Consider the following 130,676-nt stretch of genomic DNA (forward strand, 5'->3'; position numbering starts at 1 on the left):
GATGCCTGCAATGCAGGAGACCCGGGTTCCATCCCTGGTTTGGGAAGATCCCCTGGAGAAGGGAATGGTTATCTACTTCAGTATTCTTGCCTGGTGAATTCCACGGACAGAGGAGTCTGACAGACACGACAGGTTACAAAGAGTCAGACATGACTGAGCGACTTTCACTTTCACTTTAGTCATTCAGCAAGCATGAATCTGTCATCAGTTCCAGCTCTGAAAGTTCTCTGTCCTTTTCTGAGAAATTAGCTAAGTTAACACATCGGCAATAACAATTATGGTACTTTCCCATTGACTTCTCTACCTGGCAGCTGGCTAGTTTCTTTTATACTGATTGTAAGGCTATCTGATTTCAGAAGTATTAAAATGTGAAAAAAATTGGGACTTCTTTTTTTTTTTAAGACATGCAGTTTCTAAGTGCTATGGGAAATAAACGAGGAAGTGATTAATTTTGCTTGGGGAAGAGGTGACATTTGAGTTGAGTCTGGGAAGTTGAGCAGGAGTTTCCCAGGCAGATAAGAGGCTAAAAGCTATCTGAGGCCAAGAGAAATCTCTATTATGGTGTTTATCTGAATCTATTCTGTTAATATTGCTCCACTCCCATGAGTCTGTAAATATCTTGAGGTCATGAACCAATTCTGTCTCCAAAACAGCCCATTAGCTCATTTTTTTTGGTACATTTAATTATTGTTTACTTATTCTTTTCATATTTACTAATTTTATTCATATATATACTTATTGAAAAAATAATATTATGAGTAGCTTGTTGTAGAACTCTTGGTAAGTACAGAGAGGCAAATAAATCCTGCACAAATTTGCTGTAATTCCCCATTTGGAGAAACCACTGTTACTGTATTGCTTCAGGCCTTTTTAAAAAATTCATATGTACATCTATATCTACCTATACTTTTAAAGCAAAAGTGGTATGTTTATTAGTTCATAATGTTATTTTTACTTAACCATCATATTAAAAATATTGATCACTATTTGCCTACCCATTAAAGGAAATAATGTCAACTCATAGTTTTCTACTCTTAATTGACTTGATCTCATGACCTCAGCTGATTGAACTAAAGGCTTGGTATCTGATCCAAGGACAGCCCAGCTCTAGGTGATCAGAGACATGCTCATGGGGTGAAAAGATGAGCTGGGCCAATCAGATGTCCCTGGATCATAGAATTGGGCAACAGACATCCTCAGTGGAACTGATGGTGTAAGGATGCCATGGCCTTGCATCACATAGAGGCTAGAGTTGTGAGGGAGCAGAAAAAATTAGAATGGAGGAAGCTGGTTGTCAGAGAGAAGAGGGTAGAACAGACCTGTGGCAAAAACCGAGACGCCCAGGGGGACAGAGCCATGCCATCAGGCTTCTGTTAGTCCTATTTTTTTTTTGCTCTAGTGTTCTAGTCTATACATGTTTATTATAAATACTTCCCTTTCAGTCTTCTTTCCTCTAAAGATAACAAAGTGGGTTTTTTGAGTTCCCTGGTGGTCCAGTGGTTAGGACTCAGTGCTTCCATGGCAAGGAGCATGGATTCAATCCCTTGGCGGTGGGGGGGGAGGGTACTAAAATCCCAGGTGACATGAGGCAAGGCCAAAAACAAGAAACAAAGGAAAAAAACAATGGGCATTTATTTCTTCAAGTCTGACCAGAACCATAAATCATTACTTATGGCTATATAGCATTCCATTGTGTGGAGCTGCCATTACTGAGCAAAAACCAAGCAAACAAAACAACCTAGTGATGGGCATTTAAGACATTTCCAATAAGCATCTTCATCATCAAATTTTTTCATGTTAAAAAATAACTTCGCTACAATATATTCCAAGAAGTGAAATTCCTTGTTTGAAGGATGGCTGTGTAACCACAAAGTTGGACTTCAGAAATATTGTATCAGTGTACAGCCCAATCAGCAGTGCATGAGGAAGGCTGCTTTTTCACCCTCTTGCCAATAGGATCAATTAGGTACTGATGAACCTATTTGCAGGGCGGGAACAGAGAGGCAGACAGACGTGTGGACACAGCAGAGGAAGAAGATGGTGGGACGAATTGAGAGAGTGGCATTGAAACATATAACCACGTGTAAAATAGATAGCTAGTGGGAAGTTGTATAACACAGGGAACTCAACCTGGTGCTATGTGACAACTTAGAGGGGTGCGACAGGATAAGAGGTGGGATGGAGGTTCAAGGGGGAGGGGACATATGTATACTTACAGCTGGTTCACCTTGTTTTATGGCAGAAACCAACACAACACTGTAAAGCAATTATCCTCCAATTAATATAAATTAAAAAAAAGGAAAACGTTGGTACTCTGATGTCAGTTATGACCATAATGTGCATTTCTCTGAACTTGTTTTCATTGAGCAGGCATGTGGATTCTGTCATTAAACAGACCTGAACTTGAGGTCCAGTTCTGCCTGTTGCTGTGTGGCTTCAGTTGAAATATTTAGTTCTCCATTTTCTCATCTTTAAACTGTTGAGATAATATTTCTTTGTTAGGATTATTATAAGGTTCAGATGAGAAAATAAATATAAAATACAAAGTCCAGTAAAGCCTCAGTATATTTCATTTATTATACTTAAGAAGAATGACAATTTGTGACAATTAGATAAAGCTATTTTAGATATTTGACACTCAGTGAGATATGAGCTTAAATATTTAATACCTGTTGGAACTGTATGGTTCAAAACTTCCCTGGTGGTCCAGTGATTGAGACTTCTTCCAATGCAGAGGGTGTAGGATCCATCCCTAATGGGGGAGCTAAGATCCTGTATGGCTCGGGGCAAAAAAAAAAAAAAAGCCAAACATAAAACAGAAGTAATACTGTAACAAATTTAATAAAGACTTTAAAAATAGTCCACATCAAAAACATCTTTTAAAAAAGTAATTTTGTTTTGAAAAGCTTGAAAGAGAACTAATTTCTGAATTTGTAACAAATTAAACCTTTGGCCATTTTTTTTTTTAATGGAGGTGTTCTATACTTAGAGGTTATCAAGTATCTCACTTTAATGTTTTAAAGGAAGAATGGGTAAAATGAAAGTTGCTACAGCAAAAAGCCTGGAGTCAGGTTGTAAAGTGGCTTATTTGGCATGCTAAGGAACTTGAGCCATATCCTGAAGAAAGTATTAGGACAAGACCATAATAAGGAAGAATACAACCGCATTTGTAGTTTAGAAAGAATAAGCAAGTCACTGCAGGGACTTGGCTGGCAGAGTGGAGAACAGAGATGATGTAATCACAGTGGAGACAGAGACAAAAGCAAGACACTTCAGAAATAATACCAACTGCACATAAGACATGAGGCAAGGAGCCTGGTGTGTCCTAACTGTGAACTGAGCACTGCTAATAGCGGTTATTCCCTGAAGTTTGGATCTGCTAGGGCTGGAAAAACTGGACTGTAGTAGATTTCCCAGTGATCACTGGGATCTTCTGTGAAACTTAGATGTAATATTGTGAACCCTTTTCAAATATGAGTTTTCAACATCCTGAGCAATTTCGTTCTGTGTTTTTGCAAATATAATTCCTATCTGTCTGGAAAGGTAGTTTAATACCGAGGAGTTATATACTGGATCGTTATAAGAGAAGAAAAAACTATTGTGATTTTATTTTGTGGATTGTGTCCTCAGATTTCAGAACTAAATTGTAATGTGTATTTAAACTAAAGCATACCTGTGTTCAGAGCATGAGTTCTCTTAATGGAAGGTCACAACAGCTACCAGAGCTTGTGATAGTGTCCAGAGCTGCTGGCTGGATTTCAAGCAGGAGCCCCACTGTGGACTAGATTTTTTTTTTTTTTATACTTTTTTTTTTTCTTTATACTAGATTTATCTTTTAAATCAGGCACCCAAATAGTTAATATTTTCAATAAGTCTTCCAAAAAGAGAGGTTGAGTCCTTGGGACTGGATTTTTAAATTATATTTCATAAATCCAGATAATCTTAATCTTAGAGTTATCCTATATCAGACTTTTTGTCAATTAACAGTGCCTAATCCTGCCAATGTAGGAGATGCCTCCTAGGATCCTGGGTGGGGAAGATCCCCTGGAGGAGGAAATGGAAACTCACTCCAGTATTTTTGCCTGGAGAATTCCATGGACAGAGGAACCTGGTAGGCTACAGTCCATAGGGTCACAAAGAGTCGGACAAGACTGAGCCTACACAATAGGGATTATAACAGGAGCAGGGTCAGGGTTCAACCCGTTAAAGTGTCTGCGGGATTCATAGGTTAAAATGTCCATTACACAGCCAAAAATACTGAACTGGGGCTTCTAAGAAGTCTGGTCTGAGATACATATTTACGACTCTTCAGCAATTTAAGGTGAACGTGCATAAAGTTATTCAGAAAAAAGTGGGCAAGGAAAAAAACGGAAGAGGGCTGAGGACAGAATTCCGTTGCATACCAATATTTTAAGGGCAGGCCACAAGTTGAAAGGAGAGGAGGCACTCCTAAAAAGGTAAAGAGTCCCCTAAAAGGAAGAACTTGCAAAAAACAGTGGCAATGAATCTAGAGGGAAGGAAATCTGGACAAACACAACTCTCCAGCTTTAGCATGCACTTCTCAGATACTGGAGGGGTTAAGCAGTTCAACTCCGGCGACAGCTGGCGAATCTGGGAGAAGACCTGATGAAATCTGGGAGACTTGTCTCGACTGCCAGTATGTGCGGCCCCTTAGGGCAGTTTGGGTCCTGCATGTGTCCACAGGAACACACTGGGCCACTTCAAAGAAGGCCTTCCTTGAGCCCTTTGGTGCAGAAGAGTTTGGTTAGGCGGGAAGGGGAACGGAAGATGCCCACGTTTTTTGTGTCAGGCTACAGACACTGGCGGCATTTTGATAAGTGGCGCGGATCGGGCGGCGGCTGGAGAGGGCAAAGATCCAGGGCCGGGGCGGGTCTTCTCCGTCCAGAAGAGCTGCCTGCGAGAAGGGTTGGTGGGCAGGCTCCGCCTTCTTCCTTCCGCCTCCAGAGGGCTTTTTGGGTGCAGGGAGGGGCCGGGGGCGGAGCCGGGAGGCACAGGCCCCGCCTCCTTCCGCCCTCTCCGGTCGGCGCGGCAGGGCGGGGACGCTGGGGCGGGGCCCACGGGTGGGGCCGGCGGCGCAGGGCGGAGCCTCGGGGACCTGGGCAGCCCGCGCACTGTGCAGTAGCTGCCGCCGCCGCCGCCCGCGCCTCCAAGGTCTCGCCGCTTCCTGAGCAGAGACCAGGGCTTGGCCGCCATGTCCTCCACGGACGAGGTTGACGGACTGGGCGTGGCTCGGCCGCACTATGGCTGTGAGTGTGGGCTCCGCGGCGCGGGGGTCCCGGGGCGGGCTCGCCGTCTCCCCGGCGCCGTTTTCCCTGGGGGCTGGCCAGGCGGGTGGGGCAGGGCGGCTGTGGGCCGTGCGGACCCGGAAGAGCCGGTGTGACGGGGTGGCGGGTGGCGAGGCCCCCAGCCCGCGCCCCCTCGGTGTCCGAGGCGGCGGGGAGGACCCCAGCCGCCCCCACGCCTGGTCCCGGACGCTGCGGCCGGAGGGCCCCACCCAGCGCCTCCCGCCGCCCAGCTCGACCGAGATTGGGGAGACGGCCTAGGGTGAGGTGGCAGGAGGACGGTGCAGGGCGTGTCCCGGGAACCGGAGCCCCGAGACGCGGGCTCTGCTCGGGCTTCGCGGGAAGGCGCTGCCTGAGGGCTGCCTGCGGGTACATCCAGGGTCCAGACCTGCCCGGCCCCGGGCTAGCTGAGAGGTGCGGCCCTGGGCAAGTCACTTCAGCTTTCTCGGCCTTAGTTCCCTCGACAGGATTTCAAAAGTGAAGACACAAAAAAGAAAAAAAGAAACATATCTCTGACTTCCTCATTTTCCGAATCTCATTTTTTGTCCCTGTCCTGGGACATCACTGAACTGCAGGTGAAATAGTTACCGCTGGCCAAAGGAGGGCCTTTTGGAGTCTTGAGGTTTCCGATTTTATTTGATATTCTGAGAATAGTGTTTTAGGCTAATTTCACTCGACAGTTCTGTGCGAGGTATTATGTCAAATTTGTGACATTAAAGCTGAGTAAGACCAGACCCTGCTTTCAAAGAACGTTTTAATTAGGGAGGCAGACAGGTGTAACTATCTAATGATAATAAGGAGGGATAGAGATAAAGGTGTCATGTGAACCAACAAGGCTTAAAAGGTAATGTGTATGAAGAGGAGGGGTTTGGGGAAGGCAGTAGGAACACAGATAGGACATTTGAACAGAGCCTTGCAGGATGCTGTGCAGTTTGACAGGGCAGGGTGGGGCAAGACATGAGGGTGAAGCGGAAGAGTGTGAACCAAGTTATGGAAGAGAAGAGCGCTCTGTGTGTGGGCTCCTGAGTTGTGTGGAGTACACGGTAGTGTGGGGGGAAGAGTTACCAAAAGTAGTTGTGGCTAAATTGGGAAAGGCATTGAATGCCAACCCCAGCACTTAGGCATTTTTTTCTGTTTCCTGGATGCCCATAAAGGAAGCAGGTTGCTTTGAAGTTAATCTTAGGGGCTTTTGAGACAGACCACCTGGGTTTGACTATAGGCTCCATCATTTATTAGCCTTGGGGCAAAGATCAGCCAACCTCAGTTTCCTCATTTGTAAATCATTTGATAATCACAGGATTGTTGTGGGGCTTTCATGGGAGAATGCATGTAAAATGCACAGTACAATTACTGCCACTTAGGTCTCAGTGACTGCTGGCTTTAGTGATTAATAAAAAAGTGAAAAAGCACAAAGTGCTCTGGATTGAGAGTCTGGCAGATAGATCAGCACAAATTTGGACCAAAATCTCAAGTCATATAGTACATATAGTACATGTTCATAATATTGGGGGCTTCCCAAGTTGCTCATCAGTTAAGAATCCACCTGCCAATGTAGGAGACATGGATTCGATCCCTGGGTCAGGAAGATCCCCTGGAGAAGGAAATGGCAACCCACTTCAGTATTACTGCGTGGAGAATCCCATGGACAGAGGAGGCTGGCGGGCTACAGTCCCTGAGGTTGAAAGAGGGGCAAGAGGGACAACTTAGCAACTGAACAACTGTACAATATGTTATTGTATTTAAAAGTACAATAGCGTAATACTGTACTTTTAAATAGATACTAAGATGAATGTATAACAGTTGAAAAATGGTTCCTATCTAAGGAAAGTCATTATAGTACACCTGGCTATCCACACATTACCCTAACTCTCCAGGTGACCAGCAGGAATTTGATGCTGTGGCATTCTTTCATCGCTCAGGAAGGGTTACAGATTCTTGCACTTACATTCTTCCTTTCATGTTTTAGCTGTCCTGGATAATGAGAGACTTACTGCAGAGGAGATGGATGAGAGGAGACGTCAGAATGTGGCCTACGAATACCTTTGTCATTTGGAAGAAGCAAAGAGGTAAAGATTGGCTGGAGAGAAGATTAGGAGAAAGGAGCTGATACTGTGTGAACAAAGATAAAGATCTTGTTGAGTATGTTGTAGGTGTGACTGGGAGGCAGGTCGTTTGAAGGAATAAGTAAGTATAGCTAGGATATTTTTTTCACAGGAGCAAGTAGCCTTGATGGTAGTTTTATCATGAAACAGTCTGATGTGCACTTTTGTTCAGTCTCTAAGTCATGCCATTGGGCACTTATGTATTCTGAACATTTTCCAGGTTTGTGTTGTTCAGTTTTATGGTGCATGTTTTGGGCACTACCAGCTATATGGGAGAAAAGCATTTTTAAGGTTTCAAGTTTTGGGCCTTAATGTTTCACTGGTTCTTTACTGATTTTGCTTTATATGTGAATTGGGTCCATTTTCCCCTCTGTAGTGCTCTGGGTGTAGCTCCATCCATTTGGCAATATTCAAAGACTGTTTACCAAAGGCAGTGTCATGTGCATTATTGGTGAAGTTAATGTACAACTGCTGTTTTCCATTTTCAGATGCTCCAAGACCTTGTGGTCTTAGAGTGTCGATTTACTATCAGTGGTTCATTTCTTTTGTTCTGGTGCTTGTTTTTGGGTTTTTTTTGCAAGATTGCAGGTAGATAGATGTAATTACAGATCATGTATCCTATAAGTGAGCTTTGGTGGAAAAGGCCAGCAAGGGAAAATGAGAGGTTTTGTGGTTAAAGTCCAATGAAAATCCAGGATGTTTCGAAGGGTGCTAATAAACAAGAGTTTTTTGTCTTGTTTTGTCTTTTTAATTTTGAAAATCTTAAAACACTACAGGAAAGTCCAGAGAACAATACACCAGACATCATGTATTCCAAAACTAGCAAATGTCAGTCCTTCACATTTTTCCCTTTGTCTAAAAAGGCACAGTTGGAGTCCCCTTTGTGTTCCTCCCTGGTCCCATTCTCTTCCTTTCTATTCCTGGGGTTACCTCTAATATGCATTTGATGCATCCTCTTGAATCTGGGCTTCTTTTCTGAGCTTAAAGCCCTTGCATGAGACTGGGGAGGGGGAGAGGGGATTAGTGATGATTTAGGTGGAGAGAATGGTAATAACACTTATTTTTCTAAATGGAAGGTTAAATGGAAGGAGGTGAATATGTTATTAGGAAGGGGTATGTTTCTCATGCAGAGTTTGTAAGGAACAAAAAAAAAACATTAAGTCCTCTGTTACCCAAATTATGGACTAGATCTAGTTTTGGAAGGTAAAGAATTTAAAAGCTGTAGCTGATATGAAAGACCACCTTGTGCTCTGTGAAGACTTGGTTGGTGTCTTTGTTGAGGTGACCTGTGGGTGAGACAAGGGCCCCAACCTATCTTCCTTCCCCTGTCTAGGACATTTCTGCTTTTAATATTGGATTTGCACAGTAAAATTCCCTTTTTAAAAAAGAGTATTTTAGTTAACATTCCCTTGCGACCACTAATCCAGTTCTATTATTATTTTTTAATCTGGCCATGCTTGTGGTTTGTGTGATCTTGGTTCCCTGATGAGGGATCAAAATTGCACCCTTGGCAGTGAAAGCTTGGAGTCCTAACCACTGAACTGCCCAGGGAAGTCCTCAGTTCAGCTTATCTAGTTCAGCCATCTCATTTCAGTAAGGAAACTGAGGTCTGAATGTCCATGGTCATGTGTAGTTTTCTTTATTGAAGAACAGTTTCCATCATTTTAAATGGTGGTTTCTAACCAGCTGTGTACATTAGAATTGTCAGGGGGGCTTAAAAAATGTGGCTCTTTGAACTTTACCACAGAGATTCTGGTTCAGTAGATCTGGGCTAAAAGGTCCAGATACCTATATATTTTAAAAACTCCTGATGGTTCTGATTGGGCTTCCCAGGTGACTCAGTGGTAAAGAACCCAACTGCCAATGCAGGAGACGCAGGTTCAATCCCTGGCTCAGGAAGATCCCTCTGGAGAAGGAAATGGCAACGCACTCCAGTATTCTTGCCTGGAGAATCCCATGGACGGAGGAGACTGGCTGGCTACAGTCCATGTGATCGCAAAGAGTTGAACATGACCTAGTGACTAAACAACAACAGCAAAATGGTTATCATGGTCCCCCCTAGTAGAGAAATGAGATCGAAAATCACATTTTAGAATTCTCCCTTACACTAGATTATGATAGCCTGACTAGGATGGTGTTCTTTATCACATTTCCTTCTTCAAGTGCTGCATTAGGAAGGCATGTCATTTCCCTCTACTTCAGAGCATGTTCTTTTCTGGCAGGTGTTTGTTTTTTTTTTTCATTTTCCTAGGATAAAAAAGGATCCCATTTCCTTTAAAATCCATCCAGGGGCCATGATCCCCTGGGACGTTTTTCAGTTGGGTGCTTCTGCATACTTAGGGAGTGACTAAGGCGGTGAGACATTTGAGACAGTCTTGATTTTTTCATGCTTTTGGCTATAGGGGAAAGCATAATAGTGGCTTTTTATCCTTGTACACTCTGCGCTTTGGCCCCACATCGAGGAAATGTGCCTGGTTTAATTTATGGAGGCAGTTACAGAAGATCTGGATGCAGTAGCTTTTGTTGTTTGTTTAAAGCTTTGATTAGATTATCAACTTCAGAAGCACCTCTTTAGACTACACCTAGAGAGGGCTAGGACAAGAAGCCTGGGGATGTCGTACTGAGAAAAGGAGACTGGGATACCTCCTGGCCACCCGTCGAGGCTGCTGCCACCCCTGGAGTGTCCGAGGTGTACCGCAGACAGATCACATGCTCTTGCTTATTAGCTGCGGCTTCAGCCGCCAGTCGTGTCTCCTACCCTGGTGAGCTGGGGTGTATGTACCTTGTGTGCTGCCCAGGCTCCTCTGGCACGAGTCCTTTTTGCCTCTGGATTGGCCCCATCCTGTTTCCTTCATAACCTCTACCCCTCCCAGTTTGGAGGAGTCCCAAGGTCTGGAATTTACACCCACTCCAAGGCCAGGAAGAAAGATCAGAGAGATCCAGGGGAGAAAAGTTCCCCCTCTTTAGTTCTGTTTATAATACTGCTCTCCTCCCACTAATAGCCCCACCTTATAGCACAGTGGCCCCATTGTGTATCCCAGGGCGCTGTGCTTTCTCCTGTACCTGCCACAGCTCTGTTGTGGGAAGAGAGGAGAGTGTGTGGAGGGAGAGAGCATATAAACAGGGAGTGCAGGCAGGGAGTGTGAGTGAGTGTGTGTGTAGAGAATAAGTGAGAGCGTGTTGTGAGTTTAACCTGAAAGGGTAAGTGGGAAAATTTAGGAGTGATTCTCCTTTAAAAGTGTACATTCTGGGAGTGGTTGGGAAATAGAAAGTACAGAGATTCTGCTTTACTCTAGTTTCAATACAGAAATTAAGTTCCTGTTCTAATGCAGTGTCATCAAGTTTTATGCTGAGGGCTACAGAGTAGACCAAGGGCTTTTTATTAAGTGAGACTTCTTACATTCTGTATTTATGCTTAAATATGGGCTCATTTTTATCTTATTGCCTATTCTGATTGGGCTTTACATTTGTTTTGGCTAAGCAGCAGCTGTACAGTAGAGATGAAGAGCATTTTTCACTCAGTTGAAGGAGGTGAGGTTTAAATATATGAGATATGGTAAGTGTTCAGTAGTAGAAAGATCAGAAGGTTCAGGTGAAAAGAACTGAGAAGGGAATGTAACAGTCTGCAGGGCAGGAGAAGGAGTGAGTAGGACTAAAAATGGGAGGAGATCCAGTTAGGTTTAAGGTCACAGGAAGAAGGTTTATTCCAGCATTTCCACAAGTTTGACAGTTTAGGACTCCTTCTTTCAGATGCTTGCCCATACGCCCTTCTGAGCCTGTCATGGGTCTCCTTCCTCTTGCTCAAGTCAGGGAGCAGAGCAACTCCTCCCCTCCCCCCACCGCCACCCGTTCCCCCAAATCGGGGAAAGTGAAGGCTGTGGCTGGTTGGAGACTGTCAAAAACCATGTGATGTTAACAAGAGTGTAACACTAAATAGAAGCACTTTACCTTCTGTAATTTAGGGGCGTTGAAAAAGTATCTTGCAAAGAAATTGGTACTTGAGAACAAATTCTCTTTTGTACGTATGTATGCCTTTGTTTCTGGCATTGAATATTTTCCAGATCTCCTTTCCTGTAAGTGGGGTCAGAATTCCAGTTACATCTAGATGTATCTAGGCTGGTACACTGCCATCATGAAAAGAGAAATTAAAGATGTTTAACTAGAAGCTTGCCCACCAGCTTGGAGAATTCCCTTAGGTAGGCATATCACTTAGAGATTGGGGAGGGTCATTTTTAGATTGACCCAAGCTCTCCTTTCACAGATGAGAAAACAAATTTAATTGTTTGATGAGGCCCAGTGTGACTAAGGGGCCACAATAAATGTAGCTTTGTAGTGGTACTTTCGAAGTACAAGCTGGATGCATTCATGTGTTTATGATTATCAAGGAGAAGTATGGGGCGGGATCCATAGATGAAAGTCTCATTTTTTCTGAAATTTACCTAGTGCAACTGCCTTGGAAAGACTCCATGGTAAGAAGTGGGTTGCTGTTTAAAAGTGATAAAACTGATTCAAACTATGAGTGTTTTTTCTTATTATTACAGTGTTACAAATTGGCAGATATGTTCCCAGCTTGGCCACATAAACCTCGCCTACAGTGTAGCTGAGCCATTTAGTAAATTTACAATGTGAAAAATATAGACAGTAATCTGGTATAAATTAGGCAGTCTACTAGTTATTAGCTGCTGTGATTACTAAGAAAAGTCATATGACCATAGTCTCATAATACTTATAATTAAGTAAAACAAATTTTAAAAGCCTGAATAAAACATCTTTGAAAATCTTGACTGTTGAAATACTCAAAGTGTAAAGAATGAGGACTTTCAGTTTTGGCAGGTGTGAGTCTAATTCTGGTCTTGCAAGTTTCTTAACCTTAGGGGGAAGAGCCCAAGTTTGTACTTTGCAGAATGATGTGCACTTTAGGGAGCTGAGGTGAGTGTTAAGTGCCTGGCACTGTGTCTGAAGTACAGTAGACACTCAATAAACGTATTCTTTATCCTGGTCCTTGGGGAAAGCAGATTTAATATGAAGACGAAGAGGCATTCATAAACTTTTCTGGGGAATTTTCTGGGTACTTTCAAGATTCTCTAGGTTGGGAGCTCTAGTTTTTTCGCTTCATTCTTAAGCTGTTGTCTGAAAGAACAAGAGGATACCTCTAGGTATTGGAGGGTGTGAGAAGACTTTTCCTTTTTACATAATGCTTTTCCATGTACTTAAAATGCTTTTTGAAGGCAATGGCAACCCACTCCAGTACTCTTGCCTGGAAAATTCCATGAACGGAGGAGCCTGGTAGGCTGCAGTCCATGGGGTCACTAAGAGTCGGATACAACTGAGCGACTTCACTTTCACTTTTCACTTTCATGCATTGGAGAGGGAAATGGCAACCCACTCCAGTGTTCTTGCCTGGAGAATCCCAGGGACGGGGGAGCCTGGTGGGCTGCTGCCTATGGGGTCGCACAGAGTTGGACACTACTGAAGCGACTTAGCAGCAGCAGCAGCAGCAAAATGCTTTTTACAATGATCATGAATTTTATAATGAAAAAGGAATGGATTAAGAAAAAGGAAAAACTGGGAATTCCCTGGTGGTCCAGTGGTTAGGACTCTGCACTTTTACTGAGGAGGGCCCAGGTTCAATCTCTTGATTGAAAAAAGAAGAAAGAAAAAGGAAAAAGTGTCCAAGTATATAATTTTTAGGTAGTGGTAATCACAAATTTTGGGCTTCCTTGGTGGCTCAGACAGTAAAGAAATTTAGAATTTGTAATTGTCATCTTAATTATGATTTTCATTGGGTACACGATGTCTGTAGTTTATTTAGATTTATTCCAAAGTTATATTGCCTTGATTTCTGAAAAGATTAAATGTTTTCCCATATGTTTGTTTACTGTTTATTTTATTATGCAAATTATCAATGGCAAAATAGACAATGGCGTTTGTCTGTTTTCTTGAGTTATATTGTTGATTTTTAGAAGCTTTCTTATGGGTATCAGCCTGTTGTATTGCTATATTTTCTCTTGATTTTCCATTTTATTTTTTCACTGTATGGAATTTTTAAATTTTATGTAGTTTAAGTGTTAATCTTTTTGCAATTTCTTGTATCTAGTTTAATTTCTGTAAGGCTTTGCTAAAATCTGAAGTTTTCTGTTAGCTTTTCTATGATTTAGTGATTTAATTTTTTTAAGCATCTGAGTCTTTAAATTTCCTGTTTCTAAATCATTCTGATATTATTTAAAAATAATCTTTCTACTATGTATTAGGGATTGATATCTACTATGTCAGATATTGAATTACATATAGTTCTCTTTCTAGGCTTATTATTCTGTTATGGTGAACTGTATTTCATTTTTCTTAGAGAAATGTATAACTTCATTTTTTGTATTTGTTATTTAGAAACAACATTTGAAGCTAGCTTGATTTTTAGCTCTAAGACAAGTAAAATTTTAAAAATACTTTTTCACAATTTGAAACTTGTAAAGTTCTTGTTTCTTACAAAGTGTCCTCATGTTACATATTACAGTTGATACCAGCTTAGTAATTTTGCCTATAAATGTGGAAACTCTCCTCGATTTATATCTTCATATCTTTTTTGTTTATTTTTGCACTTGGAAATTGTTATACCTTTAATAATTGGTTCTAATTTAGTAGTCTTTCTTAGGGGTGCCTGCTGGTAGGTTAGATATCTCAATGTCTTGTGGCTGATCTTGTTTGTTTAAATTTTCTGTTTCACTAACTTGGTTTTCTGCCATCTTGATTTTTCCTCTTTGAGTCTGTTAATGGTGGTTGTTTTGTCCTGTTGCAGTGTTCATTTTGGCCTATTAACTTCTTTTCCCTCTCTACTGTTGTTAATAGGTCAAAAGGTCTCTGATTTGGCTACAAAATCCTTCTTTCCACCTGAAAAGGATCCTGTATATATCACTAAATAGTGTGATTTAGGATCCTTTTCAGGTGGAAAAAAGGAGTTTGTAACCAAGAGAGTTGGTTACTTTACCAGTTCCCCTTATTTTCAGTAAGTGTTGGAGTGGATCTGACCACAGGAAATTGGTGTTAACAGGTTTGTCCGCCAGTCAAGGTTAGGAAAGTCTGGTTGGGCTAAGTCTTGGTCCATTAGTTTGACCTCATCTGATATATTTCTTCTGGCCTTAGATGTCAAAGCAGCAATTGTTCATATGTCTTGATGTTCCCAATTTAAGAAATAGTAAAAATATACTTGAAGGCCGAAGTTGGCATGTTCTAGGAATGTGATTTTCTGGCTTTGCATGATACTCTGTCTCTAATTTCTGCATGATTCCTTCTGTTTCACAGTTTAGCAGTTTGGGGATACCTGATGGTAGAAGGACCTGTTTCGAACATTTTTAAACCATGCGGTATTTGATGGTTGCATGGCTGTTTCTATCTGGGGCTGCTAAGTAAACCCTTTCACAGGAAGTATTTGTGTAAGAAAGTGCTGGTAGGCAAAGTGAGACCATCCGGAAGTGATTCATGCGACTGGGGTTGTTTGTTTAAGTTGGGACTTGGTTGCCTAGAGACTGTATCTGAGCAAGCTGAGTGAAGTGCCACATGAATGCAGAGGTCCTATTGCCTACCTGATCGAAAAAGGACCCTGCCATTTGCTTTTTCTTCTGAAAGACCTTCTCATAATCTCATTGATCCCTGTACTTTGACTATGTGTGAATCAAAAAATCTTAAACATATAAATGAAAAAATCTGGTTAAAGGGTTTATTTGAAGGGAAATCTACTTGCTTAAATCTGAATGTTTAAAATTTTTTTCTTTTAATTGTGTGATAGGAAGAATTAATTTTTTTCAGTGTTTTATTATAGAAACTTTAATACTTCAGATACCCTTACATCAGCTAAGAGGTAGCAAAACAACCCCCACACCCCCTAGCCAAAAACCAACCCTGCAGTTTGCATGGACAGCATGATATGCAACAGTCCTGTTTGCCCTGAGGTCAGTTTCTCCCCACCTGCCTCCTCCTCCTCATCATTATCAGTACCATTTATTGAGCACTTAATCATGTACTGGGTACTATGCTAAGCACTTCATATGTGTTGTCTAATTAGCTGTGCTTGAAGTGAGGTGCTTATTCTTATCTACATTTAACAGAAAAGAAAGCAAAGCACAGAGAGCTTGACTCACCATCTCTTTAAGTGATAGATCCAGATTCCAGGCTTGGCGAGGACTCCAAAGCCTTTGCTCTTCCCTGGTCCAGTCTCTCACTTCCGTACCATTTGTGCTTCAAAATCTAATGCCAGCAACAGTAGTTACCAGTAATTAAGCAGAATGATGGTGTGTTGTGTGTTCAGATGCTAAGTCGTCTCCAGTTCTCTGCGACCCCATGGACTACAGCATGCCAGGCTCCCCTGTCTTTCACTATCTCCCAGAGTTTGCTCAAATTCATGTCCATGGAGTCAGTGATGCCATCTAACCATCTCATCTTCTGCCACCCTCTTTTCCTTTTGCCTTCAATCTTCCCCAGCATCAGGATCTTTTCCAGTGAGTTGACTCTCTGCATCAGGTGGCCAAAGTATTGGAGCTTCAGCATCAGTCCTTTCAATGAATGTTCAGGGTTGATTTCCTTTAGGATTGATTGGTTTGATCTCCTTGCATACAACATTACAGTGAGATAGGCATGTTTTTATTTTAAAAAGGGACAAAAATAAGTTGGTATCACATATTTCAAGGTCACGTAACTGTCTGTGGGACTCAAGCCCGCTTCTGTGTGGCACTGTCGCTGCCGCTGTCAGCCTCTACTGAAGGGGCCGTGTTTAGGTCCACAGTTCCGTCAGCTGGTTCCCAGGCACTAAACAGCTGGCTTGGCGTCAGGTGGGTGAGGGAATGTGAGCTGTTTCTTGCTTCTCACTGCAGAGTCTCTCTTACCTGCTTCATATAGGTGGTCTCTGTATTTGTCTCATGTATTCTTGCATCTAACAAATTGTCGGACTCTGCCTAATATACTTTTTCTTATTCACTGCAAAGCTAAAGATAGTGATAGGCATACATGAGTAACTGCTGGCTGTTGATTGAGGAGAAATGTGTGCCTGCATGCTTATAAGGAATGCAGTGAACATTAAGTTAAGTGATTTTTTACAGGGGTCTAGAAACATAACTTGGGACTTCCCTGGAGGCTCAGTGGTGAAGAGTATCTGCCTGCCAATTCAGGAGACTCAAGTTTGATCCATGAGTGAGGAAAATGCCCTGGAGGAGGAAATGGCAACCCACTCTAGTATTCTTGCCTGGAGAATCCATGGACAGAGGAGCCTGGTGGGCTGCCGTCCATGGGGTTGCAAAGAGTCAGACACCACTGAGTGACTATAAACAACAACAATAACAACAACAAAGAGACATAACTGGTCTGTGATAAATTTGCGTCTGTTTAACTTTTTTGACCTAACGCCTACTCACTAAGATGGCCTCCCGGGATTGGAAATGGACACAGTAGAGGTCCCATGGTTACATACAGCAACTCTGGGGAGACTAGAGAGGGGGCCTGGTTAATTTTCTTCTTCCTAACCTGGCACGTCTTCTCAGTTCAGCTCAGAAAGGCTTTCCCTCCTTCCCAGTTACTTATTTTTTCAATAGTGACCTCATGCAGACAGGAGTGGCATTGGAAATTGCCTTGGACAGTTTGGCAAGAATTGTATTTTTTGGTGTTGTGGGTGGAGGAAAGGCCTGTCTCCAGGCCTCTATTTCTTCCTTACTCCGAATACCTTCCTGTTGACTCACTGGAAATCCTAATGAGAAGCAGAAGGAGCGTCAGAGAGGTGGCTGCCAGCCCAGGGCTTGGCTTCTGTCAGGCTAGAAGTCTGGGGACTCAGACGACTCTGGCTTTAAGAAAAATTGTGAGGCTTTTGCAGTAGAAGGAAATACTATTGTTGTGATAGGTGTTTATCCATAAGGTAGAAAGCATCAGCCTTTTACTAGGGATCATTAATCAGCAACATAAAAAACTAAGATTATTTCCTTGAAATGGCATAATTAGTGTTTCTAAAATTGAAGCAGAGGAACTCAAGTATAAAAAGAGGGAATGGTGCACGTTTAGAAAACCTGAAAGGAAAAAAACCCTATGATCATTAAAAATAGGAAAATGGTATAAAAATAAAATTTAAGGGAATTCCCTGGTGGTCCAGTGCTTGGGACTTCATGCTTTCACTACCAGGAGCGAGGGTCCAGTCCCTGGTGGGACAGCTAAGATCTGGTAAGCGAATGAAGCAGCCAAAAAAAAAAAAGAAAAATTGAAAAAAATCTCATGGTGTAGCAGATCATTTTATTACAAATAACATACATCTCAGATAAAGTTTAAAACAGCTAAAAGGAGACAAAAGTTACTTATCTCTTACATGGCTATCACAGCACAATGTTTTCCTGCCCCGAAGACTTATCACTATGTTGTTTCTTTGGACAGTGCTTCTTAGTCACTGCTAATTTGACGAGCTTGTGCTAGACAGTGGCTTGACTTTGGGGGTTTTCCTTTAAAAACTCAAGAATACCCACAAAGGTGTTGGCAAATTTGATCTTTAACTTTTTAAAATTAAACTTTTATTATTAATCATTTAAAAAACGGGTAATATAGAGACATGATACTTAATTCAGAAGCCCTGCTAGGATATTCAGTAAAGAAAAAAAAGTCTGCCTGCCTAGTCTTGTTTCCCAGGCACCCGGATCTTCTCTGTATGTGCAAATCTCTTTTGTTTCCTTGTGTAGAAGTGATAACACTATACTTTCTTCTTTGCATCTTAACATATTCTTCGTGAATACATTATACTGCTTCATTTTTTTCCCCCTTGACAGTTGCATGGTTTTTCAGGCTATGGATTTAACCTGTCAGTGGGCGTATCCCTCCCAGCTTTTACTCTTATCAGTAGTGGTGTAGTTAGCAGCTTTGTATGGCTGCCATCTTGCGCTTATGAGTGTTGTAGGATGAGTTTCTAAAAGTGGAATGTCTTTATTTTTGGTTTTGTTTTAGATTGCTTTATTGCCAAACAAGTTGCTAAAGATTGATGAGAACAAATCATTTGATTTTCAAGGAACCTTGAATTTTAAATATTGGAATAAGGAATTGTGGACTCATACCTCTCCATGGATATTAAAAAGAAAAAAATCCAAACCAAGAATTTACAAAGATGAATTTATAATCATCCCTATTCCAGTTTATCTTCTTTCTCAACCTCACTTGCCAGCTCTACTAGACATTCAGTTAGGCAAACCTAGAAATTACATTTTTTTTTCCTGTCACCTTTCAGGTCTAATTGATGCAGTTTTTTAGTGTTGTTTTAATACGTACATGTGCAGACATGAGTGCACACACACCCACACACCATCTATTTCTGTCATCGCACCCCATCCTCACTGCCACTTCCCATATTTAAGCTACTCTCATTGCCTAACTGATTTACAAAGATAATCCTTCCTTTGGTCTCCTGTCTCCTGGGCTTTACTGATGGCTCAACAGTAAAGAATCTGCCTGCAGTGCAGGACATGCGGGTTTGATCCCTGGGTTGGGAAGATCCCCTGGAGGAGGAAATGGCAGCCCACTCCAGTATTAATGCCTGGAGAATTCCATGGACAGAGGAGCCTGGAGGGCCGTAGTGCATGGTGTCGCAAAGAGTCGGACACGATGAGCATGCACATATCCACTTTTGATCTCTTGCAAGTGATTCTTTATTTTTAAAGACAATGATCTGCTGCTGCTGCTAAGTCGCTTCACTCATGTCCAACTCTGTGCGACCCCATAGACGGCAGCCCACCAGGCTCCTCCGTCCCTGGGATTCTCCAGGCAAGAACACTGGAGTGGGTTGCCATTTCCTTCTCCAATGCATGAAAGTGAAAAGTGAAAATGAAGTCTCTCAGTTGTATCTGACTCTTAGCGACCCCATGGACTGCAGCCTACCAGGCTCCTCCTTCCATGGGATTTTCCAGGCAAGAGTACTGGAGTGGGGTGCCATTGCCTTCTCCAAGACAATGATCATTTACAGGCAAATAACCCCCCTCCCCCAGCCCAATGCTATCCCATGCTATTTAATTTCCTCTTTCCTTCATTAACAGTTGCTTAAGATAGGAAACAATACACCTGCAAGATGCTGATGGAGTTTGACTCTAGGCCCAAATCTATGATCTAAACCAAATTAGTTTGTTTTTTTGTTTTTAGTCACTAAGCCGTGTCTCTTTTGTGACCCCTTGGACTGTAGCCCGCCAGGCTCTTCTGTCCATGGAATTTCTCAGGCAAGAATACTGGAGTGGGTTGCCATTTCCTCATCCAGGGGATCTTCCTGACCTAGGGATCGAACTTGAGGCTCCTTCTTGGGAGGTAGATTCTTTACCACTTAGCCACCAGGGAAGCCCCAACACATTAGTTGAAGTACTGCATTAGTTATATTATATACTAAAAGTAGAATTTCTAAGTCAGTGGGAATATCCACATTTTGTTGTTGTTCAGTTGCTCAGTCGTGTCTGACTCTGTGACCCCATGGACTACAGCATGCCAGGCTTCCCTGTCTTTCACCATCTCCCAGAGTTTTCCCAAACTCATGTCCATTGAGTCGGTGATGCCATCCAACCATCTTATCCTCTGTCATCCCCTTCTCCTCCTGCCTTCAGTCTTTTCCAACATCAGGGTCTTTTTCAGTGAATCAGCTCTTGGAATTAGGTGGCCACAGTATTGGAGCTTCAGCTTCAGCATCAGTCCTTTCAATGAATATTCAGGGTTGATTTCCTTTAGGTTTGACTGGTTGGATCTCCTTGCAGTCCAAGGGACTCTCAAGAGTCTTCTCCAACACCACAGTTTGAAAGCATTAATTCTTTGGTGCTCAGCCTTCTTTATGGTCCAGCTAACACGCTGGGAGGGACTGGGGGCAAGAGGAGAAGGGGGCGACAGAGATGAGATGGCTGGATGGCATCACTGACTCGATGGACGTGAGTCTGAGTGAACTCCGGGAGGTGGTGATGGACAGGGAGGCCTGGTGTGCTGCGATTCATGGGGTTGCAAAGAGTTGGACACGACTGAGCGACTGATCTGATCTGATCTGAACACATCTGTAAATGACTACTGGAAAAAACCATAGTTTTGACTATACAGACAAATACTGTCAGTTTGCTCTCTCTGGAGGTTGTACCAGACTATATGTACATCAGTGATATATCAGAAGACTGCTTTCCCTATGATTTCACTAACCTAGAGTACTTTTTGTTTGTTTGTTCTCATAGTTACGAATTTCATAGTTGAACGTGGTGTTGTAATTGCAGTTTCTTTTCCAGACTGCCTTACTCTGAGTGAAGCTGAGCATCTTTACATGTGTTTAAAAGCCTTTCTGTTTCCTTTTCTGTGAACTGTTTTGGCAGAATTCTTTGCTCGTTTTTCTTTCTTCTTTTTTAAACCCTTGATTTTTATTTGTTTATTTTTGGCTGCACTGGGTCTTCCCTGCTGCACACAGGTATTCTCTAGTTGTGGAGAGCAGGGGCTACTCTCGAGTTGTGCGTAGGCTTCTCACTTCGGGGACTTCTCTTGCTGCAGAGCACAGGCTCTAGACGCTTGGGCTTCGGTAGTTGTGGCTCGAGGGCCATAGAGGGAGGGTGCACCGACTTCGTTGCTCTGAGGCTTGTGGAATCTTCCTGGGCCAGGGATTGAACCTGTGCCCCCTGTATTGGCAGGCAGATTCTCACCCACTGGACCATCAGGGAAGTCCTGCTCATTTTTCTAGTGTGTTATTGCTCTTATTGATGTAAGAGCTCTTTTTATATTGAGGAGGTCAACCCTTTGGATGCTGTCTTTTAACTCTCAATTTTAAGGTGTTTAAAATAAAGAATTTTTAAAACATATTTGGTTTTACTAAGCTTTTATTTTTTAGCTTTATGGCTTTGTATCATTTTTAAAGGGATTCTTTAGTCCTTCTCTATACAAAAATATTCCCCCAGGCTTTCTTCAAGTATTTTTAGGATGTAAAGAATTTTAACATTTGACCCTTTGATCCATTTAGAATTTATTTTGGTGTAAAGAGTGAGGTAAAACTCTTTCTCTCTAGATGGTATTTGGATAGTATCTTAAATCAGCCGTCCCCAGCCTTTTTGGCACCGGCCCCTGGATCTGTCCCACGGATGCGGATTAGAGGGGGTGGTTTGGGCTGATTCAAGCACAGCAGCGTTGGCACTCTGATGAGAATCTACTGCTGATGCTAATCTGATAGGAGGTGGAACTTAGATGGTGATACAAGCAATGGGGAGTGGCTGTAAATACAGATGAAGCTTCATGCGCTTGCCAGCTGCTCATCTCCTAACAGGCTGCAGACCAGTGCCAGTCCGTGGTCCCAGTGCTGGGGATCCCAGTCTTAGATGTTGAGTACCAGGAATGGCTCTCTTATGAAATGTGCTTTGGAATTTGCCAAACTCTTTAGTCTATGAATTGAGATTTAACTTTTCTTTTTTTTTTCAGAATAAAGCATTTCAACTTTTGAGAATTTTGCAACATATGGCTTAAGTATCCTCTTGGAAAAATTAGCTAGAAGTTTCCAGAGAGTATTCAAGCAAGTTGTATTATGTTAAAAAGGTTAATAGTGTAATGAAATTGGTCTTGAGAAAACAGGTTTTGGATGGACAGCTTTGACATGTATACTGTGAAGGTATGAATCAACTTGTCAAACTCACCATTTATTCTTTGTGTTAAAGGAGAGTACAGTTTTGAGGAACTTTTGAAAACTGTGTAGCTAACCTCTGTATCACTATTTTGAGGTGTATTCTGTTAATGTGACATTAAAGAGGAAAGGGTTTAGTGGTCAGGTATGTTTCAGAAATACTGTAATAAACCAAGTTAAACAGATTATGTAACTAGTGGACTGTTAGACTATCATGGGCTGTAAATTCTGAATCTTCAAGGGCGAGGATCATGTAGGCAATATTCCTCCAAGCTAGTTTACTATCAGATTCTTTCCTCACAGATTGTCTTTCTTAGGACTAGTTGTTTGGGAAACAGTGTTCTCTCTCAGAATAATGGATTCAAGGGCCTATTTAAATTAAGAATTCAAGACCTGTTGATGGTCACTTCTTAACTGTTTTATGTTTTGTCTGTAGTTTCTTCACTTCCTTCATTGAGTTCTCATGTTCTTGATTTATGGAGCTTAAACTAAAGCCATTAAAGTACGAATTGGGTAGGCACAGTTATTGAACTGTCACCTGGTGACATTGTGAAGAACAGGAGTGTGGCTTTTGAAAATGGGGGACTGCAAATGTACTAGTTATTAAAAAGGAGAAGATACCACAAATGCTAGTCTAGTGAACTAGTCTCTGGCTAAGGTCCATCGCATATGTTCTGTCATGTGTCGGAGAGGGCTTCCCTGGTGGCTCAGACAGTAAAGAATCTGCCTGCAGTGCAGGAGACTCGGGTTCGATCCCTGGGTCAGGAAGATCCCCCGGAGAAGGGAATGACTATCCACTCTAGTATTCTTGCCTGGGAAATCCCATGAACAGAGGTGCTTGGCAGGCTACAGTCTATGGGGTTGCAAAGAGTCAAACACGACTGAGAGACTAAGCATGTATATATGGCTTATGGTAAGAAATGAAGGGATCCTTAGGAGTCAACCAGGACTTCCTGAGAAAGGCCCTGTCACCATGACATCATTGCCTTTTGGACAGGGTCCCCAGATTAGTGAGTCAGAGAAGCAGAGTAATGTCTAGATTTCAGTAAGGCATTTGAGAGTTTGTCTTGTGATGCTTCTGCAGATTGGGTACATGTGGACTAGACTGTAATGTGATTAAGATTTGTAACCAGTTGAATAAATCATTCCAGAAGAGCTGCTCGATGGGGAGTGACTGCTTCATGGGTGTAGGGTTCCTTCTGGGTGGTGGAAATTTTTTGGAATTAGATAGTCATGGTGGTTGCACAACATTGTGAATATACTAAAAACCACTGAACTCCATTCTGTAAAATGGTTAAAAAATGGTGAATCTATCTAATATACATTGTAGCTCAAAAAAAGGAGCTGCTAGATTTTTAATTCAAAGATAACTTGTTAGGGCATGTTACATGTAAAACATTTGTGTTTGGACTTGTAAATGTATTAGTGGTATATTGATCAAACTTCAGTTGCTGGAATGGTTAATATGCTGCACATGGTTAATACATGACAGATTTTGCTTTCAAGATACCTTGAAAGTAACTGTGACGTCATGCACTGGGGTTCAAAAAATGGAGTGTCTGCAACACAGGATAGAGAAATAGCATTAGTAGGGAGAGGATTAGTGAGAAGAAAAACAAAATGAACCAAACCTGAGATTTCTTTTTTATTTTAGGAGCTAAGGTAATGGTGAAAATCCCATGGATGGAGGAGCCTGGTAGGCTGCAGTCCATGGGGTCGCGACGAGTGGAATATGACAGAGCGACTTCACTTTCACTTTTCACTTTCATGCATTGGGGAAGGCAGTTGCAACCCACTCCAGTGTTCCTGCCTGGAGAATCCCAGGGACGGGGGAGTCTGGTGGGCTGCCGTCTATGGGGTCGCACAGAGTCGGACTCAACTGAAGTGACTTAGCAGTAGCAGCAAAGCAGCTGCTGACTTTCTTTCTTTCTTTTTTTAATTAGAGGATAATTGCTTTATAATATTGTATCGGTTTCTGCCATACATCAACATGAATCAGCCACAGGTATACATATGAGATGTTTATTAACTCACTAGTAGAAATGTGACCTATGCAGCAAAGGAAGAGGTGGTCTTACTGTCCTCTGTAAGAATCAGAGGCTACCTGAAGCTGATTTTATGTTCTGGAGGCCATACTTTAAGAGGGACCTTGATAGGTATGTGGTGGGGTTCCTTCACACCCACAGCAGGCACTGCTGATACGTCAGGATCCTTCCCTGGGGAACCACTCCCAGTCAATGGGTGTCCGTCCTCTAGTTGAGACTTGGTTATCGCTCTGGGACTAGAGCATGTTGAGTGAGCATGTCCAGCATTAAGAAAGGTCTAGGTCGGGAAGATCCCCTGGAGGAGGGTGAGCATGGCAATCCACTCCAGTATTCTTGCCTGGAGCCCATGGACAGAGGAGCCTGGTGGGGTACAGTCCATGGTGTCCCAAAGAGTCGGACACGACTGAGTGATTGAGCACAGCACAGCACAGAGATTATAATGCTTGGGGAGTAACTGAAGGACTGAGATCACTTAATATGGAAACAAAATTTAGAGGGAACACAGAATCATAGAATCGCGAAGATCAACCTCTCCTCCAGTGTAGGAATTTATTCACCCGTTAATGTTTTGCCTGCCATTACTTAAAAATCCCTGAAAAATGAAAGAGGGTTTCAGTTTATCATGTACAGTACCAGAGGAACAGAACTTGTCAATAAAAATCTGCTTAATATGAGGAAGAACTTTGTAACAAGAGATTTCCCAAAACTTGCTTTGAGAAAACGCATGTTGCAGATTTTTACGTACAGATTGTATAATGGTTAGTGGAAGATTTATGTTCTAACCTAAGGGCTTTCTCAAGTTACTTAAAATAGTTTTTATTTCCATTTCCTATTATTAAAAGGTACTTTTATTTTGAATGACTTGATGATATTCCATTGCTCATTGTATTTTTTTTCTTCTGACATGGCTAAAAATGTTGGGATGGTTATGTTGCGTGCTTAGTCGCTTCAGTTGTGTCTGACTCTTTGCGACCCCATGGACTGTAGTCCACCAGGCTCCTCTGTCCATGGGATTTTTCAGGCAAGCACACTGAAATGAGCTGCCATTTCCTTCTCCAGGGAAACCTTCTCCAGGGAATCTTCCAGACCCAGGAATTAAACCTGGGGCTCCTGTATTGCAGGCGGATTCTTGACTGACTGAGCTACAAGGGAAGAGTTATTCATAAATTACTCAACATCAAAGGATGAAAGATCTAACTGATGTCAAAAGGCAATATAGATTGCCCTGGAAATGATGCAAAAAGTTAATGCGTGAAAGTTTAGCTAAGGAAAAGATTCTTTTATGGCTTGGGTTTTGCAATATAGTCTGAAATAGTATGGGAGGGAATGGACAGCATAACTGAGTGTGTGTGTTCGTCTCACTCTCTTGTGCTCCTTTAGGGGTGAGTCTTTTTCCACTTCTTGGTGTCGAACAGCATCTCCTGTCACAGTGCTTTTCACAGAGTAGATGCTCAGAATATCGTTCCATTGAATTGGTGAAAAGTTGTGTGGAATAGGGGGCTTTGGTGGCTAAGAGAATTCCATTATTGATGATGATGAGAGTTTAGCGTTCTTTCTTCTTTCTTTCATTATTTGGCTGTATTAATCATTGAGACCAGGACTGTGGTCCTTAAGAGAGAAAACAGTTTGTGACATCCAGCAGTTATTTACTGAGCACCATGCTTCAAATAGAAATCAGAAAAGGATTCCACCCTTACCTTCTTAAATAATGTTAAGAGGTAAAGAGATACTGAGAAAGTCTAGAGGAAGTTTGGAGGAAGAAGGGATTATTTCCAGTGGTAGACGGTGGGAGAGTTCATGGATGGAGGTGCCTTTTGAAAGTACCACTTGAATTGTCAGAGATTGGCGGTGCCGATCAGAAGTTTTATCAACCTTTATTCTTAGTACACGTCTCCATCCCTGGTTTCCCATGTCACAACTTGATGAACTCTACTTTCTCTACAAGCTCCCTCATTTTTTCTGGCCCTAACAAATTTACTGCATCTCCTTTATCATGCCATCTTGACTTCCTTCCCTATAGCAATGGGAGAACTGTTTTTCTTCTTAAGATTCAATCTTCTCTCTGTGGTCTGGATCCTGTCCCTTCTTGTCTTCTAGGGTTCTTATCCAGTGTTTTTTCCTTAACTTGAGCTCATAACTTGACTTTTTTTTTTTTTCGGATTCTTTTTCTTTAGCACATAAATATCCTCACCCATTTTAGATAGACTCCCTCAATCCGAGACCCTGTCTAGGATTATTGTCTCTTCTTTTCTCCTTCAAGGAAAGCTTGTCTTTATTCCCTATGTCCACTTTTTTGGTGTGTCTTAACTTAGGTGGGTATGATCGTGTGCCCTCCTTTCCTCCCACTGTGATTTCTCTTTCTTGAGTCACCAATGACCTAATTGCTGTGCCCACTGGAAAATTTTCATGACTTATTTTACTTAATCTCTGCAGCATTTGACACTCGTGTCTTTTCACTTCATGAGATTTTCTTCCTTTAAAATTTTGATCTGTGTAAAAATATATTGCCTATCTAAGAAAATAAATTTAGGCAGTGCCTCCTCCAAGAAGCTTACTTGGACACTCACCCTTCCTCCAGGTCTGAGTTAGATGTCCCTCTCTTGTGTCTCTATGGACTTCCCAAGTGACTCAGTGGTAAAGAATCTACCTGCCAATGCAGGAGATGCGGGTTCGATCCCTGGGTCAGGAAGATCCCCTAGGGGTAGGGCATGACAACCTGTTCCAGTATTCTTGCCTGAAAAATCCCATCGACAGAGGAGCCTGGCAGGCTGCAGTCCATGGGGTCACAAAAAGTTGGATGTGACTGAGCACACACACACTCTTGTGTCTTTTTAGCTCCTGCCCCCCAAGTGTCTTTATTGTAGTTTTCACAGTATGCTGCTTTATATTTATGTCTTATCTAACTTACTGTGAGCCTTAGGGGCTTCCCTAGTGGCTCAGATGGTGAAGAATCTGCCTGCAATGCAGGTACCCTGGATTTGATCCCTGTGTCAGGAAGATCCTATGGAGAAGGAAATGGTTACCCACTCTAGTATTCTTGCCTGGAGAATCCCATGGAGAGAGGAGCCTGGTGGACTACAGTCCATGGGGTCACAAAAAGTCAGACATGACTGAGTGACTTTTTTTTTTTCACTTTAGAGACCAGGGTTTATGTCTTTCATGATTATCACAGTTAACCCCACCTCTTGATACATTCTCACTAACGATTAGATTTGATCATTAACTTTTTCGGTGTATTCTTGGTCTGCAGGCTCTCCTTGTTCCTCTGGGCTCTAGCAGCTGCTAAGGTTGGCAGTGACTCAGAGAACTGGTTTTTTTTGCAAAGAAATATGTGCCTGTCTTCCACCTAGTAGAGGACTCTCACCTGTTTGTTTTTTTTTTTTTTTTCTCAAGAGCTGATTGCAATCAGCAGTGACTAGGCTGAGGCTTTAGCTTTGAAGTTTTTTTTTTTTTTTTTCATTTAGGGTTAGAAGGTCTTTCATGCTTTATGATATATGGTAAAGTCAAGGTGGATGGGTGGATAGGTTGAACATGGTAATGTTTCACCAGGCTGAGCTTCTGAAGATTTGGTCCTGCTGCTAAGTTGCTTCAATCATGTCCGACTCTGTGCGACCCCATAGACGGCAGCCCACCAGGCTCCTCTGTCCCTGGGATTCTCCAGGCAAGAATACTGGAGTGGGTTGCCATTTCCTTCTCCAATGCATGAAAGTGAAAAGTCAAAGTGCAGTCGCTCAGTCGTGCCCGACTCTTAGCGACCCCATGGACTGCAGCCTACCAGGCTTCTCCGTCCATGGGATTTTCCAGGCAAGAGTACTGGAGTGGGGTGAGTTAATCCTGTTTGCCCAGAACTTTTCACTGAAGTATAGTTTAAATACCATAAAATTCTCTCATTTTCAGTGTATAACTCAGTGATTTTTAGTAAATTTACCAAATGGTGCAACCGTCACCATAGTCTACCACCCTGGTTAAGACGAGGGACCGTTTTGAAATTCAGGCATTTAATTTTGGCAAGTGAACCTGGCATACCTCATGTCCATTTCAGCAGAATGAAATGATTGGTTCAGGGATGGGTCTGTATTAGGTATCGAGGAACACAGAGGTTAAACTAAGTTACAAGATGAAGAAAAAAAAATTCCCTTCTACTTCTCACTTATTCCTATAGCTCTTCAGATTGGTTTAAATCATATTCAGAAGTTTCTTTTAAAACAGATACTATCAAGATTTCTCATTTTGCGTGTATGGCTTGGAAAGCTAGCCTGTGTCATGTCTTGCCTAGGTGACTGCCTGCCTTTCTTCAGTAGTTCTGCAGCCATTAATAGCCCCTCTTCCTAATCCATTGTGTTTGGAGTGATCTTGTAAATCAGACCTAATCACTTCCTTCCCTGTTTCAAATCCTTCAAAGTTTCTGTACAGTTTCTTCCTTTGGCTTGACATATTCCCCCCCATCAAGACACACAGACACACACTCACACACATTAACACATAAATGCCATTTTCTCTGGGAACCCAGCCCTAATTCCCCTCCCTTTTCATATGGTGAGGAATGCCTTTTTGAATAATCTACACTCCTTTTTCTCAGGACTGGGTTTTTGCCACACAGTGTTGAAATTATGAGGCTGTTTCCAAGGCTGAGACGGTGCTCATATGTGTTAGTGGCTCAGTACTTATCCTATTTATGAGGAAAGACGGCCTACTCGGGAGGTTTTTCCTCAGTGAGTCATGCAGACATTTGGGGGGCGTTTGCTCTGCAAGCTGGGTGTGTACCCGCCAAGCCGCTCCTGGAGGAACCGAATCTCAGTGGTTTGGAGTAGTCAGTTCCGGCATTGGTGTGTTCCGCTTCTGTATTGCACAGAGCTGGGAAACCGCTGAAGTCATGTGCTGGGTGGAACTTGTTCAACTGGTTTCCTCTTCACAGACCCCTAATTCAGATTCCCACCTTGATTCTTCTCTCCGTATGCTCTCGGTCTGGGCTTGTTTCAAGGCTTACCACACAAGAGTCCTCCAAATAGTCATTTCTTTGTCTTGCTGAGTGGTGGGATGGGTAGGGCCACGTAGATGCTCCCTTTGACAAATGTTATCAGGGAGCCCACACGTTACTGGGTGTCAGACTCTAGAAGCAGGTTTATTTCTGGGATTTGGCTGTCCCCTACACATGCACAAACACATAGCTACCAAAATTTAGAGCCTTAGCGCTTATATGCATTACCTCAGTTAATCCTCACAGCAGTTTTATGAGAATAGGTGCCATTCCTAATCCTGCTTTACAGACAGGAAGCTGAAGCTCAGAGAGGTATAGTTAGATAGATCATTCTTGCTCATTATTTCCTTCCCTCTTATGGAAGAAGTAAGAAGTGGGTATGTTCCTTTACATAGATAACTGCCCCCCACCCCACCCCCCGTGTTCTTCAGAATCTTCTTTACTTTTTGTTTCTTGTGTCTTTAGTCCCTCTTTCCTTGCAAGGTGCAAATAAGTGCCTCTTCAATTATTTAAAAAAATAGAGAGGGAAATACATGCCCTCCCTGGCCGTGCCACCACTGCAGACTCGGTTGGTTCAGTCACTCAGTCATGTCCGACTCTTTACGACCCCAACTGTTTCTTTTTCTCTCTTCTTTCTTTATTTCTGGCTGTGCTGAGTCTTCGTTGCTGCGCTTGGGGGCTGCTCTTCGTTGCAGTGCACAGGCTTCTCATCTCGGTGGCTTCTCTTGTGGTGGAGCACGGGCTCTGGGGCCCTAGCAGGTTTCAGTAGCTGTGGCACATGGGCTTAGTTGCTCCACAGTATGTGAGATCTTCCTGGACCAGGGATCGGACCCGTGTTCCCTGCTTTAGAAGGTAGATTCTTAACCACTGGACCACCAGGGAAGTCCTAACCCTTTCTTTATTCCCCTGGTTTTTCTTCTTCCCTTTTTAGATTTCTTGAGAAAGAACTCGACACTTGCTGTCTCTGGTTCTCCACCTCTAGTGCCGTTTCTGGAGATAGTGTCTGATCCTGTCTCACCACTCCACTGAGATGCCCCCTGTTGGGGTCCCAGATGACCTTCTTTCTTATTTGCCAGGTCCTTTTCTTCTTGCCACCCATCTCTGTGCAGCATTTGAAGTTGGTGACCTCCCCAGTTTCCTAAAATGTTTTCTTCCTTGACTGCCATCATGTGATTCTCTCATAGTTCTCATTTTACCATAGTAACTGTTCTTTCTCTGTAATATTCGCCTCTTAAGTGTCAGCGTTTTCCAAGGCACAGTCCTGGAACTTGAAAATTTTTTGCTACAGTCTTTCTCTAGGGAGCTCATCCACTCGCGAGGTGCCACTTTTCAAATCTGGGTCTCCAACCTGGTCTTTCTCTTGAGTTTTTCAGACTTGTACTTCCATTACGTCTCTGCCTCAGTGTCTCATGGACCTCTCCAGTTGAACATGTTTCAGACATGAGCTTTTCATTCTGGCCTGCTTCCCCAGGGTCCCCAGCCTTGTTTAATGGCATGGTCTTTTATTTAGCCATCCATTCCATGAATCACCAAATCATCTCTTAAAAATAAAACAACCTTGTTCCTTTTACAGAAGTTTTTGCAAGTTTGCTATAGATGGTACACGTTGCCAGTGGGACAGTGTGAGAATGTGAAGTTTCCCTACATACTAGGCAATAATAAGTTACTATCCTTTGTTATCTTTGCCGTTCTGATAGCTGAAAATGGTTTTATTGTTACTTTAATTTGAATTCCTTTGATCAGTAGTGAGATTAAGATTTTTTCCCCCATAATTGCTGGTTATTTGTATTCTTTTCTGAATTGCCTGTTTTTGTTTCTAGAGCATTTTGCTAGGGAGATATTTGTCATTTTATTTATTTAAAGCATATATATATATGTGTGTGTGTGTGTGTGTGTGTGTGTGTGTGTGTGTGCGCGCGTGTGTGTGCATCTAAAAATTATGTGAGAGGGGACTTCCCAGGCGGTCCAATGGTTACGACTCCATGCTTCCACGGTGGAGGGTGGGACTCAGGTTCAGTCTCTCGTCAGGGAACTAAGATCCCGCATGCCATGTGGCCAAAAAATAAAAATAAAGATTATGGGAGATTATTAGCTCCTTGTTATGGGTTGCAGATTTCTCCTCCGGCTTCTTTCAAATTTTAATTTTTTTAAATTGCTTTGTAGAAGTTTAACTGATTAGCCAGTTTATTTCTCGCTTTTAAAAAATGATTTCTGTGTCCACAGTCTTGTTTGGAAAGGCCTTTCTCATTTCAAGGTTATATGACCATTCATTTATTTATTTTTAAATGTTTTTAATTTGTAATGTTAATTTTAAAAATTAAAAAAATTTTAACATTAATTTTTAAATGTTTTTAAATCTCTAATCCACTTGATATTTAATGTAAGGTCAGGAGCTTTTTTTTTTTCCCCATTTGTCTTGTAAACCTTCATCTTTCTCAGTGTCCTTCTAACCCCTACTCCCAGCCATATAACAGATCCTCAAATGGGGTCAGTTCTTTCTCTGAAATTACTCATCATTTTTCTTTCTGTTTCCGCCATTGCCCTAATTGAAGACCTTATTGCCTCTCCCCTGGATTCTTGAAGTAGTTGCCTAATATTTCTCTGTTGACTCTGTCTTCTGAGCTGTTGTCCTGGTTACCATGCTGAATGTCAGATCTGACCAAGCTGCTCTTCTGCTCACAAAATTTTGTGGTTTTCATTGCCTGCAGATTAAAATCCTGATGTTCCAGCTACACCTCCACGTACTCCTCTACCACAAGGATTTGTCATTCCTTAAATATGCCATTTGTTTTCAGTCCTTTTTGCTCTTTTTTGGTGCTGTCTCCTTTGTCTTCAGTGTCTGTTTTTCCCGTTTTCACCTCTCTACATACAATTTATCTTACAAAGCCTGGTTCAAATATCATCTCCTATTGTAGCCGGCAGTATAAGCATCTTTCTTCTCAGAGGGTGGTCTCCAGGTATCCAGCACTTTTTTATGCCACTGCAAGGTTGCACAGAGTGATCCATTAGAAATGTTTCCTAAATGGGTACGTGACTGTCAGAGTACATTTTAAAAATACGTATAAATCAAAGTTTTATCAAAATAGGGTAAATATGAAATTATATCAGGACTATTTATAAGAATTGTTATGCCATTATAGTAAAGATGGGCTTTTATATAAGCACGTATTTTTCACAGTAAGGGTGTCAACTTCAGTGTTTAATAGGTCTCCTTTTTGGTACTTGGTGGAATAAGGGTTGTTAATGAGGGCCATGCCCTATGGTTTAGGATGCTTTAAGAAGCATCAGAACTTGAGCATTAAGAACTTGAGTATTAAGTAGATGATAGCTATTATTATTTTCAGAGGAGGCAATATATTGCAGCAATTGAGTTTGAGCTTTAGAATCACACCAGCTTGGGTTTAATTGTGAGCTCAGCCACTTACTAGACAAGTAATCTCAGATAAGTTACTTTACTTTGAGGAGCCCATGTTTTGCTTTGTTTTTTTTTAAATCAGTAAAGTAAGAATAATAATACTATTTACCGTAAGGGGTTTTGCAAGGATCAACTGAGATAATACATGTGAAGTAGTTAGCTTAATGTCTGCCAAAATTGAAACATGGTGTTAGAGATTTTTTTTTTAGCATTATTTGTAGAAAATGAACCATTTAAAAGTTACTTTTCCTGTTTAATAGTTGTGTTTCAGGTAAGATGTCGCTTAATTTTTTTTTTTTTAGTAATTTTCATTTGAGTTAGATTTGTTAAAGCTGTTGTAGGGTTAAACTTGAGGAGAAAATGTTCAAAGTTTATATCCCTTTTTGTGGGAGGAAGGACTAACACCTCTGTTCTCCATTTCCTTACTGTGGAGAGTTTTGTTGCTGAGGCCTGTCTGTGGCCCTGGGGAGACACCTCATCACAGACAAGAGTGTGCCGGTGTCACTTGTTGGTATAATATTCTCAGAACTTTTTTTTTTAAGTGACTTATTTGTTAAACATTGGTACTTGAAGAAAAATTTTAAAAGCCTATATTGTTGCCAAAGAGATTTTCTAAAACACAGATCTGATCAGGTCACTTCTGAGTTAAATCCTCCAGTGTCCCTTGTGCCGGATGGAGAGGTTTCTTAGCCGATAAACAGGCCTTGCACCATCCAAGCTGCTCTTTTTTCTCATCTTACCTCCTACTTTCCCTTCCAGCAATGTCAGTGCTGAGCTGTTCTGTAACCCACTGTGTTTTCTCAGCCCTCCCTTCCTTTGTACATGGTATGTATTCTGCCTGGAGGCCTTCTCTGCTTTGGCCATTTGGTTGACTCCTCACCATTCTTCAAAATCCACTAGTATTTATGGATAATGTGAAGCTGGGAGAGAAGTTAGTATTTCGGGCCACTGAATTAGGATCTGCAAATATGTTGACATTCGGGACAATGGGCTGAATCAAGCAGAAAGAAATGTACTAGAGATGAGTGCAAATAAGAATCTAATATATGGAACTGCAGAGATCAGGTTTAGCAGCTGTGTATTCGGGGAAAACATACTAAGAAACTCTGTTGATTAGAAAAGTGTTATACAATAATTTAATCAAGGCTTTGTCTGTGGTTTTGGTCTGTTCAGAATGAAGAAGTCATGTTCCAGTTCCATTTCAGGCCAGTCAGACCACACCTGGAACATAAGTGTTTAGAGATGAATGAGGAAGACTCGAGGGGCAGGGAGTCACATCTCAGACTCCTGGTAGCACCAGCTGATGCTCTGAGTGCTGACTTTATGCAGGCACTGTTCTTAACACTTGGTGTGGTAATCTCTTTTAACCCTCACGGTTGTCCTGTGAGGTAGGTGCTGTTCTCTTTTCTTGAGGCACACATGAAGGAACTGGAATCATCTTACTGACAGAAGTGTCAGCATGTGACTCATCATATGAGAGGAAAGGAGGAAAAGCACATATGTTTTAAAAATACTGGCCAAGCCCTGTGCTTAAGCCCTGCATTTCATATGTAATCTCATTTAAGCCTCAACAATAGACCTATCCAGAAAGTATTGTTATTCCCTTTTAACAAATGAAGAAATTGGGTAAGTGACTCACACTCTTGATAAGTAACAGAGACAAGATATAAATCCAGGTCTTTAAAAGTCCCCAGCCATTTCTGGACACATTATATTTTAATTCCATATGTTGTCTTGCTCCATGAGGCAGTTTAGGGTACTCATGGGGAGCTGATGCTGGCTTAATTAAAAGCTTTTTGGCTACTAGAATCCTGAGATGAAATGGGTTAATAATTTGAACGTGTGATTTCATGTCAGCATCAGTGATCAGGGGTCAGCCTGGATGCTCATATACTTGAGCTCACTCAGTCCCCTCTGACTCTTTGCGACCCTGTGGACTGTATCCCGCAAAACTTCTTTATCCATGGGATTCCCCAGGGAAGAATACTGGAGTAGGATTTTCTAATCCAGGAGATCTTCCCAACCCAGGGATCGAACCCCCCTCTCCTGTGCCCCTTAACTTGCAGGTGGATTCTTTACCACTGAGCCACCGCAGAGTCAGTTTACAGCATGATTTGACCAAGATGTTTTAGGAGTATTCAGGCTAAGTGAGGGAGGGAGTGGGAGGTGAGAGGGGAGTGGAGGAGTTAGGTAGACTGGAAGGGTTTTAATGAGCCTTCCAACCGTGAAATTCTATGAATAGTAAGATAATTTTCAACATGAGAGTTGGTAACATGAGAATTGTGTTGGCCAATGACTTTTCTTTTGTGCATAGATTTTATTTATTCATTCATTCAGTTAGTTTTTGTTTTTCTGGCCTCACTGCACGGCGTGTGGGATCATAGTTTCCCAGCAGGAATCCACCCTGTGCCCCTTGCATTGAAAGCATGTAGTCTTAACTGCTGGACTGCCAAGGAAGTCCCAAACTTATTTTATTTTATTTTATTTAGATTTCAGCTTTATTTAGGTACAAGTAGCATATAAAATTGTAGGACTTTGAAAGCAAGTACATTGTGGTGATGTGATATATGTGTACATTGTGAAAGGATTTCCTCTGTCTAGTTAACATATCCATCACCTCACATGTTTATCTTTTTCTTTCTTTTTTGGTGAGAACATTTATAGTTCTGCTCTCTTTCAGTTATACTATACAGTGTTATCAAGTATAGTCACTGTGTTTTATGTTAGCTCCCCCCTATTCATCTTACAGGCGTGTGTTTGCATCCTTTTACCAATCTCTCCCTATTTTCTCCAGGCCCTACCTCCTGGCAAGCACTAAAAGTTTGACTTTATTTATTTATTTTATCAGATTCCACATGTGATTGATACCATACAGTATTTTCCCCCCTTTGGTTTATTTTACTTAGCATACTGCCCTCAAGGTCCGTCCATGTTGTCACAAGTGGCAGGATTTCCTTCATTTTCATGGCTGAATAATATTTCTTTGTATGTAAATGCATACCTGATGCTGGGAAAGATTGAAGGCAGGAGGAGAAGGGGACGACTTAGGATGAGATGGTTGGATAGTGTCACCAACTCAATGGACATGAGTTTGAGCAAACTTTGGGAGATGGTGAAGGACAGGGAAGCCTGGTGTGCTGCAGTCCATGGGGGTCACAAAGAGTCAGATACAAGCGACTGAAAGCAACAACAACAACAGTGCATATATCATAACTTCTTTATCCATTCATGCATGCGTGGGTCCTTGGGTTGTTTCCATATCTTGGCTGTTGTGAATGGTGTGATGATTGTGAGAGTGCAAATATATTTTCGATATCCTGTCTTCATTTCCTTTGGACATACAGTCATCCCTCTGTATCCGCAGGTTCAGCATCTATGGATTCAGTCAACTGTGGATTGAAAATATCCAGGGAAAAAATAATTCTGAAAAGTTTCAAAAAGCAAAACTTGAATTTGCTGCTCGGCAGCAATTATTTACATAGCATTTACATTGTATTTACAATAATTTGCATAGCATTTACAATGTATCAGGTATTATAAGTAATCTACAGATTATTTAAAGTATATGGGGAGGGTGTGCTTAGGTTGTATGCAAATACTACGCCATTTTATATACAGGAGTTAAGCATCCTCGGATTTGGGGTCTTATCCGAGTCCAAGATTTGGGTCCTGAAACCACCCTGTTAATACCCAGGGATGTCTGTATACCCAGCAGTGGGACTGCTGGATGAAAGGCAATTCTGTTCTTAATTTTTTGAGGAATGTCCATATTGCCTCCATAGTGGCCGCACCAATTTATATTCCCACTGTTGACTGGGAAAAAAAAGTGCAATCTGAAAGTTGAGAATTATGTTTTATTCGGCTGACTTAAACCCAAGAGACAGCCTCTCAGATAGCTTGGAAGGACTGTTTCAAAGAGGTAAGGGAGGAGCCAGGAAAAAATGAGAGTTTTTTGGAAAAAAAGCCCAAAATGCTCAGGTAGTCGGAACATCGTAAGATTACTGCTATCAACACCACCACCACCACCCAGACATCTCAAGTTAACAAATTTAGTGCTTTTCTACATATGGGAAGATGCAGGAGTCTGAGCTTATTGAAATTATTCCTTGTTTTTTTTGGAGGTACACTGTGCACCTTGTGGGATCTTAGTTCCCCAACCAGAAATCGAACCTGTGGTCCCCTGCATTGGAATCACAGCCTTGTCTAAGTCAGTGAAACTAAGACATGCCATTTGGGGCCACCCAAGATGGGCGGGTCATGGTGGAGAGATCTGACAGAATGTGGTCCACTGGAGAAGGGAATGGCAAACCACTTCAGTATTCTTGCCTTGAGAACCCCATGAACAGTGTGAAAAGGCAAAAAGATAGGACACTGAAAGAGGAACTCCGCAGGTCAGCAGGTGCCCAATATGCTACTGGAGATCAGTGGAGAAATAACTCCAGAAACAATGAAGCTGCTGCTGCTGCTGCTAAGTCACTTCAGTCGTGTCCGACTCTGTGTGACCCCATAGACGGAAGCCCACCAGGCTCCGCCGCCCCTGGGATTCTCCAGGCAAGAACACTGGAGTGGGTTGCCGTTTCCTTCTCCAATGCATGAAAGTGAAAAGTGAAAGTGAAGTCACTCAGTCGTGTCTGACTCTTCGCGACCCCATGGACTGCAGCCTACCAGGCTCCTCCATCCACGGGATTTTCCAGGCAAGAGTACTGGAGTGGGGTGCCATCGCCTTCTCTGGAAACAATGAAGAGACGGAGCCAAAACAAAAGCAACACCCAGTTGTGAATGGGACTGGTGATAGAAGCAAGATTCGATGGTGTAAAGAGCAATACTGCATAGGAACCTGGAATGTTAGGTCCATGAATCAAGGCAAATTGGAAGGGGTCAAACAGGAGATGACAAGAGTGAACATCGACAGTCTAGGAATCAGTGAACTAAAATGGACTGGAATGGGTGAATTTAACTCAGATGACCATTATATATACTACTGTGGGCAGGAATCCTTTAGAAGAAATGGAGTAGCCATCATAGTCAACAAAAGAATCCGAAATGCAGTACTTGGATGCAATCTCAAAAACAACAGAATGATCTCTGTTCGTTTCCAAGGCAAACCATTCAATATCACGGTAATCTAAGCCTATGCCCCAACCAGTAATGCTGAAGAAGCTGAAGTTGAACAGTTCTATGAAGACCTACAAGACCTTGTAGAACTAACACCCCCAAAAGATGTCCTTTTCATTATAGGGGACTGGAATGCAAAAGTAGGAAGTCAAGAAACACCTGGAGTAACAGGCAAATTTGGCCTTGGAGTACAGAATGAAGCAAGGCAAAGGCTAATAGAGTTTTGCCAACAGAACACACTGGTCATAGCAAACCCCCACTTCCAACAACACAAGAGAAGACTCTACACATGGACATCTCCAGATGGTCAACATTGAAATCAGATTGATTATATTCTTTGCAGCCAAAGATGGAGAAGCTCTATACAGTCAGCAAAAACAAGACCTGAGCTGACTGGCTCAGATCATGAACTCCTTATTGCCAAATTCAGACTGAAATTGAAGAAAGTAGGGAAAACCACTAGACCTTTCAGGTATGACCTAAATCAAATCCCTTATGACTATACAGTGGAAGTGAGAAATAGATTTAAGGGACTAGATCTGATAGACAGAGTGCCTGATGAACTATGGATGGAGGTTCATGACATTGTACAGGAGACAGAAATCAATACCATCCCCAAGAAAAATGCAAAAAAAGCAAAATGGCTGTCTGAAGAGGCCTTACAAATAGCTGTGAAAAGACGGGAAGTGAAAAGCAAAGGAGAAAAGGAAAGATATAAGCATCTGAATGCAGAGTTCCAAAGAATAGCAAGGAGAGATAAGAAAGCCTTCCTTAGCAATCAGTGCAAAGAAATAGAGGAAAACAACAGAATGGGAAAGACTAGAGATCTCTTCAAGAAAATCAGAGATACCAAGGGAACATTTTATGCAAAGATGGGCTCAATAAAGGACAGAAATGGTATGGACCTAACAGAAGCAGAAGATATTAAGAAGAGATGGCAAGAATACACAGAAGAACTGTATACAAAAGATCTTCACGACCCAGATAATCACAATGGTGTGATCACTGACCTAGAGCCAGACATCCTGGAATGTGAAGTCAAGTGGGCCTTAGAAAGCATCACTATGAACAAAGCTAGTGGAGGTGATGGAATTCCAGTTGAGCTATTCCAAATCCTGAAAGATGATGCTGTGAAACTGCTGCACTCAATATGCCAGCAAATTTGGAAAACTTAGCAGTGGCCACAGGACTGGAAAAGGTCAGTTTTCATTCCAATCCCAAAGAAAGGCAATGCCAAAGAATGCTCAAACTACTGCACAACTGCACTCATCTCACACGCATTGTAATGTTTAAAATTCTCCAAGCCAGGCTTCAGCAATACGTGAACCGTGAACTTCCAGATGTTCAAGCTGGTTTTAGAAAAGGCAGAGGAACCAGAGATCAAATTGCCAACATTCGATGGATCATCAAAAAAGCAAGAGAGTTCCAGAAAAACATCTACTTCTGCTTTATTGACTATGCCAAAGCCTTTGACTGTGTGGAGCACAATAAACTGGAAAATTCTGAGAGATGGGCATACCAGACCACCTGACTTGCCTCTTGAGAAATTTGTATGCAGGTCAGGAAGCAACAGTTAGAACTGGACATGGAACAACAGACTGGTTCCAAATAGGAAAAGGAGTATGTCAAGGCTGTATATTGTCACCCTGCTTATTTAACTTACATGCCGAATACATCATGAGAAATGCTGGGCTGGAGGAAGCACAAGCTGGAATCAAGATTGCTGGGAGAAATATCAAGAACCTCAGATATTCAGATGACACCACCCTTATGGCAGAAATAGAAGATGAACTGAAGAGCCTCTTGATGAAAGTGAAGGAGGAGAGTGAAAAAGTTGTCTTAAAGCTCAGCATTCAGAAAACTAAGATCATGGTATCCGGTCCCATCACTTCATGGCAGATAGATGGGAAAACGGTGGAAATAGTGGCTTACTTTATTTTTCTGGGCTCCAAAATCACTGCAGATGCTGATTGCAGCCATGAAATTAAAAGACGCTTACTCCTTGGAAGGAAAGTTATGACCAGCCTAGACAGCATTTTGAAAAGCAGAGACATTACTTTGCCAACAAAGGTCCATCTAGTCAAGGCTATGGTTTTTCCAGTGGTCATGTATGGATGTGAGAGTTGGACTGTGAAGAAAGCTGAGCACTGAAGAATTGATGCTTTTGAACTGTGGTGTTGGAGAAGACTCTTGAGAGTCCCTTGGACTGCAAGGAGATCCAACCAGTCCATCCTAAAGGAGATCAGTCCTGGGTGTTCATTGAAAGGACTGATGTTGAAGCTAAAACTCCAATACTTTGGCCTCCTGATGCGAAGAGCTGACTCACTGGAAAAGACCCTGATGCTGGGAAAGATTGATGGCGGGAGAAGAAGGGGACGACAGAGGATGAGATGGTTGGATGGCATCATCGACTCGATGGACATGGGTTTGGGTGGACTCTGGGAGTTGATGATGGACAGGGAGGCCTGGCATGCTGTGATTCATGCGATTGCAAAGAGTCTGACATGACTGAACTGAACAGATGATTTAATGATGCTGAGCATCCTTTCACTTACCTGTCGCCGTTTGTATGCCTTTGGAAAACTATTCAGTACCTCTGTCCATTTAAAAATTGGATTGTTGGTGTGTTTTTTTTTTTTTTTTGCTGTTGAGTTGTTGAGTTCTTCATATATTTTGGATATTAACCCCTTAACAGACATATGATTTGCAAATACTTTCATTCTGTAGGTTGCCTTTTCATTTTGTTGATGGTTTCCTTTGCTGTGCAGAAGCTTTTTGGTTTTATATAATCTTCCTTGTTTATTTTTGCTTTTGATGTCAAACCCTCCAAAAAAATTGTCTCCAGGACTGATGCCAAGGAGCCCATCCTCTATGTTTTCTGAAAGGGGTTTTACAGTTTCAGATTTACAGTGTTCAAGTCTTTAATCCATTTTGAGTTGATTTTTTTGTGTCTGGTATAAGATAGGTATCAATGCATAGATTTATTCTAAAGTGAACTTATACTTAACTTAAATGCTTAACTTTTATAAGGAAGCTTTGTGTCTGAGCTGAGAAATACTGGTGGACTTACAGTTAAGCTGAAATATTTAAAACCCTCTTAAGTGGACAAAACATGCAGAGATACCAGTCTTTTTCATGCATGGGAGAGTTGCAACTCTGTCCTGTTTCGACAGCTCTGTGGAGCTCAGCCCTGTTAGGCTTCTGGGGTGATGTGATAAGAGCAATAGTGGTTTAGTGAGAAGGATTCTACTAGGAATCAGGGTCCTCTTATCCCACCTTTGTCACTGACTAGCAGGTAACCTTGGGTAGACCTTAATTCTTATTTGTAAAACAAGAGGGTTGTGCAAATTGGTACAACCTTTGGGTGAGCTTTTGGTCAATAACATCTTTTGTTTTGGAGTTACACTTCTAAGATCTTTCCACAGCAATTAGATATAAATACAGAAGAATATTGTGTACAAAGATGTTCCTTGGAGAATTATTTAACAGTTGAAAACATTTAGAGATGTTATAAATATCCAACATAGGTGACTGATTAAGCACTTAGTAGAATTTTAATGTGACTCAGGGTGTTCAGAGACTGTATAATAACATGGAAAATATTCATAAAATAATGAGAAAGTTCTTGTAGTTTTCTATAATGGATGTGTGTTATATTGGGGGGAACTTTGTCCTAACAGCTCCTTGCTCTCACATTTTATGGTTCTTTGAATTAGTGGCAGAGGGGGAATCTCAGATGGGCTGGAGAGGACAGGTGGGTTTGTTGTTATCTTTTCAGAATTATAGTAGAACTCAAACTGTTGCTATGATTAAAAATTACAGTAATATAGCACGTCACTTAATATTCTTAATTTTCCAAAATAATTTGGTCCTCATTTAACTAACTTTATGCTTATAAACAAACCAGATGATACTTTTGCTGTGAAGCAGAGTTTAGAATGAAGGATGAGCCATGCAGGGAACTGGAGTGCAGATAGGGGCTTGTTTAGAGACACTCATATGCTTTGCTTGTTTCTTCTAGCTCCTGCTCTCTGGTTTATCTTTTTTGACCAGGTCACAGGTGACTTTTCTTTTGGCCTGACAGTTATGTGGTATGCAGGGCATTCAGCTCCACCAGAAGGCTTGCGAGTCTTGTCATCCATCGGGACTGTTTTAGAGTAGTCAGACAAGAGGAGGCAGAGAAGGATTGTGGGGGTGTGTGGCTGTGGTCCCTCCTTTTAATGTAATTGTAATCTAGTGGTCTCAGGAGAGGGGAGCCTGCAGAGCCCTGGTGGCTGGCTCTGATGCAAGGCAAAAGAACTAGTGAGCTGTTTATCCACAGTCTTCTCCATTTTGAGAGGAAAACGTTACTTTTTCTTTACACCCTTATGTGGTAAAGGACTGTGTTTCGCTTCGAGTTATTCCAGATTTGTCCCTGTTAACGAGAACACAAGTTAGACTCCCCCCTGAGAGCAGGGGTTGCCACGAACTGTTTGTTATATCTTTTTCAGCAGTAAAACATTGGAGGGACGATTATTTCCGATGACTACAGCTCTTTTTCATACCATGGACCTGCGTTCTTCCCCACATTGCCCTCCTGGTCTTTAGGATGTTGGAGAAGCATAGTTTGGATTTTATAGTTGTTACAAATTGGTATCTAGTTACCGTGGCGACTCTTGGAAAATTCATTTGTTTCTTCTTTTTCCCCTCGTGACATTTCTCTTCTACTATGTAAAAGAAAAGCCAGAGGAGAAAACACAGTATCATTGGATATAGGAAATAACCAGAACATTCTCTTGCCCATTCATCTATCCAACTAATATTTATTTGAGTACCGACTTAGTGTCAGACGTTGTGCTCTCTGAGTTAGATAGTCTTGAAAGTGAGGTTGAATAACTATTTTGTAGAACTTGAAAAAGGCAGGGCCACTGTTGCTTTCCCTTATTATTTTTTTTTAAAGATTCTGAGTGGTAATCTAAGTTTGGAAAGATGGAATACAAGAAATTTTATTATCTTTTAATTTAAACTTTATGTATCAATTGACGTTATAAACGCTTAATTTTTCTGTTGTCTCATTTGTCAGCAAATCTAATTTTTACTTCAGTCTGCAGTATCTTTGTTCTTTTGTGTTTTTCATTTGGCTTTTCAAATATTTAGCACTAGTGAAATAGACCAGGCATCATATAGGGGTCCTCTTCCCACCCTACCCACTGCCCTGGTGTGGTGAAGAACATGGGGATAACAGTAGCCTTGTAAAGTTTGAGTAGCATAATTTTAAATTAAGGGTTTTCAATATGGAGTCAATGAAATCTCTGAAATTATAAACTTGGGTATGTGTACCTTTTTGAGGGGAGGTCTATAGCTTTCCTTACATATTCCAAGGATTCTATGACTCAAAAAAAAAGTTTAAAACCATTGCCCTGAATGGTATTTTAGTTACCTACATTTCTATTGGTAGAAAATGTATGCTACCAATTGGTAGAAAAGTAAATTTTGCTTTGTTTTATCTTGAAAGTGAAAGTGTTAGTTGCTCTGTCAAGTGACTCTGCGAGCCCGTGGACTGTAGCCCACCAGGCTCCTCTGTCCATGGAATTTGCCAGACAAGAATATTAGAGTGGGTTGCCATTCCCTTCTCCAGGAGATCTTTCTGACCTAGGGATTGAACCCAGGTCTCCTGCATTGCAGGCAGATTCTTTACCATCTGAGCCACTAGGGTTTTATCTTGCACTTCCCTGAAATCTTTTAAGAGGAATCTGAGGTGGACAGTATAGTTTTCTTTTCCTTTCCAACTTCCTCTCCCCCCTTAAAAAAACACTTAATTCATTTGTACTGGTTCCACTGGAGTTTCCTAAAGTATTTTAGGTGAGATGATTGACTGTTTTGGTAACCCCCAAACAACTTTAAAATCTGAACCTAGAAATTCACTGTCAATGCTGAATTCTCAAACCAGAAGAGAACTTCATCTACATATTTAAGTTTCTGAGCAGCTGAGAGATGGTGGCTTCAGTTACAAAAGATTCTTCTTAGGAATTCTTCAGGAGCAACTGAAGGAGTGAGGGAGAGGGTCTGGGCTGAGCTTCCTGGGCAGTGAGGATCTGGAAGCCAGCTGGCATCTGGTTGCAGGAGAGGGCAGAACGGCGGAGAAGAGGGCGGCGTTTATACTCAGGAATTTTCCTCAGTTCCCGGCTTCTGAGGTGTGACTGGGCCAGGACAAGGATGTGTGTGAAACTTAATCTTTTTTTAAAAAAATAATTTTATTTATTTATTTATTTTTGTCTGTGTTGGGTCTTTGCTGCTGCACGGGCTTTTCTTAGTTGCAGCAAGTGACGGAGGGTGGACGGGCTACTCTCTAATTGCTGCACGGGTTTCTCTCATTGCAGTGACTTTTCTTGTTGCAGAACATGGGCTCTCAGGTGCTTGGTCTTCAGTAATTGCGGCTCCCAGGTTCTAGAGCACAGGCTCAGTAGTTGTGGGGCACAGGCTCAGTTGCTCAGAGTCATGTGAAATCTTCCCAGATCAGGGATCAAACCCGTGTCTCCTGAATTGGCAGGTGGATGCTTTAACCACTTAGCCACCAGGGAAGCCCCTGAAATTGAATCTTTAAAGAGTGTTGCCTATGTTCGATATAAACCTGTCCAAGGAGAGTGGAAATTAAGCTTGAGATCTCTGAGGAACGTGTTCAGACCTTCCCTCTCTTTTCTCAAGTCCTCTCTCCTTCTGTGCAGGTGGATGGAAGCATGCCTTGGGGAAGATCTGCCTCCCACCACAGAACTGGAAGAGGGGCTTAGGAATGGGGTCTACCTCGCCAAACTGGGAAACTTCTTCTCCCCTAAAGTGGTGTCCCTGAAGAAGATCTATGACCGAGAGCAGACCAGATACAAGGTGAGTCCTTCCCTGCGTGGTGCTTCAGTTTCCATAAAGCAGAGAGAGAAGTTTATCCTTTATCCCATGAAAGAGTTACTGAGAAATAAGTGGAAATGTCTTTGTTCCAACAAAATAAAATGCCTGGCAGAGTGGAGAAAGTTCAGTGCAAAGTCAAGATATAGTAGTAAAAGAACTTGAGCTGACCGTATTCCTGGTGCAATTCTAATGAGTAATTTGTATAGAGAAATTTTCATGGTCCTTAATGAATTTTTTATTTCTTAGAAGGCAGAGGAAATAACTAGGGAAATTACTACCTTAATTTTAATCAATCTCTGAGATTTGTTGACAAATTAAAAGCATTAGCAACTTTGGAGGGGAGAAAATCACCCCGTGATATTCAAGTTTAAGATAAGTAGGAAAGTGATCTGATTTCAGGAAATTGAGATGGGTGTTTGATTCTTGCGGCCTGGGACCCTCAAAAAGAGGACTACCTTAAGTAAGTTGGGATGTTGACAAGGACCAAATTCCATTGCCTACAGAGTTTCTGTGGGGAGCTTTCCTAAGAGCTCTTATCTAGAAAAGGGTGAGTGTAGAAGATAGAGGAAGATTGCAAAACCAAGAGCAAATGTGTGAAGGGTCAACTGTCAGAACTGGGTCAGAGCTGAGAATTAAGAATGAAGACAGAGTCAAGAGAGATTTTTGCTTTATGTTGAAATTTGAAGGAAAACGAGGAAAGTATAGATCTTAAGCCAAAATTAACATCCCAAATAGAAACTTTGCCTCATCAAAAAGCAAAGACTTGGGACTTCTCTGCTGATCCAGGAGTTAAGACTCCATACTTCCACTGCAGGGGGGTGTGGGTTCAATCCCTGGTCGGGGAACTAAGATCCCACATGCCACACAGTGCAGTCAAAAAATAAAGAAAGAATATGCTAACCTCATTTAAAAATTTTTTAAAAAGCAAAGATTTGTATGTGGAGTGTTAACTAAGTAGTTATTCTGAAGATACCTCCGGAGTTGTTCTGTCGAGAACCTACAAAATGTGTGCAGAACAGATAGACAGGAGAGGCCTGGAGACTGCGGCAGCAGTAAAAGCAATTAGCCTGCTCCTCTACCTGCCTTGAGAGTAAGCCTTCCTAAAAAACAACAGGCGCAGAGGTTTAGAGGGGGACGTTTGTATGTGTAGTATGAGAAAACCTCATTTGGGAGTATCTTCTGCCTTCCAGACACCACATTGAGTGTTTTATGTACATTTTCTCAGTTAATCTTTCTGACAGACATAAAGTAGACGTTAAAGATGGGTAACAGTGTCAGTCACTAAGTCATGCCCAACTCTTTATGACTCTATGGACTGTAACCCGCCAGGCTCCTCTATCCATGGAATTACCCAGGCAAGAATACTGGAGTGGGTTGCCATTTCCTTCTCCATGAAAGATGGGGAAACTCAGACTCAAAAGGGTGAAGTGACTTGCCCAATGTCACCAATAGATGGCCACATAAGGAACAGAATCCAGAATAATTGAATTCCAAAGACCATGTTCTGTTGAGCACACCATATTCAGAAGATTCTCCAGATGGTTCTTCACTAAGAGCTGAGATGTGGGTTTGGCTTCTAGGGATTAAATGTGAACGTATGCTAGAGATAGACCTCAAGTTTAAGGGGACCATGTGAAGTCTCACAGAGAAGCTTTTACAAGGAGAGTTTTTATTTAGTATTTGCTTTAGTATTGCCAAACAGGGCCTAATGGTCTTTTATTTGTTCTAGGCAACGGGCCTTCACTTCAGACATACTGATAACGTGATTCAGTGGTTGAATGCCATGGGTGAGATTGGATTGCCTAAGGTAATTTATGTGATAGTCATAGTTCTGGCTTAGTTCTGGCTGTTTTGGTATAACAGTTCTCATTCAACATATAAAATTATCCTCAATTGGTGTTTTATATATATATTTGTGTGTGTGTAATTTTTTTTTTCTTTTTTAAATGCTAAAGGATCTCTCCAGTTTGTTTTAGGAATTAGCTTTGTTCTTTTTCTTTTATATTTCTCATCCTGCTTCACCTTACCCTAGAGAAATTCCCTATGATGTCCTTTACTTTTACTACACCAAATTATAAATGTTAAAATTCACATACCATGAGGGAATTCCTTGGTGGTCCAGTGGTTAGGACTCAGGACATTCAGGTTCAATCCCTTTTTGGGGAACTAAGATCCTACAAGCCTTGAGGTGTAGCCAGGAAAAAAAAAAAAAAAATCACGTGCCATGAAATTCACCATTTTAAAGTACACAATTCAGTGGATTTTATTTGTTCACAGAATTGCTACATTCAGGTCTGACTTTAGGAAACATAAGGAAATATTTTAGAAACATTGTTTTCCAGCTTTTGAATAACTGAATCTGTGGGGAGTATGAAGGGTTTATTTTATATGTCAGACTGTGTAGGCCATGCAATGTTTACTTCTTATAGCTGGCCTTGGTGATGGCTGTAGTTTGTTTTTATGACAGCTTTACTGAGGTATACTTGATGGCAGAAGAGTGACACGTATTCAACTTTTACATCATGGGTTTGGAATGATGGCTGTAGCTTCTTTTTTTTGGCTGCACTGAGTCTTCGTTGCTGCTCTCGAGCTTTCTCTAGTTGCAGAGAGCAGGGGCTACTCTCTAGTTGGAGTGTGAGGTTTCTTACTGTGGTGGCTTCTTTTGTTGCAGAGCGCAGGCTCTAGGCATGAGGGCTGCAATAGTGCGGCATGTGGGCTCAGTAGGTGGAGCTCCTGGGCTCTAGGCCACAGGGCTCAGTAGTTGTGGCACACAGGCTTAGTTGCTCCATGACAGGTGGAATCTTCCTGGACCAGAGATCAAACCAGAGTCTGATACATTGGCAAGCAGATCATCTGCTGCGCCACCAGGGAAGTCCATGGCTGTGCTTTTAATAATGGGAGTAGGCATCTTTGAGCATTTTTGCTCCTGAGTTTGTTTAGTGCTGCTCTTAGTGAAATTGCTACCGCGAATGTTGGGCTGCATCTCACAGGCTGGCAAGCCTTGTAGTTGCCCAGCTTTGAGACTGAAGGAAGAGCCCAGAGACAGCAACAGAGACATCCCTGGTTTATTGGATAGGGGATCTTTTGTGTCTGGAGCAAGCTCTGGAGTAACACCCTGCCGTGGCTCGTAGACAGCAGGCAGAACATGGCAGCAGTCTTTGCTGTTGGTGGTGCAGATAGGGGGTTGTTTACCACTTACTTTGGCCCAGGGAAAGCAGCAAGGGAGCACGTCCCTCTTGGCCCCTCGAGCAGAAGTCTTCCCTTTGATAAACTAGCATCGTGGAGCCATTCTGATCTAAAGATTAGAACAGCCACTAGCATTTGCTGATCAGGCTGTACAGTTAAGAGGGAATGTCAGTCATATGAATAAGGTATAGGTGAAGCAGGGACTGGTTGAGCAGGCGATGTACAGAAAGCAAGAGCATCACTGACCTGGCTGGTGATCATACAACTAGCTACCCAGTCCTGCCTTGAATAGCCAGAGAGGCCGTGATGTAGTATCACCGTTACAGGCAAGGACAGCTTTTATTTCCCCCACCCCCACAGTCCTGTGACTTAAGAATTCTTCTAGGAATTTATCCCTACCCACACCCCACCAGCTCAACATAAAAAAAGAAAAAAAATTAGACAAGCACAAAAAAATATTGTGTAAGGCTTTCCAGCATTGCTTATGATATAAAAAATTGATAGCAAACCACATGTTCCTTCACTCCAGGTATTAACCATGTTACAGCCCGTCAAATACTACCGCTGCCGTTGAAAAAGGATAATGTCATTCTGTATACCTAACTGTGGTGTGTTAAGTGAAAAATAAAATCAGGCTAAGATTATACAAGTTTGTGTTCTTGCTTAGATGAGGTCACGATTTTTGTCTAAAAATAGAGTGTTCTTGGGAAAAATCCGCAGACAGAAATAGTTTTCATTTCTGTGTGATGGAGTTAAGGGGGTGGTTTTCATTCTATTTATACTTTCCTGTGGAGTCTAAATTTTTGTAACCAAAGAAAGATTCAGAAGAAATGTAGAGTATCAGAAGGTGGCTGAAGCCACTGGGAAATGAGCATTTGGCATTTTGCGGAGTGCTCAGCTCACTGTCGCACACACGCCTGTTGAATTGAGTGTAACTCAGAGCTGCGTCTTGGCTGAAGACTACTAGCTTGTGTCCTCTTTTGTTCAGAGCAAAGTGCTGAAGCTCTCTTCCCTGCACTGGTACATTTGAGAATTAAGCCCCACACATGTCAGGAAATGCAGTACGTCACGTTCTTACAGCCACTAGGCCTTTCTGCCCACCTGTAACTTCCTGTTCCTGTTTTTTATATACTATGCCCAATGGGCAATGACAGTTTAACCTTTTTGAATGATACTAAGAGCTTTGTTAATAATTGCTTTTGCTAACAGTATTTTTACTACAAAAATGCCTTTTTAATAATTTAATTTTATTACCTTTTTTGTTTACTAACAGTAGTGCATTGTCCTGAACTACAGTCTTGACAAACAGAATTCCCCAAAGCCTGTCAGAACAATTGGAGAAGGGAATGGCAACCCACTCCAGTATTCTTGCCTGGAGAGTTCCCATGGACAGAGGAGCCTGGTGGGCTACAGTCCATGGGGTCACAGAGTCGGACACAGCTGAAGTGACTGAGCACATGGCTATTAGCCTTGCTCTGTAGGATTTAAGTCCAGAAGATTTCAGAGTAATGTAGACTAAAGATACTTAGCCTAAAAAATGTGTTTTGCCCATAATATAATGTGTGATCAATAATTGACAATACCTATATAGTATTTTTTAAAATTTATTTATTTTTAGTTGGATGATGATTGATTTACAATATTGTGTTGGTTTCTGCCATATATCAACACATACATAGTTTTATTGGAATGTCTTTCCTAATCTCTTTATGTGGTACATACAAACTAATTACAGAGACTTAATATGATAATTTTTCAGTTTTTATCCACTTGACTCTTTATTATAATTGGTGCTGCTTGCCAGCTCCTCCATGAAACATGTTATTGTTTTTGCTTTTTAAAATTGTTTTTAATCTGCCTGATAGTCCTCTGTTTTCTTCAGCTTTTCTACCCTCTGTGTCCTAGTGGGCATTCCTTAAGACGCAGTTCTGTTTTTAGCTACATTGTCTTATTCTCATGGTTTCAGTTGTTTTGAAGACTCTTTGCTTTACGATAAACACAGCGTCTTCAATTGGCTACTCGACATTTCTCTGTGGATAGCTTTCTGTCTCTTGGACTTTCTCGTATCTAAAACTAAACCTACCTTTTTTCCCAAGTGAACTTCTCCTCTGTGTAAGTGGTACCATGTCATCATTTTCCCAGTCATCCAGGCTCAAAGCCTTGGAGTTTCCTTGGACTCCTAAACAGAGTCTTTCCCCTCCTCAGTTGTTTGCAATGTCTGTTTTATCTGTTGAAACAACCTCCCAGCCTGGTTTCTCCAGCTTCAATCTCTTCACTATTCACTGTATTCTGTGTCTTGTCTGCAGTCAGATCTTCCTGAGGCTCCATTTTTAGCTTTGGCTTCAAAGCTAGGACTTCTCTGAGGCCTGCATATCAAGTTCAAACTGGTCTGACTGTCAAAGTCCTCATAATCTGTCTCTGTCCTATCTAACCAACCTTGTTTTTCTATTACTTTCTAAAATGGATTCTGTAATATTTTGGGGGAAGGATGACTGACTTTGACCATGATTTTCACTGTTCAGGGGAAGACATTTTAGTCTTAGGAAATGAGCATATAAAGTTTTAAAAATTATCAAAAGAGATGATTCTGGTACATCCCGTCTCTCTTTTGCAGCACAGTTCTTTCCTATTGGGAGCCATAGGTATTGTGGGAGTGGTGGTGGTGCTCAGTCGTGTCCAGCTCTGCGACCCCATGGACTGCAGCAAGCCAGGTTTCCCTGTCTTTCACTGTCTCCTGGAGTTTGCTCAAATTCATGTCCATTGAGTCAGTGATGCTATCTAACCATCTCTTCCTCTGCTGCCACCCCCTTCTCCTTTGCCTTCAATCTTTCTCAGCATGAGGGTCTTTTCCAGTGAGTCAGCTCTTAGCGTCAGGTAGCCAGGTTCAGCTTCCAATGAATTCCTTCCAATGAATATTCAGGGTTGATTCCTACATTAGTAAGGTTGATTCCTTACATTGCTTATGATGAATTGTCTGTTCACCCTAATGAAGTTATTTGCGAAACACTGACGATCTTTTCTAATTGTCCAAAGTTTTACTTGTATTACTGATGGCTGGTGAATGATTAATGAAACCAAATGAATGCATACCTGAATCTATTTCTTTTATTTATCCTTAGATCTTTTATCCAGAAACTACAGACATCTATGATCGAAAGAACATGCCAAGATGTATCTACTGTATTCATGCACTGAGGTAATCGGGTTTTCTTGGTAGAATAAGCAGTGTATAGATATAGAACACAGATTGGTAGTTGCCAGAGGTGGGGATTTGGGAGGGGGTGAAATGAGTGAAGGTGGTCAAAAGGTACAAACTCCCTGTTATAAAATAAACAGGTCCTGGGAATGTAAGGTACACCATGGTAACTATAGTTAATAATACTGTATTATGTATTTGAAAGTGGCTAAGAGAGTAGATCATAAAAGTTCTCATTAGAAGAAGAAAAATTTTAATTATGTGTGGTAATGGAAGTTAACTAGACTTACTATGGTGATCATATTATGCTATACACTTGAAATTAATGTAACATTATTATGTCAGCCATATCTCTCTGAACTGTGCATTTCATTTGAGATATAGCCCCTTTCTTTTAAATTAAAATCTCTTAAAGTTATAAAAAACTATATATTTGAAAACTTATTGTTTACCATTTTTTTCAACCTGGTAAACTGAATTACAAAATACACTGTGTCTTTTTCTAAACTCTTTATTCAATAGTGGAGTATAGCCAATTAACAATGTTGTCATAGTTTTAGGTGAACGTGAAGGGTCTCACCCATGCATATACATGTATTCATTTTCCCTCAAACCTTTGTCCCATCCAAGCCACCACATAACATTGAGCAGAGTTCCATGTGCTATATATACAGTAGGTCCTTGTTGGTTACCCATTTTAAATATAGCAGTGTGTACATGTCCATCCCAAGCTCCCGAACTATACCGTCCCCCCGTCTTTCCACCTCAGCAACCATAAGTTCGTTCTCTAAGTTTGTGAGTCTTTCTGAACGTAATACTCTATGTCTTGATACTGATTGGTAACATAGTACCAGCAATTATCAAATGGTTGATTGATAATTTGTTTAGTTATCTAGGACCTTGACAAGTCATTTGTTCCTTAAATAATTTTTATGACAATGCAAATATAATAAATAGGAATTGAAACAAGGTATAATTTTTTTTCTCAGTTTCATAGTAAATTTGGAAGATGACTTGATTTCAGGTCCTCAGCCCTTAGAAGGAACACAGTACTAAATTGGAGGGAGGAGGTGATCTGTCTGAGGGGAGGGATGGGAGGGGAGTAGGTGCTGGTAGTCTAGTATTTCAGAGTGGCTCAGATTTACTGGATGGCCATAGGACTAAACCAGAAGGTGATACAAGTGGGTGAGTATAAGAAGGAACATTGAGTATGAGATTTTCTTTTCTTTTAGCTTGGGCTGTTCTTTTTATATAGCATCCTGTATATGCACCTAATAAATGTTAATTGTATATATGAATGTAATGTTGTACAAGAAGCCTGCTGTCTCCAGTTTCTTGATCAAATGTGTGCCACACCCTGGATATCACTGAGATCAGCGAGAAACCCATAAAAGAGAGAATGTAACTGAGGGCTGGTAGACCTCTTGTGTGGACTGATGGATGCATTAACCCCTTCAGAGGTTCCCTCCCTAGGCTCTCTACCTTCTGGTCCATCTGTTATGCTGGATTCAGAGCTGTCTTTCCAAAACAGGCTTCATCTTACCAGACACTTCATAAAATGCTTTGATGATTCCTTTGTAGTGTCACCTCTAGTCGTTCCCTCCCGTGTATCTGTGCTCTAGTATCTCATGCCTTTGGTTCTGCTGTTTCCTCTGCCTGAAATGCCCTTTTCTCACTGGTTTAACCTATGCTCTTCCCCGGGTGCCACCTCAGAATCCTGCTATAAGTATCTTCTCTTACTTTTTCCTTCTGAAGCAGAATTAGCTACTTACCATCTTCCTGCTCCTTTAGCATTTTGTACCATACCTCTCACTCCACTTATCTTACTTGTTACATTGTCCTCTGGTTACTCTTTGTGCTTGGCTATCTTGTGGACTCCTTAGGGGCAAGAAGTATTTCCTTTGTTTTTTATCTTTGTGTTGTTAGTACTTAGATGCCTAATATATAACCACAATAAATGTGTGTGTCCAAATTATACATTATAACAAATCTCCCTCCCTTTCTCCAGCCCAAGGGGGTAATTTGTGCCCTGTCAGTGAAAAAGGAAATGGTACTTTGTCTTTATCAAAGGGCTCTTCATGTTTGTCTCTGCTTATCCAGTCAAGTTTCAGTTCAGTTCTCACTTTCTTGGTGAAGTTTCTCCAATAATGACAGCTTTTATCTTTTTCTAAGCCTCTGGATTTTGTTTGTTTGTTTGTTTTTTGTGTGTGTTTAGTTATATATTCCTTCTTTCATGTCTTTTCTTCCTATTATATTTATTAGCATCTTAGTGACAGAAGTCATGCCTTACTTTTTTTTTCTCTCAAAGGTACATAGCATAATGTTGGACAAACAATGGTAAAATGAGGATTTAAAAACATTGTTTAGGAATAGGTGATAAATCAGAGAATTTTCAGAATGTAGCCATTTCAGATGTATATGTCTGAGCTAAAATCAGATTAATTCTAAGTGTTGTGGTTGGCTCAGTGTTCCATGAGGTCTGTCAATGTTGATAATCTTGTGAAGGCAGTACCCACCATGGATATCTGAAGTTGGCAGGCAGAGAAGCTAAGCTGGCAGAGTTCCTCTCTGCTAGGTCTGTAGCTACGACTCTCTGCCTTATAACCTGGGTCCCAGGCCCTTACATCCCCTGAAGAGAGACTGAAGAACTAACTGTGCCTTTCTCATGATGGAATCAGAATGAGAAAGGGAGGAAGCCTGCTATTGTTCTCCATTTCTCTTCAATAGGCAGTTCGTGCTTAGAAAGTATATACACAGCAGTGTGTCCTGGTTGGTGATTTACGATTTCTTTCCTCCCTTACATTGTTTTTCCTGAGGGGTGGCTTGGCCACTCTTGATAATACGTAGGAAGTATTTCTAAGTGCTTGAGGCTCTTGTTTACCCTCACAGGGCAGTGTTCAAGGTGGCTCCCTCACTTTACCTACCTGTTTTGGGTGAGGCACTCTTTCCCTTTTGGATCAACAGTGATAAAGAAGCATTATCTCCTTGTTTTCCCCCTTCCTGTCATCTGTTCCCCGCCTCCCCCCGCCCCCAGGTCTTGGCTGGTGTTATTCCTGAGGTAGTCACTGTACTTCAGTCAGACTAAATTACTCTTGTAGGTTACACTCCACTCTCAGATAAGACCCTACTTCTCCATTTTTCCAGATGTATTTGTATACTTCCTTTCCATTCCCTACCCACATGCTTTATCTTTTTAAGAATTCACTTTGGTGTTAAATTGGCCCATAATCCTTTATCTTAAATTTAAGAAAAACATGCTAAAAACTCTGTGAGTTTTGGTTCAGTTCAAACTCATTTGTTGGCAAGATCTGATCAGTATTAATTGAGATTACTTAGAATGTATATCTACTTAATGTGATTATTCATATGTTTTTCTGCAGAAAAGGTAAATGTATTTGATTAGGGGTGCTTCCCCAAGACTTGTTGGGGGTGTTTTATAATGCTGCATACACTGTACAACTTTTCTGAGAAATCCTAAATTAATATTTGGCCCAGAGAATTTAGGTAAGGGATGTGGGCCTGTACTAGAGTCTGTTTCTTCATCAGCTGCTGTGTTGAAGAGCATTTGTTAGTGATCTTTGAGATTAGCACAGTGATTTCTTTCATAGGTTACTCTACAGTCATTGATTTGTATTCCCTGGTGGCTCAGATGGTAAAGCATCTGCCTGCAATGCGGGAGACCCGGGTTTGATCCCTGGGTTAGGAAGATCCCTTGGAGAAGGAAATGGCAACCCACTTCAGTACTCTTGCCTAGAAAATTCCATGGATGGAGGAGCCTGGTGGGCTACAGTCCATAGGGGTCGCAAAGAGTAGACACGATTGAGAGACTTCACTTTCACTTTCTTTCACTTTCACAGTCATTGATGATAATCAGAATCCAGATAGGCTGACACAAGCTTCTTCTCCTCATTGCTATAGAGTATAACTTAAATAGGAAAAAAAAGAAAAGAAATCTGAACTCAATTACAGGCTGATTGTGATAGGTAGCTAGCTGATAGCTTATTTGTGAAAGCAAGCACAGGAGGCCAGGAACAAAAACTGAAAGTGATGTTTATTGTTAGGATTTTTTAGTTTTAGCTGTGAGGTTAAGTGCTTTTGAGGCTGAATAAGAGGACCCAAGTGGCTATTATGATTCCATTTATAGTTCCAGCATGTCCTTAAAATATTCCTAATAATTAAAATGAGGTAAAAGCGAGATGATGCCCATCTGCTTTCGGCTTCCCTTCTCTGCTTTTTACAGCAACTGGTGATAGCATTGTGACGCCTTTGATCATCACTGAAGACGTTAGGAACTCACTCTTGTTGGGGCTGTGAAAGTAACATGCTCAAGCTTTTGTTGAAGTGTGGCAACCACTTTCTTGTTCTACAGTAGAAATAAAAGAGGAAGAAGTTTCTGGAGAAAAATATTTTTACTAATTTAGAATGCATACTGCACAGGGAAAGTACATGAAGAAGCATATTACATGTCCAGAAAGTTACTAGCTATTTGACTTTGGAAACTGTATTGAATAATGTAAAATCTTTGGAGAGAGGAACTTTATTTCCATCTCGAGCATTTTATTGTAAAGAAAAGCCTGTAATTGTATATGTATCATTTGTATTTGTACTTACCTGAGAAAATGATTGGTTATTGTGGATGTATGTATTCTAATATGTTTTCAAAATACTTGATTTTTTTAAGATTATGCGTTTGGGTTTGTCTTATACAGTTTGGATGCTGATCAGTTTTGTGAATGCAGTGTACGTGATACATGTTTGTATTTAGATAACATTGAGATGTAGAGATGATCTGCAAATGCTGTAGGCTACTCTGTTGAGTTTCTGTGGTTTGTTTCTTAGGTATTTTTTATTTCCTCTCATTACTGGACTGTCAATGTCTTGCTCATGTTAATCCCTGTGGAGTGGTTTTCTGATCTAATTTATTCTGAGCTGGTAGAGCCTTAGTCTCTGGTTAATCTGATTCATATTTATAGACATCCATCCATCTGTGAAATATTGATTATTATTTATTAATATATGTCAGGCTCTGGGTAGGCCACTGGTAAACAAGACTTTTATTGACCCTGACTTCATGGGGCTTAGAGTCTAGGAGATTTTTATTTAAAGAGTAAAGATTTATGACATATACTTTATGTAAAACTCTTAAATTACCTGAATTAAACTCTTCTACCAGTAATATGAATTCAGCTTAAGTAAGATTTGCTATCTGAGTCATTTTCATGAGACTTTTCTAAAATGTCTTTTTACTTAAAACTTACTGATCACAGGAAGTTAAACAGAAGTGAAGAGACTTCACTTATATTTGTTATATTAACATTTATATTAATGTCTGATTGCTTATTGGATTTGTCCTGGAGCTAGGACTTAAACTTGTGTCTCCTGATTCCCAGCCCAGTGCTTTTTGCATTACATTATGTGACTTTTAAGGACCTCCTTGTTACATAAAACTAAAAGAAAACTCTGAGATAAAGTATCATAGCTGCTGAGTGTAATATGGCAGAGTCCTGGGAGTCTCCGTGTTCAGAATGCTTCTGTTCTTTATGCTGGTTTTCCCCTTTGACTTTAGAGCAGCAGAACATCCAGCTGGGAGTCCTGACTCTTTTGTCTATTATGTCTTCTAGTTTGTACCTGTTCAAACTAGGCCTGGCTCCTCAGATTCAAGACCTGTATGGAAAGGTTGACTTCACAGGTAAGAAGTTCCAGACCTGGCAGGAAGTGCTTGATTTATGTGGAAATAGCCTGGAGAGTCAACTGTTCCAATCTTAAAGATGTGGGGCTTTAAAAACACTGTGCCAGCAGAGATTAAAAAAAAAGCACGAGGAACCTGCTTCTCTTGGTGTGGTGGAAGGAACACGGGACTTGGGGTTTCAGGCTCTGTTCTCTCAGTTATGACATGGTGTGCTTGAGAAGTCTCTGTTTTCTTATATCTAAATTAGAGAGAATATTAACATCTAATACTAAATGTTCACATACAGTGAGAAAAACTTTATGACAGTCTTTCCCTTTCCCTTCCAGTGAGCACCATTTGTAGGCAAACGAAGTGGTGGTGGTGGGGGTAGAGGGGTGAGATGATACAAAGATGACAATTTACTAATTTTAAAACTTTAGTTTATTTGGGTGGGTGTTTCTGTGTATATTTGCTATAGTCAAATCCTTGAAGAGATGGGGGCTTGGGGAGAAAAAGAATAGGGGGAATATTGGTGAAGGGTAAAATAGACTGAAATCTTTTTGAACAGGTGATTATTTTATAGGCCTTGGAGGTTTAAAAATTGGTAATACAGCTTTTATCTATGATATTTTTTCTTCCAGGGAAGTTGTTCCCCAGACCCTTGGGGCAAGGGCCAAACCTTAACATGTTGTTTTCTTTATCATTTGCTTCTGGCCTTAGACACAAAATTGTTTAGTAGTAGCTAGTGACTTGGATTATAAAGACTAAGATAACTGGCTTGTGATTCACTTCTTGTTTGCGGTCCCTTTAAAGCTGCTCCATTCATAAGTTCATTAGAGGAAATGCCATTAGTAGCAGTTTGGAAAACTATTCTCTATAGAGCCATTCTCATGTTATGGTTATTTCTGATGCTCTTGATAGCACTAGTAATAGTTCCTCTGTCTATTGAATGCATATTATATACCAGATATCAGGTTAAGTGGTTTCCATGTATTAATATTATCTTATTTAAATCCTTATAACAACCCTAAGAGTTAGATATCATTTTATCCAGTACATTTTGTGGTTAAGGAATCTGTTTCCTTCTAAGTTCTGAAAAGGTGCTCACCTTTGGGTCTTAATTCTTTCCTGTAGAAGAAGAAATCAACAACATGAAGATTGAACTGGAGAAGTATGGGATTCAGATGCCTGCCTTTAGCAAGATTGGGGGTATTCTGGCTAATGAGCTGTCAGTGGATGAAGCCGCATGTAAGAAGAGAGTGATCTCATGGGTTCAAATGGAGTTGTTGCTACTGCTTTCAGTGATTAATACTGTAATGGTGGTCTTGCTGCTGCTAAGTCACTTCAGTCATGTCCGACTCTGTGCGACCCCACAGACGGCAGCCCACTAGGCTCCCCCGTCCCTGGGATTCTCCAGGCAAGAACACTGGAGTGGGTTGCCATTTCCTTCTCCAATGCGTGAAAGTGAAGTTGCTCAGTCGTGTCCAACTCTTAGCGACCGCATGGACTGCAGCCTACCAGGCTCCTCCATCCATGGGATTTTCCAGGCAAGAGTACTGGAGTGGGGTGCCACTGCCTTCTCCGAATGGTGGTCTTGGACATGAGGAATTTTGCCAGCAAGTGTCTAGTGGCTCAGACAGTAAAGAGAGAGTCTCCTTGCAATGCAGGAGATCCCAGTTTGATCCCTGGGTAGGGAAGATCCCCTGGAGAAGGGAATGGCAACCCTCTCCAGTATTCTTGCCTGGAGAATCCCCAGGGACAGAAGAGCCTGGTGGGCTACTGTCCATGGAGTTGCAAAGAGTCAGACATGACTGAGTGACTAACACTTAGTTCTTTCTTTAGGTCAGTAGATATAGTTTCAAACACTGCTATACAGTTGTCTATGCTGTTATTTGGAAATAAGTGATAAAAAATAAAATAATTTTGATTAAAAGCACTAGAAAGCAAATTCTACATTTCAATGCCTTTTTTAAGTTTCTTATCTTCTAATGGTGTTTACATGATAATTAATAATGGGTGAACATTTCCATAACAAATGCTCGATGCTCCCTGCAAAGTCCCTTACTGAATGTTTTCCCCATGATTCCAGATATGGATTATAGGCAGAGCTGTGACTTTGTTTTCCCCATGATCCCAGATATGGATTATAGGCAGAGCTGTGACTTTGTGTGTTAGGGAAAAGACAGGGCTCACAAGATTCCTCTAACCCCTCTTGAAAAGCAGCCTCTGTCTGTCCTGGGGGATTGCCGTGTTTGAATGTGTAATGCACATCCTTTACTTTATATAACCTCAGTGTTCTGTGTTTTGAATTCTTTTTTTCAGTACATGCGGCTGTTATTGCCATTAATGAAGCTATTGACCACAGAATTCCAGCTGACACCTTCACAGCTTTGAAAAATCCCAATGCCATGCTTGTGAATCTTGAAGAATGCTTGGCCTCTACCTACCAGGATATACTTTACCAGGCCAAACAGGACAAAATGGCAAATGCTAAAAACAGGGTAAAAATGGAACATTTGCTCTTTTTTATTGATCTACAGGGGCTTCCGTGGTAGCTCAGCTGGTAAAGAAGCTGCCTGCAATGCAGGAGACCCCAGTTCAATTCCTGCATCAGGAAGATCTGCTGGAGAAGGGATAGGCTACCCACTCCAGTATTCTTAGGCTTCCCTGGTGGCCTAGCTAGTAAAGAATCCACCTGCAGTGTGGGAGACCTGGGTTTGATCGCTGGGTTGGGAAGATCCCCTGGAGAAGGGAAGGGCTACCCACTCCAGTATTCTGGCCTGGAGAATTCCATGGACTGTATTCCACGGGGATCACAAAGAGTCAAACACATCTGAGCGACTTTCACTTTTCACAACTGATTTAGTCTTTCATTATTTAATATGACTCCATTTTAAAGATCAGTTTTATTGAGATATTAATTGACATATAATAAAAGCCAACCATGTAAAGTGTACAGTTTGATGAGTTTTGACCAGTGTGTACAGATATGTGACCACCACCCACAAAGTTCCCATATCTCCCTTTCAGAGTCAACCTCTACTGCCTCCCTCTGTCCACCCCTGACCCCAGCAACTCCAGGTCTATTTTCTATCACTTTAGCTTACCTTTTTTGGAATTTTATATAAATGAAATGGAGTTACCAATATGTAGTCTTTCAGTATTAGATTCTGTTTTGACATCTACTTTCTTCTTGAATGGTGTGCAAACCTGTGAGAGGCTCTGAGATCTAGTCTGAGACAAGGATTCAGGCTTCCAGATGAACAGGGCAGGGTTCACCAGTCTCCTGCCGGATTCTGGAAGAACCCCTTGAGCTTGTTATTTATGAGTGGATCTCCTTTTTATGTTTTTGGTAACAATCAGGTAGCATTCTACTTTGTTCTTTATTAAGGATTTTAAGCTACACCCTTCCTTGTTCTTGACTCTGTCGTGGTGGGAGAGGAACACACGTGTATTTCTGTGGTCTTCCTAGAGACCTCAGCTAATTTAGCTACACCTTTTATTCATCTTCAGACAGAAAGCTCTGAGAGAGAAAGGGACGTTTATGAGGAACTGCTCACTCAAGCTGAAATTCAAGGCAACATAAATAAAGTCAACTGTAAGTATGTGCCCCCGTCAGGCCCCTAAAGGAATGTCACTGAATGATGTGCCTGTGGATCTGTTCAAGGTTTAAGTTTATATCAGACATTTGCGGGTTTGCCTGGGAACTATTGCATATTTACTGTCTTTTGTGTTCTTGTGTCTTCTCTTTGAGCTCCCATTGTCCTCAGGCAGCACGCCCCCCACCCCCTGCTCTTCTGTTGTAACTCACAGACTGGAGTTTTTGGCTGCAGTTTCACTCTTTTCATCCTGTGTTACACTTAAATCTGAAGAGGGATTTTATTTTTCTATTTTTAAAGTAATACTAGTTTTGTTTTTGTTTTAAAGAGTAATACAAGTTATCCAGAAATGAGCCACAAATAAAAAATTAGACTCCTACGAATAACCATGCTTGGTATTTTTAACATATCCTTCAAAACATATATTTAAACAGAAATGAGGTTGTCCTGTTCATCTTGATTTTTGTGTATGTGTTACACAAAAATTAATTTGAAAAATTAATTTCTTGAATTAATTTAGTCTCTCTTCTGCAAAAGAACCTGCATCAGTTTCTTATTACTTGCCAGACAAAACGCTGTTCCCTGGCCTCGTGGAGCTCTTTATGCACCGTTTCATGCATACAACTTTCTGTAGACACTCATGTGCCTAATTATCTCCCACGTTCATTGTGTTCATTTTATGACTCATGAAGAGTGGCTCTGGAGTTGTTCGATCCTGGAATTTGATCTCTTGCCCTTGTATTAATCACTGTGGGAACTGGGCACCTGTGGTATAGAATCATTATATGCGTGATGAGCTAATATATGTTAATTGGCTCATGTTTAGTAAGCACTCAATAATATTATCATTACTGTTGTTAATCATGTAACTGTCCCACTGTAATGCCCTCACGCCTCATCTCTTACCTCATCCAAATTATACCCATCATTCAAGATTCAGCTCAGTTCTCACCTCAGCGTGTATCCTAGCTCACAATATGCTTGCCTTTCACATCTCCTACAGCATCTGTATGCTTAACCACACGATTTTGTATTTAATTCTCTATTGTCTTCAAGTGCTTGTTTTTTGTTTTTTACATCTATATAGACTTAAACTTGAGTTTACTTATGAATTCAGCTTCTTTTTAAATCCTCATAATTCCTAGCATAGGGTTAGAGTCACCGAAAGAACTAAAAAAACCTTATTTAATTCAACCAGACTTGACCTTATCTTATTTTGATCAAGATAATAATAATAGTAGTGATAGTCATCAGGGTCCTCTCTGTTCTTTGGAGATCCTAATTTCTCACTTGTACTAATGCTCTGAATAACTGGTGAGAATTTATAGATTTTACCAACTCCTTATGGTAGACTGACCAGGAGTCTGTGTGTTCTGTTCCGTTCTGGTTCATTTAGGATAATAGCTTTCTGAATAGGGCTGTAGTTCCATTCACCTATGGGTGATTGGTTGTGCTCTATCTGTATGAATACTGCTTTAGCCAGCAAGTATAAACCAGAATGTCCTTGCACTTAGTTCTCTCTGTAGAAGAAAGTCCAGCACATTTCCTGCTGCATACACGGCATAAAATACTCTTTTATTTACTAAGGGACTTTTCTCTACTATGTTGTTTGGGGCCTTTATTGCTATGCCTGGCTGATTATGTTAGAGTTAGTTATAAACTCATAAGGAAAGAAACGTATGCGTGTATTTTGAAAGTGTTCCGTGCATATTGTTCTTACGTGGTCAAAGGAACAAAATAGTAAAAATTCCCTCAGATACGTTTCAGTGAGGAAGGTAGGCAAATGCATAATTTCAGGGCAACTTGGCTAGAACAATTCAGTGAGTAATTTCAAGGCAACCAGAGATGTGTGAAATACAGTCACAGAGTAAAGACAAGAATGATGACTTTTCCTCAAGGTTTGTACATGACCCTTCACTGGGGTTCTTAGCGTAGATAAGGAGGTGAGGATAAGGCAGAATTCTCAATAGAGGGACAAAAAAATCTTTTCCTAACAGTAGGGAAAGTCAGAGACAAGGGAAAGTTGGAAGACAGAGGGACTTTAGGTCCCAAGAATTATCTTAATGTAATTAAAGATAAGGTTCTTTCCCTAGGGCTTGAGAAGGAGCAGTGAAGCCATTATGCTGCCCCAGAAGAAAGCTGCAGGCCAAATAGTTAAAAATGAGAAAGAGTTCTTATTTTTTTGTTAAGTAGGATAAGGAAAATTAGATAATTAAAGCATAGTGGGAGAAAGTATGTGATGTTCCGGACCAGTGGTCCCCAACCTTTTTGGCACCAAGGACCAGTTTTATGGAAGGTAGTTTTTCCATGAACCAGGGTGATGGGGGTGGGGATGGGGAATGGCTTCAGGATGATTCAAGCGCTTTATGTTTTTTGTGCACTTTATTTCTGTTGTTGTTACATCAGCTCCACCTCAGATCATCAGGCATCCTGGAGGTTGGGAACCCCTGTTCTAAACTTTATTGTATAAGTATTAGTAAATATCCACTTAAATATTTACGTATTTATGTACATAGTAAGTTTACATTTCCAGTAAAAGCATAAATGACTAGATGCCTTTGCAGATGGATCATCTGAGACTCTGTGTTACAGAGAGGAAGCCTGGTTGTTACCAGCCTGTGTTGCTTTTATTTTCAGTCCCCCACTACTACAGAAGCTCCCTGAGGATGGAGACAACCTGTTTGTTTTGTTCCTGACTATGTTTACAGCATGGTCCTTGTGGGAAAATGCTTGGTTAGTTGGCTAGTGGCCACGTAGACCTGCAGCCATGATTCAGAGAGCTGCTCACCTCCTCTGTGTGGTGACCAGTGAGCCAAATCGTAGGGGAAAAGGTTGGAAAGAAGGGAACATCTTAGGAATCTAGCCTTTCGTCCTTTTACCTCTTGGTGTTATTTATTAGTTCTGGTTTGAGACTTTATTTTTTCTTGGACTGTTTTCTTTATGACACCTTACATTAATTTTCTTTTTTGTTGTTGTTGTTTTTTTTTAACAAATGAAACAGTTTAAACTGATAACTACTGCTATGCCCCCAATATTTTGATTTTTAGTATTTTATTATTGATTTGTTTTGCTACTTTGGTGATAAGATTAGATGTTCTTTCCTGGATGGGGCACGGGAAGGAGAACCCTATTTTTTCTTCTAAAAATAGGGAAGCTGAAAATAATAATTACAGTTTTCCAGGGGCTGTCATTTCTGAAATCAGAAAATGTATTATTTTGACTTTCAACTTAATACCTTATTTATTTTATAATATGCAAAGTACTTTCACGTGTATGATTCCATTTAATCTCATGAGGAATCTTGGGAGGAATGTACCTTTATTATCATTTTCAGATGAAGGGAAATCTGCATTTTTACTGTCGATAATGTGTTAATGACCTTGTGTGATGTCAGGTTCTGTGACTAGAAGTAGAGAATGTTGAGGCAGCGTGGAGAGCCCCTTCTGCTCCACACGGTCAGACCAGCCTCGATGTCTCGGCACTGTTTAGGGGCAGAGTACCTTCTGGAGATGCCAGGATGATGGAGGGATTCAGAATGATCCTGAATAAGAGATATTTGAAGGAACTAAGCCTCTTTAGTTGGGAGTAGACAGTCACAGGGAAGAGGGGTTGGAGGTACTCAAGTATCAACTCTAGTGTGTAAGCTTTAACAATTTTTTTTTTAAACAGAATCATCCAGAGATGTAGTAAATTGCAGTGGGAGACACTTTCTCCTGTGTAGTAGTTTAGTCTGGATAGAGACTTGGCATTTTAGCGGGAATGCAGGCATGTATTATTGGTGCCTCTTAAATTGCTGCCCTTATTGGGCCTGGGGTGTGGTCTAGGAATCCGTTAATTCTAAACACCCTGGGAACCTCTGAACTTGGAGACTTTAAGGTTCTCTTCCACCCTCAAAGCCTAATGCTTCTGTGATGCTCCACAGGAAAGGCCAAACTGATTATATTTCCCCATTCTGAACTGAGACTGGTTTTGGGGAAGGAAAAAAATTCCCGGCTGTGATGTTAACATAGTTTTGTTTTAAGCGTTTGCCTTTTTTTCCCTCCTCAGTGCTTGCTGCATTAACAAATATAGACCTGGCTTTGGAGCAGGGATCTGCACCAGCCTTGTTCAAGATCCTGCAGTCACCCGCACTGGGCCTGCGAGGGCTGCAGCAGCAGAATAGTGACTGGTACCTCAAGCAGCTCCTGAGTGACAGACAGCAGAAGAGACAGGTAACAGCATCTTGAGTGGCACCTGTAAGGCTTGACTTCCATCCATTTCAATCTCATGCTGTTGTGTAAAGATATCTGTGGGGCCTTCCTCCCCACCCCCCACCCTGCTAATATAACTGTTCCTCCTGCATGTGAATTAAGCTGTTTAATATCCTCAGGTAAAGTGCACATTGTCTTCAGCTCTCTTTTCCTTGTAGAGTTGTAAATCCCCTCTTAAATAGCTTCGCCCACCCTCTGAATATCACCACCCCTTCACTTGAAGTCTGTTAAATCCACAACTTGAAACTGCTGGGCAGAGGACTTCCCAGGTGGCTCAGTGGTAAATTATCCACCTGCCAATTCAGGAGATGCAGGTTCAGTCCCTGGGTTGGAAAGATCCCCTGGAGAAGGAAATGGCAACCCACTCCAATATTCTTGCCTGGGAAATCCCATGGACAGAGGAGCTTGGTGGGCTATAGTCCATGGTGTTGCAAAAGAGTCGGATACGACTCAGTGACTGAACAACAACAAAAGCCATTAGGGAGAACCTGAAATTTTATATTCTTACTTCAGGAATTTCCACTTTAAAAAAAAAACCCATACCTCATGAGTTTCCTCTGGCTAATACCTGGAAAGCATTTAATATTGCAGTAAGAGTAGACTGTGTGGGATTGTACTCTATGGGTTTTTATTTTTTAGAACAAATATAAGGGGCTTTTTTTTTTTTTTTTTTGCTAAATAAGGACTAGTATACGTTTTATAAATTCTCATTATTGGCCAGAGAAAGCAGCATTAATGTGCTGATGCTTCTATAAAGATTTTATCTTGGAACATTTCGATGCTCTTTACAAAATATTCTTTTAGGTGTGCTGGTATCTGGAAAGTCATTCTTCCCCAGATTTGACAAGGGTTTTTGACTCCAGTTTGAGCTACTGCTTCAGCTGCTTGTAGCCTGAAGCTGTCTCTTAGGTCTGTGGCTCAGTGTCCCTAATAACTTGTTGGCATGTGAGAACTGTGAGGTCTGGACATGCAGGCAAGCGTCATCTTTACCTGAATATTCTCTGCTTTTCTCAGGGTGGTCAGGCTGAGCCCCTGCAGAAGGAGGAGCTACAGTCGGGAGTGGATGCTGCAAACACTGCCGCCCAGGAATATCAGAGAAGTAAGAGTCCCCTCAGCTGTGTGTCCCCTGAGGTACTGAGTAGGGGAGGAGAGTGCCTTTGTGTCATGGAGGGGCCTAGGAGTAGATTCTGTCACTCCTCAACCCACCCCAAGCCTATTAGCCACAGTCAACTACCAGGTACCTTTGGTGGCAGTAGGAGTCCTCCAGTTTTAAAAGTAGAACCAGAGTCCGTGTAGGCTCGCTTTGGCTCTAAGCACGTGCTTACATGGTTGGTTAGGACTTCCCTGGTGGCTCGGTGGTAAAGAATCTGCCTCTCAATGTAGGAGATGTGGATTTGATCCCTGGGTCAGGAAGATCTCCTGGAGAAAGAAATGGCAACACACTCCAGCATTCTTGGCTAGAGAATCCCGTGGACAGAGGAGCCTGGTGGGCTTCAGTCCATAGGGCTGCAAAGAGTCAGAAACAACTTAGTGTCTGAACGACGACGACAACAACAACTTTGCCAGGCTCTCCTTGTTGTAGGGGAGAGATGTTTTAGGTAGAGCGTAGTGGTGGCAGGCAGGAGGAGTTGGAGCGGAAAGAAAACGGGTGAGGAGAAGAGAAGAGGAAAGAAAACAGATGTACTGAGATGCGGCTCATGTACCATTGAGTTCATCCTCAGACTGAGAAGACCACTGTCTGAAGGTGGAAGTTCCACTTCAAACGTCACAACTAATAGTTTAGCTGCAGAATATGATTTTCTCCTGTGAAAACTGGCGTCTGCACCCCCTTGGGGCTCTGGGAGCCAGTGGCTTTTCTCACCTCGAGTTCTCTACCCAGGGTTGGCGGCAGTGGCAGCAATCAATGCCGCAATCCAGAAGGGCGTGGCCGAGAAGACTGTCCTGGAACTGATGAACCCTGAAGCCCAGCTGCCGCAGGTGTACCCGTTTGCCGCTGATCTTTATCAGAAGGAGCTGGCCACCCTGCAGCAGCAGAGTCCCGAGGTGAGCTCACCAAACCCGTGCTGTTTGTGAGCAAAACAAGAGTGGACATGAATTGAATACCCACTTCTGGGTGTAGTTAGGCAGAACCTTTTTTTTTAACCAGAATCTTAGACTCCTTGTGGTTTTATTAAATGTCTGACCTCCTTGGGTCTTCCAAGATGCCCTTCCTTACTCTTTGCCCACCTCTCCCTTTCTCTGCAGCGTAGCCTCACCCACCCTGAGCTCTCTGTTGCAGTGGAGATGCTGTCATCGGTGGCCCTAATCAACAGGGCACTAGAATCTGGAGACATGAACACAGTGTGGAAACAACTGAGCAGTTCAGTGACAGGCCTTACAAACATCGAGGAGGAAAACTGCCAGAGGTGGGTGCCCCTGACCCTAACCTCTGTCTTCTGTGAGCCAACGTCTTATTTTCTCTGCAGGAATCGTGACTTGCTTGTAATCGTCTTTTGGTTCCCCCACACCCCTGCCCCCCGTATTTCAATTCATTTTATTATGCTGAAGGATTTGTAGTAAATTACAGATACTATAGCATTCCACTCCTAAATTTATTATAAATACGCTTATTGAAAACAATGAGGATATTTGTCATGTAGTCAAAATAACATCCTTATACCTTGTCAAGTCAATAATACTTCTTGAATATTTTCTAAACCTAGTCTGTTTTCATACTTCTTCTCTTGTTCCCAAACTGTTTGTTCTTTTCAGCTGGTTTTTCAAACCAGGATGCAATCCATATTGTGTCCCTTTGGTATCTTTTATTTATTTTATTTAAAAAATTTATTTATTTTTAATTAAAGGATAATTGCTTTATTATGTTGGGTTTTTGGCATACATCAACATGAATCAGCCATAAGTATACACATGTCCCCTTCCTCTTGAACCTCCTTCCACCTCACACACCCCCACTTTGATATTTTTTAATCTAGCCTCATCCCTTTCTTTATAGCGCTGACTTGTTAAAGAGTTGGAGCCAGTTGTCCTCTAAAATGTCCCATTTTCAGTTTTGGTTGCTTCCTAATATTTGTTTTATTCCTGTAAATTGGAAATCAGGTCTAAAGACTTGTCAAGATTCAGTGAAGGATTTTTGGTGACGTGTGTTTCATATTTTCTCATATTAAGAGGCACGTAATACCTGCTTGTCCCCACCATCAGAGATACTGAGACTGATCCTTGGGTTAGGCAGTCTGCCAGTCCCTTCATTGTGTATTTATTTTTCTCCCTTATCTCCAGAACATAATCTTTTTTTTGTACCTTTTACACCATCACAATGTCCAGTTTTCCATTAACCATTTGTCTAATGTTTTTAACCCCAACTGATAATCCTTGTGTAAACCCAGACTTCCAGTGAGAGTTGCTGAATGGTGATTTGTTGACCTGTCATTCCTTGTACGTTTATTAGCTGGTGTTTGACTTTGTTTTCTGATCCTCAGAGGGGTTGTCTGAGCTGCTGCCTCGGATTCCAGAGTTAGTCTTACCTGAAATTTAGAACAAGTAATATAAATATTTTTCATATAGATAATAAGAATTAGTGGTATCTTTGTATTTTTACCCTTTGTTCAGGGTAACGCCTGGGTCCCAAAGCTGACCTTTAGAATACATCAAACTTTTAGGGTTCCTCAGCCATCTCTTGGATCCTGTGCCGCCACGTCTTCTTATTCCCATCCACAGAAATAACCCCGCAGGTCCCTTTTCTAAGGTTGCACTTCTCTCTTTTGTCGGGGGAATGGGGCAGGTATCTGGATGAGCTGATGAAGCTGAAAGCTCAGGCCCGTGCAGAGAACAATGAATTCATTACGTGGAATGACATCCAGGCTTCTGTGGACCATGTGAACCGGGTGGTGCAGGAGGAGCATGAGCGTGAGTGAGCTGCTTCCACTCCCCAATCATGCCATAGCCACGCATGGTGTGATCCCACCCTCCCGGGGACACTACCCCAGGGGATTTCTGGGAACTGAAAAAAAAAAACAAAAAAGCCTGTCCATTTAACTATCTCAAAAAGCTACGGTTGTCTATTGTTTTAAAAACACCAGGCCACTGCTATAATTGGAGAAGTGTGTAAAGAGAACTAAGCTTTTTCAGGAGGTGAATTGAATGTGATCTGTTACTTTTAAATGCTGTTGTAACAGGTTCTGACACTGCCTGGAGCTAGATCATATTGCACAAATTGTCCTCCTTAAGAGGTCTCTCACTTCAGACACCAGCTTTGAACCTGGTGTTCCCAGGTCACCGTACTTTCGAAAATATATTCAGGGGTCCCCTCCACCCGCTCAGTTTCAGTAATTGACTAGACTGACTTACTAAACTCAGGCAGGCACTGTACTTGTGGTTATAGTTTTATCATTGCTGTTGTCCAGTCACTCAGTCGTGTCTGACTCTGCAGCCTCATGGACTGCAGCAGCCCGGCTTCCCTGTCCTTCACCATCTCCTGGAGCTTGCTCAAACTCATGTCCATTGAGTCAGTGATGCCGTCCAGCCATCTTGTCCTCTGTCGTCCCCTTTTCCTCTTGACTTCAATCTTTGCCAGCATCAGGGTCTTTTCTAATGAGTCAGCTTGTTGCTTCAGGTGGCCAAAGTATTATAAAGAGTACAAATTGACTTTTATTGTACAAGAGTACAAAAAGAGTTTTATGTAGAGTACAAATCAGGACCAGCCAAAAGAAATCAATGGGGTGATGTCTTGAAGGGCCCCAAATTCAAAGCTTCTGTGTCCTCAGGATTTGTTGCCCTTTCCAGCCCATTGATGTGTGTCCTAGCCCGGGAAGGTCACCTGAGCTTTAGCTATCCAGAGGTTTTACTGGGGCTTCATTACTTCTGATTGATTAAATTACTTGGCAAAGTAGTGGCCAAGTAATTGAATTCAATTTCCAATCTGCTTTTTGTGTCTGGAATAGCCAAGCTGATGTTCCGAGATCGTAAGACTCAAAACCCCAACCTTCTGATCACATGGTTGGTTTTTCCAGCATGACCAGCCCTTATGCCAGAAGCTTCTAGGGGCCCAACAGGAGTCACCTGTTTGGCATAAACTCAGGTGTGATCCTAGGAGCCTACCATGAACAACAAAGACACTCCTATCACTTGGGAAATATGGTAAAGAATCTACCTGCAGTGCAGGAGACCCGGGTTTGGTCCCTGGGTCGGAAAGATCCCCCAGAGAAGGGAATGGCTTCCCACTCCAGTATTCTTGCTAGGAAAATCCATGGACAGAGGAGCCTGCTGGGCCACAGCCCAGGGGGTCGCATGGAGTCAAGACACGACTGAGCAACTTTCACTTTCCAGAAGCCAGAGACAAAGACCAACCAAATTTTTTATTATACAGTGGAGTCATTACAGAAGCAGTGCGGGGACTTCTGTGGTGGTCCAGTGGTTAAGGCTGTGCACTTCCACTGTTGGGGGTGTGGATTCAATTCCTGGTTGGGGAACGAAGGTCCCGCAGGCCATGTGGTGTGCCAAAAATTAAAAATCAAAAAAGAGTAGTCCAGCTGGCTGAGATACTTAAGGAGTGAACACTCCTAGTTTTATTTAGTGTTTCCTGTGAGAGATAATCAGTGATGTAGTGGGAAGAGCCTTGCCTTGGAGAAGGAGGCTCTGAGCTTTGATTTTCCATCTGCCACTTGTTTGCTGTGTGATCTTAAAGAGACACCTAAACCTCATCCTTTTATTTTTTTCTATAAAAATGTTGAACTAGGTGATTTTTAAGATTCCCTTGAATGCTTCAGTTTGGGATTGACATGTGCAGACTGCTGTATTTAAAAAGGATAACCAACAAGGACCTACTGTATAGCACAGGGAACTCTGCTCAGTGTTATGGGGCAGCCTGGATTAGAGGGGAGTTTGGGGAAGAATGGACACGTGTATATGTATGACAGAGTCTCTTCGCTGTTCACCTGAAACTATCATAGCATTGTTAATCAGCTATACCCTAATCCAAAGTAAAAAGTTAAAAAAGATTCCCTCGAACCCTCGACTTTTTGTGAGTCAAGAATAGCTTTGATCACATATTGGAGTATACTGGAAAGCTATCTTGTGAAGCTAGTTTTATCACAGTCCTCCTCACTCTTCAGTTAGACCAATGAAAAATAAAACAAAAAGACTTGAGAATTTCAATAGGAAAAAATATATAAGGGAGTTTACTTAGATGAAAAAAGCCCACTACGTTTAAAAGAAAAAGTTTAAATGCTGCTTAACATTTTGGATGGCAAATTGTAGTTTAACTCATTGTAGCACTTGGGTAGAGGATTGATGGTCACTTAGCTTGTTTAAAGACTGATTTATTTATACAGTTTCTTAATTTAAAAAAATAACCTTCTGTCCATCCCTGTGTAGGGATTTTAGCCATTGGTTTGATTAACGAAGCCCTGGATGAAGGTGATGCCCAGAAGACCCTGCAGGCCTTGCAGATTCCTGCAGCTAAACTCGAGGGGGTCCTCGCAGAAGTGGCCCAGCATTATCAGGACACACTGATCAGAGCAAAGAGAGAGAAGGCCCAGGTGAGTGGCCCTGAGTTGTTCCTTTCTGTTCAGAGAAGGCCATCCATTCTAGAACTGAGACAGAGGGAGGGGTGTTCACTCAATGACTTGTCCTTGGGCACCCTTAGATTCAGAGCAGTGGAGCACACAGTGTAAGAGTCATAGACTCTGCCTTCCGGAACTTGTGCTATTTTACACGTTTGGTTTGTTTGTTGGTGTTTGTTGTTATGGTTGTAGACACACCTCTTATGTCTCTTTACATAAATTCTCTGTTGAAACATAAGATCCAGGAAAATGTGTCAATTATTTAAATATACAGTTGTATAAATGTTCAAGTGAGCATACCTATGTAACTGGTGCTCGGATTATAAAAAGCATTAAGAGAAACCCCCCTTATACTCCCTTACATCCTCATTCATTCCCTGCAATGTGCTGGTAACCAGCGTCCTGATTTCTAACACCACAGTTGATTTTTGTCTGGTTTTGAACTGCATTTAAATGAGATCATACATTATCTACTCTTGTGTCTAGCCTCTTTTGCCCCACTTAATGTTAGTGAAATTCATCCATGTGGTTGCATGTAGCAGTGGTTGGTTCACTCTTACTGTTGTGTGCTGTTCTGTTTTGTGGTTATACATTCTGTTATTGGTGAATTTTGGGTTGATTCTCACTTGCTATTGCAATCAGTACTCCTGTGAATATTCTAGTGCATGTCTTTTGGTGAATGTGTATATGCATTTCAATCAGGTATACATTTAGCAGTGGAATTTGTGGGTCATAGGGAATACGTATGTTAGGCTTTAGTAAATAATGCCATAAGGTTTCTTTTTAATGGCTTTATTGAGATACAGTTCACATGCCATATAGCTCACTGCTTTAAAATGTACAGTCCAGTGGTTTTTCGTTGTTCATAGACAATCAGTTTTACAGCATAACCAAAATCAATTTTGCAGCATTTTCATCACCCCAAAAAGAAACCTAGGGGACTTCCCTGGTGGTCCAGTGACTGAAACTCTAAACTCCCAGTGCAGGGGGCCCAGGTTCAATCCCTGTTCAGGGAACTAGATCCCACATGCTGTGACTAAAAGATCCTGTATGCCGCAACTAAGACCCAGCAAAGCCAAATAAATAAACAAGTATTATTTTAAAAAAGAAAGAAACTTGGTACCCGTCAGTACCAAGTGGTTTCCCTGCCATCTCTTCAGCTCTAGGTACCCATCCGTCTACTTTCTGTCTGTGGATTTGTCAGTTCTGGACATTCCGTATAAATGGAATCATCAGTACAAGGTGTGGTCCTTTGTGACCGGCTTCCTTCACTTACCTTGGTTTATCCAAACTGTAGCATGCATTAGTATTTTCTTTTTGTTGTTGAACGATATTCCGTTGTATGGCTGCACCACATTTTATTTATCTATTCATGAGCTGATGATCATGTTTCTGCTTTGTGGCTGTTAGGGATAATGCTGATATGCATATGTTTTCCAAAGTAACTGTCACACAGTTTTAAAAAGTTTGTTTTGCCTCTTAGCCAGTTTGTTGAGGAGATGGATGAGATTTACACCTGTTTTAGTCCTCTTGATGAATAGGAAGTCGCCATGCGTTTAGTAGGCCCTCAGTTGTTTGTTCTGTGATTAAAGTGTAATGACCACCTGTTTGTCTGAATTGTGGTTCATCTCCTTTTAAATTCTTCCAACAACAGTTGAATAAGGACCTCCTCAACAGTTGTGCCGAGACCCGCAACTATGAAGATCCCTGCCATGAGGTTCTTGCAGCAGGCAGAAGAGCTAAAAGAATTTCTTTATTCAGGAGATCAGATTCTTTCTGGAAAATGAAAAGTAGTGAAACAGACCAGGGCTTTTGTATAATTGGAGCTTTTGTACACTGACACCCTTGTGGGTTCTGTAAGTTTGGGCTGTGGGGTAGGAGTTGTAGATAATACAATTTTTTTTTTTAAGAGGCAAAAATCAACTGTGGTATTAGCCCAGTGCCTAGATTTTATTTTAAAAATTTATGTGTTTATTTAGGCTGCATTGGTCTTTGTTGTTGTGCATGGGCTTTCTCTAGTTGTAGAGAGTGGGGGCTACTCTAGTTGCAGTGTGAGGTCTTTTTATTGCAGTAGTTTCTCTTCTTGTGGAGCGTGGGCTTTAGGGTGTGTGGGCTTCAGTAGTTGTGGCACATAGGCTTTTGGTGCCCCTTGGCATGTAGGATCCTCCCAGACCAGGAATTGAACTGGTATCCCTGCATTGGCAGGCAGATTCTCAACCACTGACCCACCAGGGGAGCCCCATAATATAATGTGGATAGATCTTTGATTCTGTTGTCATGAGAGTACTTGATATTAATGTGTCCTAAATGTATACATGTAGCAAGTACCAGGTTCCTTTTAAGAGGGTCATTATTATGCATGTCAGTTGATCCTGTGCTGTGGGTTGAATCACAACTCCCAGGAAATTTTGTAGCCAGGAAACTGAGACAGAGACATTAGCTGGTTTGAGTTACTCTAGTGAGAAGCAGTTGGTCATAGGAAGCCATAAGTGGAGGTCTGTCTGTGACACCAGTTTGTTGGATCAGAGCTTCCCAAACTCGACTGATCACTAGAAACCTTGAAAGGTCATTTTTAAAATACAGATTCCTGAGCTTTAACTCTGTTTCTGTAATTCAGAATCTCTAGTGTGGGGCCTGGCTGCTATGATTCTGCACAGGCCAGTGGTGGTCATGTTGTCTTTTGCTGCCTTATTAGTCCAGAAGGAGTGGACTTTGCAAGAATGAACTAAGTCGGGTCCATGTCTAAAAAAGGAAAGAAGATTGAGGATATAAGTTGTACCTGCTCTCATCATGTGATGGGCCTCACTGCTCCTTTTGTTTGGGTCGTGGGAGTTAAACTTTTAGAGGATATGACTAGAGTTTGAAGCATTTCCTTTTGCTGTGGAATAACTTTCCAGAGTCCATCAAAGGCAGAGGAATAGGGAGAATTAGAGGAAAATTTACTTACACTGCCAGGCTCAGTTGGGTACACTATAGTTTAGATATAATTGTCTTTTTTTTAAGCTTCAGCTCAGCTTTTAAGTTCCTCTTGGGAGTAGTTTTAAAAATAGCCATCTGAGTTCCCAATTTAGCAAGTGAAAGAGCTTAATTTAAATTTGGTCTGTTTTTCTTGTATTATCTCTGTATCTGGTTTTGGTATCAGAGTAATAAAGGCCTCATAGAATGAATTGAGTCGTGTTCCATCCTCTTTTATGTTTTAGAAAAGTTTGTAAAGGATCGGTGTTAGTTCTTTAAACATTTGGTAGAATTCACCAGTGAAGTCATATGGTCATGAATTTTTGGTTTGGTTTTATTTTTGTAGGATATGTTTTGATTTTTTTTTTTAACTGATTTTTATCTCTATATTTGGTATAGATCTGTTCAGATTTTCTTCAAGTAAAATGCCTCTTTTTCTTTCACTTTGCCTTTAGAGAATTCCATTATGCATATATCTTCCCTTTACTCAAATCTGCTGAATCCCTCTAGTGAATATTTCAGTCATTGTATTTTTCAACTTCATAATTTAATCTGTTTCGTTAATATATGTATGTGTGTGTGCGTGTGATATTCTGTATTTGGTGAGGCATCGTTCTCATTTCCTTTAGTTATTGGAACATACTTTAGATTGCTGACTTAGGTTTTTGTCTACTATGTTGTCTGCTTTATTTTTTTTTTTTCCTCTTTGGGCCATGCTGTCTTGTTTTTTTTACATATCTCGTAATTTCTGGCTGAAAGTTAGACATTTTAATAATATAATAGAGAAGGTTTGGAAATCAGATCCTACCCGTCCTTGGGCTTTATTGCCAGTTCATTTCTGTTGCTGTTTGCCCAGTGCTTTTCAGTCCTTTCAAGTCTGTATTTTTTGTCATGTGTGTCCTCTGAAGTCTCTGCTTGGCTAGCTAGTGGTCAGCTAACGATTAGACAGAAATTCCCTTGAATGCCTAGAACCAGCAACGCTTCCAGCCTTTGCTGAGGGGCTTTGTGTGTTGGGGCCTGCCTTCAGCACTCAGCTGGGCAGTTCACAGTTTTGCTTTACCCTTCACTTCATGCTTGCCCAGAGCCCCGGGGTCAGCCAGTGTCAGAGCTTACAGTCTTACCAGGTCTTTTTTGAGCATGTGCAAAGCCTACACATGCACTGTCGTCGTCTAGATCCCCATCCCAGGAATTTGTCAGAGCTTTTCAAAGCTGTCCCTGGACATCTCATTCTCTAGCTTTTCCTTTGGAGGTTTTGGTTTTTTTTTTCTGTGCACTGAAGCTTGTGGGATCTTAGTTCCCTGATCAGGGATTGAACTCCAGGAATTGAACTCTCCCTGGGCAGTGAGAGCATGGAGTCTTAACGACTGGACCGTTGGGGAAGTCTGTGTTTTTAAGCTCTTCTGTTAGCCTATTTTTGCCTAAGTGTTTATCCACTGCCTCAGACATCTCTGATGTGAAGCAGTTACCTCTTACTGTTTTGGATGGATACTCCAGAAAGGCTGTTTGCACTGGGCACGCTCTGAGTCAGGTCAAATAAAGAGAACCTAGCTGTGGTCTTCCGGGGAACTCCCTAATGTGTCAACTAATGCCAGTTTTCTGGGAATAGATAGATCTGAAGGAGGAAGGTGTGCACGGGGTGGGAGCTGAGTGGGTGGGCAGAGCACAAAAAGGGAATAAAGCCATTTAAAGCGCCACAAACCTCACTCTCTTACAGAGAGTCAACTGTTCTCGATAAACTCTCTCTGACTGCTGGAAGCCTTTGGTTAATTTCTGGAGTTTTAAAAAAGTTAATTCTGATGATTTTTGCCAGTGTTTTTGTTGCTTTTATGTAGAAGGGATATTCGAAGGTCCTGCCTCCACTGTTTTCACCAAGTCACTTCTCTCTTCATTTAAATTTAGTGCCTTGGGAATACTTGCTAAAAGTAGATTACTGGTCATTGGGTTAGTATTGTTCGAATGCCAAGGCATGGTATTAGTGATGCCTAAAGCTCAGCTTCTATGTATAGCAGTGCCAAATCAAATCTCAGAGATAGAGTTTTGAGTGAAGTAGAAAAGAATAGCTTTATTACTTTGCTAGGCAAAGGGGGATACAGCAAACTCCTGCCTTGAAAAGCTACATGTCCCCACTTGGGGAAAACAGTAAGAAGTTTTATAGACTGATGGATGGGTAGCGAGGTAAGGAAGAGTCAGCGTCATCAACCTTTAGGTCCAATTAGTCTGGGGTCTACATGCTTGTGGGCAGAATACCAAACTCAGAGAAGGTCACAGAGGCTGAATGAAAGCTGTTTCCTGTAATCAAAGAAATGGGAGACAGAAAGACCTTGTGCCCAGGAACCCCACAGGGCCCTGCCTCAGTGTCATTAGGGGTTCTCAAGGAACTCATAATTGGAAATATGAATAATGTTTAAGTCTTGCTTCTCACCTGCCCCACAGTCTGTGTGTACACAGGCATGCATACATGCATGTAGCTAAAAACCAGCAGGTGTGCACTGACACGGCTGGACCAGTTGTAGGAATATTGGATACTTTTGTTTGGGACACTGCTCCTGTCCCAAACCTCCCAAGTGTGTGGCGCCCCCAGTTCTAGCTCTTTCCCTGAGCGTTTACTGTGAGCAACTAGAAGATCGATACCTAAACCATCAAGGCTCCATTTTGATTGGTCAGCAATTGTGTTAATAAATGTTTTATAGATTCATGTATGTGTGTTTCATGTGTATATGGTATGTATGATGTGTTAATGTATATCTATATGTATATATAGCATGTTTAATGTACGTGATGAGTGCTAAGATTAAGATATTACATTTATATTACACATGTATGTGTCTACACATTTATGAATATTTTAGAAATCATGACACGTGCATCCATGCTGCATAAAACGAGAGACTTTTAAGGAGGTTTTAAGGGGTGAGAAGTGCCCTTTGTGGGCTTCCCTGGTAGCTCATCTGGTGAGAAATCCGGATCAGGAAGATCTGCTGGAGAAGGGATAGGCTACCCACTCCAGTATTCTTGGGCTTCCCTGGAGGCTCAGACAGTAAAGAATTCACCTGCAATGTGGGAGACCTGGGTTCAATCCCTGGGTTGGAAAGATCTCCTGGAGAAGGGACTCTACCCACTCCAGTAGTTTTGCCTGGAGAATTCCATGGACAGAGAAGCCTGGCAGGCCACAGTCCATGGTGTTGCAGAGTCGGACACAACCGAGCGACTTTCACTTTCACAGTACCCTTTGCAAATGTCTGTGTGCTTTCCATATACATACATACGTATGGTAACTGTTCTTTCTTTTGTCTGTCTTCCCTTTCCTTTCCCTGTATCTTGTGGCTTCTCCACCTCTTTTACCTCCAATCACCGCCCACTCCTTGGATTCTTATTTCTGGTCCCTGGCTCTTTACCTCTTACCTCTTCTAAAATGCAGTGTGCTTCACAGTGTAGTCAGAGATGTCAGGGGATGTTATTTCGGTATATTTTATATGGCATTTTCACATTAAATCTGTTTCATCTTAATATCCTCCACAATATCTCATCAGGTTTTTAACTCTCTAGAGGGGTTTAAATTAATTCTTAGAGCAAACTCTCACAGGAGGATGTTGAGTTGTGTCATCTGATTTGATCTAATTGGAGCAGTGAGGTCCCCTTCTTGCCTTACACTGGGATGATGGTGTATGTCATCTGTCTTGCCTCCTTCAGTCAGAGGAAGGATGTTTCGATCTCATTTCCCCCTGACCCACCTGAGACACGGATCCAGTCTTTTTTTTTTCCTTTCACACCACAGCTCTGTCACTTGTTTCTTAGGAATGTATGAAATGTGTGTATGTATGAAAATGCTTGTTTTATTTCTCCTGCTTTACTCTGCATGGAACAAAGATGACAGAACTCTGGATGGTCAAAATTTCTTTTTCTTAATACTTATTTATTTATTCAGCTGCACCAGGTCTTTGCTGCGGCACAGGGGACCTTCGATCTTCGTCTTTGATCTTAGTTGCAGCATGTGAGATTTAGTTCCCTGACCAGGAGCTGATTGAACCTAGGCCCCCTGCATTGGGAGCATGGAATCTTAGCCCCTGGACCAGCAGGGAAATCCCCTGGATAGTCAGAATTCTTGATAAGCTGCACCTTTCTCCAGATGCAAGGAAGGCTGAGCCAAATCTCCCAGCTTTGCTTACAGGAGATTCTGTGCAGAGATAGCTCATGTATGATTAGCCTAAAACTGAAACTCCAAATGACCTGATTCTTTGGAAGCACCCATTTTTAGGGTGCAAGGATGTTTACGCCACTTCTCTCAGAGGCTATACCTTCAGCAGTCTAGCTCATGACTTCTCAGTATAAGTTGTCACTGACTCAGTATATTATCTCATATTGAAACTATTACTTAGCATTGCCAGTATTTATTCACAGGACTCTTGAGAGTTGTGTGTGGCCATTTTCTATTTTGAGTAACAGAAACTGACCAGTGGTAGAGAACGGCTGAGTTCTGCAGCTGTTAGGCAACTTGCTCTTGTATTCTGTTTATTGGAGTCCTCTTTTCCTTTACTGAGACTGTGAGCTTCTTACATTGGGACAGTGCCTGTGATTGTAAGCCCAGCGCTTAACATAATTTAAAGTGGTCTTTCTTTCTAAAACTCTGCATTTGAGCGAAATCTTTACTTTGGATTTCAGGTGGCTTCCTTTGGCCTCACCCTGTCACCAAGGCACTTTGTAAACTGTGGGGATTTGTGACTTCTTGGCTTGGCTGAATGAAATATTGTGTCTCTCCCCAATAACACAGGAGGAAAGCCGAGCCTCCTCTAAGATTTTGTAGTTTCTTCAACTACTGGGTGTGCTGAAGACAGTGAAACTTCCCATTTTTTCCCAAAGCCAAGACCCTGCTTCATCTGACAACACAGTTAAAGTAACTGACCCCAACCGTCTCCTTGGTGCTTTGGCAAATTATATTTATATCAAGCAGTCTCAAAGGATTTTTTGAGCTACTATTTATCCCAGCTGCTATTAGCTCAAGCCTCAGGAGTAGTTACTCTTGGTAGGTCTGCCAAGGTTGTCTCAAACACAACTCTCCCAGCCTGGTCACTTTGAAACCCTAGGTGCCTTGCCTAAAAGGAGAAAAAGACTCTATTTCTGTCTCACCCTTGTCCCTAGTATTCAACTCAAACTACACTGTGGGCTGGAGAAACTCTTTTTGGCCACGCTGAGTAAACTAATCACCATTTATTATGTTTCTGTGTGAAGATGTGTCTCTTAAGTTTGCAACAACTGATTTAACTTCTGAGTTTTAGAATATAAGCTGATGATAAGCTTAAATTCTCCATAGTGACTCCTAACTTTGCGATAGTCTTGATAGTCATAAAAATAGTGGTCATAGAGAATGTATTGTTGTTGCTGTTTAGTTGGTAAGTCATGTCTGACTCTTTGCAACCACATGGACTGTAGCCCACCGGGCTCCTCTGTCCATGGGATTTCCTAGGCAAGAATACTGGAGTGGGGTGCCATTTCCTTCTCCAGGGGATATTCCCAGATCAGGGATCGAACCTGTGTTTCCTGAATCGGCAGGAGGATTCTTTATCACTAAGCCACCAGGGAAGCCCAAAAAATACATAGAGAATATTTACTCCCTCTGAATATTGCTGGTAAAGAAGGCTTTTTAAAAAAATGTACTGTGTATTCATATGCATGCCGTGGTCCTTGTCAGTGTTTAAGTCCCTGGGTCTCTTCCCAGTTTGGACCTTTTGCCCCTTCCTGTGCTCTCATCCTCCTGAATGACTGGAATTCATCTTCCTATATCCGTCACTTACATTTGAGGTATTTCTCGTGTAACCCTTTTACCAGTTTTTGATGCTGGCTTCTTCCAGTTGATTATTCCACGTCTTGTATACTTGAAACCTCTTCCTCTGTTTCTCATTGAGTGTCAGAAGCCACCATCATGGCATGTACCCTGATTTCATGCCTCTAATACTGTTTTGCTCTTAATGGTTTATAGGAAACCCAGGATGAGTCAGCTGTGTTATGGTTGGATGAAATTCAAGGTGGAATCTGGCAGTCCAACAAAGACACCCAAGAAGCACAGAGGTGTATGTATCGGTTTGTTTTATTTCTGTTCTGATGGAAAGTGGGGAGTGGCAAGGTGTTCCATAGCTCAGTACTCAGCTTGACTAAGATAAAGGGCTGGGGATTCTCTGATTGCCTAGTGGTTAGGATTTGGCACTTTCACCGTGGAGGCCCAGGCTCTATCCCTGAACGGGGAACCATCCCACTGGCCCAGTGGTGTGGCCAAAATTTAAAAAAAAAAAGATAGTTGTTGGGGGAACAGTATACTAGTAAGCAAATCTAGATGCTTTCTAAACTATTTCAGTAACAGTTCTCTCCTGGGGTAGTTGCCTTAGGAATCTTTGCAATCAATGAAGCAGTGGAGAAAGGTGATGTTGGCAAAACACTCAGTGCCCTTCGTTCCCCCGACGTCGGCTTGTATGGCGTCATCCCCGAATGTGGTGAAACTTACCAGAGTGACCTTGCTGAAGCCAAGAAGAAAAAACTGGCAGCAGGTGAGTTACGGGTAAATCAGTCTGTGTCAGTAAGTAAGAGCTTAGAAATGTCATGGAACAGAGGAAGAGGAAAGGGCCAAGCTATAGGGAAAGACACTGTATATAGTACAGGGCTTACTGCACAAGGAGATAATATTCTTGTGTTTAAAAGTAACTCTTTCTTCCCCTTGAGTACAGCTAATGTTAAAAAGGTCAATTTTCTGAAAATGTTTCTTTCATAGGATATAGTTCTGATTACCTAAGCCTGTAAGATACTTAAAAGTAGTTCATCTGCAGAAACGGGGGAATAAAGATAAGATACTTGATCCCATTTTATGCTTCCCCCCCTTTTTTTTTGAAAATGAACTAGAGAGACTGAATGGTTGCAAGTCTTTTTTGAGAATAGTTTTCTGACACACATGGTCTTACTCCGCTGTAGGCTTTGAAAGGGACAGAGGTAGACGAGGTCAGTTTGCCCATGTGGACTTCATAGGGATTTTCTTTTTATAGTGTGGACATGAATGAGCTAAATGAGACGTTACAGAGCCATAATTTAAAAGGCATTTAGGATCCCTGTTGGGAGAAGGCAATGGCACCCCACTGCAGTACTCTTGCCTGGAAAATCCCATGGACGGAGGAGCCTGGTAGGCTGCAGTCCATGAGGTCACTAAGAGTCGGACACAACTGAGTGACTTCACTTTCACTTTTCACTTTCATGCATTGGAGAAGGAAATGGCAACCCACTCCAGTATTCTTGCCTGGAGAATCCCAGGGACAAGGGAACCTGGTGGGCTGCCGTCTCTGGGGTCGCACAGAGACGGACACGACTGAAGCGACTTAGCAGCAGCAGCAGCAGCAGGATCCCTGTTTACTCTCACAGACCCAAGGGGCAGGTTTTGGGAATGGTCTTCATTTAGGTTGTTCAGCCTGATCAGAGTGATCCTGTAGGATTAGACATGTGGCTGTGGGGAGTGTGGCTCTGAGTTGCTCTGATCTTTCCTTTGTTTCATGTCAGGAGATAACAACAGCAAGTGGGTGAAGCACTGGGTGAAAGGTGGATATCATTATTACCACAACCTGGAGACCCAAGAGGGAGGATGGGACGAACCCTCAGACTTTGTGCAGAATTCCATGCAACTTTCTCGGGAGGAGATCCAGGTAGGTCACATTTCTTCACAAAAGAAGACGCTGAGAGACAGTACCTATAGTTTAGAGGTTATACTACTTAGGAAGAACAAGGGTGTGTGGTCAGTAGCCCTAAGACTAAAAGTAAGGCTACAGAAAAGATCCTGCTGTGCAGCACAGGGAACTCTGCTCAATGTGATATGGCAGCCTGGATGGGAGGGGAGTTTGGGGAGAATGGATACATGTATATATATGGCTGAGTCACTCTGCTGTTCACCAGAAGCTGTCACAACATTGTTAATTGGCTATAGTCCAATATAAAATAAAAAGGTTTAAAAATAAATAATAAATTAAAAAAAATAAAATTAAGGCTATATAACTAATTTGGAATAATTTTTTTCTAGTATGAGTCCCTCAGATCTAAATTAGTAGAACATCTGGATTATAGAATTAGATCAGATAAATTGTGTGCTTTTTTTTTTTAAGAAAACTTCGATAGTCCAGCAAAAAAGAAAAATGAAAAGTTGTTCTGACACCTCATTAAATACAACTACTCTTAATCTTTCCCAATTTACATACTTAATCTCTTTTCTGACTGTCCTACAAACTCCAAACTTTACTGTATTAGAATATAGCCTGCACTTTCACATAAAGTTAGCATTTTTTTATCGCAGCTTTCAAAGCACATCTTTACCATCCCCTGTGTCTTTGCTGATGCTGTTCATTCTTTTTAGAATTTCTTCATTCATTTGATACTTTTTGAACACCTCCTGTCCTCCTACATGTACCAGATATTCTTCTGCTCATTAGAGGTGTAATCATAAACAAAACAAAGTCCCTGCTAACATGAGATGTCCCTCCCCTGCCATCTACATCTGTCAAAATTCTGGCTGTCCAGGCACACCCATATCAAGAGACACCTCCTCTGTGTAACATAGATCAGTGCTCTGCAGAACTTAACGTGTGTGTGTGAATCACCTGGGGATCCTGGTGACGTGAAGACTGACTCTGTGGGTCTGACATGAGGCCTGAAATTCTACATTTCTGACCAGCTCCCAAGTGATACTGGTGCTGCTGGTTCAAGGATATAGTTTTAAATACCACCTACATACATAATCGTGTCTCCCTTGTCTTTGAAAAAAAAAAGACAAAAATTTTAATCCTCTAGAGCTCTCCTGATTCAGTCTTGCGTGTAAGTTCATACTCTGTTCTTACTAAATACCTTTAAGTTAGTCTGTCCTTCATGAATTCATTTTCCATTACCATTCACGTCTTAGCTCATGGCTATCCAGCTCTTACTTTAGTAAAACTCCTGCTTTAGAATGCATCAGTGGCCTTTTAATTGCCAAGTTCAGCGAGGAGCTGTGCTCTTATCATAGGCGACCTCTCAGTGTGTTCGCTTCCTTAAACCCTCGACTCTTTCGGCTTCTCCAGTGCTGTTCTCTTCTGGTTCTACTTCTGAGTGTCCCTTCTTAACCTCTCTCTCCTTTCATTTCCTCTGACTCCACTTGTGTTATATCTGGGTTCCATCAGCCCCCTTCTCTTCCTCTATAGTCTTCCTCGATCATCTCATTCAAGCCGGTAGCCCCAGCTTTCGCCTGTGTGCTTGCAAAGCTCAGTCTTGTTCCTTCAGACTCGCCACCTGCCACCTCCTCACCACCAGGTGTGCCTTTGCATCTGCAGTCTAGAAGTCCAGCAGACACCTCAGCACAGTTTGACAGGAACATCAGGGCTGGAATAGTTCATAATGGTGTATTTTTTTTTCCTCACATAAAGTAATTCTGGAATTGAGCATCCAGGGCAGGTGTGGTGGCTCCACAATGAGGTCTGTCCCAGGGTTCTTCTGTCTTCCTGCTCTGCCATTCTCAAGGTCACCTTGTCCTCCAGAAGGAAGGCAGGCAGGAAGTAGGAAGACGGGGAGGAGAGCAGACAGGGCTGTTGCCAGCTGTCTGTCTCGCTTAAAGAGCTTTCCTTTCCAAAGATCTTACCAAGCTGCTCTGCTTGCATCCCATGGACTGTCCCTAGGTCATATAGTCTTTTTGTTTCTGTTTATTTGGGTTTTTTTTTTTTTTTTTTTTTTTTTTTGGCTGCACTGCATGTCATGTGGGATCTTAATTCCCTGACCAGGGACCAAACCCATCCCCCTGCAGTGGAAGCACAGAATCCTAACCATGGGACTACCAGGGAGGTCCTCATGTAGTCTTTTAACTGTACACATTGTGGCCCGGGGTGGGGGATGGCTCTAACATCAAAGGCAAGAAGGGACTATGGCTATCAGGTGGTTTGCAGGTTTTCTCAGTAACCATTCTCAGCACTCCTGCCCTCACCCAGGGTGATCCAGGGCTGCTCTCACTTGGATCATATGCTACCAGGATTCTAATTCACCCGCTCACGCTAATCTACCAGCTACTCAACTAACCATGCTGCTTTTCTAAAAACACATCTGATGGTTTTATTCCTCTTTGAAGGTTTGCTGGTTCTCCAGAGCTGGTAGTAACAGTCCAAACATACTAGGCTGCTTTCCAGACCATCTGTAGTCTGTCCACTCCCCCACAGGGCCCTCCTCTGTGGCGTTCCAGGTGCTCCAGGCCTTGGTGGCACCTGTCTCTCTGTCTTCTTGTCAATATGACCCCAGATAAGCAAGCACAGTTCCTGGGATGGTCAGCATTAGGTAGGTGAGTGAGTAAAGGATATGATACGAGGTCAAAGAAGGTCACATTTTTTACTCTTTACCAGGGGATGTGAGGAAATCTTGGCCTTGAAAAATAGACCTGAAGTCTTCATTCTGTTTCTTGGCTAAAGGTCTAGTATAGGGGCTTCCCTGGTGGCCCAGTGGTAAAGAACCCACCTGCCAATGCGGGAGGCATGGTTTTGATCCCTGGTCCAGGAAGATCCCACATGCCGTGAGGTCACTAAGCCTGTACACCGCAACTATAGCCTTGGCAAACTGTGAGCATTAGTGTGTGCACTGCAGATGACACCGTGTTAAAACTCCATATGTGTATGTCTTCTCACGTGACTGATGTGTTTTCAGAGTTCCATCTCTGGGGTAACCGCTGCGTATAACCGGGAACAGCTTTGGCTGGCCAATGAAGGCTTGATCACCAAGCTTCAGGCTTGCTGCCGGGGGTACTTAGTCCGGCAGGAGTTCCGATCCAGGATGAATTTCCTGAAGAAACAGATCCCAGCCATCACCTGCATTCAGGTATTTCAGAGCCTCCTTTGTGCAGACAGCAAGGGGGCTTCCAGAGCAGGACTGATGAACAGTCAGCGCCTACAGTCCAGTGCCTGAGTGTGATGAATAGTCAGCACCTGCAGTTGAGTGTCTGAGTGTGAACAGTCAGCACCTGCAGTTGAGTGTCTGAGTGTGATGAACAGCACCTACAGTCGAGTGTCTGAGTGTGATGAACAGTCAGCACCTGCAGTTGAGTGTCGGAGTGTGAACAGTCAGCACCTGCAGTTGAGTGTCTGAGTGTGATGAACAGCACCTACAGTCGAGTGTCTGAGTGTGATGAATAGTCAGAGCCTGCAGTCGAGTGTCTGGGTGTGATGGACAGTCCGAGTCTACAGTCAAGTGTCTGGGTGTGGTGAACAGTCAGAGCCTACAGTCGAGTGTCTGGGTGTGATGAACAGTCAGTGCCTATGATCGACTGTCTGAGTAGGATTTTGCCTTCTGACCATCCCTTTCTCTACTGCCACATAATCAGCATGTGCTTAATGGTATTCAGTGACAGTTGTCCAGCTCAGTGGCAGTTCTTCTCGGCACCTCACCATCTCCTAAGACTGTTCCTTTACGTGAGGTTTGAATATGGAGAGAAGCAACTCTGATTTTGCTTCAGTGATAGGGAAGCTCGGAAAGAATTCTGGGTTAGGAGTTGCGACTCCAGCACCGTCAGGTGGTGGCGAGCCTTTTCTCTGAGTTTGTGTCCTCCTCTGTAAGTGCGGATGCTAATGTTTATCTCACCTTCCTCACCAATTGGTTGTGAGGAGCCAGTGTCAGCATCTGTGTGGATGCCCTTTGAAAAGCGCCCAGCGCTGTGCTCACCTCCAGAAGGTGGAAGTTGGCCAGGTGCTCTCCTGGTGGAGGTGCAGCCCAGTCTCTCCTTCCCCCATCACAGGTGGGCGTGGTCCTTTTTAAAGCTGTATCACGAATTGCTCTTGGGGGAGATTTTTTTAACTTCTTCTGACCCTTGGGAAATGACGCGTATTCTGTAACATTTGGATTTCAGTCTCAGTGGAGAGGATACAAGCAGAAGAAGGCATACCAAGACCGCTTGGCTTACCTGCGCTCCCACAAAGATGAAGTTATAAAGGTATGTATCCCAGGCGGGGTTTCTCATCAGCATGGCACGCGAGCATGACATGTGTGGAGATGAAGGGCTCTTCTCATTTCTGGGACCCCCCTCTCCTTCTCCACAGATCCAGTCTCTGGCAAGGATGCACCAAGCTAGAAAGCGCTATAGAGAACGCCTGCAGTATTTCCGAGATCATGTGAGTACCCCTGGGAGAGAAGCACCAATAGAATCGATTTTGCTGTGTTTGCAGTGGACAGATGAATTGAGGAATTTCTTCTTTTGTGTCCCTTAGATAAATGACATTATCAAAATCCAGGCTTTTATCCGGGCAAACAAAGCTCGTGATGACTACAAGACTCTCAGTGAGTAACTGTGGCTCAGCAGAGAAGAGTTGAGGCAGTGGCTGAGAGCCATCGGGTTCTGGGTATTCTCCACGGATCTCTTTTCTTGTCCTGCAGGCAAGGCTTGGGGGGCAGGGTGCTGCTTGTGACTGAAGCTCCTTTGCTAACCCATGGCTTGGTGTCTTACTGCTTGCTGTATCTGCCTTCCACATAACAACACAGCAATAGCATGACCAGAAAGATTGCACTTGGTGGTTGTCTCTGCACATCTCAAAAATAAACGAATGTCTTACGTGTGAATAGAGCTGCTTTTGTTTTCTTTTTAAAATATAAGACAATGCTGATGCTTTCCAAGACACAGAACTTCTTCTGAATGCCATTCCTCATCTGACACATGCTTTCTCTCTGTCAGTCAACGCTGAGGATCCGCCTATGATTGTGGTCCGGAAATTCGTCCACCTGCTCGACCAAAGTGACCAGGATTTTCAGGAGGAGCTCGATCTTATGAAGATGCGGGAAGAGGTTATTACTCTTATCCGTTCTAACCAGCAGCTGGAGAATGACCTCAATCTCATGGATATCAAAATCGGACTGCTGGTGAAAAATAAAATTACACTGCAGGTATGGTCCAGTGCCAGCCAGGGCCTTGGGGCACTGTCCTGCTTGATAGCTCTGCCTCCCCCCTTTATGCCTTGCAGGGCTGGCTTTCTTCTCAGTGAATGTTGTACGTTTTCTTTTATGTTATATAAGAAATGAAATTATTTGATCATATAGCTTTAAATAGAGAAGTCTTATCCATCCAGTGGCTAAGACTGTGCTTGCAGAGCAGTGGGCCGGGGTTCCATCCCGGGTCAGGGAAGTAGATCCCACATGGCACAACCACGAGTCTGCTTGCCACAGCTAAGACCCGGGCAGCCAAATAAGTATTTTTTAAAAATAGAAAAGCATAGATAAAAATCATCCTGTAATTCCACCACTCTAACAATCATTTTGTATCCTACATTTTTATTTAATATAGAGGATAAGATACATTTTATATGATATCATCACAAATATTTTTAATGGCAGTGTAATAATTGATCAGGAAGTAGTCTGAGTCACATCTTTTTCCAGACTATTTGGCATTTTCAACTTTTTTATTGCAGAATAGTACTGCAGTTAATGTTTCAGTGTACATGTAGCTTTTATTGTATATAAGACTTTGTAAGATAGACTCCTAGAAGCTGATTTCCTGAATCAATGGACATTTTTAGGATTAGGTTCTTTATAAGTAGATTTGAGTAGGAATAGATTTGATTGATACTGAAAATAGGATTTAATGTAGTGATTCCAGGGGCTTACCAGGTGTCTTAGTGGTAAAGAATCAGCCTGCCAAGCAGGAGATGGGAGTTCGATCCCTGGGTTCGGAAGATCCCCTGGAGGAGGGTGTGTCAACCCAGTCCAGTATTCTTGCCTGGAGAATCCCATGGACAGAGGAGCCTGGTGGGCTACAGTCCATGGGGTCACAAAGAGTCAAACACAACTGAGTGACTAAAACAGCAACAGCAGATGGAAGTGATTCTAAAATATGTAATGGGATCTGCCAGTGCAGTAGACCTTCATGAAAGTTTTTAGGTGCTAAAAACCTGTCCATAATGCCCAGACTTGCATCTTTGAAAGCGTTTTGATTTGTGTATGTATGTGTTTGTTTACAGGATGTGGTTTCCCACAGTAAAAAACTTACCAAAAAAAATAAGGAACAGTTGTCTGATATGATGATGCTAAATAAACAGAAGGGAGGTCTGAAGGCTTTGAGCAAGGAGAAAAGAGAGAAATTGGAAGCGTATCAACACTTATTTTATTTACTGCAGGTGAGTGGCTCCTGGAATCAGTACTGTAAAATTTAGCTAACTTTTTCTCAAGAAAACCTTATCCATGGATCTCTGTAAAAGTCTTTCTGATTTCCACTGATGGGTGAGCAAAGGGCTTGTCTTATTTTTCTTTTATTATTCAGGTACATCCTGATCCTTCAAGCTGAAAAGTCTTGAATATTTGTGCCAGCCTTCACGTTACATGGAAATCACTTATCCCTTGGTTTATGTTTCAGACCAACCCCACCTACCTGGCGAAGCTGATCTTTCAGATGCCCCAGAACAAGTCCACCAAGTTCATGGACTCTGTGATCTTCACTCTCTACAACTATGCCTCCAACCAGCGTGAGGAGTACCTGCTCCTGCGGCTCTTCAAGACAGCCCTGCAGGAGGAGATCAAGTAGGGACAGATTTCTGCAGGGCTGGGAACCCCTCCACTCCATCACAGATGCTGCCAGTTAGAGATTCAGGCCAGATGCTGCCAGTTAGAGATTGAGGCCTGTCTGTGCCTTTTCTCCACACTGTGATATGTGTGAAATACTCTAAAGAAGCATCTGTTTTTTATATAACATAATATATAGTATAGGACTTCCTTGGTGGCTCAGCGATAAAGAACCCACCTCCCAATGCAGGAGATGTGGGTTCTATCCTTGGATCTTTCTGATCCAAGGATAGAACTGCAGAAGGACATGGCAATCCGCTCCAGTATTCTCACCTGGGAAATCCCATAGACAGAGGAGCCTGATGGGCTACAGTCAATAGGGTCGCAAAGAGTCGGACACAACTTAGGGACTAAACCACAACAGCAATATATGTTATAGACTAATGCAAGCTAATTATACTAAAAGTACAAATTAATTACATGTATACCACATATGTGTTTGTGTACACATATGTGTACACACGTGTACACATATGTGTACATATATGTGGTATACATGTAATTAATTGGTCTTCCCTGGTGGCTCAGATGGTAAAGAATCTGCCTGCAATGCGGGAGACCTGGGTTTGATCCCTGGGTCGGGAAGATCCTCTGGAGAAAGGAATGGCAACCCACTCCAGTATTCTTACCTGGGAAATCCCATGGACAGAGAAGCCTGTTGGGCTACAGACCATGGGATCACAAGAGTTAGACATGACTGAGCCATTACAGTTTCACTTTCACTTTTTCATACTATGTGTACTACACACCAATATAAACTAATCATGTATACACAATATAAAACTAATATGCTAATGAACTAATATAAACACTAATGTAAAGTGTTGCTGTTTCTGGGGAGATGATAGAATAAGACATTTGCCAGTAACTTTAGAAACATTCTGTATTAAGATAGAATTTAAAAAAAAACTGATCCAAACAGGAAACTTTCCCATCTTTAGCTAATAAGAGACCCGATCATGTTCCCATGATAAGAGTTTGCAGCAGCAGGCAGGTTCCGTATTCAGATGAGAATTGGGAAAGTTTCTAGAGAAAGAGCATGTACCCACCTCTTTCCAGCTACTTCTGTTTTTAAGGAGATGGGGTCTTTAAGTAGGAAGGATCTGAAAGTTGGTAGATTCGTGATTAGTTTGAATTGAACTCGTTTCTTGTGTTTTACAGGTCGAAAGTAGATCAGATTCAAGAGATTGTGACAGGAAATCCAACAGTTATTAAGATGGTTGTGAGTTTCAACCGTGGCGCCCGGGGCCAGAATGCGCTCAGACAGATCTTGGCTCCAGTGGTGAAGGAGATCATTGATGACAAGACCCTCAACATCAAAACTGACCCCGTGGATATTTACAAGTCTTGGGTTAACCAGATGGAGTCCCAGACAGGAGAGGCTAGGTATGATCATCACAGCCCCTGTTTCTTTCATGCTCTTAGTATTTTCTCTCTCTTTTTAAGCAGTTAATATTTTTTTGATTTGAAAGTTAGTAATCAAATAGTTTTTCCATAGAAACCTCTTCTTTAAGTAGTTGAGTTGGCAAGTTAATTTCTTCACTTATTTAGCAAATATTTATAGAGTACTTCCTAAGTGCCAGACAGTGGGTTAAATGCACATACAGCAATACGATACTGGGGACTTCCCTAGTGGTTCAGTGGTTAAGACTTCACTTTCTAAGTGGGGTGGAGTGTGGTAATCTCTTGTAGGGGAGCTGAGATCCCACATGCCTCTCGGCCAGAACAAAACATAAAACAGAAGCAATATTGAAACAAATTAAAGACTTAAAAAAATGGTCTACATTAAACAAACAAACAAACAAAAAATACAATAACAGATGAGACATACAATAATGATTGAAACCAACACACTCCCTGCCCTCTGTTCATAGTTTGGAGAGATGAGACAGGTACATCGAAATGAAGTTGCAAGCTGAGAGGAGTTTTGTGAAGTTTTGTAGTTTTGTAGGGAGCTGTGATGAAGCATACAAGTGGGAGCTAACTTGAAGTGGTTGGTGAGAGCCTCTCTGAGTGGGTGAGCGTTACGTGGCAGAGGCTGGAGGATGTGATGGGCCCTGCCGAGTGCAGAGTCTTCCTGTCCAAATGCTGGCAGATGAAAGGAGCTCAGAAAGCCTAGGACTGGAAGGACACGGGCATTGCAGAAATGGGGTTAGGTGGGAAGAGACACCTGGATCTGAGTGCGATCTCTGTGTTCCGTGAGAGGGAACAGGAGATGCTGTGGGCGAATGATGAGCTGCCCTGGAACACTGCAAGTTAGGCCAACTAAATTACCATAATCCAGGAGACTTCTGTGCCTCGGCCATAGTTTAACACCTACGTTAATATATCCAGAGCAGGAATTTGTCACCAGAATATGGGAAATGCTGGGGAATACAGCTCAGAGAGCCAAAATGTTTCTGATTTTATCTAGCTTGGGTGAGGGCTAGAGATGTGAGCAGCATGGTCTGCAGTGGGTTTCTCATTTGGTGTAGAGTAGGGTTAGATCATCGGAGAAGGCAATGGCACCCCACTCCAGTACTCTTGCCTGGAAAATCCCATGGATGGAGGAGCCTGGTGGGCTACAGTCCATCGGGTTGCTAAGAATCGGACACAACTGAGCGACTTCACTTTCATTTTTCACTCTCATGCATTGGAGAAGGCAATGGCACCCCACTCCAGTGCTCTTGCCTGGAAAATCCCATGGATGGAGGAGCCTGGTAGGCTGCAGTCCATGGGGTCGTTAAGAGTCGGACATGACTGAGCGACTTCACTTTCATTTTTCACTCTCATGCATTGGAGAAGGAAATGGCAACCCACTCCAGTGTTCTTGCCTGGAGAATCCCAGGGACAGGGGAGCCTGGTGGGCTGCTGTCTATGGGGTCACACAGAGTCGGACACGACTGAAGTGACTTAGCAGCAGCAGTAGCAGCAGCAGGGTTAGATCATACATGAGGTTCTCGGGGGGTAATCTTCAAAATTCAGATCTCCTGTCCCTTAAATGTCTCTCCCTGGCTTCTGGGAAAGTCCAGACTTAGCAATACACACAGGGCCTTCCATGACCTGGCCTCTATTTATTTTAATGTTCTCATCTCTCCTCCTCTTACCTCCTTGTGTTTGATCTTCTTTCCTAGAAGACTTTTTTTTCCTCCTATTTTTCTGAGTTCATATGTTCCTTCCTTACGGATGTCTTCTCGATTCCTCCAATCTGAGTAGAAGCCTCTTCTCTGTGGCATTGTAAGACTTCCGGTCAGCTTCTTATTGTTGCACGAAGTGTTTACAGATACTTAGGTGTGTGTCTCTCCCACATGTACAAACCTTGAGGAACTCGGGAAGCTATCATGTCTCTAGCACTTTGATCCCAAATGCCCATCACAGTGCCTGGCACATAGATCTAGGCTCCAAAGTCACAGCTGAAAACCTGAGCCCCAGTTCCGGCTCCACCGTTGACCAGCTCTGTGAGCATAACAAAGTTACCTGGTCTCTCTGGGTCATTCTGCTTATGAAAGACACAGCCTCGCCTCAGGCTGTTGGTCTAGCATGCTGCTGTTGCTCATTTGCTAAGTCGTGTCTGACTCTGCAACCCCGTGGACTGCAGCACGCCTGTCCTCCGCTGTCTCCCGGAGCTTGCTCAGACCCATGTCCGTTGAGTCGGTGATGCCATCCAACTCTCATCCTCTGTTGCCCCCTTATTCTCTTCCCCTCAATCTTTCCCAGCATCAGGGTCTTTTCATGAATTGGCTCTTTGCATCAGATGGCTGAAGTATTGGAACCGCAGCATTAGTCCTTCTAATGAATATTCAGGGTTGATTTCCTTTAGGATGGACTGGTTGGATCCCCTCTCTGTCCAAGGGACTCTCAAGAGTCTTCTCCAACACCACAGTTAGAAAGCATCAGTTTTTTGGCACTCAACCTTCTTTGTGATCCAGCTCTCACATCCGTACATGACTACTGGAAGAACCATAGTGTTGACTAGATGGACCTTTGTCCAAGAAAGGAAAATCTGTCACTGCTTCTACTTTTTCCCCTTCTATTTGCCATGAAGTTATGGTCTAACATACTTGGGGGTAATTTTTGCTTTCCCAGCAAACTGCCCTATGACGTGACCCCAGAACAGGCTCTATCTCATGAGGAAGTCAGGACGCGGCTAGACAATTCCATCCGGAACATGCGGGCTGTGACTGACAAGTTCCTGGCAGCCATCATCAGCTCTGTGGACAAAATCCCGTGAGTGTCACCCGCTGTGGCCCCTGGTAGAGCCCAGCACTAGTGGCCTCCAGCTCCCAGTCCTTCTCACCAAGTTTTGTCTACCCCACAGCTACGGGATGCGCTTCATTGCCAAAGTGCTGAAGGACTCCTTACACGAGAAGTTCCCTGATGCTGGTGAGGATGAGCTGCTGAAGGTAAGACCAAAAGCTGGCACGTTCTTTCCCTTCCGATAATAGCCCTTGGAGGGAAAAGTGCCCAGACCAAGCCTGGCCTTCCACCTTCATTTTGTTTGTTTTAGTCGCTTAGTTGTGACTGCCTCTATGAGAACCATAGACTGGCCTGCTGGTCTCTGTCCATGGGATTCTCCAGGCGAGAATACTGGAGCGGGTTGCCATTTCCTTCTCCAGGACTAAGCCTGACCTTGAAAATGAAAAGTAAAGGTGAAAGTCTCTCAGTCGTGTCCAACTCTTTGCGACCCCATGAACTGTAGAGTCCATGGAATTCTCTAGGCCAGAATACTGGAGTGGGTAGCTGTTCCCCTCCTTAGACCTTTAGTAATAAGGACCTTAGCATAGATTTTGTCAGTAGCTTGCCATTGAGCCTGAGGTTTTGAAAGTGATTGTAAACAGTAAGTGATACCTCTTTTAGTTCCTGTATAGTTCCTATGTTGTTTGAATGGCACATGGCTATCAACCAAGTGGAGAAGATGGATTTTTCTGTCTTGAGATAGCATTTCTTTGAGTCCTGTCTTTTTGCTGAAGACTTGCTCCCTCTGCTGGTGGCCAGGTGAATGGTAGCAAGCACAGTTGTTTGCGCTAAGGCTGTTGCTGATAACTCTTTCTTACTCAGCTATGCTCCCTCTTTTTTTTTTTCCTTAATCTGAACGCTTTTTTCTTCTCTCCTAGCTCTCTGCTTTCCTACAGTGAGGCCTCGATTCTAGACTTTCTGTTCAGGTGAATTCATTTTCTTTTTTTCTGAATGAAACTCCAGGGGAAATGCTTTGACTGTCTTTGAATTCTTCTATAGAAAAGATATGTGTTGAGTGGCTTTGATTTCAGAGGCATTAACTTGTCTGCCTTTGACGTCTGCAGCATGAGGATGGTGGGGGTTGGACAGATGACACGAGGTCATGTTCAAGGATTTGTTTTAGCTTCTTAGAATGAGTGCCCACCTCCATGGTAATGAAGAGTACATGTGGCTGACACGGCTTTATCTGCTGCCGTGATATGTGGACAAAGAATGCCCTAAAATGCTCGATAACAGACTTCATGTCTACCATTTTTACCTTCAGAATCTGTTCTTTCATTGTAGTGATTTTCAATTCTGTTCTCATTTTCTTTTTTTTTTCTGCATCCAGTTGAGGGATTTGGTCATTTTAGTTTCAGGCCTTGAGAAAAGGGGTGTGTGTGTGTGTGTGTGTGTGTGTAGAGTGTTTTTTTTTCCCCCCCTCACAGGGCCACATTTTCTGGTTTTGTTAGCAAAGTCATTTGTGGCTTACTTGTTGAAGTGGCTTTTAACACCCATTTCTTTTTCCTCTGTTCCCAGATTATTGGCAACTTGCTTTACTACCGATACATGAATCCAGCCATTGTTGCTCCTGACGCCTTTGACATCATTGACCTGTCGGCAGGAGGCCAGCTCACCACAGACCAACGTCGCAATCTTGGGTCCATTGCCAAAATGCTCCAGCACGCAGCTTCCAATAAGATGTTCCTGGGAGATAACGCTCATTTGAGCATTATTAATGAATACCTCTCCCAGTCCTACCAGAAATTCAGGTAAGCAGAAAGGGATGAGGTACATAAAAGACTCTGTGGGCGTGTTTCTAACTCTTAAGGGTAAAGACGAGATGAAATACCACACCCAGAATTCCCTGGACCACAGTACCGTAGGATACGTGCCTGATGTGTTCAGAACTCCAGATGATGATGAGGAGCATATGCGAGCTATTAAAATGTGTTCTGGACTTCCCTGGTGGTCCAGTGATTGAGAATCCGCCCTCCAGTGCAGGGGACATGGGTTGGATCCCTGGTCTGGAAAGATTTCACATGCCGTGGAGCAACTAAGCCCGTGTCCTGCACTGAGAGAAAGCCTGTGAGCAGCAGCAAAGACCCAACAGAGCCAAAATAGAAATGAAAAATAATATTTAAAAAATATTTTTAAAAAGTAAAATGTGTTCCTGTGAAATAGACAATACTTACCATAAACATAACGTCTACATAGGCACATGTTACTTTGCAATCAGAGAAGAATTGGAGAGCACTTTTAGTATTTGTAAGTTAATCATTCAGTCGTGAGTTCAGGGCGTTGTCTTCGAGAGTTGGGTCCACTAACGACAACTGGTGTTTGAGAGCCGTCTTAAATTACGGTTGAGCGGTTCTTGTGGGCAGAACTAAAATAAAGTGGAAAGAGCACCAACATCCCAGGGCTGTCAAGCACAACGGACATGCTGTGGTTTCTCTCGAGTCAACTGTCTTGCCTGGCTTCTGTTTGAACTCACCATTCTAAGGGTTTGTGGGGTGTCCTTCCTTCATCAGCTTCTTAAACGCGTGGCACTTGTCGGGGCCCGGCTCCTGTGTTTATTTTCAGACGGTTTTTCCAAACTGCTTGTGATGTCCCAGAGCTTCAGGATAAGTTTAATGTGGACGAGTACTCCGACTTAGTGACCCTCACCAAGCCAGTGATCTACATCTCCATCGGCGAGATCATCAACACCCACACGGTAAGTATTCTTCAGTGACGTAATTCCATTGCTCTGTCTTAATTGCCTTCTCTGGCTGCTGCCCACTGTCTCTGGACGCCAGATACCTCCCCATCCTTTGATCTTACTGACATTACATCTGCCTTGTTTCTTATCTTCCTTTGCTTATTTTTCTTAACTTTCTCCAAGTGATCCCCAGGCCACCTGTGTCAATATCATCTGGGCTGGCTATTAAAAACGAAATTTCCGGAACCCCACCTCAGGCCAGCTGAATCAGAAGCCCCATGGGTGGGCTTCAGAATTTCTGTTGTGACCCCTGATATAGTGACTGGATAAAATACTGTTTTTACAATTCATTCCTTTTCCCCTTTGGGGGCATATAGAACATGAAATGAGGAAGTAAAATGAAATTTCAGTGATTGTCATTTTTGCCGACATCACCATGTAGGATTTGGCGAATGGCCCTGAATTAATAATAATGTTGATCTGATGCACTTTTCTCTGAATTAAAAGATATTATATACCAGAAGCTTTACACGAAAGCATGAGTGTGAGTCATTTGAACTGGTTGTAGAGTACATTGATAACTTGGGTATTGAAGTCTGTGAGCTTCCTTGTTCTTTCTTCTGTAGTAAAGTCGCTCAGTCATGTCTGACTCTTTGCGACCCCATGGACTTTAGCCTACCAGGCTCCTTTGTCCATGGGATTTTCCAGGCAAGAGTACTGGAGTGGGTTGCCATTTCCTTCTCCAGGGGATCTTCCCAACCCAGGGATCGAACCCGGGTCTCTTGCATTACAGGCAAACGCTTTACCGTCTGAGCCACCAGGGAAGCTAGTTTTCTTCTGTATAGTGCATTTAAATCCTTTATAGCTGGTACTGAGAGGGGAAACAGTGGAAACAGTGTTAGACTTTATTTTTTGGGGCTCCAAAATCACTGCAGATGGTGACTGCAGCCATGAAATTAAAAGACGCTTACTCCTTGGAAGGAAAGTTATGACCAACCTAGATGGCATATTCAAAAGCAGAGACATTACTTTGCCAACAAAGGTCCGTCTAGTCAAGGCTATGGTTTTTCCTGTGGTCATGTACGGATGTGAGAGTTGGACTCTCAAGAAGGCTGAGCGCCGAAGAATTGATGCTTTTGAACTGTGGTGTTGGAGAAGACTCTTGAGAGTCCCTTGGACTGCAAGGAGATCCAACCAGTCCATTCTGAAGGAGATCAGCCCTGGGATTTCTTTGGAAGGACTGATGCTAAAGCTGAAACTCCAGTACTTTGGCCACCTCATGCGAAGAGTTGACTCATTGGAAAAGACTCTGATGCTGGGAGGGATTGGGGGCAGGAGGAAAAGGGGACAACAGAGGATGAGATGGCTGGATGGCATCACTGACTCGATGGATGTGAGTCTGAGTGAACTCCAGGAGTTGGTGATGGATAGGGAGACCTGGCGTGCTGCGATTCATGGGGTCAAAAAGAGTCGGACACGACTGAGCGACTGAACTGACTGACTGACTGACTGAGAGAGTACCAGTATTTCTTCTTCATACATCACAGGCCAGCATGTTGCTGTATGTGTCATGTTGTTCATTTGGGTCAGTCTGTTGAGGATTAATTTGTCAGTTCTTGAAAACACAGGAGTTTTGTTATCTAACCTCTTTTGTGCTGTTAGGTGTTGTGGGTGGGGCTGGGGGATGGTGGGTTGAGTGTGTGAATGGAATTGACCCTTGGATGTGTGGATGCAGCTCCTGTTAGACCACCAGGATGCCATTGCCCCGGAGCACAATGATCCGATCCACGAGCTGCTGGACGACCTCGGCGAGGTGCCCACCATTGAGTCCCTGATAGGTAAGGTTCTGACGTAACTGCCTGGAAGCTGGAGATGGGGAGCATGGCAGGAGTGCTGTGATTGTCTCCTCATCTGTCTCCACGCTGTTCGTGCTCCAGTTACACATCAGGCAAGAAATGAGGTGCCGTCTCCATCTGTTAGAAACTGAAGTCCAGTGGATAATGGACTCAAATATAATGCATATTACAAATGCTCAGATATAATACATATCTGAGGATGAGATGGTTGGGTGGCATCACCAATTCATTGGACATGAACTTGGACAAATTCTGGGAGATGGTGAGGGATAGGGAGGCCTGGCCTGCTGCAGTCCATGGAGTCACAACAAGTCAGACACAACTTAGTGACTGAACAGCAAGAATAATACGTATAATCATGTAACTAGAAATGATAAGTCCTATAAAGGAAATGAACAGGATATTTTGAGAGAGAAATATTACAGTGTTGATTTGTCAAACATTTATTATTTTATTAGGGATCCTTTGTCTTAATCATTTGGCATAATATTTTTTTTCTCACTAAAGGGTATCCTTGCCACAAGGTACATATTGGCTGGTTCAACTATCTTTTTAAACTTGCATTTTCTTTTATTTGAATTATCATTTGTTCTCCAATGTCTTTTCTCTTTATTATATTGATTTATTTTTCCTACCCTTCCAAAACTTTAGGAGAAGGTGCTGGCAATTTAAATGACCCAAATAAGGAGGCACTGGCTAAGACGGAAGTGTCTCTCACACTGACCAATAAGTTCGATGTGCCTGGAGATGAGAATGCAGAAATGGACGCTCGGACCATCTTACTGAAGTGAGGATTGAAAGGAGGAGGAGCAGAGTGACTGTAACCCAGTGATCACGCCTGTCCCTTGGTCTTGCTGAACGAGTCCACTTGTTCATACCTAAAATGACCTTGGCCATTTAAGCCCAATACAGTTCTGGTCATCTCTTGTAGTATAGTTGGCACAGAACTTACCTGCCTTGTTTGCTAATGAGATGCTGAAATGAATTTGCATCTCCGAGATCCCGACCTTAGTGCCCACTCTGTCATAGCTGCAGGAGTGGTCCTGGGGCTTCGCGTACCTGTGTTAGGCCTGCCCAGTGGGACTCTGGGAGGCGGTGTTTGTTCTGCTCCTGCTGAGGTCCCTTCAAGAGGAAGCGGGACAGGTGCTAATGTTCGGATGTCTCCCGAATCTCCTTTCAGCACAAAACGCTTAATTGTGGATGTCATCCGGTTCCAGCCGGGAGAGACCTTGACTGAAATCCTAGAAACACCAGCCACCAGTGAACAGGTAAAGTTTGGGGGGTTATCGTGTACCATAATTAGATGGACAGGTGCTCCTGTGGTGGCCATGTGACAGGGGTGACACAGATGGTGAGAGGCGGTCACGGGGAGGTCGGCCTGGATGTGTCTGGCAGATGGTAGCATTCAGGGCTTCCTGAGAAAGCTGTTGGTCCCTAAATCCAGAGGTAGATGTTTCTAGGTCACAGAGCTCACTGGCACTTGCATACAGTCTGTTTGTATGCTTTAATTTAACCTGAAACAGAATCAGTGAGTCTGCCCAGAAATTTATTGAATATTGTATTTCTAAAATTTTTAAAAATTTTACTGTTTTATTTTTTGGCTGTGCTGGGTCTTTGTTGCTATACGAGGGCTTTCTCTGTTTGCCGTGAGCATGGGCTTCTCACTGCAGTGGCTTCTCTTGTTGCAGAGCACAGGCGGTGGGGCATGAGGGCTTCAGTAGTTCTGGAGCATGGGCTTAGTCGCCCCGAAGCATGTGGGATCTTCCCAGACCAGGGATCAAACTCATGTCTTCTGCATTGGCAGGTGGATTCTTAACCACTGGACCGCCAGGGAAGTCCTATAGTTAGAATTCTGCTAAATGCCTTGGTAGGTAGGAGAGAAGAGTAGAATATGGCTCCTGAGTTCTGTGAACTCAAGATACAGTTTGATATATGTGACATATAAACTGAAACAATTAGAAAACCACTGAAAATTCTCCATGGTCTTGACCCTAAAAATAATAAAAATTAAGAAAGGGGCCAGTGAGGAGCAAAGCATCAGGAAGGTATGGGGCTTGAACCAAGGTTCCTCATTTCACAGATGACAAAACTGAGACCCCCTTGAGGTTAAATAACTTGCCCACGATTATTCACTTACAGTAGCAGAACCAAACTTGGATCTGGTTCTGTCTGACTCCAGTTCATGCTCTTTATATCACATGATAAGCAGTAGTTTTGATATTAGAAGAAAAGGGAATATTGGGAAAGGAATTGCTCCAGGTTGGGAAAAATTACAACCTTTCTGAGTATAAACATCCATAGTATAAACAATTCAAAATAGGGTCCCAGAACCTTACCCACATGCTAGGATCTATCAGCATAGAGGTGATCATTGAGGTTTTGAGAGAGAACAGTCATAAAGAAAGGACCCTGGGTCCTTTGGAGGCATCAGCCCTTGCTAGGACAAGGAAGGTGTGCAGAGAAGTTGAGCAAGGCAACAGCTAAGAGAAGGCACTGGATTTGGGGTGAGAGGAATGGTAACGAGAACTGGTGATGATAGCCAGACTTTGAGGACAGTGCTGAAAGAAGGGGAAGGCAGGTGTGGATCGTTTGTTGGGTGGGAATACAACAGACAGACATTGGTTGGTGACTAGGAGAAATACCAGATACAAGAAGGGTCTCTTCGCTGGCGTTTGCAGCACGTTTGAAAGCAGAGGGCAGGCTTGAAGGTGATCCAGCTGTGACGAGGTGGGGGAATAAAACATTCACCGCCCACTGGCATTGCATTGGTGTGACTGTCACATTCATCACGCCAGGTTTCAAGTAAAAGTAAATGGTTTCCATATCCCACATGCGATAGGGAAAGAGTAAGGGATTTTGCATGCAGTAGAGTTCAATCTCCTGATTAAACTTCGGAGTCCAGGAAAGAAGCCAGCATCTTGGGACTTCCCTGACAGCCCAGTCGTTAAGACTTCGCCTTCCAATACAGAGGGTATAGGTTCAGTCCCTGGTCAGGGAGCTAAGATCCCACACGCCTCACAGCCAAAAAACTGAAACCATATTGTGACAGGTTCAATAAAGATTTTTTAAATGGTCAACGTTAAAAAAAAAGACGCCAACATCTAGCTTCATAGGTGTTTCTCTTCTAGATGAAAGGAGAACGGCCTCTGCTTCATGCAGTTTGTCATGTGTTGGGCTGGGGGACAGTGGGGTATAAATTTGTTACCCTCTGTTTCTAGAATAGAGTGTGTGAGCTGTATAGGCTCCGATGTGGGTTAGGGTGGAGGCCCTCCACGACATCCTCTTTCTTGCTGTAGGAAGCAGAGCATCAGCGGGCTATGCAGAGACGCGCCATCCGTGACGCCAAAACTCCGGACAAGATGAAGAAGTCCAAAACCATAAAGGAAGACAGCAACCTCAGTCTTCAAGAGAAGAAGGAGAAGATCCAGTCAGGCTTGAAGAAGCTCACAGAGCTCGGCACTGTAGACCCAAAGAACAGATACCAGGAGCTGATCAATGACATCGCCAGGGTATGGCATTTAGGGGACAGCAGTAGCCTGGCCGTGTTGAAAGCTGTCTCAGAGGCTTGTGGGGACACAGTAGCTGTTCCAGGGGCAACATACCTTTAGTTCACAGGCCGATTCAGGTCCTCTCCTCCTGAGAATCGCTTCTGGCCCTTCCAGCATGAGGTCCCAGCCTGCCCTCCCATGGCTTATTCCATGGCCTAAATCAGTAGAAGGAACAGCCTGATTAGAGTTTCCTGTGTCTCAGTTTGTCTTTTGACCTTAAAGAATCCCTCTGGCTCTTTTTAATGATAACTGTGCAATAGAAATTTGCTTCAGATCGATTATCACATCCTAGATTTGTGTGAGTCTTCTCAAGTAAGGGGCTCTGGTGCAGGCCAAGGAATTTATGCGTCCTCTGCTGTTGCACTAAAGGCACACCACACACACCTCACAGCTTGGCACTTGTTATATTAAAATTATTTTTTTCTCCCTCTCCGGACAACATATTTAAGATGTATAAACAAGCTTTGCAAGTTGATTCTGAGACTGTCTGTGAAAGTAACCCATTTTCCCTGCCTCTAGAAAATAGAGATGGGGAAAAATGGATAAGGTCTGAATTTCTTTGTTAATTTTTGAGCATAAAACTGCTGCCTATGATGAACATGTGGTCAAGCAAGGCCGAGTTAAACACTGCCACATTCTAGTGTTAATGGTTTGAGAAGCACATGACATCATTATTTTTGTGATTTTAATAATTATGTCTCAGGATATTCGGAATCAGCGGAGATACCGACAGAGGAGGAAGGCTGAGTTGGTGAAACTGCAGCAGACGTACGCTGCCCTGAACTCTAAGGCCACCTTTTATGGAGAGCAGGTGGACTACTATAAAAGCTACATCAAGACCTGCCTGGATAACTTAGCCAGCAAGGGCAAGTGAGTGTTTTTATAATGAATCAATGTCAGGGGAAGAAGCAGAGGCAACTGAAATGAGTGACATTGGAGCTTTTTACTGACAACGCACTGGATCTGTTTATTGCATTAGTCCTTTGTTTGGCTTCTAACCGTTTGTAATTTCCTAGTTCCATTTGTTATGTGTGCGTGCGTGCTAAGTCACTTCAGTCGTGTCCAACTTTTGTGACCCCATGGATTGTAGCCTGCCAGGTTCCTCTTTCCATGGGATTTCCCAGGCAAGAATACCGTAATGGGTTGCCATTTCCTTCACCAGGGGATTTTCCCGACCCAGGGATCGAACCCAAGTCTCTTACATCTCCTGCATTGGCAGGCAGGTTCTTTACCACTGAGCCACCCGGGAAGCCCTCCATTTGTTATGGTATGGTGTAAATAAATAATGTGTGGAGGGTTTCAAGGATGCTTATTTCTAAACATCCTGTGCTCCAAAGTATCTTCTCAGCCCTAGAAATTAAAGAACCTTGTAAAGGGGTCATTTAGTGGCCCCCAAACCAGGATGTGCCTCAAAACTCACTTAAGAAACAATATTAATATAAACAGTTAAATTCCTTGGCCTCAGTACTTCCTGAGCACAAGCTCCCAGACCATGATTTTTTCTCAGCTTCCATGGAAGAACTGATGCAGCCTCTTTGGTGCTGGCCACAAACCATCAGTCTGCCCATTTTTCAGGGAGGGAAATTGAAAATCCATAGGGGTGAAGTGATTAAGCACAGGTTCTGCTTACTAGAAGGCTATTTATTATTTACTCCCAACTTTTCATTTTGAGACTTTTCAAACCCCAGAAAAATCTATGAATAGAACCATAAGCACCCATATACCTTTCAGCTATCAGTCGATTCACTGTATTTAGCCCATCAGCTTCCCCTCTCCCTAGCATGCTTACTCTTCCCATCTGTGCCTTTTCTCTCCCTCCCTGAAGACTTCCCAAAGTAAGGCAGGGCTGACGTGAAGGGGTAAAAATCAGATTCACGTAGCTGAACCCATGGAATTGGCGCCTCTATCCTTCTGAAATGTCCCCGTCATTCTCTAAGCAGCTCTTGACTTTGTGACATAAGATGTTTCCAGTTCAGTTTGTATTCTCCCCTCCCCAGGCTTGGAATCAGCTATTTTTCCAAACATCCTTTGTTCCTTTTAATGAAGAATGGTATTTAGAAACTGAAATCTAGGGACTAGATGTGCTCATTGCCAGAGCCATTATTGTTTCAGGCCTTCTAAGCAGACAGAGCTAGGCTCTCATGTCCTTTTTAATGGCTGCATGGTATTCCACTGTAGAGATAAAGTAACTGCTGAGTCAGTTCTCCATCGATAGACATTGACGTTGTTTCCAGTTACTTATTATAAAAAATTCTGTAACAAATAGCCTCTTGTGCATATGTCATTTTGCAAATGTCGGCATATTTTTTTAAGATAAATTTCTAGAAATGTAATTGCCAGCTTCAAAATGTTATGCAGTTGTGATTTTGATAGATACTCAGTTGCCAGCTGTAGGGATTATTACCTTTTATACAACTACCAGCTTTTCTGCCCCATTTCTTGAGAGCCCTCCCTCGAGAGTCCCAGATCCTGTTCTCGTTCGTCTCAGTTCCTCCCTAGCTTACTTTTCTTACCTCTTCTTGCCTTGATTATCCCAGTGGCCTGCTAACATCTGTTTCTTTTTCCTTGTTCCCATTCCTCTGTGTTGCTATGCTGACTTAAAATTTTTAAAAAATTACACATTCTAAGGTATTTTTTTTTTCCTCTTCACAGCCAAGGGGGCTAAGAGTGACTCCTGTGGGATTCCCTTCAGTATAGTTCCCTGAAGTAGAAATCCTCGCATTCATTTGCCATTTTAGAATTGCTTTGTTACTTACGCTTGGGTTTGGGAAGTTTGTTTTCCAACCTCATATCCTTGAGTGACCAACAGAGATTCACAGTAGATAGTAACTTATAGAAAGTGACATAATGTGGTCTTTACAGGGTCTCCAAAAAGCCTAGGGAAATGAAAGGGAAGAAAAGCAAAAAGATCTCTCTAAAATACACGGCAGCAAGACTGCATGAAAAAGGAGTTCTTTTGGAAATTGAGGACCTGCAAGTGAATCAGTGAGTATTTACTTTTTAACTTTATTTTATATATTGATTATTTTTGTTTCTGTGTTTGTCATAGCTTTATCTTATTGACTTTCTCTTATCTGGATAATCATTATTATATTTTATGTGTGTTTGTAATTGATTAATTAATCAGTTATATGCAGAATTTGGCCTAATACCCAGAGTTAGTTGGTCTTTCATAGAAGGGAATGTATTTGTATCTTTTCCCTAATAGGCCTCTATTCACATAAAGATTATTCACTCACTTTCCTACTTTTTTTTTTTTTTAACATAAATTGGAATGATACTATTTATAGTCATGTATCCAGCTTTTTCCTCATTACGTGTTGTGAGCATTTTTCACATAGTTTGAATGACCACATAATTTTTAATACTATAGTTTTAATTTAACCATTTACCTATTATAGAATATTTTAAGTTGATTTTACTTTTTACAATATTACACATGTAATAATACCTTTATAATGTAATCTTTGATTCTACCTCTGATTATTTATTTTATGATAGATGCCTAATGCAATTTCTGGTCAGTGTATAATTTTTTTTATTGTGAAAAACACAAAACATAGAATTTACCATCTTAACTATTTTTTTTTAAGTAGTTTTTTGGCCACACTGTGAGGCATGTGTGATCTTAGTTCCCCAACCAGGGATCGAATTCATGCTCCGTGCATTGGAAGTTGGAGTCTTACTTAACCACTGGACCGCCAGGGAAGTCCCTTTTAACTACTTTTAAGTGTATAGTTCAGTAGCGTTAAGTACATTCACATTGTTGTGCAGCCCATCTCCAGAACCTTTTCATCTTAGATAACTGAAACTGTACCCATTAAATTACAACCCCCATTTCCCGTTTCCCCCAGCCCTGGGAAACCAGCATTCTCCTCTCTGATTCTATGAGTCTGGCTCCTAGTTGCCTCATACAAGGGGAATAATAGACTTGTTTTTTGTGTCTGACTTTCTTCAGTTAGCATGATGTCCTCAGGGCTCATGCAGGTTGTAACCTGTGACAGGTTTTCTTCCTTTTTAAGCCTGAGTTGCTTTTCACTGTATATGTGAACCACATTTTGCTTATCCATTTGTCCCTTGATGGACATATGGGTTGCTTCCATCTTTTTGCTGTTGTGAATAATGTTACACTGAACATGGAAGTACAAATCTCTCTTGAGACCCTGCTTTCAGTTCTTTTTGATGTATACCTAGAAGTGAAATTACTGGATCATATGATAAAGTCTATTTTTAATATTTTTAGGAACTGCCATACTATTTTCCATAGCAGTTGAAAAAAAATTTTTAAGTCACATGTATTAATATTACAAAATATTTTCAAACAGTGTCCGAATTTTGTATGAAAGTTCAGTTCAGTCGCTCAGTCATGTCCGATTCTTTGCGACTCCGTGAATCGCAGCACGCCAGGTCTCCCTGTCCATCACCAACTCCCAGAGTTCACTCAGACTCACGTCCATCGAGTCGGTGATGCCATCCAGCCATCTCATCCTCTGTCGTCCCCTTCTCCTCCTGCTCCCAATCCCTCCCAGCATCTGAGTCTTTTCCAATGAGTCAACTCTTCGCATGAGGTGGCCAAAGTACTGGAGTTTCAGCTTTAGCATCACTCCTTCCAAAGAACACCCAGGGCTGATCTCCTTCAGAATGGACTGGTTGGATCTCCTTGCAGTCCAAGGGGCTCTCAAGAGTCTTCTCCAACACCACAGTTCAAAAGCATCAATTCTTCGGTGCTCAGCTTTCTTCACAGTCCAACTCTCACATCCATACATGACCACAGGAAAAACCATAGCCCTGACTAGACAGACCTTTGTTGGCAAAGTAATGTGTCTGCTTTTGAATATGCCATCTAGGTTGGTCATAACTTTCCTTCCAAGGAGTAAGCATCTTTTAATTTCATGGCTGCAATCACCATCTGCAGTGATTTTGGAGCCCAAAAAATTAAAGTCTGACACTGTTTCCACTATTTCCCCATCTATTTCCCATGAAGTGATGGGACCAGATGCCATGATCTTCGTTTTCTGAATGTTGAGCTTTAAGCCAACTTTTTCACTCTCCTCTTTCACTTTCATCAAGAGGCTTTTTAGTTCCTCTTCACTTTCTGCCATAGGGTGGTGTCATCTGCATATCTGAGGTTATTGATATTTCTCCCGGCAATCTTGATTCCAGCTTGTGCTTCTTCCAGCCCAGCGTTTCTCATAATGTATTCTGCATGTAAGTTAAATAAGCAGGGTGACAATATACAGTCTTGACGTACTCCTTTTCCTATTTGTAACCAGTCTGTTGTTCCATGTCCAGTTCTAACTGTTGCTTCCTGACCTGCATATAGGTTTCTCAAGAAGCAGGTCAGGTGGTCTGGTATTCCCATCTCTTTCAGAATTTTCCACAGTTTCTTGTGATCCACACAGTCAAAGGCTTTGGCATAGTCAATAAAGCAGAAATAGATGTTTTTCTGGAACTCTCTTACCTCAGTAATTCTTTACCATAATTGAATAACAAAGCAATTTTTGATATTTTTGACTTAATAGATAAAAAAGATAACACTTTTAAATTTTGCATTTTTTAGAATTCTAGTTGAGGTTTTTGGGGGGTGGTGTGTGTATTTAAACATGGCTTATTATCTATGTTTTCTCTGATTATTTTTTCAATTGAGCACCTTGGTGTTTTGGGTTTGTTTGTTTGTTTGTTTTTTAGATTAGCACTGTATGTGTTTTTCAGGCCTGTTTCATAACTTATTATTTATTCCCTTCTTTTTTGTCATTATTTCCTGTTACTGTTCAGGTGCCTATCATTATTTAATAATTTGCTACCACAGACTTAGAAACCAGATGACAAACCAAACCAGTTAAAATAAAATTACTTATTATGTAAAATAATATCTTTATAAAACCCATGAGAGTCTCCTGTTGAGTAAAACGCATGTGTTTTAGCCTGTGGACTCTGTAACCTCTCATCTAGCTTCTCAGTGACCTCTTTCGCATCCTCCATGTTTCTCGGGTCTGTTTATAATAGATCAGTTTGCTCCATAGTTGAGTTTTGGAAATCTGGGGTGACACACTTTGATCACCTAGAGAACAGCTTGCTCCCACCTTCTGGTGCCATAAAACTCCTGGGCATGTAACATGTTGAGAGTGAGTGATACCTTAAATATTTTCAGTAATAGCAGTTTATCTTGAGTAATACTCAGTCCATTTATATCTATAGCACCTACTCCTTCCAGAACACCTGCTATCTTGGTTCTTTTGGTTCTGACCCCTGCTTTGTTTGTGTACCATTTCCAGTCCTCAGACATGCTTGTTTTCAGACATCTGTCTTTTCCTCCTGCTCCTAGCCCCATTTCCTCTTGATTCTCCCTTTACTGTCACGTTTCAGGAGTGGCCACATGGAAGGCCAGGACGACTCCTGACGTCGTCCCTTCAGAGGTCACTGTGTCCTTCCTCATGGTGCCTCTCTCAGTGGGAAGCACGTTCTCCCAGGAGAGGTTGCCACCCTTCTCTCCAGATCCCAAAGCAGATGGTAATTACAGCATCAATATCACACACATCCCCACCTGTGAAAGCACTTTGCACCTTTATTTTGTCCCCCTTTTCATTGCTGAACACTGAGCTCATCTCCTTTCCAGACTTCACAGAATATTTTTATGTGAGAACACAAAAATCAAACCCTCATGTTGTGTTTCAAACAGGTTTAAAAACGTCATCTTTGAAATCAGTCCAACAGAAGAAGTTGGAGACTTCGAAGTGAAGGCCAAGTTCATGGGAGTTCAGATGGAGACGTTTATGTTACATTATCAGGTGGGCCTGCACGGGGCAAAACTGATAGCTCTGTGTGTGAGATAGCTGCGCCCTTGTCAGGGTAGGAAAGGGGAGAAAAGCAGACCTGTGTGAGGAGAGCTGCCGCGCTTGGCGGTGAGCTGAGGGCTTCTGAGTGTCTGATTTGGTCTGTTTGGGCTAGTGAGCTTTTGCAAACGTATAAATCTCCAGAGAGCACACCTGAAGCTTCCACTTAGGGTTGCCACTAAATTAACTGACACCTTGGACTTGAATAAAATGCTTAGGTACAGATCTCGACAGTACAAAATCATGAACTTTTTCAGTAGCTTGAAATCTCTTTTTCCCCCGTCTCATTTTGATTTGATATAGGGGGTTTAAAGGTATACTTCTGATAAGATGTGTGTAAATTGCATCTTTGTAAACTGAATCTCACTTTATTTATATTTTGGGAACTTTTTTTTATTTTGAGAGAAAGCAACTTTTTACTGAGTCTAAGTTAATAAATAGGGATCACAGAACAAATAGCAGACAAACAGCATGAGTTACATCAGAATGAAAAAAATAAACGATGGGCCTGGGTTTCCAGTCTGAAGCTGTTATGCAATATGACTCTGTTTTGGCCACACCACGTGGTTTTGGGATCTTAGTTCCCCCACCAGGAATTGAACCCAGGCCCTGGGCAATAAAAGTACCAAGTCCTAACTACTGGACCACCAGGGAATTCCCCTCTGAATCCCTTTTTAAATTCAAGAATTCTGCAGTGAACCATTTTGTAACATAACTATCCCTAATTTTTATTTTGAAACATCTCTCTCTCTCTTTTTTTTTTTGCATTAAAAAACGTAAGGGCATTGAGAGGACTCCTGGGTAACATCCAGCTTCCGTTAGTTCTGTGCACACAGTGCTCTGTGGTTGGTACCCAGCTTATAATATTCCTCAGATGGCTGCACCCCATCAGGCTGGGCAGGGGCCTTTCCCTGAAAGGAAATTCGGGCTCTTGCACATGTCGCTCTCCCTTTGTTGGGAGTTTTCCCCCGCTTTCTTCCTCGGTCATTCATTGAGGAATTTCAGGTTGTTACCACACCTAAAACTTGCCCCACCAGCCACACCACAGTCAGTTTCTCCTTCACCTCCATAGCCTATAGAGCCAGCCCCTGTTCACTACAAGCATCAAGTTACTTTCCTCTCAACTTCCAAACTGCAGATTCCTTAAGGACAGGTAGTATTTCTCTGTCTCCTTCTCAATGACCAGTAGACCCTCAAAACACATTAACTGTACAGATGTGAAATGATTTTATGATGCACCTAGCTAATTCAAGTCCTTACACAAAAAAGAGCCTCTTATTCCCTCAGTTTCACCAAATTTGTGTAGGTTGCCCATCCTGCCTCAGCGTATCACTCCATGCACAGAATCATTAGCTATGGAATGACCGCCAGGTGCAAGATGTTACAGTTCAGGTGATGCACCAGGGTCCTTGTCCAACTGGAGCCACTAAGATTTTTCCAAAAGATGAATTGGTTGAACTTTTGGGGTCCCTTCAAGCCCCTCTCTTTTTTAAAGATTTTTTTTACAGTCTTTATTGAATTTGTTACAGTATTGTTTCTGTTTTCTGGGTTTTTTTTTTTTTTGGCCCTGTGGCATGTGGGATCTTGGTCGCCCCCACCCCACCCTACCCCACCTCACCCCACCCCACCCAGGGATCGAACCCACACCCCCTGCTTTGAAAGGTGAAGTTTTAACCACTGGATCACTGAGAAGTCCTACCTTCAGGCCCTTTGATTCTTGCTTTTTCATTACCGGTCTTCCAAAGTTTGGGTGTGAGACCACTCTGATTTCCTCGGTTTGTTCTAAACAGTGGAGGGTAGTAGAGAAACAGGGCTTAGCTGTCAGATCCAGATTTACCACGTCCAGCTCTGTTCTGTTGGGCAGGTCATTTACCATCCCCCAGCCTCAGCAGCCTCATCTCTAAATCTGAGATAATCACCCCTGGTAGGATTTCTGACAGGACTTAAACAGACATCGTATAACACACTCCTACATTGAGGAACATATAGTAAATGTAAAAAACATTTAGTCCTGTCTTCCCGTCACATTCAGGATAGGAAAGCTCTGTCATTTGAAAAGGAAATGAAGACTCTAATAGATCGTGTTGAGATGACATTACTGGCCTTATCTTGTGTTCAGGGGTTATTATGTCTCATCATGGATTGAAACACTGTCACCTTCTCCAGGCGACATATCACTTAGACTAAAGGGGCCGCAGCAGGCAGTTCCGTAGCTGGGGACTTGTGTCTCACCCCAGCTCACATCTGGCACACAAGGCAGGCCTCGTCCCTTCCGGATCCCTCCCTACTCGTGTCCCTCCTTTTCTTGTCCCATGGACTTGATTAACCATCAGAATGTTTTTTTGAACAGGACCTGCTGCAGCTACAGTATGAAGGAGTCGCTGTCATGAAATTATTTGACAGAGCTAAAGTCAACGTCAACCTCCTCATCTTCCTTCTCAACAAGAAGTTCTATGAGAAGTAACAGAGCATTTGCTTCCAGCCCAGAAGGATGAAGAAAGGAGTGCCCAGCGGCAGCCTTTCTAGAGGTTCTTTACTTCTCGGAAACAAAGACCCAGCCCACACCATTGCCTCAGTCTAACATTGCCCCCAACTCCACAAGTTTAACTCCTCCCACTCAACAGGGACATTGGTCGTCCTTTCTTCATAGATTGTATTTCAGGCCCAGTCTGACCCATCTTGTTCCTTCATTCTCTTCTGTTAGGGAAGAGTGGGAACTGTCCTGAAATCTCTCATGTTGTTACAGTCTTAGAGGTTGCATTACTATAGTGTAAGCTTTGGTGTTTGTTTCTATTAGCAATAGGGACGATGGGATTTGAATACTTGCTGTTTAGAAGTGGAAGCCATTAGCCCAATAACGTGCATACTTAGAAGACACACAGTTAAAATGTTAGATTATCCATAGTTATTAGGTTGTCACTTAAAAGTGAAGTTCCTTTATGTTTACTGTTCCATCAGGAAAATTGAAGGATATGGGGAGGCTTTGGTTGTCTTCCATTCTGTCTTCCTTTATGGCGGGAGCTAATAGAAGTCTCTGTTCTGTGTCCAAAGGAAGCATTTTCTAAAAAGAGAGGGATATTGTTTTTAAGTTTCACCATTAAATTTGGGCAGTTCTCATCAGTGGATGGGAGAGTCCCATTGTTAAAATTAAGCTATTTAGGTAAATTCAGAATGGTCTGAACACCTGCTTGTTTCTGTTGGTGCAAAAGATTGACTAGTTTCAAGCAAACAATCTATTCCATCCCTATGGCAAAGGAATGGGTTATCCCTAGCGTAGAATGTAACTGTTTTCAAAACTGTTTTATGTCTTAAGTGTGCCTTATGAAAGTGTAGATTTATCTCTTAAAGTGGGGGTTATAGGAATTTTAAAGATTTATATGATGCTTAAAAGTCTTTAGAATACTGTAAGAAAATGGTTTGGGTTTTTTTTCTAATTGGCTTATCTGTATATCTGAACTCTTAAAACTTTCTTATAGCTAAAACACTAGAGTTTATCTTCAGGGTTGCAGAGAGATTATCCTGCCTTAAACAGACTGAAACAAAACCAAACAAAAGCAGCCAAGCAATGTTACACGTGATATTAAAATCTGCTCCCCCCCCTCTTTTTTAAGTCTTTTCTCTTGCTGCCCACACTATGCCTTTATTTTATGAACTCTGTTGTTTAAATTTAGTCACAATTCAGTGCTAAACATTGAGCTCATGGAGCTTTCATTCTTAGATTAAAAGTCATATACTTTTTTAAGTCTTTTTAATCCAGGAAAATATATTGAAATCATGCTACTGAGCCTCATTTCCTCTGATGTTTTGGTTCAGTGTTCTTTTATCGTAAAACATAAACTAACATTTAAAAATTTACTGATGTATATTTAAAGCCAATAAACTGTTTTCATTGATAACAAATCATGTGATGAGTCCCAGTTACAGATGTTAAGTGTTGGAAGTGTGTTTTTCATGATAGACTGTTACTGAGTCAGGTCCACGGGTGCAGCCGTACGAGTCTACACACCCCAGGCAGCCCACAGACAGGTGAAGAGGTGAGGTGTGGAGTGTCACGGAAAGAGTCTCCACTACCTTGACCTCATTTCTTGTGTTTTGGAAGACAATTTTTTCAGTAAATATTTTCCTCAGATTAAAAGAAGATGCCACTCTTAAGTGGCATCGCCTCAAAAACTGGGACCAACCAAAATGTCAACTGTTTTACCTTAAAAGATGATATTCAACCCAGATTCATGTCGGGCCCCAAAGGCCACGTCGATGACAGACAGTGAGCAAAGTTCACAACTCTTCAATGAAGTATGATGTTTCAGTGATCCGTAAGGAGCATAGTTCCCTTGACACAAATGGCACAAACTACATCTTGAGAATTTTGACGGTAACTGTGCATAATTACGGTGTTCACGCATTGAGGATGCCCAAAGTCAAGTCATGGCATTAAAGCCTGGTAGCTCTTTGTAATTTTAATTTATTAGCCATAGCAGTCTCTGTCTCAACTCTCTCCTCCTTTGACCTTCTCTTCAACCAGCCATCATGACATTTACCATGAATTTCCTCCCTCGAGAATTTGGACTGCCCGTCAGATTGTTGCCCCACACAATTGCCTCTGTATCTCTGTATGAAATAAAAGGTCATTCATTTGTTTTTGTGTTGATTTTCCTCAGTCTCATTGTTAGCAGTTCCTGCAAAACAGCGTCAACTAGAATGAAGTTTAATAATTGAAAACCACAACAGAAGACAACCCCTTCATAGTCTTTTTGAAGGAACAAACACAAATCAGCTATCTCAAAGCAATTTTTTTAACCTGTGAGCCTTTTTAAATATAAAATGCTTTAAGTAGCCTCAGCATAAAAAGAATTGGGGGTGTGGCAAGGTAGAGAACTAGCATAATGTCACATAGTTCTTTTTTAAAATGAAAAAACCATCCAGGGAGTTCCCTGGTGGTCCAGTGGTTAAGACTGCTCTCCCAATGCAGGGGGCACCGGTTCAGACCGCTGGTCAGATCCCACGTGCCACAACTAAGGGTCCATGAGTGCAACTAAGACCCAACACAGCCTAAATAAATAATTTTTTTTTAAATCATCCAATTTTTCTTGAATCATTATTGGTGGACATTTCAATGTTCTGATCAGCCAATGGCTGGAAACTTCAAATTACAGTAGCATTAAATGTTTTATGGCGGTAGCACTCTAGGTCACAGCATGTCCCTCCGGGGACTTCATTACGCACAAATCAGAAAAGACTACGGGACATTGGATACGGAAAAGAAAACAGCAGCAAAAGGGAGGGGAAATAGCTGCCTTTTAAATAAGACCCCAAGGAGCAGCCGTACTTAAAAATACAAATAAAGGGTCTTCCCTGCTGGCTTAGTAGTAAAGAATCCGTGTGCCAGTGCAGGAGACTAAGGTTCGATCCCTGGTCTGGGAAGATCCCACTTGCTGTGGGGTATCTACGTGCACCACGGCTACTGAGCGTATGCTCCGGAGCTTGTGCTCCACCCGAGAAGGCACCGCAGTGAGAAGCCCATGCCTAGAGAGTAGCGCCCACTTGCTGCAACTAGAGAGAAGCCTACCCGGCAATGAAGACCCAGCACAGCCTAAAATAAATAAATACATTTTTTTTTTTAATTGTAAAGTGTATACTTGCCAACATATGAATTTCCAGGTAAAAATAACCTCACTCTTAAAGGAACCCAATAGAAACCCCTTATTTTATTTTATTTTTTTATACTTGTACTTTATTAATTGCAGGAAACACCCCAATGTTTATGAGAGGAAAAGCTCTTGGTAGGGCATTGCAATGGGACTGCCTGTTTTAAAAGGCGCATGAAGTGGGGTAGGATGTATTGGGAGATTGGGATTGTCATATATACACTACTCTCAGATAACTAATGAGAACTTACTGTATAGCACTGGGAACTTGACTCAGTGCTCTGTGCTGACCTAAATGGGAAGGAAGTCCAGCAAAGAGGGATATATGTGTATGTATGGCTGATTCACTTTGCTGTACAGCAGAAACTGACAGAGCATTGTAAAGCAACTACACTCCAATAAAAATTAAAGGCACGTGGACAAAACCCTTTGTTGATTGGAAAGTTGACATCTTTTTTTCCTCTTTAAGCTCGTGTTTCTATTCCACTTCCCTTAGAATTTTATTCTAATGTTATCTTTTAAAGCATAAGTCTTACTTTTGACCATCCTGTCATCGTTATTTGTGAAAAAAATTAAAATATTTTATTGCCTGTGCCTATAAGGCTCTTAACGATCCAGAAAAATACTTTGCATCATAATTAGTGCATCTTTAATCAAAATCACCTGATGTATTGTCTTGACAAAAAATTCTAAAAGATATTTGACATGCATCTCTTAATGAAAGAAACGAAAATTCTTAAAGTGGAGGTTTAGAAGCTTATGGCTAGGGACCTCCCTGGCAGTCAGTGGTGAAGACTTTGCCTTCTGGTGCAGGGGGCGCAGGTTCAATCCCTGGTGGGGAGCTCACATCCCCCATACCTAGCAATCAAAAGAAACAAAACACGAAACAGAAGTAATATTGTAACAAATTCAATAGAGACTTTAAAATGAGCCACATAAAAAAAATGAGTAGATTAAAAAATAAAAAACTTCAGTGTGTGCATGTTAAGTCACTTCAGTTGTGTCCAACACTTTGCGGCCCTATGGACTGTAGCCCGCCAGGCTCCTCTGTCCTTGGGATTCTCTAGGCAAGAATACTCGAGAAGGTCACCATGCCCTCTTCCAGGGGATCTTTTCCCGCCCAGGGATCAAACCCTTGTCTCTTTGTGTCCTGCATTGACAGGCAGGTTCTTCACCACTAGCGCCACCTGGGAATACCACCCCCCCCAAATGTGTGGATAAATATTACTGCTGGCCATAATGAAGGAGAGCTGTTGACCAATTCTCTTCCTATTTTCACTTTTATAAATGTGAGCTCTGAGAACCTTTGCTACCATAAATAAATAAGTCCCTCAGACTCTTTGGGACCCCACGGACTGTAGCCTACCAGGTTCCTCTTTCCATGGGATTTTCCAGGCAAGAATACTGGAGTGGATTGCTATTTCCTTCTCCAGGAGACCTTCCCGACCCAGGGATTGAACCCAGGTCTCACGCATTGTAGACAGATGCTTTACCATCTGAGCCACCAGGAAGTCCATAGTAAGTACTAATATATGGAATGGAAAGTGTTTTGTGATAATGATGTCACCCATTTTTTAGGACTCCAATTATATCTCCCAAATCAATGAAATTATAATTAAAAAATTAAATATGATTAGGTCCTCTAATTTTGCTGAAAGCAAACCAAAAAAAAAAGTTACTTAGTTTGGAAAAGAACTTGTTATCCAGTCTTTAGATCATACACTGTGTCAAGACTTGGGAAGTAGGCAAGGGACTTTACTAAGGCTTATTAAATGACTATGAATTACACTCATAACCTTTGACTTGTCGTTCAGTTGCTAAGTCGTGTCTGACTCATTGCGACTCCATGGACTGCAGCATGCCAGGCTCCTCTCCTTCACTGTCTCCTGGAGTTTGCTCAGATTCATGTCCATTGAGTCATTGATGTTATCTAACCATCTCATCCTCTTCTGCCCCCTTCTCCTTTTGACTTAGAGATAACTTACTTAACCTAATATGCTAGTGATGCTTTGGAAAAGTAGAAATATTTTAATACTCCTTTGGTACGACAATTTTTTAACAAAATTTTATTATGGAAAAAAATGTCTAACATCTAAACAGAAGGAATGGTATAATGAACTCCCATGTATCCATTGTCTAGCCTAAGCAATTACCAACACTTTCATCTCTACCTTCACCCATATCCCATTGGGTTATTTTTACAAATCCCAGCTACAGTATCATTTCAACCACCCATACCTGGGTATGTGTCTCCACCACAGTGGTTCTCAACAGGGAGCAATTGTCCCTCCATGAGATACTTGACAATATTTAGAGATGTTTCTTGCTGTCTGTTTTAAGAGAGCTCTGCTGGCATCTAGTGGGTGAAGGCGAGGGTTGCTGCTCACGCAGGTCTTAACAATGCAGAGAACAGGCCCCTCGACAGAAAATGAGCTAGTCCAAAATGTCAGTAGAACCCAGGGTGAGATATCCCACTCTTAACGCTGGAAAAAAACAAACAAAAAACCTCAAGCCATTATCACACCTAAGAAATAAATTTGAAATACTGAATAGGCAGGCAGTGTTTACATTGCCCCAGACCTCTGATAATTGGCTTAAACATTTCAGATATTTGAATCAGCTGCCAAACAAGATTCCCACATTACATTTAGTTGATGGGTTTCTTAAATCCCTAATCTATGAATTCTCTCTTTTTTAAAAATTTTAACATTTTGAGTACTCTGATTCTTTGTTGGGCTGTGGGGACTTTATCCAGATGCAAAGAGCAGGAGCTACTCTGGTTGCGGCATGCAGCCTTCTCATTGGGTGGCTCCTCGCCGCACAGCGCAGGACCCAGGGGACGCAGGCTCAGTAGTTGTGCATGGGCTTAGTTGCCCTGTGGCATCTTCCTGGACCAAGGATTGAACCAGTGTCCCTTGCATTGCAAGGCAGATTCTTAACCACTGGCCACCAGGGAAACCTCTCTCTGTTTTTTCAAATCTTGCAACATATTGGATTGGCCAAAAATTTCTATCAGGTTTTTCCACAAGATGTTACAGAAAAATGCAAATGAACTTTTTGGTCAACACAATATTTGGTGTTGATCCTATAGAATTTCTATACTCTGGGGTTTCTTATTACATCCTGATCTACAGGGTGATCTCAGAGATGTATCTTTTTGTGATGTAAAGCCTGATCACAAAGTTCAAATATTTCCAGCTTGACTCATTTGTTATAAATTTTCCTGTCTGCTCTTCATCACATACCACGTGGATTCAACAGCCACTGACATGACTGACTAGATTCCTTACTTCATTGAGGGTTGCAAAATGGTGATAATCAGCCATTACTTCTTCATTTATCAGAATTTTTCTAAAAAAATGTTCTATCACCAACTATTTGGTTACCTTGAAGACTATTGATACAGGAAAAGATGGAATGCTGTCTCTCTCCCTTTATTTGCCAGCTTTCAGAAAAAGCTTGTTCCCTAACATCTTCATCTTCCCACGTGGCTCAGTGACAGTGATTCCACCTGCCACGCAGGAGATGCAGGTTCTATCCCTGGGTTGGGAAAGATCCCCTGGAGAAGGAAATGGCAACCCACTCCAGTATTCTTGCCTGGGAAATCCCATGGACAGAGGCTCCTAACATCTTCTAAAGGTGACCAGTGAGGTTTCGTTTTTTTCAATCCTGTGACTCCTAGTTTTTTTAAATGTATTAATATTCGATGTCTTTCAATCCACTGTAGATATACATATATTTTAAAAATGTTTAAAACGTTTTAAATTTTTATGTTAAATTTTAAATTTAAATGTTAAAAAAAGTTTTTTTAATGTTTTTACATGCTCAAATTGTCCTCTCTTGGGCCAGTAGAAGTCCTTCAATGGTGACTGTCCTTTTGTCCTGACCCCAGTAGACTTTGATAACTTCCTTGCTTTCTGGCTTAAGATGTTCCAGCCACATCTTGCTACTTTACTCACCCCAGACTTCAAATCAGCTATTTCTCCAAAAAGCCCTGGTTACTTTTAGTGGGAAAGGGTACTTGGAGAATATAGTCTGGGTGCTAGGAGCCCTCATGACTGTTAGGTTGGTCATTGTCTCTGTTTTCATTAGAAAGAGTTTTTTAAAGAACATTTCCTGAGTTCATTCTTTTCTTCTAATAAAGTGCTTTTATCTTAACATATGCAGTTCTATGAAAGAAAAAAATAATGGTTAGTAGCATTTGCCAATTCCATAGCGTGAACACCTCCCCACAGCTGATTTCAGGCTTGATGCCGTTGGTTGTTGAACATAGAGTTGGCGGGTAGGAGTGTTTTTGTTTTGTTTGGCCACACCACATGGCAGGCGGAATCTTAAGTTCCCCAACCGGGCATTGAACCCTCGCCCTGTGCAGCAGAAGCATGGAGTCTTAACCACTGGGCCTCCAGGGAAGTCCCTAGAGTTGGGAAAAGATGCTAACAGTTGGCTTTCGTGAGTTGGTGCTAAACTACTGATTTTATGCCAACAGTAATAGGAAGCAATGGATGGATTCTAAGAAGAGCAAGAAATGACGAGATCGGGGTCTTAGAAATGTGGAGGATGGATGGGATACGGAGGCAAGACTCCAGGTTACGCTACTTCCTGTCTGCCTCTCAGATCCACTCCCCACCTTCTACTCTCCTCTGTGCCCTAGGAAGCTGGCGGTGTAGACTACATCACTGTCTCCCTCCAGCTTCTGCTTGGGTTTGGCCAATGACAGGCACCCCAGGAGAGCAGAGGTCTAAAATAAGGTGAAAAAAAAGTGAAGTGAAAGTGTAAGTTGCTCAGTCGTGACTGATGCTTTGTGACCCCATGGACTACAGCCCTCCAGGCTCCTCTGTCTGCGGAATTCTCCAGGCAAGAATACTGGAGCGGGATGCCATTCCCTTCTCCAGGGGATCTTCCCGACCCAGGGATCGAACCCAGGTCTCCTGCAATGCAGGCAGACTCTTTACTATCTAAGCCACCAGGGGAGCCCAGAATAAGAAGTTAAGACTTATTCTTCCAAGTCACTGTGAATTAACTTCTCTCCCTACCAAAGGCCAGAGTTCCTCTTGGGTTCCTCTCTACAGATATCCACCTTCTCCCTATTGCAGTAAGCAATCCTTCCCCAGGTCCCCTCTGGCCCAGAGTGCTAATGATTCCTGCTGTAACTAGCCCCAGGGGGTCCTGCATTATCCGTAAACCTTGCCCTGTTTCTTTATTAACTTTTCTTCCACTCTCCAGTTTCAGCAGCCATCTGTTTCCTGCCCGGACTCTGATACACCAGTGGACCAATTAAGGTCTCAGTTAGGGAGAGACTTTGCTGCTTGATCTGGAGAGTGGTTGTTACGATGAAAAGGGGTGGGTAAATTCTAGAGATGTTTAGGAAGCAGAGTTGGTTTACTAGGTGTTGGAAGAGTGGAACCTGGGTCAGCAGGTGCTCTACAGGAAGTATTCTAAGATTGAGAGAGATGATTTTAGAAAACTGATTAATTTTTGCCTAACTAAAACATTTATGACATTTTGATTCTACTTGTTTGACTTAGTATGAATAGAATGCTAGCTTTCTAATAAAAAAATATGCAACAAGCATCAAAGGTTTACTATATAGCACAGGGAACTATAGTCAATAGCTTGTAGTATGTAGTAACCTACAATGGAAAATAATTTCAAAAAGGATATATGTGTTTGTGTATAACTGAATCCACTTGCTGTGCACTTGAAACATTGTGAGTCAACTATATTTCAGTAAAGTATACATATTAAGAAAAAAAAAGAAATTTGGAAAGTGTGTTCCATCATTCTCTTTGGAAGTCACAACACACATAAACATATTAAAAACCTCTGAGGGGCTTCTCTGGTGGTGCAGTGGTTAAGAATCCACCTTCCAAATATGTGTGGATTATTGTCAAATATCTTTTGATATTGATTTCTGACATAATTCCGCAGGGATAAAAGAATAGACTCCATATGATCTCAGTACCTTTAGACCATGACATTTTTGCACTTTGTTTTGCTTTCCTGAAAATGCTGCAGTGTCTCCTTGTTTATAGTCTATGGGAACTTGAATAGAATTTGTATCCTACTGTTGTGTGAAAATTGTATAAATCTTAATTATGTTGAATTGGTTCATAGTGCTTTTCAAGTCTACTGTATCCTTCTACTTTTTTGTCTATCCATTCTATTTATTTTTGAGGGGTGATATTGAAAGTCCAACTAAAAATCTTAATTTATCTATTTAAAAAAATAATTGTAAGTTATAATGGAACTATGTATGTAATTTTGTTCTGTATTTTCCAAGTCCCTTGTAAATGTGTTATACTTTCATAATTATAAAAAAGAACCCACCTTCCAATGTAGAGGATGCAGTTTCGATCCCTGGTCAAGGAACGATGATCCCACATGCCCAGGCACGTCTAAGCCCATGCATTGCAACCATGAGCCTGTGTGCCACAAAGAAAAATCGCACACGCTACAAATAAGACCTGATGCAGCCAAAAATAAATAAGTAAATCTTTTAAAAAATAATAAAAAGCTTTGAGAAATCCTACAGTCAGGAGACCAGCCCACCCCTCCTGCTTTTCAGGGAGCCCTTCTTAGCCATCTATGAGACTCATGTTCCATGAAACACACCCTGTGAGATGCTAGAGAAAGAGGAGGCTACAATAGTACCCAGCTTTGAGCTCTCAATAACTGTTAAATATTACTTAGGAAACAAAAAAATAAAAAGTGGGTATTTGTAGGTCACTTTTGCTAAAGAATTTTGGATTCCATTAAAAAACTTGAGTTGGGTGAAGTTATTTGTGAAATACTTTTGGCCTTAAATTGCAATTCTGACATTTACCCCTAAGTTTGATATGATTCTGTAAAAATGTATACTTGATAAGCTCACTATACTTTCTCAGAGTCACTGACCTTTGGAGAAACACATTTCCAGCTCCTATGAGTACAGAGGCACCAAGTCTGCAAAGTGGAGAAAAATCTGGAGGTAGGGCTTCCCTGGTGGCTCAGTGGTAAAGAACCTGTCTGCCAATGTAGGAGACACGAGTTCAATCCCTGGGTTAGGAAGATCCCCTGGAGAAGGAAATGGCAACCCACTCCAGTATTCTTGCCCAGAGAATTCCGTGGACAGAGGAGCCTGGCGGGCTACAGTCCATGGGATCACAAAGAGTGGGAGATGACTTAGCAACTAAACAACAACAGGGGTTGAAAAGGCACACACGTGAAAGGTGACGTGATAGAAGTTAAAGGATAATTCCTCTCAAAAAAAGCTGACTCAGAAAGACTAGCTTCCAAAAATAAAAGAACCAGTGCCCAAACACCCTTTTCCATGAAAAGAAACCAGGACTGCTTGGAGAAGTGACTGGTTCTGGGACTGGAAAGGAAAAGTACAAGATGGTCAGGATATCTTGTTGTGTCCAGAAAGAAAAAAAAATACTAAAAAATGGATAGGGATGTATTAGAAGGACACAGAAGCCAGATTAAAGGTTAAAGCTGGGATAACTTCAATGTAATGATAGTAATGGGTTATAACCTATTGAATGAACTAAGAATTCATGAGCCCATTCTAATATAAAAGAATAAATAGGGAAAAGGCAAGAATCGTTAATGAGTGCTAAAACTAGTTTTTTGCAAATTTCTGTTCAGTTCAGTCGCTCAGTCGTGTCCGACTCTTTGCGACCCCATGAATCGCAGCACGCCAGGCCTCCCTGTCCATCACCAACTCCCAGAGTTCACTCAGACTCATGTCCATTGAGTCGGTGATGCCATCCAGCCATCTCATCCTCTGTCGTCCCCTTCTCCTCCTGCCCCCAATCCCTCCCAGCATCCGAGTCTTTTCCAGTGAGTCAACTCTTCGCATGAGGTGGCCTAAATACTGGAGTTTCAGCTTTAGCGTCATTCCTTCCAAAGAACACCCAGGACTGATCTCCTTTAGAATGGACTGGTTGGATCTCCTTGCAGTCCAAGGGACTCTCAAGAGTCTTCTCCAACACCACAGTTCAAAAGCATCAATTCTTCGGTGCTCAGCTTTCTTCACAGTACAACTCTCACATCTATACGTGACCACAGGAAAAACCATAGCCTTGACTAGACGGACCTTTGTTACTCCTACCCCAAATGCATAATCTGAAATTAATCAGGAGGACACACTACACAAACCCTAATGAAGGGACAGTCCATAAAATAACTGGCCTATCACTTCAAAGGGCTTCCCTGGTGGCTTAGCTGGTAAAGAATACACCTGCAATGGGGGAGACCTGGGTTCGATCCCTGGGTTGGGACGATCCCCTGGAGAAGGCAACGGCTCCCCACTCCAGTATTCTGGCCTGGAGAATTCCATGGACTCTATAGTCCATGGGGTGCAAAGAGTCGGATACACTTCAAAAATTTTCAAAGTCAAAGACAAAAACTGACCAACTGCTCCCAATGAAAGGATACTAAAGAGGACTTCCCTGGTGGTCCAGTGCCTAAGATTCTACGTTCCCAATGTAGTGTTAGGGGAACTATATCCCACATACACCAACTAAAGATTCCACATTCCCAGTGAAGATTGAAGATCTTGCATGCTGAAACTAAGACCTGGTGCAGTCAAATAAGTAAATAAAAATAAAAATAAACATATTTTAAGAAAGAATAATAAGATAGCAATCCTAGATTTTCTTTTGGTATACTAATGTATTGGGATAGTTTTCAAAATTTCTAAATAATATCTGCAGATTATATAATATACTATATCAAAGTTAATTTCCTGATTTTGATAATTTTATTATGGTTACATAAGAGACTACTCTTGTTTTTATGAAATAAACACCAAAGTTTTTATGGATAGATTGGCATCATATCAACTTACTCTCAAATGGTTTAGAAAAAATGAACATATATACAGAGAAAGAAATAATAATGCAAGTGCAATAAAATCTTAATATTTGGGAACCTGGGTAAAGAGTATATGGGAATTCTTTACAAAATGGCAACTTTTCTGTTAATCTGAGATTATGAAAACATTAAAAGTTAAAGGAAAAAAAGAAAAAAAAGAAATGAAAATGTTTACTGAAGTGCATCAGGAATGATTTTGGCTGCAAGAAATGGAAAACAGACTCCCCATGATTTAAACATTGAGAGCTACCTTTGTTTCACAGATGTCTGGAAGAAAACACTTGCTAGTGTTGGTTTAGCTACTCACAATGCTGGCCCTGATCAGGTTGTTTTCTGTCTTTCTGAATTTGGAATTTTTTAATGCTTTCTCTTTTTGTGACTACAAGATGGCTTCCATAGCTCCAGGCATCATGTCTGTATTCCAAGTACAAAGGGGATAGGGGCTGGCTGCAGTTGAATATGTTCCTTTGATCTGAAAACCAAAGTTTTTCAAAAAGCTTCCTGTTTGGCTTTCCCTTAAGTCTCAATAACCAAACTGGTCATGTGGCCAGGCCCATCTGTGAGACAGACTGGGAAGTGGCATCTGCCTATCTGGGCTCTGCAAAAGAAGAGTGGAGGGAGTTTTGCTAAGGAGTGATTGCTTTCCATTTGAAAAATATAGTCCATATTAATTCTTGGGTTCATCCTTTTTTATATTTATTTATTTCAACCTTTAAAAATACATATATTCAATTACTTGGTTGTCCCAGGCCTTTGTTACTGCATGCAAACTCTTAGTTGAAGCATGTGAACTCTTAGTTGCAGCATGTGGGATGTAGCTCCCAGACTAGGGGTCCAGCCTAGGCTCCCTGCAGTGGGAGCACGGAGTCTTAGCCACTGGACCGCCAGTGAAGTCCCTGTGATTTCATTCTTAATGGCAGCATTTCTTAAGGTTTGACCCACAAATGACCTACATCAAGATCGCCTTCTATGATTTTGATCTATGGGCCCTGAACATTCCTCAACATTCTGGCCAGTTATGCCACATGTACAAAGCTCTGGTCATTCCTTGCTGGGCCATTCCTCAGAGTTGTGTTTGTAGCGAGCAACTCGAAGAGATGAAGCAATGTCTTCTTCTGAGTCAAAGAGCAAACTGATTCCTCTCCTGTAACAGAACACATGCATGTCTGGGCATCCATCTGGGCCCTTATTTTTTTTAATTTTTAAACATATTTATTTATTTTTGGCTGCCCTGGGTCTTTGTTGCTGCCTGGGCTCTTCTGTAGTTGGGGTGAGCAGGGGCTGCGCTCTAGTTGTGGTACGCGGGCTTCTCATCGTGGTGGCTTCTCTTGTTGCAGAGCACGGGCTCTAAGGCTTAGGGTCAATAGTTTCACAGCAGGTGAAATCTTCCTGGCCTAGAGATGGGACCCATGTCTCCTGCACTGGAAGGTGATTCTTCACCACTGAGCCACTAGGGAAGCCCCATCTGGGCTTTTCTGCATCATCCCTGTGGGACCTGGTGGGCAAGGTAAACTGACACATAAATGATGCTCATGATGCTTGCTGCCTCTGACCTGGGAATCTCATGCCTCCTGCCAGCAGCCATGCAGTAGTAACAGGTTGATGTACAAGTCTGTAAGCAGGGTAAAATCCCAGCCTGAAAGAGTAAACTCTACCACAGGCAAAGCTGACAAGGAAGTTTGACTCTCTCTGCCTGGGTTCTGAGAGGAGTGGGGAAGCCCCTTGAGAAGCCAAAAACTTGGCCCATACACGGGTTTAGGGTCTGAATGTATGGTTTCTATGTAATAAAATTCTCATGTTTGGTAATTGATTCCCATGCACCTCATGGAACAATAACAACAAAAAAAAACAACAGCAACATTCGAGTCATATTCCCACTACCCAGGACTCCCATGGGGTATAAATCGAGCCCTCCTAAAGTTGAAAGCATAGTTAAAAACATTAGGAAATAATCCATCATAAACAAGAGCCTGCAGATAGAACAAACAGGGTTCAGTTCAGTTCAGTTCAGTTCAGTCGCTCAGTCGTGTCCGACTATTTGCGACCCCATGAATCGCAGCACGCCAGGTCTCCCTGTCCATCACCAACTCCCGGAGTTCACTCAGACTCACGTCCATCGAGTCAGTGATGCCATTCAGCCATCTCATCCTCTGTCGTCCCCTTCTCCTCCTGCCCCCAATCCCTCTCAGCATCAGAGTCTTTTCCAATGAGTCAACTCTTCGCATGAGGTGGCCAAAGTACTGGAGTTTCAGCTTTAGCATCAGTCCTTCCAAAGAACACCCAGGGCTGATCTCCTTCAGAATGGACTGGATGGATCTCCTTGCAGTCCAAGGGACTCTCAAGAGTCTTCTCCAACACCACAGTTCAAAAGCATCAATTCTTCGGCGCTCAGCCTTCTTCACAGTCCAACTCTCACATCCGTACATGACCACAGGAAAAACCATAGCCTTGACTAGATGGACCTTTGTTGGCAAAGTAATGTCTCTGCTTTTGAATATGCTATCTGGGTTGGTCATAACTTTCCTTCCAAGGAGTAAGCGTCTTTTAATTTCATGGCTGCAGTCACCATCTGCAGTGATTTTGGAGCCCCCCAAAATAAAGTCTGACACTGTTTCCACTGTTTCCCCATCTATTTCCCATGAAATGATGGGACCGGATGCCATGATCTTCGTTTTCTGAATGTTGAGCTTTAAGCTAACTTTTTCATTCTCCACTTTCACTTTCATCAAGAGGCTTTTTAGTTCCTCTTCACTTTCTGCCATAAGGGTGGTGTCATCTGCATATCTGAGGTTCTTGATATTTCTCCCAGCAATCTTGATTCCAGCTTGTGCTTCTTCCAGCCCAGCGTTTCTCATGATGTACTCTGCATAGAAGTTAAATAAGCAGGGTGACAGTATACAGCCTTGACGTACTCCTTTTCCTATTTGGAACCAGTCTGTTGTTCCATGGACAGTTCTAACTGTTGCTTCCTGACCTGCATACAGATTTCTCAAGAGGCAGGTCAGGTAGTCTGGTATTCCCATCTCTTTCAGCATTTTCCAGAGTTTATTGTGATCGACACAATCAAAGGCTTTACATAGTCAATAAAGCAGAAACAGATGTTTTTCTGGAACTCTCTTGCATTTTCCATGATCCAGTGGATGTTGGCAATTTGATCTCTGGTTCCTCTACCTTTTCTAAAACCAGCTTGAACATCAGGAAGTTCACGGTTCACATATTGCTGAAGCCTGGCTTGGAGAACTTTGAGCATTACTTTACTAGCGTGTGAGATGAGTGCAATTCTGCGGTAGTTTGAGTGTTCTTTGGCATTGCCTTTCTTTGGGATTGGAATGAAAACTGACCTTTTCCAGTCCTGTGGCCACTGCTGAGTTTTCCAAATTTGCTGGCATATTGAGTGCAGCACTTTCACAGCATCATCTTTCAGGATTTGAAATAGCTCAACTGGAATTCCATCACCTCCACTAGCTTTGTTTGTAGTGATGCTTTCTAAGGCCCACTTGACTTCACATTCCAGGATGTCTGGCTCTAGGTGAGTGATCAGACCATTGTGATTATCTTGGTCGTGAAGATCTTTTTTGTACAGTTCTTCTGTGTATTCTTGCCACCTCTTCTTAATATCTTCTGCTTCTGTTAGGTCCATACTATTTCTGTCCTTTATCGAGCCCATCTTTGCATGAAATGTTCCCTTGGTATCTCTAATTTTATTGAAGAGATCTCTAGTCTTTCCCATTCTGTTGTTTTCCTCTATTTCTTTGCATTGATCACTGAGGAAGGCTTTCTTATCTCTTCTTGCTATTCTTTGGAACTCTGCATTCAGATGCTTATATCTTTCCTTTTCTCTTTCTAACAAACAGGGTTAAAGCTCCCAAAACTTGAAATAACAGAACTACTTGCTGAAAAAGAATATAAAATTAATATAACTAAAGGCATAAAGGAAGGAATAAAAAGATAAGGAAAGAATAGAACTCGGTGAAGAGTAGTTGTGCATGCTCAGTTGTATCTGACTCTTTGCAACCCCATGGACTGTATGCTGCCAGGCTCTTTGTGGGATTATACTGGCACGAACACTGGAGTGAGTTGTCATTTCCTTCTCCAGGGGGTCTTCCCAGCCCAGGGACAGAGCCCCATCTCCTGCATCTCCTGCAGGCAGATTCTTTACCCTGAGCCACCAGGGAAGCCTTAGTAAAGAGTTGGCATATTTGAAAAAGAACTAAATGGAGTTTGTAGATGGGAAAACAGTTCTTAAGGAAGAAAAAACTCAATAGATAGGTTAAACGACAGATTAGACATGACTGGAAAGAGAAGTTAGTAAACTGGAAGACAGATTTGATGAAATTACCTAGATGTAGCACAAAAATTAAGAGTAGAAGAATATAAAAGGGAGGTAAAAAGACATGAAGAATAGAATGGAAATGCTTAATACACATCTAATTAATCTTCTACAGGGAAAGAACAAATATGAAGAAGCAGCATTTAAAGAGATTTTAGAAAAATTTTCTAGAACATTTGGAAGACATATAGCAGAGTCTTCCAGTTGTTCCCTGTCATCTAAAAGTAATGGCACTCAAAGTGAGATCCCAGAGAACAGGCAGCATCAGCATCACCTGAGAATTTGTTAAAAGTGCAAATTCTCCCCACCATCCAAGACATACTAAGGCAGCAACTCAGAGTTTCTGAGCTCTTTGAGCCCCAGAATGTGCTCAGCAATCTGTGTTTTATATGACCAGAGGTCAGCAAACTATAGCCAATGTGTCAAATCTGCCCCACTGTCTGCTGTTGTAAATAAAGTTTTATTAGAATACAGTCATGTCCATTTCTTTATGTGTGGTCTATGGCTGCTTTCATGATACGCTGGCAGAGGTGAGTAGTTATGAGGAGACAGGAACAGATGATCTGCAAAACTCTTTACAGCAAAAAGTTTACCAACCCCTGACTTAGACTAATGATACATCTCAGTGAGTGTGGTTCCCAGAGTTTCTCTTCTATTCCTCTTAGACAGATGCTCAAGTGATGGTAGCAATGGTCAACAGACCTGAAGAGCTTCCAAATAAAGCTCCCTGGTAGTCCAGTGGTTAAGAATCTGCCTGCTAATGCAGGGGACATAGGTTCGATCCCTGGTCTGGGAAGATCCCACATGTCTAGGGGCAACTAAGCCTGTGCGCCACAACTCCTGAAGCCTTCCCTCTAGAACCTGTGCTCCACGACAAGAGAAGCCACTGCAATGAGACACTGTGCACCTCAGCTAGTGAGTAGCCCCCACTTGCCAACCGCAACTAGAGAAAGCCTGTGTGGCGACGAAGACCCACTGCAGTCATAAATACATTTAAAAATAATTTTTTTAAAGGTCCCAGTTTTAAATTTACTCCTGCAAAAGCAGCCATATCAGTTCTTGGAAACAACTTAGGTGACATTAGCACATAAGAAAATAATTTTGCCATTCTGCAAGTCAGGTCACCTGGGTCCTCATTCTGGGTTCACCATCCTGAAATTCTTAGCGTGTCCAACATATGCAATTTCTCCTTGCCTGTGCCTTTACTTTTAACTTTTTTTTTTTTTTAAACCCTCCCAGAACTTCAATATATAACTTTTAATTTTTGTCCAGTTAGGGGCTTTCTGGTAGCTGGCCTAGTCATGACTTCCACCCCATGGACCAATAGTAATCAGCACAGCAGAACATAAAGAGCTGAAACCGAAGTGCCTGAGAAGCAGGGAAAAGGGGAAAATCTAATGAGAAGCAAGATGATTTGCATCAAAGAACTTCAGAAAGAGGGCCGAGGCACCTGAAGAAGAAAGGGATGGAGTTAAAAATACAAATATTGCTCAAAAATGTGTACAAGGTGCAGTTAGACACCCAGATCCTTTCCACTGTGGCTGTAGACGGGAGGTTAACTGGGGAAACAGAGGCAGAGATGTTTTGGACTTAGGGAGAGGCAAAGACAAAGCTTCCAGTGAGGTGTTGTTTGAAAACAGAGAGATTAAGCGCAAGGCAACACATCAAATAGTGGGACTCTTAGCACTTTTTTTCCCCACGTGACTCTCAGAGAGCCAGCAGCTTATTTATACTTCTGGATAGTCAACTGGAAGATTCTTTAGGCAGGAGAAATTGACCTGCCCAAGAGAAAAAACAAATTTTAGAGTCTCTCCAGTGGTACAGATGAACCTATTTCCAGGGCAGAAACAGAGATGAAGATGTAGCATGTGGACACAGGTGGGGAAACGGAGGGTGGGGCGAACTGGGAGGTTAGAATTGACGTATATACACGACCTGTGTAACACGCCGGCTGGGAGGAACTGACGAGAAAGCACAAGGAGCTCAGCTCGTGCTCTGTGATGACCTAGGGGGGTGAGATGCAGGGGTGCAGGAGAGAGGTCTCAGAGGGAGGGGATGTATGTATACACATGGCAGATGCACTTCATTGTACAGCAGAAACTAACGCAACATTGTGAAGCAATTATATTCCAATAAAGAAAGCAAAACACACCCCAAACCCTAAGGATATTGTTACTCGGAGGACATGCATTGAAAATTCTGGGTCTCTGTTCCAGTGAGCTCTCTAGTCAGGAAACCTCACAGGTACACAGAGCTTCCAGTCAGTTCTTTAAAAACAACTGATATTTGTACTTCCTTATTTTTTCCTGATTTTACTAGTAATGCATACTTATCTCTAAAACTGTATATAATTTAGAAATGTGTAAAGTGGAAGATAATTTTCCCAGTAGTCCCTACTCCTCAAAGACAAATGTTATTAACCGTATCTTGATATACTTACAAATTTTTTTCTATTTAAATGTAACAGGTCCTGGCTTGATTCCTGTAATAAGGCCAAAATAAGTAGGTTTGAGACAAAATCGATACTTCTCTCTCAGCCACCTTATAGCCTAGAAGCAGTTTAGAGCTGATATCGTGGTTCCCCAGGCTTGGGAACCCAGGGGCCATTGCTTCTATTGTTCTGTCATTCTCAACACAGTTCTTATCTAATGGTCTACGAAGAGGGAAAAGGTCTTTCTCCTTTTCATTTAAGGGCATGATCCCAAAGTTGCCTGTATTTCTTCTGCTAACATCTGTGGGGTGAAACATGACCAGATCTATCCACAAGGGCGAGTGGGAAATGTAGTCTGAAGTTGATTTTAGCTGGGCAATGAAGCATCCAGTTAAAGTTCAGAATTTCTTTTAATGAAGGAAGAAGGGGAGAATGAATATTGAGAGAACAGCTAGCAATTTCTGCTACAGAATATATAAAAATATTAATTTAAATCATTTTAATTTCCAGAAACAAGATATCTGTACATATTTAGTGTTTCAGTCTTAATTATGAATGGAGTCAAGGATTACCAGAGGCATGAGGGAAGCCTCTAGATGGAGACCAAAATGAACAAACTAAAAATTGAACTCAGACAAAACAGAGACTGACAATACAAGGAGCAGAAGAAAATATAAAAAGAGAAATAACCTCTAATTAATAGCACACCCTTGAAATGAATATAGGATGCTATTTTAAAAAGGAGCAGTCATAAATCAGGAAAGAGCATTTAGAAATTAAAAATACAATCACAGAAATAAAAGTTCAACAGAAAGGAAAGACAAAGTTGAAAGAAAGAGCTGAAAAAATTTATTAGGAAATAGAATAACAACAGCAAAAGACAAAAAAATAGAAAATAGGAGAGAAAAGATGAGAAAATTAGAAGAGCAATGTAGGCGATCCATTGACTGATCAAGTAGAATCTCCATGAAAGAAAGAAAAAAGAATATTGTCAAAAAGATAAGACAATTTCCCAGAACTAAAGGATATGAGTATTCAGTTTCCACATACATATCTAATGCCAGTGTGGTGAACAAAAATAAAGCCTCCCACCAAAGTACATTATCATAAGATATCAGAATACTAAGCCTTCAGAGAATGGGGGTGTGTGTGAAAATAAATAAACAATAATAGCCCTCAAAAAGCAAGTCACCTACAAAGGAAAGGTGAGTGTGAGTGGAATGTGAGTGGACTTCCCAATGGCAACACTGGAAGTGAGAGAACAGTGAAGCAATGCATTCAAAGAGGTAAATGCGAAGGATTTCTGATGAAGAAGACTATTCTTAGCCCAAATATCAGTCAAGTCTGAGGGAAAAATAAAAACATCTGTACACACACAAAGCCTGGAGGATTTTATATTTTATGTATTCTTTCCCAGGAAACTACTGGAGAATGTCCTCCACTAACATGAATTAGTACATGAAGCAGGAGGACAACTTGAGATGCAGGAGGCAGAGGTCAGAAGATGGGAGATGAAGGGAACTCTCAGGACAATGGGAGGAGAGCCAGCAGATAGCAGGTGAGAAAAACAAGAGTCCAGGATGGAGCAGGTAGGCAAAGTGGTCTGGGAGAGAAGTTCCCTCCCAAACTGACCATTCATAGGTTCAGTAATGTCTTTCACAGTTCAGGGAACTTTAGAAAGAAGACCACAGGGACCAGAAGAGGGGAGAGACAGAGCTAAAATCCAAATACTATAAATCAGAGTTTGGGAAAGGATTTCTAATGAGTTGAGAGAAATCTAAGCAAACAAAAAGTTTTTAGCTAAAAAATAATGTAAAAATGGAACTATTGTGTATTGTGTAAACACTTA

General features: G+C 42.0%; 1 protein-coding gene and 1 non-coding gene across 2 annotated transcripts; one reads left to right on the forward strand and one right to left on the reverse strand.

Moving 5' to 3' along the window:
* Positions 1 to 5,106: 5,106 nt before the first annotated feature.
* IQGAP1 (IQ motif containing GTPase activating protein 1) lies at positions 5,107 to 112,202 on the forward strand. Its single transcript, XM_006058277.3, has 38 exons — positions 5,107 to 5,267; positions 7,270 to 7,369; positions 44,280 to 44,436; positions 46,184 to 46,261; positions 50,760 to 50,836; positions 56,458 to 56,525; positions 57,639 to 57,752; positions 58,827 to 59,005; positions 60,018 to 60,102; positions 64,151 to 64,314; positions 65,368 to 65,452; positions 66,233 to 66,396; positions 66,598 to 66,758; positions 68,132 to 68,256; positions 70,723 to 70,886; positions 79,840 to 79,930; positions 80,234 to 80,401; positions 81,396 to 81,538; positions 84,540 to 84,710; positions 85,735 to 85,818; positions 85,925 to 85,996; positions 86,093 to 86,162; positions 86,554 to 86,762; positions 87,836 to 87,991; positions 88,228 to 88,391; positions 89,595 to 89,819; positions 92,499 to 92,639; positions 92,731 to 92,815; positions 94,167 to 94,399; positions 95,211 to 95,343; positions 97,064 to 97,166; positions 97,836 to 97,971; positions 98,365 to 98,452; positions 100,481 to 100,693; positions 101,436 to 101,602; positions 103,595 to 103,717; positions 107,412 to 107,520; positions 109,916 to 112,202. The coding sequence occupies exons 1-38, from the start codon at positions 5,213 to 5,215 to the stop codon at positions 110,027 to 110,029; spliced, it is 4,974 nt and encodes a 1,657-aa protein (XP_006058339.1). The 5' UTR covers positions 5,107 to 5,212; the 3' UTR covers positions 110,030 to 112,202.
* On the reverse strand, positions 96,081 to 96,152 carry TRNAY-GUA. The gene has a single exon. It is a non-coding gene; the product is annotated as a tRNA-Tyr (tRNA).
* Positions 112,203 to 130,676: the final 18,474 nt, after the last annotated feature.

Source organism: Bubalus bubalis, chromosome 20, assembly GCF_019923935.1.
Source record: "Bubalus bubalis isolate 160015118507 breed Murrah chromosome 20, NDDB_SH_1, whole genome shotgun sequence".
Classification (NCBI taxonomy): domain Eukaryota; kingdom Metazoa; phylum Chordata; class Mammalia; order Artiodactyla; family Bovidae; genus Bubalus; species Bubalus bubalis.

What these genes read in the sequence shown, in the direction of transcription:
- IQGAP1 (XM_006058277.3), top strand. Translation starts at nt 5,213, where the DNA reads ATGTCCTCCACGGACGAGGTTGACGGACTGGGCGTGGCTCGGCCGCAC. An exon ending in AGATCATCAACACCCACACG is followed by an intron (nt 95,344 to 97,063) that starts GTAAGTATTCTT and finishes GTGTGGATGCAG; the next exon opens with CTCCTGTTAGACCACCAGGA. An exon ending in GCTCGGACCATCTTACTGAA is followed by an intron (nt 97,972 to 98,364) that starts GTGAGGATTGAA and finishes ATCTCCTTTCAG; the next exon opens with CACAAAACGCTTAATTGTGG.